This window comes from Carettochelys insculpta, chromosome 4 (assembly GCF_033958435.1).
Source record: "Carettochelys insculpta isolate YL-2023 chromosome 4, ASM3395843v1, whole genome shotgun sequence".
Classification (NCBI taxonomy): Eukaryota; Metazoa; Chordata; order Testudines; family Carettochelyidae; genus Carettochelys; species Carettochelys insculpta.
The window spans coordinates 77825888-77970066 of NC_134140.1; the positions used below are offsets into that span (position 1 = coordinate 77825888).

The window sequence follows — 144179 nt, forward strand, 5'->3', positions numbered from 1 at the left end:
CTAAAGGGCTGCTGAAGAAGGTCTGGGACCATGGGGTTGTAAACATAGTTGTGGGGTGCGGGGGAGAGGAGAGAACATTATTAAAATGTAGGGGGGCTTCTGGAATTTTAGGGAAAAGGTGATATTTATCAAAATAGGTGTGTGAAGATTTTAGCTGGGGTTGCTTATTTTATCCAAAGGTTGAATCAGTGTGGCAGAAATTTCATGATGTTATTTGCTTTCCTCCGGGTTTCTATATTTTCTTGTATATTTCAGTGCTTTGCCAGATACTTGGATGAATGAAAGGTGGTATTTGAGATTTGGATCACCTTATTAAGTCTAAATAAGTCAATCCATCCTCATCTGAGATATTGTTGATTTATAGATAAGTCGAGAGAAAAATGTACGTACAATATCTAAAACAGGATAATTCAGCTCTGACATTCCTCTTGTCTCTGAAAGGGGACGTGGCTCTGAATTTCTTTAATTTGAACAAATTTCCCTGTTTTCTTTCCTACAATTTCATATTTTTAACCACAGTAGGTACCACTTTACAATGAAAACAAATTATTTTTCAGTAACTCTAGCCAGCCCATTTTCTGTGAAATTAGCTTCTGTTTAATAGTGTCAGGTAAATCAGTTTATGGCTAGTAATCTTCAGAAAGTGTCACAGAATGCTATAAATGGTGCTAAAATGATGTTTTGAAATGCTATAAAAATATACAGATTGCGACGTTTGTGTTTCCCTTCAACACTAATGGGATATTTATTTTTATTAAGTACATCTAATGAGTTATCCGGTGTCAATAAGGCCAATATTTACTGTCAGCTTTAAACTCCTCCATGACATTTAATTTTCTTATTTCTGAATGAAGGTGATGTCCTATTGCTTCCACCCACTTTAATATTACTCATCATGTGTTCTCTGTATAGAAACTCTTTAGAAATAATGAAGGACATTCTGTTAAATTCTGAATCCTGGGTCATTCTAATTGCTGATAAAACATAGAATAAGAACAGAGGTGAGGACCACATCTTTACTTTTTGAGAGGGAATGAAAAATGAGATGAAAGGGGAGAGAGATGAGGAGCATGTGGGTGTGCACATAGTTGAAATAATAATAAAAAGAGAGCTTTGTGTAAACGTTTAAGTCTGGCATAAGGGTTTGTAGCTTGAAAAGGAAATATAAATATTTAAATTAGGGTAAAACTGCTCTTATAGTGAGGCCAATGAGATGATAGAATAACTTCTCGAGAGGTAGTTGATGCACTCTGTTTAAATAGCTAAAACTATTTGGCTTCTGATTGCTATCTTGTGGTAGGCAGGTATTGCGCATAGCGGTCTCACTGTCAACTTGACTTCAGTGAGGTATGCTCTACTTTGGGGTATGGAATATATCCATGTTACCTTTCTAGGGAAAGAGAAGTGGATTGTTGGACCCACATTGATCCAAAGCATACCTTGATCTTGATTGGCTCCCTCAATGTTGACATATATCGGGGATAAGTGGGAGGGAAACTATGCCAAAAGTAGCTGGAAGGATTACGGGGGGCACTTTGTAGTGGCAGTCATGAAGGTGGAGAGAGTGAGAAAGAAGTCACTAGAGGACACAGTAAAGCTTCCAAAACTGTCATAGAATAACAAGTGCTTCTATAAAATGCAATTATGTATTTTTGTGTAACCCACTGACCAGTGTGCATTCTGCATTCCTGTCTAAGCAAAGCTCACAGAGTGTGTCTGTTGCAGTCGCTGGCAAGAGTCTAGATTTGTAGCTCAGGCTGTAGATCAATGTTTCTTAAACTTTTTAAGACCACAAAACAGCAGCTTTTTTATGAGGAACAACTATGAAAATTTTCCTCAAAAAAAAAAATTGTCAGGCAAAACAACAGCAACATGTACCGCAACAACAAAATGAATTAATTTAATCAGGTATCAGCAATGAAGAAGTAACATTGTATCTGGTTTTAGTAACAGAAAATGTTATTATATCAATGTATTTTTCCAAACACTTGCAGCACACCTGCAAATTCATGGAATGTCATCGTTCCGTGGACCATATTTAAGAAAAACTGCCATAGACTCCCCTTATTTCAATGTTTCTCACCTTGTTTACTCCACTGTGTCCTAAACACTGCCAAAGTCCTCTCCCTCTCTGGATTCAGTCCTTTCACACCTCTCCCCTGGAATTCCATAATGTCAGCATAGCCTGCCATTAATATGTGATTTATTTAATTTTTTTTACTGTCACAATTACTCTTTTTCTCAATGGGACAAGAAAAATATCCATTGCCCTTCATTCCTGACTGCTTGGAGGGATGTGAAAAGAGCTGGAAAGCACCAGTCCACTGCTTGTCACTTCCCGCGCTGTCCTGCATGTCTCAGACCATGTAAGGAGAACTCCTGTGGAGCAAAGCACTGTTCTTAAAACCTTAACATTATGAAATGAGGGTGGTTTCTTTTGAGTTTTCAGAAAATCTTAGGATAGTTCTTATTTTAGTATCTTGAGAGGTTTTAATAAGACTTTTTGATGCTGAAGTGCAAATGCAACAATCTAATTCAGAGCACTGTGATTCAGTGCTCACACTGTTTGGAAATTACCCGAGATTAAAAGTTTAGACAATATCACAATTCCTTTTCTTAATTTAATCATGGACTTAGTCTGCCTCTCTATATAAAGAACTATATGTTCCACAATGAACTATACATATAGCTGAAGTTAAAAAAGGAAAAGGCAGTTCTAGTTTCTACTAAGATCTTAACATGGGGAAAACCGACCAGCAAAGCTACTGTAGAATAATTACGCTGCAGTAACTGTCCTGGACTGTTTCAGAATAAAAGTGAGTTTATTGAGAGAAGCCCTTTATTGTATTTTAGAGCTACATTATTATTAAATGACTCATATCTGATAACTGTTCTTTTGTCACACATAAGCCTTTAAATCTGGATTAGTAGGAGGAAAATGGCCACAGCAATCCTGTAGTAAAAGGGGTTTGATAAAGATTTATGGCTCTGGGTAAAACTCAAGATTACACATAATAGGAGTGTCTGAATTTTTTTTTTTGAACAAATGCTCACCCCCACAACAACAACAACAACAACAAAATCCCATTACTTTCCATTAGGGTGAGCTACAAAATACAGTGTGCTTTGTAACTATTTATTGAAAGGTCCCAAAAGACCAGATTATTAAATAACCTTAGTCATGTTCTGCTTATCTTAATAATGACCACTGTTATGCATCATCCAAAATCCATTGAATTTCTGTTTGTGATTTGGTATAGTAGTAATTCATTGCCATTAAAACTGCATCTCGTTTTAATCAGGAATCTGATTGCCCCGTAAGATTTTGCCATGTCACTAGATGAGTTTGTGTGTGTCAGTAATGTGAAATGGCCATGTCCTGGGAAGCAGGATGGCATTATTGAAAAGTTATTGCTCCGTGTTTTGTCAGATAATTTGAATTTTCCAGTTCCTATTTATCTTTTGTATACCCAGTGGAAAAGAGACAGCCAAACGGGGGGAAAGAGAATAAAGCCTGAATCAAGAGGTTGTGCAGGCAGAAAATATGCTCCAGTGTTGGAAAGCTGAGGTGCGGTATCGGTTGTACATATCTAGGAGAATGTAACTCTATGCATGGCTAGTTGCTTCCTTTTTGGCTCTTAATAGCCACCTGGTTTTGAAATCTAACAAATCCCCAAACATTTCTTGATTTAAAGTGAAAAATTGTACCTTTTGAGATGTCTCTACATTTGCACTAATCAAACCATTTTTGAAAGGACAAAAATCAGACCTGTTATAATGTCCCATCTCTGTATAATGAGACATGACAGCTCAATGAATAGAGTGGTTTGCATATGCTTACTGAAACCAGGTCCCACTATTACTGTAAGTGCCACTAAAGACATCTTATCTTTCCAAGGCAGCCATGTCTTAATTGAACTGGTGTAATTTTTTCCTTTACCATTTTCATACACACGTATAAGTGAAAACTTTTCAGACCAAATTCTGCTAGCTTATTCTATTTTTATTGTACACGTAAAATCTTTTTGTGGCACTTGAATGACAGGGTTGTCTTATCGCAACATAAATTAATTCCCAATCTGCTGCTTTCAAATATTGGATTAGGTTTGAATTTAGCAGTTGAATTTATGATTACACAGACTGTACTTGGCAATGGTAGGGAAATGAAAATACAGTTATTCATGCATTTGGAGTTAGACCGCAAAAGCTTTTCTTCAGAAGCTGAGGAGGAATGCTAAGGGCTGATTCAGCTAGTGTAAGCATCGAACAATGACGGAAAAAAATTTATGTTGGAGGAACAACACAGATTTGCAGAAGTCCCTTTTTTGGGTAAAAGATCTCTCTTATCATCCCTTCCATGTGTACAGAAGACCATCTGTGGTGCTTTGACCATTCTGTGTGGGATTCAGTCTCAGCCATGAACAATGTAACTTCTCTTATAAGCAAGTTTTGGGAAAACAGTTGCAGATTAGGGAACCCTGAATTCTCTCTCTCTCTCTGTATGTGTATTTTTCAGAAATTGTGCTGCTGAAGAGACAGGAGAGCCCAGGAAGCAGAATGCAAGGCCTCAAAATGCAACTCTTATGGGGCAATCAAAGATTCCTTGAGAGATGCAGTTTTAATGGCAGTGAATTACCAGTTAGTTAAAACAGCTTCCAGTCACCTCTAAAGAATTACCTCTGTCCTGTAGAGAAGGATGGGTCACTGGTTTAGGGCAGGGAAGAATTTGGTTTAAAAATATAGTTTAAAAAAACAAGTTCTTTCACATTACTCCATTTACCTGTCAAACAACTGATGCTGCGACAGTGAAGGTGGAATTAAAGTTGACATGTCGAACTGAAAGAAAGTTGTGCTTGAGCACAGCTTTCTGAAAGATCAGTCAGCAGGAGGAACCATTTGTTTGTAGCTGCAAATTGCATATTTAAATAAGGACTTTTGGCTACTTGCTACCATTTTGTGGCGCTGTAGGAGCCCACTGTCAGATTACCAATTTTCTTTCTTTCAAGAAAGTTCCAACAGTCAGGAAAAGTCTATTTTTAACACTGGCTATGTAAGTTCGTTGCAACCTACTCAGGGAAAAATAAAAACTCAGTGAAAATTCCCCACAATTGGTTGTGAGTGTGATGTCATCTTCCCACAATGCAGTGCCTTTAAAACAAGTCAGGAAGCTGTCAGTCACATCTATTCCTGTGTCTGGTCTCCAAGGCCATTTCTACACAGGCCACTTTCTTCAAAAGTGGCATGGTAATACATGGCCCGAAATATGCTAACGAGGCACGGGTGCAAATTCCCTGCGCCTCATTAGCATACGGGCATGTGATTTGGAGTCCGGACGACTGTTCTTCTGGACTCCAAAACACCATGTAGAAGCGTGGCCCCAGGAGAGCTTCCAGAAGGAAGTCCTTCTGGACAACCCCCCCCGCCCAGTGGCCATGCTTCTACATGGTGTTTTGGAGTCCCGAAGAACGGCCTTCCGGACTCCAAATCATGTGACCATATGCTAATGAGGTGCTGGGAATTTGCATCTGTGCCTCATTAGCATATTTCGGGCCATGTATTACCATGCCACTTTCGAAGAAAGTGGGCTGTGTAGAAACAGCCCAGGTGTCTGTGCCATGCTAACAGGAACCTCAGTCCATGCAGGGAAAGAACACCTATACATTTTCTGCATTCAGTATGGTTGTGCACTTCTGTTCCCCACCTCAAGGAATATTTTGCCTGTGAATAGCAAAGGTAGCTTTTAGCTGTTCTGACTATGCCATCCGAACAGGAACCTCACTGGTCCCCTATGGAAAGAAAACCAATGTGTTGATGTGGAATTCAGGTCAGCACCTAAGCAGAGTGGCAAAGGTGCTCACAATACACTAATCTGAGCCATTCCCAGTTTTGAATGTGCCATGCTAACACGTATCTCAGTTCTCCCTGGGGGGAAACACATTTCACAGGGAAGGGCAGCATGTCTGGGAGATGGTTTCCCTGTGAAAATGCAGCAAACAGGATACTGAGACTGTGTGGCTCCCCAGGCCACACCCTTTAGGAAGTTGTGGGGGGACAGCCTGCAAGATGGCAATTTGCAGGGTCGGTCTCCCCAAACCTCAGGAACCAGGGGCCCTTCAGAGGCTCCTGTTAGCATGGTGCAGACGCCAGCGTCTGGGATGGGGGCAGCCTACACTTCCATATTGGTCAAGCCTGGCTCCCCAAGTCTTCCAGGTCCATGCTGAGCAAGGAGGTGTGAGGGAAGCTTCCATTAGCATGGTGCAGGCACTACGGTCCAGGACCCCCCAAAATCTTTGCCATGGAGGGAAGCTTCCCCCTGGTGGCAGTCAGGTCCCAAACCGTTCCTGCCTTTGAAGCCTTCATTATGCACAAGCAAGGACATGCTTCTGGAAGCATGGCCTGCAATACACAGCTAGTACATTTTTATTGGGTGGGCTGCTAGTCATGTGGTGTGGCTGGCAGGGGATAGCCCACCCCAACTGCATGGCTCCTGTAAGAAAGGGGTTCTGCCTCTGTATAAATGTGGCCTGCAGCAAAGAATTTTCTCAGCCTTTCATACAAGCATGACTCCTCAGCCAAGCTGCCACATGCTGTGTTGGGGCAGAGGCTAGTCCGCAAGATGAAGTGAGTCCCTGGCTCCCCTGATGGCTCCATGCTGGCGCTGTGTAAAGTAGCTATGTATAATCAACACTGATGATAAATAAATGAATTCAAACTGCCGGGTTTCCTGTTTCCTACTTCCTATTCACCTGGAGTGATGATGTGAATGAGCAGTTTCTGGGTCCAATAAAATAATTTGTAACCATGGTTAATCTACACTGTTTTAGCTTGACATTGCAAATTTGATTTTTTTTGAGTAACTTCATTGGGAAATTAGCAGTACAGAAGTTGGTGTTACAGCTTTTTAGAGTTGATTAATTGACTATTAGATTGTAGACAGAGATTTTATAGAACTGACCATAGAGTCCTAAATTTGCCTTATCTCCTATCATAGAACAGGCCTCAGAGGCTGAATACATACGTGGAAGTCTGGGCATTGTTTTTGCTGGGTATGGGTGTGTAGAGGTATGTAGGAGGACAGGGAGAGGAAGGGCAGATGCATCCAGAAATATCACAGAAACAAAAAAACTCAGGGCAGTCAGAGGAACACTGGTAGTGTGGCCCCCGGAAACAGTTTGGATAAAGTACTGCTTGGAAAGAGAGGCTTGGCACGTTGAGTAAGGAAACGGCCTCCTGTTTGGTTCCTACAGTATTTAGGGAAGCAGGAGTTCATATGTTCTCTGTAGATGAACAGAGCCATAAGTAGGTATCTTTTGTACCCAGGCAAAACATTATGTTTAACCCCCTTCTCCAAACTAAAAAAGCCAATGTCTCCAGTGATTATTAGTTATAACCCACCTGATTCCTGTGAGTTCCACCAGCCCCCACTGCAGTGCCCTGTAGACCCATGGCCTGCTCCACCTCCTGCATCCCTGTTCCCCCAGCCTGCTCCCTTCCGCATCCTGCCTTGGCACTACAGGGGCTGGGGAGCTTCCAGTGACTTTGTCACCATTCCCTCTCTTCCCCTGCCCTCTGATTCTCCCCTCCTCAGCCATGCTGTGCTTGCTCCTGTATTCTCCCTCTGGCCTCGCAGCCCCTCCCCTCTCTTTGCTTCTTTTTATCCTCCTACTCAGTTTCCTCCATCCCAGCTCTGTTCCCCTGAACTCCAGAATTCTCCCCACTGATTCCTGTGAGTTCCATCAGCCTCCCTCCAGTGCCCCATGGCCTCCTCCTTTCCTTGCATTCCTGTTCCCCCCCCCACTGCTGCCTGGCTCTCCAAGCCCCCTGTCACCTTTCTGCCCCACGCTGCAGCAGATAGTGCCACTACCCAGCCCAGTCCTTCACCCAGAGCTCTCCTGCAGAGCCCAGGGCTGCACAGTGCAGGCTCCAGCCCGTCTGGACACAGCAGGGGGCTGGAGAAGGGCTCTCCCCAACCACACTGTCCACACACACTCTGCAGAGGGTGGCAGTGTTTCACCCTGGGCACCCAATGTGCATGAAATGGGGCAGTAGCATGGGACCAGGAAGCACAACCTCCACCCCCTTCTGGGGCTGGACACATAGACCCAGAGCATGGGAGAGGGGTCTTAGCTCACAGAAGCTGTCCATGCAGTCTGGGATGAAGGTACTGTGGTATGCCATCTCTGGCTTTGTGCCCAGCCCTCTGTGGGGTTGCTGAGGGATGCTGGTGCCACTGTTGGGCAGCCAGAAGATGACCGCCCTGGCCCCTGAAGGTCTGCTGAGGGACACCAGCTCTGGCCCTCTGTGGCTGCCCCATATGGGGCTGCCAGGACACCACCACTTGCTCTCATGCCTCAGCTCCCTGGTCCAGGAGCATCTCTGGTCCTGCTGCACCAGGGATATCGTGAGACTGGAGTGTGTGGTTTTTTTAGGAGGTACAACCTGTATCACTAAAAACAGGATGAGCTTGTGGATCTGAATTGCCTGTAATCATCTGTATTCTGATAGAGCTTAGCACAGTGTGGGTGCTAATAACCCCAGTGATAGGGCAGACTGGTCCCCAAAGCCCTTTCCTGGAGGCTTGTGGCCTTGCCACACTCCGTCCCAAAAATCATAAAGGAGTCCTCCAAGGGAAGCTAGAAAGTCAGCCAAAGGAAGTGGCCAGTCAGGGACCAAGGTGGCCCTATAAAAAAGGGCTGCAGCATCAGAGCCAGTGTGTAGAGGTTCTCCTGGGGATGATGACCTCTGGGACTGGCTGCTGGAGTTGAAGCCTGAAGAGTTTACTGTATAAAGGTGCTAAGAGACTTCAATGTGATGGTTAGGTTTGATGGACAGATGGTAGAGCCTTAACCTGACAGCAAGGACCTTGTCTCCAGGAGGGGAAGCCAGGGGGGCACCACTTCCTCCTCAGGTGGGAAACAGACTGTGGAGGGACTTTGAGGGCACAGTGATCGGTCCCTGTTAAAGGGATACCTTGGAAGGGGATTGTTCCTGGCTCCCTGCATGATTCAGCCAGACGTCTGAGTGGTTTAAGATATTGGGGAAGTGCATCAGTGCAGACCCATGCAGTTGACTGAACAGGAGCACTTGTGAGGGCTGATAACGTCCCCTGTTACTGGACCCTGTGACCCCCTCTTCCCTGACCCCTACAGAGACCCTGTCCAAAGAGGTTGTAATCTTTAGAGAGAAGTGCTTGGATACAGAATCTGGATGGTTAATTTCCTTCCCTCTCCATTTTAAAAATCCTGTGCCACATAAGGATTACAGTGAAGGAATATAGAAATTGCTGAAAATATGCATGGGTTAGTCATTTAACTTTTTACCGCAAAGAATAAAACATGCAGTTCCATGTGTAAGTGCTGCTGTTGCATTTGGAGTGATAGCCCCTGCTTCCTTGTATTTCGCAAATGGCCGTTCCATTTATGAATATGAATGTTCAGTTGTCCTAGTTTATGTGGCTACTTATAAATTCAAAAGTAGTTGCTGTTCTTGTGCTTTTCACTTGTCTTGTTTGACAGTTTTTTAAAAATTCTCCACATCCCACCTTAACCCTCTCATGCCCCCATGTATTTTTTCCTGGACTGAAAATGCAAAAACACTAAGGAATTGTCTTCTAGCCATAAGTGAACAAATAGTTGGGGTATTGGTTTGTAATCAGGCCCCCATGCTCTTACTAATTTCATTGGTGCAAGATTCAACCTTTAAATTTGACTAGAACAATGATGTATGAACAATGTTCTGTAAAAATTGTTGTAGAAGCTTATCATGCTAGTTCTCTGGACCCTCCAGGAAATGGACATTTTTTTTCCTTTTTCCCCCACACTTTCACTTGAAACTAACACATTGACCTATAACACCTCAAACCAGCCAACAAGCCTCCATCAAATTCTATACCTCTCGCTTCAACAGCTTCCATCACGAGCATAAAACCTGTGCAGCCGACAAGTGTTTATAAGAAGAGATTATTTTAATATGCACAGAAACGAAGCCTGATAACAATCGTCATATAAAACTGCCCCAGAAGCAGAACATTTTTGAACTTTGAATAGAAAAGTCTTATCTGAAAGGTAAGAGAGAAAATATTTTTTCACACATATTGTAATGGGGCTTGAAATTATGCCTTCCAAATATCACTGATTGCATAAGAAGTAAGTTTTCTCATGTAGCTTAAATCTTGCTTTCTACAATCACCAACTAAAATTCACCATCAGCATTCCAACACTTAACTCAAATAGAAAAATAAATACATTTTTACACGCTACACTTTTGGAGAGTGACAAGGAAATTATGCTGAACAGGCCAACTGGCTAATAGAGTTGCAAGCTGTGTGACAGCACCTACTGAATTTGTAAATGTATGGATTCAGGTAAAGTATTATCTTTATCTGAATAAAAATTAAGGCAAAATAATCATGGAATATGGAGCACAAGTGGTGTTCTTCTCCATTCTCCCTGTTGAAGGAAGGGGTCCAGGGTAGGAATTGCTGGATCATGGAAGTAAGTGCGTGGTTGCACAGGTGGTGTCAGAGAGGGAGCCGGTTTCTTTGACCATGGGATTCTGTTTCAGGAACAAGAATTGCTAGGGAGAGATGGGATCTGCCTAAAGAAGAGAGGAAAAAACATCTTTGTGGGCAGGCTTGCAAACCTAGTGAGGAGGGTTTTAAACTAGGTTCATTGGGAGATAAGCCCTGAGGTAAGTGGGGAAGGAGGAAGGAGCAACAAAGGAGGACCCCTGCTTTGAAAGGAAAAAGTAGGCAAATCAGCTAACTGTCTAAGGTGTTTGTACACAAATGCAAGAAGCCTGGGAAACAAATAGGAAAATTTCGAGGCCCAGCACAGTCAAAGAAGTATGAGGTGATTGGCATAACAGAGACTTGGTGGGATGACTTGCATAACTGGATCACTGTCGTGGAAGGGTATAAACTGTTCAGGAAGGACTGGCAGGGGGGAAAGGAGGAGAAGCTGTGTTTATGAGAGAGTTGTATGACTGTTCAGAGCTCCAGTATATGGAGGGAGAAATCCCAGTTGAAAGTCTGCGAGTTAAGCTTAGAGGTGAAAGCAGCAGAGGTGATGTTATGGTTGGTGTCTGCTATAGACCATGAGATCAGGTAGATGAGGATTTCTTCAGACAACTAAGAGAAGCTTCCAAATCACAGGACCTGGTTTTCATGGGAGACTTTATCACAGACATTTGTTGGGAGACCAATACAGCAGCACACAGACAATCCAGGAAGTTTTTGGAGAATGTTGGTAATAACTGTGTGGTATAAGGGCTGAAGAAACCAGCCAGGGCATTGCACAGATTGACCTCGGGCGAACAAACAGGGAAGAACTACTAGGAAAAATAGAAGTGGGTGGCAAGCTGTGCAGCAGCAATCATGGGATGGTGGATTTCAGGATTCTGACCAAAGGAAGAAAGGTGAGCAGTAAAATACAGACCCTTGATTTCAGAAGAAGGGACTTTGATTGCCTAGGAAACTAATGAGTGGGATCCCTTGGGAAGCTAATATGAAAGGGGAAAGGAGTTCATGAGAACTGGCAGTATTTTGAAGAAGTCTTACTGAAGGCACAGGAACAACCCATCGTGATGTGCTGTGAGAAAAGCAAATATAGTAGGCAAACGTGGTGAGCTTAAACTCAGAAGGGATGCATGTAAGAAGTGGAAACTTGGACAGATGACTAAAGGAGGAGTATAACTATATGGCTGGAGAATGCCGAGGAGTAATCAGGAAAGCAAAAACACAAATGGAACTGCAGCTGGCAAGGAATGTGAAGGGTAACAAGAAGGGTTTCTACAGGCATGTTAGCAATAAATGGGTTATCACAGAAGGTGTGGGGCCGTTACTGGATGAGAGAGGTAACCTAGTGACAGATGTAAGAGAAGCTGAAGTACCCAATGCTGTTTTTGCCTCAGTCTTCATGGAGGAGGTCAGTTCCCAGACTATGGCACTAAGCAATGAAGTGTGGGAAGGAGTTGGGCAGCCCTCAGTGGGGAAAGAACAAGCTAAGAGAGAGAGAAACACAAATCCATGAGTCCAGATTTAATGCATCAAAGGGTACTGAGGGAATGGGCAGACATCATTGCGGAGCCTTAGGATATTATCTTTGAAAACTCATGGGCTGTTTCTACCAAATATTCATAAACCTGAATTATCCACCAGGAGAAGTAAAAAAACAAATCGACAGGGCCAGACGAATACCCAGAGACCAGCTACTCCAAGATCGGGCCAAAAAAGCCCAGAACAGAACACCACTGGTCATCACCTACAGCCCCCAACTCAAACCACTGCAACGAATTATTAAAGACCTACAACCTATCCTTAATCAGGATGCCACACTCAAGAAGGCCCTAGGTGACAGGCCTGTTCTCTCCTACACACAACCTCCCAACCTTATGAGAATCCTCACAAACAGCCACAGTCTACACCCCAGGAATACCAGTCCTGGAACCTTTCCTTGCAACAAAGCCCGTGGCCAGCTTTGTCTACATATCTTCTCTGGAAATACCATCACTGGACCTAACCAGGTTACTCACAGAATCACGGGCACTTTCTCATGCTCCTCTACTCATATCATATATGCCATCATGTGCCAACAATGCCCCGATGCTTTGTATATTGGACAGACTTCTAACTCCCTTAGACAAAGGGTTAATGTGCACAAAACAGACATCAAAACACTCCAGATCCACAAACCAGTTAGTCAACATTTTAATGTAGTGGGGCATTCTGTTAATGACTTAAGAGTATGCGTGTTACTGAAAAATTTTTTTCGCACCGCTATTCAAAGAGAAGCAGCTGAGCTGTCTTTTATATTCAAATTCAGCACATTAACGTGGTTTGAACCGGGGTGGGAATTTTCTGTCACTATAGGGGCTCGTCTGCATACTTGGCTTAATCTAATTCTTGACCTTCCCTCCCCCCACTCCACTCTCTGATTTGCTCACCTTGATCATTTTTTTTCTGATTTGTCCTCCTTGCTTACTGTTTTTGGTTCTCTGTGCCTTAAATATTGAGTCTGTTCTGGTATGGTTATGATCTGAAGAAGTGGGTCTGTCCCATGAAAGCTCACCTAATAAACTATTTTGCTAGTCTTTAAAGTGCTACTTGACTGCTTTTTGCTTTGGAGAAAGTGGCATGTGTAGAAATGGCCATGGAAATCAGGAGAGGTCTATTGGATGACTGGAAAAAAGGCAAATGTAGTGCCCATCTTTTAAAAAAAGGAAAGAAAGACGGTCCAGGGGACATCTCAGCCTTACCTCCGTCCCTGGAAAAATCATGCCGGGGGTCCTCAAGGAATCCATTTTGAGGCACTTGGAAGAGGGGAAGTCATCAAGAGTAGTCAACATGAATTCACCAAGGGCAAGTCAAACCTGAACAACCTGATCAGTTTCTATGATGAGGTAACTGGCTCTGTGGACATGGAGAAGTCAATGGATGTGATATGCCTTGCCTTTAGCAAAGCTTTTGATGTAGTCTCCCAAAAAATTCTTGCCCATATGTTAAAGTATGGATTGGATAAATGGACTGTAAAATGGATAGAAAGTTGGCTAGATGGTCGGGCTCAATGTCCAGTTGGCAGTTGGTTTGAAGTGGAATTCCCCAAGGGTCAGTTCTAATGCTACTATTGTTCAAAGTCTTTATTAATGACCTGGATGAAGGGATGGATTGCACCCTCAGCAAATGTGTGGATGACACTAAGGTAGGAGAAGATGCAGATATGTTGGAGTATAGGGAAATGGTCCACAGTGACCTAGATAAATTGGAGGATTGGGCCAAAGAAATCTGATGAGGTTCCACAAAGACAAGTGCAGAGTACTGCACTTAGAATGGAAGAATCCTGACCATTGTTACAGGGTGGGGACCAAATGGTTAAGTAACAGTGCAACAGAAAAGGACCAGGGGATTATATTGGATGAGAGGCTGGATATGAGTCAACAGTGTGCCCTTGCAGGCCAGAAGGCTAACGGCATACTGAAGTGTATTAGGAGGAGCAATGCCAGTCTTTCTAGAGAAGTTGTTGTTCCCTTCTATTGGGCACTGGTGAGGCCACATCTGGAGTACTGCATTCACTTCTGGGCCCACCCCCCAGGATCTGGATGCATTGGACCACTCCTGCACATGGCAACAAAAAGGACTGGGGGGGCTGGAGCACATGACCTATGAGGAGAGGCTGAGGGACTTGAGCTTATTTAGTTTGCAGAAGAGAAGAGTGATGGGCGATTTAATAACAGCCTTCAACTTCCTGAAGGGGGGCTCTAAAGAGGATGGAGAGAGGCTGTTCTCCGTAGTGATGGGTGGTAGAACCAAGTAATGGTCTGAACTTACAGAGGGAGAGATGTAGATTGGATATTAGGAAAAACTATGGCATCAGGAGAGTGGTGAGGCACTGGAATGCGTTACCTAGAGAGGTGGTGGAATCTCCATCCCTAGAGGGTTTTTTTCGTCTTGGCTTGAGAAAGCCAAGATGATTTAGTTAAGGTTGATTCTGGTTTAGGCAGGGGGCTGGACTAAATAACCTCCTAAGGTCCCTTCCAGCCCTAGGATTCTATGATTCTGTGATGACTCCCATGAAGAAAAAATAAGTTGTGGGAGTCAAAAATGTGTGTAGGAAACTACAACATCAGGCAGATGGGAAGGGAAGCCCTTGGAGGGCATGTTCCTAAGGCTTTCCTGACCTGAAGAAGGGACAGGGACATACTATTGCACTAAGCAACATGCTCCAGATTCCCCTAGTGATCTAAGTTATATAGTTCACCAAGGCCTTCTACTAAACTGGAATAGCTCATCTAATTTTTAAAAATGTTTTTCTTGTAAAAAAGTCAATGGCTCTCTTTGGGTGCTGCTATGGGCACTGACCCAATGATGGTAGAGTAAGGAAAATTTTTGAGTTGGAGTTAGCCAGAAGAATTTCAAAAAGCACTCTGAACTAGGACAATCCTGTAGGTGGTGTAAGAGAATGTTGCCATACATTGCAGAGTAGCAGGGCGCTGACTCCACACCCTCTCACCTTGCAGAACACAACCCATGCACTGTTCAAGGCTACATGTGTCTCTGAGCCCTCTTCCACTCTCATTAAATACACCCTTTTGGGTGTCAGGCCTCTTGCTGTCACCTGTCTCAGTTGGAAACATGCAATTTCCTGACTGTTAGACTCTTACAAACCCTTTGTAACAGGTGTGATTGCTCAGGAAGACCAAGTGGGTTCAATGACAGCAAGCTTTCCTTTGGAGCTGTGACCAGATGTAAATACAATGACTCAAAACCAAATGCAGCTTAACCTCAACTGTAGGTTCAAAGTGTAGCAAGACACTGTTTTAAAAGCTCCATGCATATCAGTCTTACCTATAGCTTAGATAGCTTTCTAGGTTCTTCTGGGAACTCAGGTTCAGTCTCTTTCCCTGCAGCCTGTCTCTTCCCCCACCCATCTTCAGAGGCTCTATTTCAGTCTTAACATAATTTGAGTTTTTCTCTGAAAGACAAACTGACTTTTCTCCAGGGTCCCCTGTTATCCAGATGATCTCTGCAGAGTCAGAGGTGACCTTTGGGTAGAATATTGTCCCTTTAAGTATTGGTGAATGGAGCAATCTGAAGCTATTTTCTCCTTTCCTGACGATGAAATACAGTGATGTGAATCTATCACAAAGCTGGGAATCGGGATGTCTGCCCTCTTCTTCTCTGACTATAGACTTGTGTAAACTTCAAAAATATAATTTAGGTGACAAGCTAGTAAATATATTCCTATTTTACAGGGGGGGACATGAAGCCCAGCAAGGTTAGAGATTTTTGTAATGAAATCACATTTAACTACGCACAATCATAATATTTGTGATCATAGTACCTAAGGGTCTTTGACACTGTACAAACACAGAACAAAGATGCTATGTGCATTCTAAATAATAACTCTACAAAGATAAAAGTATACTTTCAAATACTGTTTTTAAATTCACATTTAGAATAAAACAATACACATTTTATGATGGACATGAAAAACACCTTTGTAGTTAAACATCAGTACACTTCTACAATCAATGACAACTCTTGTGTCAGATGCTAAACTTTGTATTAATTCTGTAATAAAGAAAGTGGAATCTATGTCACACAGCAACTACGTAGTGCACTTTCAAACTGAATTGTTTTTGAAAATGAGGTCTTAATTAAAACTGACATTTGAGTTAACTGATGGCTGAGGTGTTTTTACAGATGTAAATATTAAATGCCATGTCAGACTCTGAATTTTAATTCGGGATTAACAATAAAATTGTGAAGGAGATGTTTAGAAACAGGATTTAAACATACTGATGCATAAATGTCAGTTTTGCTGATTTTATTTTGTACCAGCATTATTAGTTTAACAAGTGTTTTAAAAGTGAGGGATTTTTTCCCAAATGGCAACATCCATATCTTGTTTAAAAAAGTAAGGGTAGACTGCAGCAGTGACCTAATGGTTAAAAGACAGAAGGACAATATCCAGATAATATCGGGAAAACCAAGAGACAAGCAGCAGAAAATTTACATGGTGCTAAGGATAATGCCAAAGAGGGTAATCCCCCCTTCCCCCATCCATAGTTAACACTTGCTTTTATTCTTTTCAAATATATGTGCCGTTCATTTTTAAACTTCATGTATTTCTAACGAGTGCTCTACCAAGATCAATTAGGACAGAAGACAGAAATAAAGTTGAATATATTCTGCAAGCTAGTGATAAGTGGACCCAAATTGATGGACAAAATTTTTGATAGCTGCAGTGATATGTTCCCTTCCTTCTCTGCTCCAAAAGCTCCAAAATATTTCTTTGTCATATGCTTCTTCATTATATCCAGTATTCAGGTAATGTAGAGCAGTGAGAAAGTCACAAATATATTTAATGAAAGATCGTCACCTGGTGTGAACAGGCATAGCTCAGTGGATAACTATGAACCCATACTGATTTGTGCCAGCTGAAGAACTCGCCCTTAGTCCAGTAGTGACAATTAAATAGTAAATAACATGATTGACTCCTGCTAGTCCAGTGTTTCAAAGGTGAAAGCATAGCAAATATTGTGTGCTTAAAATTTAGTTGTCTGGGGATGAACAAAAAATTTATTATTTGTGCATTAAATCATTGATCCTGGTGGTTCATTTTTCTGAAAAAAATGTTTTCCAATGAAGTAAACTTGGAAGAGGTATATCTAGCTATTGTGATTTAAAAATTGGCTATAATTTTCTGATAGATTTATCAGTATGGAACTGTTTAACACTAGCATTTCAAAGGATTCACAGTGAATATCCCACTGTGATAAGTATGGGAATTCATACATTTCATGGTTATTGTTTTAATCAGGCTAGCTGTAAACTGGACAGAATACCAGTCCATCACTTTGCACTTCCATGGAAACTTCCACTATTCTTTAAAATTAATTCTATGAGTTTTATGAGTTCTGCAAATCTTTTGCAGAGCTCATAAATGTAGGGAAGACCCTGTGCTTGGAATATTCAAATAATTCCCCTTTCACTATTCAAGCATGAAGAAAGTACTCAGACCTGTACGAAGCAAAAAAATAAGACAGTCCCTATAAAGTAATACAAATGATTTAAAACAAAAAAGTAAAAACTAAAGAACAGTTTCAGTTTGCTCTGAATAATAAAATTAATTGAATCATAGCGTGTACTGTTCTTGTAGAGGTAACTAAATCCACTCAAACTACTCTACGGCAAGCATAGCTTCACCCTTTCACTGTGTCTACACTTGCATTCCTCTTTTGAAAGAGGAACACAAAAGAAGGAAATTGGAAATGCATAATCTCTTTTGGAAGAGATTCTTTCGGAAGAAAACAAGCAGTATAGATGGGGCTCTTTTGGAAAATACACTCATCCCTTGTTAAACGAGTACTGTATTTATGAGTACTTGCTTAAACAAGGGACACATATACTTACCTTTGTTCACTGGACGAGTGAACTCCCCCCACTAATATGAGCCTTACCCCTCCCCACAGCTCCAACCTGCTGTACCCTGAACCCCCCTGCCGGCCCACAGATCCCAAACTGCCGCAGCCTTAAGCCCCGTCGGCCCTGCACACCTAAACTGCTGCAGCCTAACCCCCCCCGCCCCCGCAGACCTAAACCACTGAACCCTAAACCCCGCCCTGCTGGCCCCACAGACCTAAGCTGCTGCAGCCTAAATCTGATCCGCCCACCAGCCCTGCAGACCTAAACCATTGCAGCCTTAACCCCATCGCCAGTCCCATGGACCCAACATGCAGTAGCATGAACCCCCTTCCTCCCATCCACCCATCTTTCCCCCCCTCGCCCAAAGACCCAACCTGCCACCAGGTTTTAACCCTCCCTCCTACTCATGTCTGCAAACTGCCCCACCAGCCTTTAACCCTCCCCAACCCAAGGTTCTCTTACCTTTCAAAAGCAGCGCCACCTGCTGCCACTCCTTCCCCAAGTTAGGAGCACTAGGAACCAATCAGACTTTTACATGTATTTTAATGGTAATTTAGTGTCCCTCTTACGGGTTTTCGCCTATGAGCAGAAAGTTGGGAACCAATTGTGCTTGTATAGCAAGAGATGATTGTAAATCCCTTTTTCGAAAGAACCCCTTATTCTATTTTGGGCCTTGGTGCAACTACCCTCCTTACCCTCCTCTCCAGCTCCCCAGTTGGCAGGCCTGAGTGAGAGATTAGTTTAGTTTCCATCCCCATTCAGACCTTGGGCTGTCTGTTGAGACTGGAGTTTGACCACTTACTAGGAATCAGACTGAGATGCTACCCAATAATGTCACATAGGGAGCTGTAGAACACTCCCATGGTGAAGATTTGGGGTCACTATTAAGCTGTCAGATTACAGCTGTTACCTGGCAGTGGTGTATGATGGTTTGAGACTCCGGGAGGTCAACAGAGGTACTGATCTACAACTGAGTCAGTTTATTCTGCCAGCCTGGTTCCCCTTAAGCCCTGTATTTCTGAGCTAGGCACCACTGCCCTCTCTAACAAAACATATAGGCAGGGCCAGATCCAGCTGACACTGCGAACATCTCTGTGAAGCACAAGGGATTTACTACAGCACCCAGATATTCACCCCGCCGGGCTACAATCCCAAATTTATGTGAAGTTTGCCTCCTTCCTCACTGCGAAGGCAGATAAGCAGTTTCTCACACCCCAGACAGAAATTGCAGAGACAGGATTATATTATTAACTAGAAATAGGTTTATAAACTACAAAAAGTTGTATTTTCAGTGGTTAAAGAGGTAGCAAAGCAGATTACTAATAAGATAATACAAAGTGTACAATTAAGACAGATTCACTCAAGAGACTGATTACTAATAATTTCTCACCGTGAACATTATTTCAGAGTGGGGTCCTTCACAGGCCAGAGGTGTTCTTGGCTGGACCCAGGATGGAATTCTTCCTCCACTCTTTCAGCTGCAGTCCTTTTGTTTCCAAATGTTTTCAAATATCTCTTTTAGGGTAAGGAGGCAGAGGTAAAGCCATCTAAGGAAAATTTTTTCCTTCCCTGCCTTATAGATTTTCTATAAGGTTGGAAACCTTTGTTTGATTCTCCTACCCTTTGCGGAACAGTTCATCAGCTCAAGGATGTATTCAGCCTCAAGTGGCAAGGTCACCTGACACCATCATCCATGAGTCAATAGTGCTATGGAATGTCCACTGAAAGGCCAAGCCTTTTCTCAGACTAGTTGATTGGCCATCAGCCCTGTCTGACCGGTTTTTCCATTGTAGTCACTGAAGTGGCAGCAGTGGAGTGTCCCAAAGCAGCAAATACAAAATACAGACTCACTGGTCATCGTTCCTAACTTCATCTACAAAAATGATACATGTAAACAAATGGGAAATAATATTCAGAAAATCGTAACCTTTCTAGTGATAACATATACAAGCCTTATGCAAGACTGCTCATGTAAGGTGTGTCATATTCATATCATAAACATTTTCATAAGATATGTTACCTGGTGATAAAACAATAAATAGCCATTCTCTGAGGTATCCAGACTGGCAAACAGCTGTAATGCTGTTCTTTTATTTCATTAAACTCATCTCAGAAAAATATCACGACAACAATCCCTTTGTTCCAATAACTGACATCTGAAGTACTGCAAGGAATCCCAGACAAACTGAGAAAAACCAGCTCTGAATTGAAGGAGAAGTCTCGGAGACACAAAATGACAAATTAATCAGTTAAAAGTTCAAATAGTTAGGGTTAGATTATGCTCTTACTCCTTAATCATCCAAACCAGGTCTTAGGCATGGTGTGGAGGGCAAACCATACTCTCCACATACTGCACTATGGGGTGGACAGAGATTTGAGTCTATGCTGCCTCCACATTTGCTGGCCAAATGTGAAGCAAGAAGTGAACTGCATGCCTAAAGGTTATAATTACTTACGTTCCTTCCCTTTGGAGCGGGGGCAACAGGATGTCCAGTACAGAGCTACCTCTTATGCAGGATTCAGCATGAATCTAAGGCAGGAGTTGAGCAAACTTTTTATGTAGGGAGCTACTTTTTGGCCCTGCAATTAGCTCCCCCCCCTCAACCTGTGGAAGCACTGCAGGAAGAGGGGAGATGCTCAGGAAGGGGGTTGGATGTTGGGAAGAGTGCACTGGGGCCCAGTGGGAGGATGTGAAATGGCGTTGGTACTATGATGAAGTATGTCACAAGAGGCAGGGGATCTATAATGCAGAGATAGCCAGGAAGATTGCATTTCTAAGGAAAAGGAATTGACGAGACCCCTGGCTAGGCTATTAGAGCCAAAGAATTCCAATAGCCTGGAAAACCCTGATGCCTGCTTCAAACAAACATGCAGGTAACAAAAAACAAAACCCATATCACTGTCAGATCTGATCATCTCATTGTTAGTCTCAGCCAACAGGCCAATGACTGAATGGCCTAATGGAGACTGACGTCCCTTCTGTACTGGGGCAGCATCAAAGGACACCATGCCATCAGATCAGTTTCTGAGCAGTTGCTACGTTGTATCTTTCTATCTGTTAATAAAGTTTCCATTAAAAAAAAATTAGAGTGCTGGGGAGGCAGCAGAAGCCGGGGAAGGTGGTGGAGCCAGTTGCACTGCATCCCCCTTACAAAATGTCGTGCGCTTTGCACATCTCGCCCCCACCCCCTGCTCTAAGGTATCAAGAAGGTCTTTATTAGTATTTGTCTGTTTCCCCAAGCAGATGCAGGTTGAGAGTATGGTCTACGGAGGCAAATGAGTGTTCACAGGTAAAAGGTCTGTAAATTCTACACAACTCTGCATCAATGTCTGCTAAGATAACTAAGCTAAGTATGCCTCTGGCCCAGTTCTTAAATAAATCTGTTTATTGTTTCAAATGCCAGCAAGAAACGTGGGTAAGTTCTGTATCTGTCTTAAATCTGTGTAGAGGAGTGAGATTAATGAAGCTATGCTGGATTCTACCAGCTGAGTATCTTGTTATAAATCAAGACCAAAATGCTGTGTTCCTAGTGACATAACATGCGCCTTGTGGGTGAGGCTGCAATGAAAACTAGGCAGCAGCAATTAAAAACTAGAACCTCAGCAGCAGACTGGATCAGACTTTCACTAACTGTCTCCTCATTGGCTAGGTACTAACCCACCTACATGCTTGTGCATGAATGAGAGTGTATGGGCATCTTACATTAGCTATGTGGAAGTGGCCAAATTTTCAGAAGTGCTGAGGACATACATACAGCTTCCCTTGGTTTTACTGGGAAGTCTCAGCTTGTCTGAAAATCTTAGCTCATTCATTCAGGTATCTGTATTAGGATTTTAAGGCCTCACTTCAAGCAAAGTTTTGTCTGTACATGAAACTAACTATAGGTGGGTGGCTATAATCGTAGGCATGGAATGGACCCTAGGAGGTCATCTAGTCCAGCCCCTTGCCTAAACCAGGACCAACCCCACCTAAATCATCCCAGCCAGGACTTTGTCAAACCAGGGCTTAAAAATCTCTAGGGATGGAGATTCCAGCACCTCCCTAGGTAAAGCATTCCAGTGCTTCACCATCCCCCTGGTGAAACAGTTTTTCCCCAATATCCAACCTAAATCCCTCCCTCTGTAACTTAAGACCATTGCTCCTTGTTCTGACATCCGTCATGATTGAAAACAGCCTCTCTCCATCCTCTTTAGACCCCCCCTTCAGGAAGATGAAGGCTGCTATCAAATCGCCCCTCCCTCTTCTCTTCTGCAAACTAAATAAGCCCAAGTCACTCAGCCTCTCCTCATAGGTCATGTGCCCCAGCCCCCTAAACATTTTTGTTGCCCTCCGCTGAACCCTCTCTAATGCAGCCACATCCTTTCTATACTGGGGAGGGGGGCCACAACTGTACTCAAAACACCAGAGGAGGCCTCACCAGTGCCAAATAGAGGTAGGGTGACCATATCTCCCTTTCCCAAATATGGGATGGGGGGAGGGGTGGTTCATCCCAGCTGCACCAAGCCCTGGGGAGCTGGCGCTCCACCATCCCACTTCTCGGAGAAGCAACAGCCACGGCACTCCCTAGCTGGAGCCACAGGGAAGCGGCAGCCTTGGGCACTCCTGGTCCTGGAACCACAGGGAAGCGGCAGCTGCAGGTGCTTCTGGCCCCAGAGTCCTGAAGAAGCAGCAGCAGCGGGCGCTCTCGGCCCCAGAACTCCAGGGAATTGGCAGCTGCAGATGCTCCCACCTCAGCCCCCTGAGGGCCTAAATACAGGACAATTTTGTCCCCTTGAAAAAATGTTGAGATGCCTGTTTTGTGTCCCAAATATGGGACCGTTCTGCCCAATACAGGAAGGATGGTCACCCTAAATAGAGGGGAATAATAACTTTTCTAGATCTGCTGGAAATCCTTCTCCTAATGCACCCCAATACACTATTAGCCTTCTTGGCTACAAGGGCACACTCTTGACTCATATCCAGCCTCTCATCCACTGTATTCCCCAGGTCCTTTTCTGCAGCAACACTACTTAATCAGTCAGTCTGCAGCCTGTAACAATGCTTGGGATTCTTTTGTTCCCAAGTGCAGGACTTTGCATTTGTCCTTGTTGAACCTCATCAGACTTCTTTTGGCCCAGTCCTCCAATTTATGTAGGTCACTCTGGACCCTTTACATACTCTCCAATGTGTCCCTAGCTTAGGGTCATCCACAAATTTGCTGAGGGTGCAATTCATCTATATGAACAGACAGCAATGGAGAAACAGCAAAGACCTTGCACAGTAGGTTCAGCATATACTGATGAACAGAAAAGCATAAGGCTTTCATCTTGACATGGCCTGCATTTCTGTGCCCTTTGAAACAGACATACATGTCAATTTTGTTTCAAATCATAAATTGTTCATTTCATAAAGTAAATTCAGACAGAGTGAGTCAGGACACTAGAAGAAATCCTATAGCACCTTACAGACTAACAGATATTTTGGGGCGTAAAAGTGGAGAATTGCTTTTGCAAGTGGCCAACCACTCCCAGTTTCTCTACTCTTGATGTTCACAACTCCACATTAACTGCTGATAATGGGCTGCATCCTCCATGACTGAACAGACCTTTTCAACCCTGCCCCTTCCTTTGACAGAGACTCCCTTCTTTTGATAAGCCCATATATTTAAACTCTCCTCTGGAACCCCCCCAACTCATGCATCTGATGAAGCGGGTCTTGGTCCACAAAAGCTTATGCTCCAAAATATCGGTTAGTCTGTAAGATGCCACAGGACTGCTTGCTGTTTTTGAAGATACACACTAATTTGGCTACCTCTCTGATACTCATCAGGAAACTAGGCATGCATAAATCTTTATTTTTTTCCCACTACTAGAAAGCAAATTAATCCCCCAAATATTTTCTTTATTCCTTTTTCAAATACATTTTCCACATTTTCTTCCCAGCTTTCATTTGCTGACCAGCTGTAGTCTTTAGGGGTTCAAGAAGTTGCTTGAAGGTAAGGTTAGAACAATATCATACTACAGGTTGAACCTTTTTAGTGCTTCAGAGGCCATCATCAGAGGGGCTGGCACTGACCTTCCCTAGTCTGGCAAACTCCCTCATTGGGGACTGGTTAGGCCCCTGGGGTGCTGGACCAGGCCAGTCCAATCTGTACACATCCCTCCCACCAGCTGTAGAGAACATTTCTGCTACATCATTGGTAGGTATGAAGGAATATGCTTCCACACACTTCATGATGACTTTTAGCCTTAAACCTCATGTTCTTGGAAGCTACACATGCTCTTTGCTTGCGCCTGGAGTAGTTACTGTTAGCCAGTAGATTAGGGCTGTGGATTTCATCCCACAGTTCCTGGAAATTTCTTCATGAAGCAAAACTTTCTCAGACAGCATTTTCTCCTTTCACTTGTTTGGTCACTAGAAGGAGTTTCACTCTAGTTTGAAACTGTACATGCAAATCAAATCATGACACATCACATGCAATTTACTCTTCAGCAAAATCTGTTTGACAACAGAGATATTATTGCAAATTTTTAATATAACTACTTACAGAATGTTCTCATGACAGACACAACTTTGACATGGAATGTGCTATGTGAAAACATCCAACTATTCAGAAAAGGCACAGGAGCTGGTGCCTGTCAACAAACCATTAACTATACATTACTTTGGCAACAAACTTACATTTCTTACACTGAAGGCATTGCTCTAGTTCCAGAATTAATTATTGTTTGCAAGTTGAAATAGAACTGTGAGGAACTGAGTACATTTCAGAAAATAATGTTTCAAGAATGATGCCCAAGGTATTAGTAGCAGCATAATTTAAATGAACTGTAAACTACTTCTTTCCTCAACAAACATTACTATTTTAACAACACAAACATTTTTATATTCAAAAATACGCAGTGAATGGAAGACACCATTTTTATGTAAACTGACACTTTAAAATGCAGAATGACCCATGACCTAGTAGCAAACCTTACTTCAGTGATAATTACCTTGTGGACAAGTTGTTTTGCATATCAGCCCAAATAAACCAGAACACAAAAGAGATTAGACCAGGTGTTCTACCTTGCAAAGAAATAAAATATTAAGAATCCCATATTAACATTCCCTTAATCTGCCAACCCATAAAGGGGAATTAAAACTTATCCTGATTCAGTGATAACTTATAGATGAATAAACAAGAGCGTAAAATTACAAAGTTCTTTAAAACCCTTGAATCCACTTTTTGCTTCTCTGATCATCCAGAAAGATATTGCTGGCATCTTCAAATATATTTTCTGACAATAGTCCATATTACCCTTTACTTGTTTTCAGACCTCAAACTATGCTGATCTTTCTCTGTTGTCATAGAATTACTTGAATTAGAAATATTTGCCTTCTTCTTGGTTAGAAAATGTCAGAGATGCAGCCTTCTTCGAGTGTTTAATTAACCATTGGCACCATCTGCTGGTCCAGGCAATCCCTTCAAATTTTAGAAAAAGCTGTGGAAAGTGACCCAGCCAAAATGACGCAAAATGCTATGGAGAGTAACAGATAGTTTTTCATTCCCTATATAGTGAAAGGAAAAAAAGAAAAACATGTAATAATATTGGCATACAAAGCAGTGTTTATAAAAGGGGGGGAAGGGCAGCAGAGACTCAAATGAAGGCTAAGTTGGTTGTTTACAGTACATTGCATGAATAAATGAGTATCCTGAAATCGTGTTTATCAGCAACAAAGTTTAAGTGAATGGAAAGTGAATCCAGAATTCCTATAATACAAGTGCTTGCAATAGAAGAGTTACTTTCTTCCAGCTGGGGAAAAGAACATGGTAGATGTGTCCATTTAAACCAGCCAAACACTGCTTAAATAAGGACCATGACATTGAAGGGAGTTTTTCTGTTAGATGTCAAAGGGAACTGGCCTAGATTTATAAAGACTGTGTAGATTACCCATGGTAAAATGTTTTGTGAATTATAATTCATTTTATACAGGAATTAATCAGAAGAAATATTCAGAAAATAACTTGGAATATTTTTAAGAAATGTCATTCTATTCAAGGACAAATCTCAAACAGCAAATGAGGTTTGCCTCACAGTTGAATAGATTCTTATAAGTTAACTGAGCAACTTGAGTTCTAAAAAGAAAGAAAAGCTCCCCACAGTCACACCAACTTTTTCTTTGACAAATTACTCTTGCATTACATGACAATGGTCATAGCTCCATCTTATATCTGCCCGCTTATGACAGGTAGAAAAGAAATCTCACAAGGAGAGCATTGTACCATGTATTCTCAAGTCTCAGAGTCCACATGCAATTTTTGAAGTCAGATATACAGGTAAAAACACCATTGGGCTTACCTTTATTTCTTTAAATACCAGGACTCCCCACATAGCAGCTACAAATCCAGGGCCCTAGAGAAAAAAAGTTAGCTATTACAGCTTTTCTTTAAAATCTTCTCAATACTCAATTCAAACCTTTCCTTTCTATTTAATTAAACTATAAATGTTCATGAGCAAAACAAACATTGGAAGGGTCAAATAAATCCTGCAGGAGGAAAAAACAGGAGAGGAAATTTGAGGAGAATGTATGATAAACTGCAGAGACAGAATCTTGAACCTGCTACCATATTCATTCTTGATATTCTCCAACTAGTAAGTCTCAGATTCTCATCTGCAGTCAAGGTTGGAGTAGGCTACTCAGGTTCCAGGACATGATCTTAGCATTTACTACTTCTACTTAAAGGCTGCTTATGTGTTTAGCTCTGGAGACCACTTGTTAACCGTGATGCTATCCAAGATGGTGGTTGTCACAGTTACATGTTCCTAAAAGCCAAAGGCAGCGTGGAAGACAGAAGTATGGCTCTTAAGAAAAAGCTTTTCCCAAAAGGGAAAAGAACACCCTCCTTTTAAATAATAATGACACAATAAATAACGTTTCTTAAAAAACTACTTACAGCCGTGATTATTGGAAAGCTGACCACTGCACTGAGGTAACGATTAGCTAGGAACCAGCAACAATTGGCTATTGCCCACAGTACACCAGCAACAAACCCTAGAAACAGCAAACCCCAATCAGAAAACTATGGACAAAATATAGGCCACCTATGGCAGACAGTGAAAGACATTACAATTGTTGCACAAATGTAAAACAGAATCTGAATAGTGTGCTTACTACTGATTATCTAAATCTAAACTTAAGGGGTAAAATAATCCTCTCCAAGAGATATTGCCACAGGGTGTTTCAGGATGACTGGTGTGGTGGTGTTGCAGGTTGGGGAAACCCATCTGTATTTCCCCTCAGTGGTTCAGCCAGGGCACTTAATTGTCAGGCTTCCAGCTTCCTGTCCAATGCTCTTGGATGGACCCCATTTCTCACTGTAGGAATTCCAGGTTGTAGAGTTTATCACCTACAGAGTATTCCCTGAACAGACAGGTTGTCAAAGGACACCTTCATTTTTTCTCTTCAGAGATGGCATAACTGTTACACTTACAAGGTACCCTGAAGAACCTTCTGTGGAAGCTTACTTTGTTCTTCAGATTAAAAAGCATTACGTAGAAAACATACGACAGCATCATATCCAGCAGCCCCGGGATGACAGAATGCTGGATATGAAAGAGTTTACTATAAAACACTAAAAACCTACACAATTGCTAATTAGCAAACCAGAGCCCATCTAGATGCAAACATGGATTCTGGAGAGAGCAATTCTTCAGTCTGCTCCCCAAGGAGATTCCCTGTGGTTGTAAGATCAGCTAAGAGAAAACACTCAGTCTAATGATGTTTCAGTGTGCCCGGCCCTTCCAGCCTCCTTTAAGGATTGCCACTCTGCAGATGAGGAGTCCTGTCCATTTGTTGGATCAAAAATATGGCTTTGAGTCAGTTTAAAACCAGGCTATCATTCAAAAAACATTCTCTTTACCTGTTGGTCTTTGGAGAATCCAGTTTACCCCTTTTTGGGGGTGGGGGTGGGGAAGAAAGGGCTTCAAAGGGTTGATAATGAAGGAAGCATCCCTTCCCTACCAGAGCAGGTGCATACAATAATAAATACACAATTACATTTTTTAAAAAATGTATCCCAAATGTATTAGTTAATTCAGTAAGGTTTAACTATATTTAAAATTTCTTCATTCCGTACTGTTTGTTCAGGATATTACTGGATATTTTCAGTCTGTTTTGGCTAGCCCAGTCTGGGGTAGGGATATGATTTGATCTCACTATGCATTTACTTTAAGGTCCACAGTAGTTTTTGACTGAAAGAGCCAGGATTGATATGAAACCTATTCTAAATACATTTAAAACCCAGTATTTACAATTAATGAAATTTGACATCCTAAATACTTCTGTTAACATAAAGACAAATTTGAAGTACATTATGTACCTTAATGTTACCAGAAAAAAATAGATATTGAGATAGTGGGCTGGCAAAAGCAGAACTTAAGCTGAAATGAAAAGAATCATTCTTTCAGAGTCTAGTCTTTGTATAACTTTTGTTCTCTTATCACTTACATTCAATCACAGAATCTTTTCCTACTCTCTATAGGCCACGTCTACACTAGCAAGTCCTTCCAGAAAATCAGGCCCTCTTCTGAAAGAACAAGCGGAGCATCCACACACCAAAGGCGCATCCACACGTGTCAGATCTTCTGAAAGAATGACAGCTTCCTCTGGAAGATCTGTGGAGCTCTTCCAGAAGGAACATGGAAGAACTCACCACTTCTTCCGGATTCCTAACACAGGCTCAGTAACAGGAATAGCACCTTCTTCTATAAGATTCTTCTGGAAGAAGGTGTGCCTGGAGGCTCACGGATCGCTTTTTCCAGAAGTGGTCTGCCGTGGTGACTCCCTGCTGGCGCCCAGAGGCAGTCTAGCAAGCCCCTAGGGGCTCTGTGGTGCCTGGCTTCCGCAGCAGTTAAAACTGCAAGGACTCAGAAACCCTGCAGCAGGAAGCAGGGTCTGTGGAGGCAGGTAGTTCATGCAGGGCTCTTGCACCCAGACTCCTGCCACCCCTGCAGCAATGCCTGGCAGCCAGATGGCCAGCGGCCAGTGCCCCCTGTGCACCACCCCTCGGTGGACACAGTGGCAACAGAGACCCCTGCTGCACTGGAAGGGGAGGATGGGGGCTCTTCCATGAAAGCTGGGGAAGAGGGCGAGCCCAGCAGCCTGGCCCAGGGACCCTCAGAGGACTCTGCTCCTGAGAAGTCCCCAGGCATCACCATGCCCTCACCCTCGAGCAGCTGGGCCATGTCCAGCCAGGCATCACCCGACCTATATGAGGTCACCCCAGGTAAGCGCATAGCATGGTGCATCCCCTGGTGGGGGCACATGTGGGACCCCATACCAGGCCCCCCCAATGCCCCACCCCGGACGGCACCCTAGGGCCGCAGGCCCACTGCCAGTCACCCTGCACCACCCCCCTCGGGAGCCCCTGCACCCACAAGTCTGCGCTGGGGGGCGGAATCCAGGGTGCACAGCTGCATCCAGCCTACCTGCTCCCCAGGAAGGGTCCCCTCTGTGCCTGACCTGCACCCCCGCTTGCCCACTAACCCATTCCCAGGGGGGCCCTCCACAGGTGGCAGCACCCCCAAGGCGAGGGGCTGCCCAGGTCACCGTGCCAGGGCCATAGGCCTGAGCTACGAGGGAACCTCCCCATGCTCCCCGCCCCATTGGGGCCCTGAGGGTACCATGCACCTGGGGTGGGAAAGGCAGCCATGGGAGCCAGGGCTCATGCCTCTCCACCCCATCCCTTGAGTAGGGACCCCACCCCTCCCATCCGCTTTCCCACCCAGGTTGCTATACCCCCTCTGCCCAAACACCCCCCTTGTACATAACTGACACCCATTCAATTCAAGGCAAACTTCAATTTTATTACTATTGTGCTTAACATTCTACCTCCTTGATAATGTTTACAGTTTAATAGAGTTGGTTTGGCAATCCCTGTGTCCCCATTAATTGGGGGGCACTGAGGGGTGGAGGGGGACATGTGTTGCAGGCCCAGATCAGAGGTCCTCACAGGTGAAAGCCTCCTGGAAGGCCTCCTGGATGCAGATCGTGTCCTGGTGGAGCTTCCAGTTGTGGGCCACAGGAGGCCTGTGGTGGCATGGCCCTGCAGCCCTCGTACTGTGTGCCCTCATGTACCTTGATGAGATTGTGGAGAGCGCAGCAGGTTGCCATGAGCTGCAGCATTCTCCACCCCGACATCAAGGTGCATAAGGAGGCATCTGAATCTTTCCTTCAGACACCCAAAGGCACAGTCCACGGGGTTCAGAGCACATCCGAGCCAGGCATTGCAGAGCTCCTGAGATGGGGTCAGGTGTCCCATGCATGGGAGCAGCAACCATGGCTCCAGAGGGTACACCAGGTTGGCGACGAGGCACAGTGGGATGGTGACATCGCTGATGATGTTCCTGCTGAGCGACGTACGTGCCCATATGCATCCAGTAGCACAAAAATGAGTTTCTAAAGATGCAGACATCATATGCCTCGCTGGGCCAGCCCACATACATGTCAGTGTAGCGGCCCCGAGCATCCACCACCCTCTGGAACATGATGGCGTGGTTGACCTTGCAATTCACATATTGCCCCAGTGGTGTGGTCTGGGGCTGGGAATATGGGTGCTGTCCATTGCCCCAAAGCAATGGGGGAACCCAGCCTCGGTGAAGCCTGCCACAACCGCGTTGAAGTCCCCGAGGCACATGAGCTGCCACATGAGCATGTTGTTAATGGCCCTCACAACCTGCAGGGGAAAGAAAGCACACATGCTCATGGGTGTGCCCAGGGCTACCCCGAGCCCATCCCTGGCTTGCCCTCCCTCCCTCTGGCCCCCCAGCCCAGTGTCCCTCCAGCAGCAGGTCTGTGCATGAGTGGGATGCCTGAGTCCCCTGTGGCAGGCCTCCCTGCCTCCCAAGGTCTGGGTAACTCCCAAGTCTCCAGGGTTCAATGCCCCCTGCCCCACTCTCTAAACTGGGCTGGGCTCAGCACGTGGCTTACCTTGAGTACAACAGTCCCGACAGTGGACTTGCCCACCCAGAATTACTGCTCAATGGAGCGGTAGCTATGTAGGGTGGCCAGCTTCCAGATGGCAATGGCCAGGCCCTTCTCTACCGCATTGGTGTGTCCTGGTGGCGAAGCAGCGGAGAGAGCCAGGTGCAGATCTCAAGATATGTGCTCTTCAGCATGTGCAGGTTCTGCTGCTGTTGGTCATCGTCCCACTAGGCCATCACCACCCTGTCCCACCAGTCGCTGCTGGCAGCGGGGGTCCACACATGGGGGATGGCCTGTTGGGGATCTGGCAGTGGCAGAGGTACGGGGGTGGGGGGAGGGCCCCTCAGAGAACATGCTGTATTCCCACAGGAGGCCAAAAAGGGTGGCTAGGAGGCTCCACAGCACCCTTGTCAGAGCGACCCTGCACTGCTGAAGCTTCTCAGGGTCCCTGACTGGCATTTGGACTCGTGCAGGACAAGAGGGTGAGCTGTACTATGAGCAGCATGACAAGCCTCAGTGGGGGAGGGGCCCTTTTACAGGCTGTGTGGCCAGTGCCCCAGAAGGGCTCTCTGGCCATGCAACCCTGTCCGAGGTGTTTCCTGCCCTGTTCTTCTGGAAGAGCGTCCACGCGTGTTTGGGCAGCTCTTTCAGATGCCACTTTGTGCATAGATGGTCTCTTCCAGATGATGATCTTCCTGAAGAGAGCTTCTGGAAGATCCTCCTCTGGAAGATCTGGCATGTGTAGACACAGCCAAAGTGTGCTTTTTCAATCTCCTTTTGAAAGAATGCAGCCCTTCTTCTAGAGGCCCTTTTCCTCTCTCAAATGAGGATGGGCACCTTTTTCTGAAAGAGTCTTTTAGAAAAAAGCATGTGTACATGCTCCAGGGGCCCTTTTTTTGAAAGAGTGGTCCATTTGGCACCAGATTTTTTGATCCCTGGCCCATTTTTTTGAAAGAGCACGGGCTATGTGGATACTCTCCTTCGAAACAGCAGGCTGCTCTTTTGATCCACTTTTGTGTGTGTGGACACACTCTTTCGAAAGAAGATCTTCCAGAAGATCATTTTTCAAAAGATCACTGTAATGTAGACACTAATGTAGCTGTGTGAATAAAATATTTTTATAAATGGCAATGACCCAGTAAAATAATACATTATTACCATACATAGAGCAATTAATTGCTTTATTAATGTACTGCTGTTCAAGAAATGGGTTTTGCATTCATATGTGAGTCTAGCCTGGATTTTTATTTGTTGGTTTTGCTTTGTTCAATGGGGCTATGTTTACACAGCAGCATTTCTTTGAAATGAGCTGTTCTAGAAGAGATTTTATGGAATAGCTTATTTTGAAATAACGCTACTACACATAATACTTTTCAAAATATAATTTGGTTACTTCAAAATAGAGCATTTACACACAATAAAACCTATTGCAAAACAGAGCCAATGGACGCACTATGGTTTATTTCAAAATAGGCTATATTTCCTGTCTACACAGCTATTTCAAAACCTCACAGCATGAGGTTTATCTATTTGAAATAAACTAACTGCTAGGCTGGGTCTACACGTGCCCCTTCCTTTTGAAAGGGGCATGTCAATGAGTTGGTTCGAAAGATGCTAATAAGGTGCTGCAATGAATATGCAGCGCCTCATTAGCATAATGGCAGCCGCGGTGATTCGAAAGTGCAGCTTTTCGAATCACGTGCCGCTTGTGGAGACGGGACCTTCCGAAAACCCCCCCCAGTTTTCGAAAGCCCTTCCTCCTATCTGGTGATTGGAAGAAGGGCTTTCGAAAACTGGGGGCAGTCCTTTCGGAAGGTCCCGTCTCCATGGGTGGTGCACGATTTGACAAGCTGCACTTTCGAATCGTCACGCCTGCCCTTATGCTAATGAGGCGCTGCACATTCATTGCAGTGCCTCATTAGCATCTCTTGAACCCGCTCATTAACATGCCCCTTTCGAAAGGAAGGGGCACGTGTAGGCACAGGGCTATTGTTAAACTATTTTAAAATAGTGATTGCTGTTGTACAGGCACTAGCAAAGTTATTTCAAAATAATGTCTGTTATTTTGAAATAACTTTGCTGTGTAGACATAACCTGGGTGTAATTCACTGTCTTAATTTAGAATAAAGATCACCTAATCACTGATCATTTAATAACAGCATACCTTTTATTTTAAGAATATATAAACTATATGGACATCACAAAAATCCTGCTAGACACTGAATTCTGGAAAAATACAGGTAATCCAAGTGAGCCCACTATTTCTGATTTTACAGTAACTACTGTTGATTCAGTTTATGTTTATTATCTGGCTTTTCACAGAGAGGACATTTTTCCTCATTCCCACATCAAAGAATTTCTAAAATATTCAAAGCTCAGTACAATATGGATATTTCAGTTACAATCTTCTGGGCAAAGTGTCAATTTCAGAACATCTTTAACATGCATCACCACATTTCAAGTTGGACCACAGTTTTTCGTGGTTTCCCAATCTGTTTACCCATTCTCTTTCAAAAGATATCAAAAGTCAAGCAAATGTATTTCCAAGATTAACTATAATCCCCAGTGCATGGTTTGAAATAATGACAGAAGTACAGTTGAAATGATTAGAGGAAGTAATTTATATTAACAACTATTTCACTGAATAAGTCATACCTGGTACTATGGCTTCTGGGTAAACGTTAGGTTTATTTTTCATGACTGCACAGTAGATCAAGAAGTATATGGTGCTTGTAAGAAAGATTCCACTAAAGTGTGCAAAGACATAGTCTAAATCTGAAACAGAAATGGCACAAAATATATAAATCAGTTACTGATTTATAAACATTTTTACTGAATTTATTGTGTGTTTCATATATAGTCTGCATAAATCCAAAAATACATGTGACTACAAATATAAAGTCTGGCCACTGTTCATTCCTTTTAAATCAAATAAAAATAAGAATCAAAGGAAGCTTGTGGCATTATCCGCAAGTCATACAAATACGACTGCAAATAATACTATAGATGGAGCTGGTCAATCATTCACGTTAAATTATGGAAGGGGGTTAACTATGCCACAAAATCGTTGAAATGCAGGGATAGACGAGACCTCAAGAAGTCATCTAGTCCAGTCCCCCACGCTGAGGCAGAACCAAAGATACCTACATCGTCGGCTTGTCTAACAACTGTTTTTAAAAACTCCAGTGATAGAGATTCTACATCCCTCTTCAGAAACCTATATCCAGGGCATAATTATGCTTACAGTTAGAATTTTTTTTCCACACTTCTAACCTAAATCTCTCTCAATTTGCCAATTAATTAGATTATTTCTTGTCATACCTTTACTGGATGTGGAGAATAATTGATCATAGTCTTATTTATGACACACTGTAGCATATTTAAATAGTTATCAGATCTGCCCACCCCCCGTTCAGAGTAAACATACCCTGTTTTTTAACTTTTAAGATTGGGTTTTCTACATCTATTATCATTTTGCTTTTCTCCTCTGGATTCTCTCCAATTTTCCTTATTTCTTAAAACATGGCACTCAGGAATGCACACAGTGCTCTGCACTGATGAGGCTTCAGCTGTAGTAGAGGGGTTCAATTTTACCTCCAATTATTTGTTTAAAACACATGGTAATACACCCAACAGACACCTATTAATACATAAGCTTTATCTGTATTTGGATCACTTTTACACAATAACTTTCACCTGTGATCCTCTGATAACCAGATCCTTAACTGCAGTCCTACTGCCGTGGCAGGTATTTCCTATTCTACATTTGCGTATAAGCTTAGTGTTTTGCGCTCATCTTTATTAAATTTCATCTTGTTGATTTAAGACCAGTTCTTGAATGTCAAGGTCAGTTTTAATTTAAATTCTGTCCTCCAAAGTGCTTGTAGCCCCTTTCAGCTGGGGTTCAACCACAAATTCTATAAGCTTATTTTCCAATCCATTACTCAAGACATTAACGAAAATATTGATTATTATAGGACCCAAGACTGACCCCTGTGAGATCCTGCTATATTTGTCCTTCCACTGTCACACCTTTGACAGTGATACATTAATAATGTCTCTAATTACATTTTTTTCAGTTATCTGTGGTCCACTAGCTGTATACAGAAACTTCATCTAGACCAGTGTTTCTTAAACTATGCTCTCCAGAACAACTTGAGCGCTTGGAAAATACCTTTGTATCCTGAAACAGCGCCCACCATGTAGACATAGCCTCTGTGAGCACACCTGCTAGAGCAGGCTTGGTATACAAGTTAGTTGACTGGAAGCCAATACTCCTCTAGTCTGTGGATTGCTTTAGAGCACCGCAGGGGCTAGGTGCTCAGAAGCAGAAACTTAGGAACCAAGAGAACTTTTTTGTTAAAAAATTACGTGCTTGCTGAGTTAAGCACATACAGGGTTCAGTGGGAATTTTGTGGATCACAGTAGAGCCTAAAGTAGGATTTGGGTGCCTAAACCTCACACTTAAGCTCCAATGTTTTTGACTCAAGAAGAAAAATAATCTCCTGTTCTGGTTCTAATGCTGCACCGCTGAGCTTTTTGTGAGGGTAGACAGACTCTTTCTTTACATGTGCTATCTTCTAGGCTCCCTGCTCGGTGTACAGTTGTCATGAGACTGAAGAATCCCAGGGCCAAGAGGCTCACTGTCCCTCTGCCTAATTAGTGACTTTGGTTTATTACTGCTGTAGCACTGTGAGGACAACACTTGTTGAATGCACCACACCCATAAGAAATTGCAAGAGAACGACAGTGATGCAATGCGCTTGCATGAGCTGTTGGAAGATACACAAGCAGTACACAGGGCTGCAAAGAAGGGGAGAGGACAACCCAGGGAAGGATGCTTGAAATGCTCTTTACCAGATCCATCTGTAGGCACTAAATTAGTGTCCCTCCCGGCTTGTCTGGGCTTATGCCCTCAACCTACACAGTTCTGACACTGTGCTGGCCAGTCTGGAGGAGCACGGAATAATAAGGTCTCCTGTTTTGTCACACTCATGCCATATGGTATTAATGCTTCTGGAGGCCTGCAACCTCCAGAGAAAAATCAAACTTGCCTTGCCATGCTGCAGCTGAATACATTTCCACTCTTAAAGCCGATGGTCTCTATATTTTTCTGTAATCAATTGTTACTCCCATTGAGTGTGCAGACAGTTAATATAAACATCAAATAGATATACTTTCTGCACAGTAAATGATGAATATGAGCTAAAATAGATGAAGAAACCAAACATTTATATTAATTTGGCTTCTAACATATTTGGAATACTGCCTGCGACTGCAGCCATGAAATCTATATGGCTTCATAAGAAGAAAAGCAGAAAGTATAACTACATTTCAAAATACTTAAAGACCATGTTGTGAATTAAACTGCATCTAAACATTAGTGAAGTCTGGCATTCACTGGGCTTCATCTGCCATTACCTCACATCTTGTGTAGTCATTTAATTCTGCACCAATAGGGTGTAGAACACTACCAGATCATAATGGGAGTGATTGCATCTAGTTTGCACAGCTGTAAATGACTACAAATGGGGCCAGGTGTTGTAGAATCAGATGCACTATCTCCTTTGTCACCACATAACATCAGAACGCAAAGCAAGAGTAACTGAATCCATTTACAAAATTAACAGGATTTACAATAATTACAAGGGGAAATAAAAATTCGCCTTTACCAAATTGACTTGCCCCAGTGAATAGTGTTCCATTTCTTCTCCCATGGTCCTTGATGTAGAGCACTGGCACAAAACTGGAACCATAGAATATTCCAGCTACTACTGCTAGGGTACAGCCTCTTAAAAAAAGAGAGAGAGAGATAAAGAGGGAAGGGGCAGGGGGAGAAGAAGCCATTATTAACCAGTAGACTGGATAATATACTTAAAACATATATAGGATTAGAATGATACAATGTAAATCATGCTGCATATGCAGGTTGCTAGTAATGATATGGAAATTATACTTTCTGTCACATTATTTTTGTATTACATTTGTTTAGGGCCCCACTGAGCTAGGTGCTGTACAAGCATGTAACAAAGAGACAGTCCCTGCCCTAACGAGCGCACAGTCAAGGTTAATGAAAAGACACAACAAGTAATTTGCAGCAGGGGTAATTTAGGTTGGAGGTTAGCAAAAAATCCTTTCTAACTATCAGGGTGGTGAAGCACTGGAATAACTTGGAGAGTTTTAAGAACAGTTTAGACACACACCTGTGTGTGTCTAAACAGGGTAAACAGTCAGAGGCCCATGGGCCAGAGGGGGTTTGCCAGGGTTGGCCATTGGTGCTTTATTTACTTGCACCTCTGCACATACAGCTGCTTGAAGCTCCCTTTGGCCATGGACCCCGTTCTTCGGACAATGGGAGCTGTGGGAAGTGGTGTTCCAGTCTGTGCCACTTCTCACAGCTCCTATTGGCTGGTAATGACAATCCATAGGCAATAGGACCTGCAAGCAGCGATCCCTGTGAAGGAACAAGTAAATAAAGCACCAATGGTCCACCAGGGGCTAATCCCGGCAAACCACCTCTGGCTTATTGCCCACCTCTGGTCAAGATGATGCTTGATCCTGCTATGAATGCAGGGGACTGGACTAGGTGATCTCTCGAGGTCCCTTCCAGTCCTATGAGTCTATGAATTTTACTGAGATGTGTTGGTAGCTGTGAACATTTAGAACCATGGTAACCACTAAAGAGCAAAAAACAAGCAGATACAAGTCTCAGACACATAAACCAATAGCATACTGAAGAATGAGAAGGATAAACTTATTAAATGGATAAAGAGCTCTTAAGTTGTTTTGCTTTTATATCTCTTCACTATAGTACTAATATTTATAAAATGTGTCATTGGTGTATTACATTGCGACAGTGTCTTCATACACAGAATGCACATGGCACAGAAGTTATTTTACTATTTTGTAGCAACTTCAAGAAACCCTGGCCAACTAGCCAGAACGAAGAAAAGAAATAGTAACTACTTACATTACTCTTTTTTGTAATGGAGAAAGATGGTCTATCCATGAAGCATCTGAATAGGTGTTTTCAAAATTGTTGACTGACTGTTGACATTAGTTACAATTTAGTGTCAAATGTTTTGGAAAACATCAAAAAAGAGCACATTTTATATAAAATAGGACACTCATATATCAGGAGGAAAATCTTCTGAATGAAAGTCACAAGAAATATGATTAACGATAGGCCCCAGCCAAAAAGATATCAAATGCTTCAGTGGAGTCAGATTCTGGGACTTGGCTCTATGCATTGTCAGAGAGAGAATCCACTTACAAATTTGGTCCTGAATCAAGTTTTCCCTTAAATTTATTGGATGCTGCAAGCCAGAATTTTGTTTGTTCCCTGTGTTGCTGACCATGTGGGTCCTTTGCCCTCCCTAGTACCATTTCATGTGTATACCACTTCTTTTTGTTTCCATCTTCCCATGCACATGCTGAATCCCTCTCTAACACAAGCTGATTCCATGTTATTCTCTGCTTCCTTTGCTTCATCCACAAATCCCTGATGAAGATTTCTTTTAGCTGTAGGAGCCCTGTATGCATAATTTGCTCCTGAGTTTCCCACCTTCTTGTCCCCACTTCAGTTAACATAGGGAGGAGAAGACAGTGATTGACAGGAGTGTGCTGTGCTCAAATTATCCTTGCCTGGTTCATGCCTCCTATAAGACAATAGCCGTCAGGTACTAGCCTCAAGTCTCTAATCTACACCAAGGCAAGTGTCAAGAAACAGGGAATCACACATACCTCCCATTAGCCACCCTACTCGGCAGTGGAGCAAGGAATCTGGCTGTCCAGCTTCACTGTTTGCTTGCTTTTATCTAATACTCCTGTAATTAAAGTGATTCCCCTTGTCTTTGACATGGAGCAATATTCTGGTCATTTATAAAACCCGTGTCATAATGCAAAAGGACTTGTGGACCTATACAACATGCCAAGCGAGTAAGGCTGTTGTAAAAAGGTGTTTCTGCTGCTATATGTTGTTAATCTTAGAAGACCCATAAATTGTAGTGTGCATTAATGGGCATCTCTGTTTGGCAATGAATGTTGACAGACTTAGGAACATCAAGTAATTGCTTTTATTTTGTGGGGCACATGGCATATTTGCAGTGATGTAAAACCACAGAGTACTCACACTGTCATTCAGTAATGGGCGGGCTTCTAATGGAACTGAAGAACTTTGAACTTCACTTTTGACAAAAAGAAATATGATAGTGCTGTGAAGAGAAATATATATGAAAAAGTACCAAACACCCATTCATTAGGTCACAACATTGAATATTCCATGATAAAAACAATTAGTTGAAGACATAAGCCTCATTTTCATTTTGTTCCTATTTTCCATCCTTTGTTTGATAATGTCACACTTCAGTATATCTTGAAATGAACTCTTATTTAGCATAATTAATCTTATTAATTAAACACAAATATATAACCTAATCAAATCTTCTTTTAAGTATTTAGTACAGTCCTTATAGTTATCTCTTGTCATAATAATAAGATGGAAATGTCATTGTTCTGATATATCATTGCATTATTTTTCTGAAGATAGTTATCATAGCCTAGAATTCCATTATAGCAGATGTACACTGGGATAGCCTAAGGAAATGCTATACACAGCATTATTGGCATGAAGGGTTGGGGGAGGAGAAAATGAATGAGACCCTCTTTCTGAAAAAGCAAAAGCATACTACATTTACTAGAATCAGAATGTCTAGAAAATAACTAAATTGTTCAAAATAAGAATATTTTTAAGATACTTTTTATTCATAGTCCCTGTGTGACCAGCTCAACAACATACTCCTTTTAGTTTGGCCTGGGATATAGAGTGGAAACAGAATTGTAAGTCCCATTTTTTTCAAGCAGTACTCTATTTATTTTAAGTTCTCCATGTTTTTCAGTTAGTCATCTGAACAGGTTAGGTCCTTCTTCAGAAATTTAGCTCTGCGATTGATAAGTGTGTAGGACACTAAGGTTTAAACTGTAGTAATTATCAACATATTTAGCTTCCAGATTTGAACAGATAAACATATGCAATCAAGACTGGCAGGGTTTTTTTTAATGACATGGAATCAAGGGCTTCCATCATACATGTACCACTTTTGCAAAATGTATTTGATCTGAATACATCCTCTCCTATTAAATCAACACATCAGTTAAGAAATCTATGATCTTTTAAATCAAAGAAGTTGTTCATTCATTGTTAGGAAGAACATTTACCTTAACACTGAAAGTCCAGCTCCGATATAATTTAAGACGGGTTTTGATACCTCTTCTGGGTCAATTCCAAACCAGCCGAACCTGGAATATTTATCCACAGTTTCATCTGATTTCATTTACAATGTATTTATAAATTTTAAATTAGAGCCCAGTCTTGGAAATCCTTACTAATGCAAGTAGTTACACGGAAGTCAGGATTACCAGAAGTGGATTTGTGTCTAGTTTTCCCAAAAGGCATGTAAGTGCCTGGGCGAAAGAAATTAATTTAACCATACACAATTATGATAAAGAAAATATTGAAAATATAAACAGCAAGTAACATGCTATATAATTTTGTTTAACCAGATAAGAGAGCATCTAGGCTCTTTTGTAAAGAAGATCCAGTAAGCATATTCTTCTTATTGGGAATATTACAAATAATGAAGCAGAATGCATTACAATTAACCTAATATTGGAAGAAAAATTTTCTATTTGATACATCTTCTGTATTCGTCACAAGTGTTTTCATTAGCCATTAATTAAGGAATAACAGCATTGAGGAAGTACAGTTTAAAGTTTAAATGCAGTTACCTTGAGCTTGCCCAGCCAGTGAGCAAATTAAAAGAAGCCCAGATTAAGAGTCCAAGACCTAAACCAATGGTTTTAACAATTGGGACAACTGTAATGTTACCTGCAATATGAAAAAACATAAAAGCAAAATTATTCTAATACCAAAATATTTTGGTTTTAAAATAGAGAGCTCATATTTGCACTTTGAATTTTGAAGTGTTTTATACAATCAGATCTTTTGAACTGCACTACTTTCAATATGTAGTACACATTGATGATGTTACATATTTACCAAGAACTTTCTTCCATTCATCATGCACAATTTTGAAAGCTCTTCTAGGTGTGAATTTGGTCCTTACAAATGAAGAGGCTGAAGGCATTGCGAGTAAGGTCTTTAATGCACCTCAAACCCACAAGAATCCCTGGTACTCTGGTCCTAAATCTCTCTGAAACAGAGAATGTCTTTTGTGTCTAGCTGTGCTATAGTCCTGTTTCTGAACTAGGAAGAGACCATTATTCTTGAATTTTTATACTTTCCCATACACTTATTAATCTGAAAATGTCTGTATTTGGCAAACTGTTTCCCTATCATTAAAATCAGTTAAATTGGTTTTTTTCTGCATTTTCACTGATTCAAGTTTGAACTCTAAGGGGGGCACTATATGAAATTATACCAGGTTAATTCATATAACCTGAGGTGTTTTTGTTCCACCAATGGCATGAGGACACACCAAGGCAATTGAGAGACATTTCTGTCCCTGAGGAGAAAAATCTGTCTGTGAAGTGAAACTTCCTATTAAAAAATTCTCCCTGGGTTACAGCTTAGAGTGTCTATTACTTTAATGTCTTTCTTTTCTTAAGGTTTAATTCATATCACTCGAATCTGAGGACACACTTAGGACATCCACAATGCTTATTATTCAACAATTCCTGCTGGCATCAGCACTCTTGAAAATCAGGTCATTTATTTATAAGCTTAACTTTTGCATTTTGAAAAACACGGACAATAGATTTCTTTTAGCCGTTTGGAATGTAAGCATTCAGCCTACGTTACCATATGGCTTAAGTAACTTTAGCATCTTCTATTTCCTCAGCTCTTGCAAAACATGGATATTAATTAGTACCTGTATCATTTCAGTGGTCAAACAAGACTGCAGAAGTTCACTGTCAACCATAAAACTGTACAATACCATCGTCAAATTAAAACATACAATAATAGCAGAGGTGTAGCAGAGCTAATCATAAAGATTCACCTAAGATCCCCCAAGCATGTCAAACATTTCAATGTAAATATCTCTGTTTCCTCTAAGGAATTAGCAGTATTGTATCTCTGAAAAAAGAGGGTCTCTTCCTCATTACCTGTAGCCCATAAACAACCACCAACCATAGCAAGAGGCCAAAACCTAGGGCAATTCTGAATAAGGTTCACCACCAATGATACTATCCATATTGCAGCACAGAGAATCCACTGAAAGAACATTCCTAGGGGGGAAACAGACAAAGTAATGGTTACAATCTTTTGAAAAGGTTATATTTTGGGGCAAGATGTTAGCAACAAACTAGTCATTTATTTCTGGGTTCTTGCAGATTCTATACACCTGCTAACTGGAGAGATTCCTTCTTTTGTGTGGATGGATGGTAGAGACACTGAGATGGTTTAAGCCTGGTTTGGCAGATTCAGTAAATCCAGGCCTCAAGGAAATCTGGCCATACAGATGCGTAAGTAGAAAGGAAATGTTTAGTTAGAAGTGGTCAGGTTATATTTTTATTTTGAGTTTGGTGCAGAACTTCTCAGGCTGGCTGATATTACTCCCCCAATACATGGTAACTTTTAAACTGAATCCCAGGTAGTAATTCTCTGTTCTTTAATCTACCCTTTTTTTTAGTTGCCTTGTAACACCTAGCAATCAAGTATGCTTTATCACGTATTTCTTTTGCATTGTTAATAAATCATCTTTTGTATTGTTAATAAATAACTTTTTTGGTGATGATTTGATTCCTTTCTCATAGTGAAGGGTCTGTGCATATGCATGGCTAACACTGAAATATCAGTTATTAGAGATTAGAGTTTAATTGTTTCCTCTTTGATTTCAAGCTCTCTCCTAAGGGAGAGTTAAGAGTTTAGGGTTACCCCACTGGGAGACATTCCTAGTGTGTCTTCTTGGATTCTAAAGAGGGGTTTTCTCACTTGGGTGGCAGCAGCCACCTCGCAGGATCAGGGAATCTGTGTCTTTAGGAAGCTTTTAAGCGGAAGCCTATAGAGGCAAAGTATTTTTAAGGCCTCTTGGCCTGCCTGCCCCCTTCTGAACTTGGAGTGTCCTCAGGTGCACATGAGCTCTGTTTGGCTCTTGAAGAGAACAGAGTTAAATTACTTCCCCTCCATTCCACACTCAACATTAACATGTTAGAATAGTTTCTAAGTAATTTGCACTGCGTGACATAGTCCTGGAGCTGTTTCAGCAACACAGGACAGCCAGAGTGCTGTACACTCTGGCCAAACTTCCCTTCTCTCTCAGCAGATCCTGTACTAGGAGGATGACGTATTTGTTGTTTACACCCCTACCCAGAAATTCCTTTAGGCAAGGGTAATTCTTAGTTGAATATTTAAACCACCTTTTTGTCCCCTTAGCAGTGCTAAATTGGCATGTAAAGAGGAGAAGTCAGAGGCTAGGAGCCATCCTGTAATGCAGATATAGAAAGTAACGTGATAAATCTTTTGAGATCATGAACAATAATATGCTTTCACATGTACATTGGTACATGACCTCAATGTGAAACAAGTGTAATGCACTGGCAATATGATAAATTGTAAGTAGGAAAGTAAAGGGATTGCCAAGACAGATGCTTGCAAGCTCCATTTTTGATTGTTTGTATGCTATCTACAATAATGTTATTCAAAGGGCGGCAACATTTAATACATCACCAACCATTAAGGGTAACTAGTACATACTTCAGCATGTATTTGAGACTCTGCAAACTGAGGGATTGAAAGGCACTTCTCTTTTTGCTTTTCCATTTTGCAGCCCCCTCCAACCCCCGGCACACTCTCTCACTTCTATGTGGATGGCAAGATACAGGCCCACCCAATGAGGGCCAAAGGGAAAAGTTGCCCTGGGCCCCTTTGAAATGCTGAGGCACCACTGCTCTGCTTCTCCATGCAGCTGTGTGTGAGGGGGGCCAGTGCTGTAGTTAAAGCATTGGTGCAAAGGCCTGATTACTCTAGGTCCTATCCCTTCCACCCTTGGCTCCCTTCTGCAGGCATAGGGTTGGGCTCTCCTCCCACCTTGCCCCAGGGCCTGAGGTGGCTGTCGGCCCTGCTGGCAAGATACAACAAAGCTTTCTCAAAATTTTCCTGCTTCCTGAAGCATTTATGATTGATTTTACTAATGTGTTGTGTTGTTCTGAAGAACAACTACTGTTCTTCCTGCACCTCTCTCTACAGTTTTAGGCTGTGCTTAGGCTAATTCTGATCCAGCTGAGAAGTTTCAGGAACCACCAGATTCCATATTCTTACTGCTCTTGTGTAAAGCTTATACATTGTTCTTGAAAGTAATAAAACTACTAAAAATCAGAAATTGTTTACCATCCCCAGTATTGAATTTCTTAACAGGTACAAAGTTTGTTCCAAATAAAAAGACAGCTACTGCAGAAGAGGTAAAGCCAATAGTGAGATCCGTTCCACTGCTGTTGGTAGAGCTGTTATTTGCCCCCCAGTTGTTCATTTCTGTTCTGACGGTGCTTCTTGTTGTGGTGCTGTTTTAATGAGGATCCTTTCAGGCAGCTCTGGAAACAGAGATCAGAATTAAACCAATATGTCTCTGGATCATAATAGTCCTGATGGAGTGTGATTTTTAGTAATGTAGAGGTTTTAACAGGCCTGCTTTTCCTCCCCCAAAAGCTGAAAAAAATGTAAGGAACAATGTCATCTCTTGAGCTATCATGATAAAATTTAAATTGTGAAAAACTAAAGGAACACACATGAAATATCTCCTCTCAAAAGTAATTTCAAGCAGAAGAACACTGGATCTGTAAAACATGAACAGTTAGAGAGTGGACACGGCCTTAACATGGAATTATGAATAATCACATGGATCCAGCTTCAGGGAAGACTTTAGGTTCTTTGGGGAAAAATGCTAATACTGGAATGTTGGAATGATCCTAGCTCCAGAATGTTGCCATGGGAGACTGCTTGGAACCAAGCAGGCTGACATCTTTTGGGTTTGCATGACTGCAAGTATTAGGCAATTCAGTGAAATTATCAGCATCTGATGGAGGAAGCCTTGGTGGCAATTCGCCAGTCCCACCACATTGCCTAGAAACCAGAATGGAAGGGAAAGAGGACTGTGCAGTGGTTCCACACAGACAGTATGGCAGCCCACGACTGCTGCAGTTCCATGGAGTGTAAGGGGCAGAACCCTGAGGTTTTTCTCTGTGTAGCACAGGTGGGAAACTCATTTAGTCATTTGCTTAAGTCTCCGTGGAAACTTTTGGGAAAAAACAGTGAAGGAAATCTTGCTGAGATTCTCATTACTTGATGATGCCACTCCTGTGGGATTTCCCCCAAAGGAAGGGCTGCTGTGGCCCTATTTAAGTAAAATTCTTGAACAATGTAATTTAGTCTTAGCGAGGGGGAAAATGGCATTTAATGGGGGTTTTTTTTTTTTGAGCCGGGGATGAGATTTAAGATCCAGTTTAATGTAAAGTAGTAACAGAGAAATAGCCATGCTAGTCTATATACTATCAAAACAAAAAAGCAGTCCAGTAGCACTTTAAAGACTAACAAAATAATGTATTAGGTGATGAGCTTTCATGGGACAGACCGACTTCTTCAGATGTCCCATGAAAGCGCATCACCTAATAAATTATTTTGTTAGTCTTTAAAGTGCTACTGGACTGCTTTTTAGTTTTAATGTAAAGCTATTTCTTGGGGCTTTCTTTAACTGGTTAAAGAAACTAGATTTTGTCTGCTGTCACAGATACTACTGAAATGCTGTTTAATGTACACAGAAGCATTTAACATGTTTGTTTACTCACTAGGCCATTGTATTAATCTGCATAAGTGTATAAGTCAAGTAGGGGACTCTATTTAGCTTTTGCACAAGAAAACCTTCATGCTGTTAGGAACACTGACATACTGTTTATTTTCCCGCTTTCATTATACTTCTACAAGTACAATAGCCAGATCTGTAGCCTTTACTTTCATGAAACATGACAGTGTTTCCAACTGCGCTTCAAAGGGAAAAAAATCATCTGTGCTCTTTTGCACTTCACTACTGTGTATAAAGAAGCCGTGAAATATTTTTTTTTTTATGTCCTGGAGAAAAACTTTTGTGGTAGGAAACGAAACAGAATTCTCTTTGGTTTTGATATTTAAAATTATCATATTGTGTGTCCTAGAAGATTATATATGATGAGAAATATTTTCACTACTTCACAAATACAAAAGGAAGTGAAAAATCTCTGATTAACTGCAAGCAGAAGTTTTTATTCAGACTCTTTAAAACTCCATTTTTCTGAAAATCCACTTGTCTAATGCACGTATGAGAAAAGTTCATTTTAATATTCAGCATTTTCACCTCATTTAAGGGTTGAAAAAGCTTTCAACAATCATGAACAGCGTCTTTCTGACCCCTCCCCACCCCCAGCCAATCCCATGGCTGGGGCTACTGAAGTGCCAATATTCAATACTGGCAAGTACTGGCACAAAAAACCAAAAAACTGGTCATCCAAAGAGTCTTCCAACAACAATTAGAGAAAAAGAGAAAACTTACCATTTCTTTTTATTAAAAGGGGGGAAAACACAAAGCAGAAATGAATTATGTACACTCATCCCTCATTAAATGAGTACTTTACTTACAAGTAGTTGTTTAAAAGGGTGAACTTCCCCCCACTAATACAAGTGTAACCCCCTCCCTGTGTCCCTGCAGCTCCAACCCCCGTAGTCTGACCCCTGCCAGCCCTGCAGCCCCAACCTGCTGCAGCCAGACCCTGCCCCCGCCGGCCCCGCAGCCTGACCCCCCTGCCAGCCCTGTGACCCCTACCAGAGAAGCCTGAAAGCTCCGTGGCCCCGCAGCCTGATCCATCCCCCCCACACCGGCCCTGAGCCCCCAAGCTGCGTCAGCCAGATCCCCTTGCTGGACCTGTAGCCAGACCCTCCTGCTGCCCATACCCCCCTGCAGCCCTGCAGCCTGACCCCCTCCAATGGCTCCAAACCATGGCAGCCAGACCCCCTTCCCAGCCCTGCAGCCAGATCCCCCTGCCACCTGTACCCCACAACAACCCCCCAGCCTGACTCCCCCACAGGCCTCACAGTCCCAATCTGCAGAAGCCTGAACTTCATCCCCCACAGACTTTAACCGTCCTTCCTGCTCACAGCCCCAAACTACCCCCAGCCTTTAACCCTCCTCAACCCAAGGTTCACTTACCTTTCAAAAGCAGCGCCACCTGCTGCCACTCCTTTCCCAAGTTAGGAGCACTAGGAACCAATCGGAGACTTTTACATGTATTTTAATAGGAATTTAGTGTCCCTCTTATGAATTTTTGCCCATGAGCAGAAAGTTGGGAGCCAATTGTGCTCGTATAGCGAGGGATGAGTGCACATGAAGGGAAAGAAACTTTCAGCCTCTTTGCTCACATCAGAAAAATGTGAAAAAGGTTCCAAGCTATATTCTTCCATTTGTAGATAACCTCTAAAATCTGAAGGTTTGAGGCCATCTACTGTTGAAGGCAGGACATTACTGAAGATACTCAAAGTAAGAAGACTCCAATTTTGATATATACACCCAAACCTGCCTACAAATTCCACATACTTTTATGTATTTTCTCTTTCTCACAAAAATATTTATTAAAATACTTTTTATTTTCTTAATAAATCACAAGCTCTCAACCTATCTCACAGGAACACTTGTACAATTTCACATAATCATAGAATAATAGAGCTGGAGGAGACCTTAAAAAGCCATTGAGCCAGCCCCCTGCTCTAAGCAGGGCCAAACCCATCAGATCAGCCCCACTAGGGCTTTGTCAAGCTGAGACTTAAACACCTCCAGGGATGGAGACTCTACTACTTCCCTGAGTAGACCATTCCAATGCTTCACCACCCTCCCAGTGAAAAAGTTTTTCCTAATGCTCAACCTGGACCTTTCCAACAGCAACTTGAGACCATTGTTCCGTGTTCTGCCATCCGTGACCACTGTGAACAGCCTATCTCCAGCCTCTTTGCAGACTCCCTTCAGTAAGTTGAAGGCTGTTATTAAGTCTTTCCTCAGTCTTCTCTTCTGCAGACTAAACAGTCCCAATTCCCTCAACCTTTCTTCATAAGTTATATGCTCCAGCCCCCTAATTATTTTGGCCGCCCTCCGCTGGACCCTCTCCAGTATATCCACATCCTTCCTATAACTGGGGGCTCAGAACTGGACACAGTACTCCAGATGCAGCCTCACCAAAGCTGAATAAAGAGGAATAATCACTTCTCTGGATCTACTGGCAACGGTCCTCTTGATGCAACCTAATATGCCATTAGCTTTCTTGGCTACAACGGCACACTGTTGACTCATGTCCAGCTTCTCATCCACTACAACTCTCAGGTCCTTTTCTGCAAAACTACTACCGAGCCAGTCGGACCCCAGCCTGTAACAATGCTTGGGATTCTTCTGGCCAAAATGCAGGACTCTGCACTTGTCCTTATTGAACATCATCAGATTTCTTGCAGCCCAATCTTCCAATTTGTCTAAGTCAGTCTGGAGCCTGTCCCTACCCTCCAGCGTATCTACCTCTCCCCCTAGCTTAGTGTCATCCACAAACTTGCTGAGGGTGCAATCCGATCTCTCATCCAGGTCATTGATAAATATGTTGAACAGAACAGGACCCAGAACCGAACGCTGGGGCACTCCACTAGAAACCGACCGCCATCCCGACATTGAGCCATTGATCACTACCCTCTGGGCCTGACCTTCTAGCCAGCTTTCTATCTATCTTACCCTCCATTTATCCAATCCACATTCCTTTAACTTGCCGACAAGAATTATGTGGGAGACTGTATCAAAAGCTTTGCTAAAGTCAAGATAAATCACATCCATTGATTTTTCCCCTATCCACAGAGCCAGTTATCTCATCATAGAAACTAATCAGATTGGTGAGGCATGACTTGCCCTTCATGAATCCATGCTGACTATTCCTGATCACTCTCCCCTCTTCCAAGTGCCTCACAATGACTTCCCTGAGGAGCCCCTCCATGATTTTTCCAGGGACTGATGTAAGACTGACCGGCCTACAGTTCCCTGGATCATCCTTCTTCCCTTTTTTGAAGATGGGCATTACATTTGCCTTTTTCCAATCATCCGGGATCTCTCCCGATCTCCACGACTTTTCAAAGATAATGGCCAAGGGCTCGTCAACAACGTATGCCAACTCCCTCAGAACCCTAGGATGAATTAGGTCCGGGCCCATTGATTTATATACATTTAGCTTTTTTAGATAGCTCCGAACCTGTTCTTTCCCCACCCAAGGCTGTCCACCTTCATCCCACAATGCATCACTTATCGCATTAGTCTGGGAGCTGTCTTTGTCCGTGAAGATAGAGGCAAAGAAAGCATTAAGTACTTCAGCTTTCCCTACATCATCTGTCACTGGGTTACCTCCCTCATCCAGTAGGGCCCCCACACCCTCTCTGATCACCTTCTTCTTGGTAACATGCCTGTAGAAACTTTTCTTGTTATCCTTCACATTCCTTGTGAGTTGCAATTCCAGTTACGCTTTCACCTTCCTGATAACTGCCCTACATTCTCAAGCTATACGTTTATACCCCTCCTGAGACATGTGTCCCAGTTTCCACTTTTGGTAAGCTCCCTTTTTGTGCCTAAGTTTTCCAAGGATTTTCCCATTAAGCCAGTCTGGTCTCATACCATATTTGCTTCTCTTGCTGCGCATTGGGACAGTTTCTTTCTGCGCCTTCAGTAGGGCTTCCTTAAAATACTGCCAGTTTTCCTGGACTCCTTTTCCCTTCACAGTACCAGGGGATTCTGCCCATCAGGTTCCTGAAGGAGTCAAAGTCTGCTTTTCTGAAGTCCAAGGTGTATAATTTGCTGCTCTCTTTCCTTCCTTTGGTCAGGATCCTGAAGTCTACCATCTCATGATCACTGCTTTCCAGGTTGTCCCCCACCTCTACCTTCCCTATTAGTTCCTCCCTGTTTGTAAGCAGCAGGTCGAGCCGCACACGACCTCTGGTCGGGTCCCTCAGCACTTGTACCAAGAAGTGATCACCAACATTGTCCAAAAATTTCCTGGACTGATTGTGTACTGCCGTATTGGTCTCCCAACAGATGTCAGGGTAATTGAAGTTGCCCACGATAACAAAAGCCCACGATCTGGAAACTTCTCTCAGTTGTCTAAAAAAAAAAAGCCTCATCTACCTCATCATCCTGATTTGGCGGCCTGTAGCAGACACCAACCACCACATCTCCAGTGCTGCCTACACCACTAAGCTTGACCCATAGATTCTCAACAGGCTTTTCTCCCTCTATGTACTGCAGTTCCAAGCAATCATAGTGCTCTCTTACGTAGGCCGCGTCTACATGTGCACGCTACTTCGAAGTAGCGGCGCCAACTTCGAAATAGTGCCCGTCATGGCTACACGTGTCGGGCGCTATTTTGAAGTTGAAATCGACGTTAGGTGGCGAGACACCGAAGTCGCTAACCCCATGAGGGGATGGGAATAGCGCCCTACTTTGAAGTTGAACGTCGAAGTAGGGCACGTGTAGACGATCCGCGTCCCGCAACATCGAAATAGCGGGGTCCGCCATGGTGGCCATCAGCTGAGGGGTTGAGAGACGCTCTCTCTCCAGCCCCTGCGGGGCTCTATGGTCACCGTGTGCAGCAGCCCTTAGCCCAGGGCTTCTGGCTGCTGTTGTGGCAGCTGGGAATCCATGCTGCATGCACAAGGTCTGCAACCAGTTGTCGGCTCTGTGGATCTTGTGTTGTTTAGTGCAACTGTGTCTGGGAGGGGCCCTTTAAGGGAGCGGCTTGCTGTTGAGTCCGCCCTGTGACCCTGTCTGCAGCTGTTCCTGGCACCCTTATTTTGATGTGTGCTACTTTGGTGTGTAGACGTTCCCTCGCAGCACCTATTTCGATGTGGTGCTGCCCAACGTCGAAGTTGAACGTCGACGTTGCCAGCCCTGGAGGACGTGTAGACATTATTCATCGAAATAGCCTATTTCGATGTCACTACTATTTTGATGTAGCGTGCACGTGTAGACGTAGCCATAAAGTCATCCATCTATGAACCAAATTCACCTGGCAAAAGGCTCCGATTACAAAATCAGGATCTCACTATGTCTCCATCACATTAAAGCTGTGGAATGAATGCCTGGATGCATTTGGGGCTTGAATGGGAACTAGCTACCTATGGCTCAATCCAGACAAGGGCAACATAATATTGCTAGGTTAGGGATGAGAGGGCAGCAGCCAGAAGAGTTGTTAAAACTCATACTGGCATCCCTCACAGCAGGAATGTGACTTCCATTTATAAAACAGCAACATAACTTGGAGTTGATATTGATCCTTGGGTAGTTTGTTGCTCATACCCTTTAGTCTGCTACAGCCCAGATTTGTTAACCTCCCAGATATCTTCTTCCTCTGGAGTGAGGCGAATGTGAGCTGAGGGGGCATACATTTACAGGTAGCCCTTTGTTTATGAATATGATGATTTTTAATTTATGAGATGGGCACCTAGAGCTTTTACTGAACAGCTGCAGCAGTAATTAAAAACAGAGGAAGAAATAGGTAAAAAATACTAGTTCCACAGAAATATGGATATGAACTATAAATAGAGTTTTCAAACACCCCAATATTCAAGAGTGCTTAAATCTGGATTTCACTTCAGATCAAATTTCTCATTCTATTTTAAAATAAATAACATCCCAGAGCATTAAGGTTAGCCATATTTGTTATATAGTGGCTCCTGGATCTGGCCTCTGCTTAGAACATCTCAGCTGAAGGACTGCAAATAAGAACATAATCCACCTTTGTTCTTCTAGATGTTGGGTCAACAATTGAATTGCAATATAGACAGTTGCAATACAGACAGTTACAGTCTCTGTAGCAATCATTTTTTCCCCTTCAGAAGAAGGGGAAAATCTGAGATATCCAGTTAAACCTGCTTTGAGTTTGCTTTGTATTGCCAGAAGTAAGGCTGATGATGATCTGACAGCATTGGCAACACCCTCAGCTTGTACAAACTACCACAGGTTCATGGATATCAATGGAGTTTTGCTACTTCACACCAGCTGAACACTGTGCCCTAAATTTTCGTTGTATTTCTTCAGAAAATACCCCATAGTTAATTGGTAGGCCAAGCAGAAAATGAGGACAGATGATTATTATGTATATACCACTTACAATTTACTGTACTTTTTGTAGACAAGTCTGAAGACAAGGATCCCACCCCAAAGAACTGTCATCTTAAGATGGATGAAGGATACTGTTAAGACTTCAGAGAAATTGTAGCTTGCTTGGTGGCATGGGGCTTTGCTGATAAAATGAGAACTTTAAAGAGACTGCATGTATTACTGACAGTTCATTCCTCCCTTGCCATCACATCAATGAAGAGTGTTTTTCACAGTGATTGTCAGACAATTCTTTCACATCAAAGAGTATTACAATGAACCTTAAATGTGAGTCTGAGATGTGATTACTTGCAAAGGAAAGATCTGTTATGCATTTATTTCTAAACTGAATGTTTCTTAGAGATGATTCTTTTGACTTACTAAAAGTTGCACTTAAATTACACAGAACAAACAGTTGTCTGCACTGCTGTTTTAGCTGTCTTGGTCCCATTTTGATATTGGAGAGACAAGATTGGTTGGGCCACTGAAAGATAATGCCTCACCTACCTTTTTTCTTTCATAAGAAATATGCAATTCAATTCAAGGGACCTACATCTACCCTAGTGAAATTTTGGAAAAGCCGGGGTTCTTTCAAAGGGTCCTGTGGCACGTCTACACATAAAATTAATTCTTTCAAAAGTAAATCAAAAGAAAGCGGCACTTCTTTTGGAGGCTCTCTTCCAGTTCTGGCTCAGGAAGAAAGCTTTCTTTCAAAAGAATCTTTTTGGGGCGGGGGGGGGGGGGGGGGCGGGGGAGAACCTAAAAACGTTTGTACATACTCCAAGGGCCCTTTTCTGGAAAAAGGAGTCCTCTGCGGTGCCAGCCAGCTGGCACGTGAAGCTACCCTGGATAGTGGTAGCAGAGCTCTACGCTCCCTGCATCCAGCTGCTTTTAAAGCCACAGGGACCCATAAACCTCCCGGCAGGAAGCTGAGAACATGGCAGCAACAAGGACAATAGCTGCTCATCGCATGCCATTGCACCCACACCTCACAGCCACAATCCACCCATAGCTGACAGCCAGCAACCCCGCCACCCCCAGAGGCCCTCCAGGGAGCCGGCCGAAGGATCTCAGAAGTGCACCTGAGCTACTGAAAAGAAGGCCCCAACCTGGACCAAGCAGGAGCTCTGGGATCTCCTCAGACTCTGTCAGGACAAAGAGGTACTCTGGGAGATGACAGGCAAGAAGCAGAATGCCCCTGCCTTTGCCTGGCTGGCTACCAGCTTGTCCACCTGGAGCACCCAGCCCAGAGCCAGGAGCAGGTCCACTCCAAAGTGAGGGAGCCCAGGCAGGTGTACATCTGTGGCAGGGACATGGCTGGCTGTTCAGAGGCAGGACCCTCCACCTGCCCCTTCTACTGGGAGCTCAATAGCCTCCTCAGGGCCAAGAACACCAACCCCACCATTGTGCTGGACACTGCCGCAGAGGAGCTGGACACTGAGGCAGAGGAGCAGCCAGGATCCTCCACCCAAATCATCATCTTGTCCTCACAGTTGTTGAGCCAGGTGAGATCCAGAAGGGCATTCCTGGACCTTGGCGAGGGACCCTCTGGTAAGTACCCGACACGTCACACACCTGGGGAGTGGGAAAGTGGTGCCCGCGTCTGCCACAGCTGGAAGCAGGCCAGCCAAACGGGCACCAGACCCAGTCTGGACACACCTCAGAAGGACGCACCATGCCCGCTTGTGGAAACAGCTGCATGTGACACTCAGCACCCACTCTTGCAGACAGCACCATGTGGGGAGCGGGTGAGGGGGAGCTTGGAAAGTGCCCAGCATGTGCTCTACCTATACAGGGAACCCTTACTGCCTGGGATCCCCCAGAGCTGCTGGGTCAGTGCATAGGGGCCGGGGGGCTGCTACTGACAGGGGGCTGGGGGGCACAGCCCTCAGGCAGTGGTGAGGGACTGACATGCTATCTTTCTTTTCCCTTCCATCCCTACAGCTGCGCTGTTTGAGGGGAAGGTGAGCCCTGTCCACTCTGCACAGCCAGGGAGCCCACCAGAGACAGAAGAGAGGGCCAGGGCACCCCCACCTCTTGTACCCCAGCAGGCCCTCACCCAGAGGCCCTGGAGGCATGCCAACACTGATTATCTACACAGCCATCATCTGCCACCAGACCAAAGTGGAACAGCGGAGCCTGCAGCTGGAGGAAACAGCCTGGTATGGTGGTGAGAGACCTCAGCTAAACTCATCGGCAACCTGAGGGACATCATGGGCATATTCAGGGAGCATTTGGCCCAGGCTCCTGCCCCTGCTGCCCTCCCTGCCACCCCTTGCTGAGCCCAAGCCTGCTGAACCCCTCCCATGCCTGTACCTCCCTGTGATCCTGGCCCTATTCCAGCCCCATTAGGGACCCTGAATCCAGGATGGGAGGGGAACAAGAGGCTGACATAGCTTGCTGCCCTCCACCCCCTCCCAGGAATAATGCACCCCGGTTGCCAGCCCCTACTCCAGGTTGAGATGCCCCTGACCACATCCAAAGCCCCCCAATGTATATAGTTACTCCTGTTCACCATTGAATATAGTTACTTGCACAGTTTGTATTTTTATATATATATATTTAATTAAACTATTTATTTGTTCACCCCTCCATGCCCCTTGTTATTGGTGCAGGAGTGGTAAGGGTTGGATGGGTGAGAGGGGCCTGTACCGGATACCTGGGTCAATGGACCACCCCATGGGTGAAGCTCTCCCAGAGGGCCTCCCTGATCTGCACTCCATCATGGTGGGCCTGGCAACCTGGGGCAGTGGCCAGCTGTTCATAGCCAGGGCCAGCCTCAGCCACCCACCCCAGATGAAGGCCTCACACTTTCTCTCCACGATGTTGTGGAGGACACAGCACGCCCCCACCACCTATGGGACATTATGCACCCCAACCTCCAGGTGCGAAAGGAGGCACCTGAAAGAGCCCTGCAGGTGCCCAAAGGCACACTCTATTGGGTAACATGCCTCATTGAGCCAGCTGTTAAACCTGTGGGGTCAGGTGGCCAGTGTAAGGCTGCATGAGCCAGGGCTGCAGGGGGTAGATGGTGTCTGCCACCATTCACAAGGGCACGGTGATGTCCCTGACCAGGAGCTCCCATGCGGGGGTGCGGGGGAAGTAGGTCCCGGTCTCCATCCTCTAGCAGAGACCAGGGTTGCTGAAGACTCATGAGTCTTGGTCCCGGCCTGACCAGCCCATGCAGATGTCTATAAATGGCCCTTATGGTCCACCAGGTCCTGCAGCAGCACTGAGTGGTGGCTCTTCTAATTTATGAAGTGGCTCACATGGTGGTCCAAGGCATGGATGGCAATGTGGGTCCCATCCAGAGCACTGAAGTGGTGGGAGAATCTGAGCATGGTGAATCCAGCGACAGCCATGTACAAGTCCCAGTGAGGACGACCCTAGGGAGCAGTATTGTGTTGATCGTCTTGATGACCTGCACAGGATGGAGAGTGTGCGCACTCGTGAGTGCGTGATGGGGTGCGGCCAGGCCCTAATTGGCTCCTCTGCCCCCTCCCAGCCCACTCCTCCCCTGCCTTCTCCCACCCCCCGAACCCTCCACCCCCTGTGATGTCTGTGTGGGGGTGGGGTGGCACGGTCCTCCAGGGATGGGCCTCCTTTCCCTGCCACCCTGCCCACTTGAGCCGTGTCTACACGTGCATGCTACTTCGAAGTAGTGGCACTAACTTCGAAATAGCACCTGTCATGGCTACACGTGTTGGGCGCTATTTCGACGTTAACATCGACGTTAGGCAGCGAGACGTTGAAGCCGCTAACCCCGTGAGGGGATGGGAATAGCGCCCTACTTCGAAGTTGAACGTCGAAGTAGGGCACGTGTAGACGATCCGCGTCCCGCAACATCGAAATGGCGGGGTCTGCCATGGTGCCCATCAGCTGAGGGGTTGAGAGATGCTCTCTCTCCAGCCCCTGCGGGGCTCTATGGTCACCGTGTGCAGCAGCCCTTAGCCCAGGGCTTCTGGCTGCTGCTGCTGCAGCTGGGGATCCATTCTGCATGCACAGGGTCTGCAACCAGTTGTCAGCTCTGTGGATCTTGTGTTGTTTAGTGCAACTGTGTCTAGGAGGGGCCCTTTAAGGGAGCGGCTTGCTGTTGAGTCCGCCCTGTGACCCTGTCTGCAGCTGTTCCTGGCACCCTTATTTCGATGTGTGCTACTTTGGCGTGTAGACGTTCCCTCGCAGCGCCTATTTCAATGTGGTGCTTAGCGCAACGTCGATGTTGAACGTCGACGTTGCCAGCCCTGGAGGACGTGTAGACGTTATTCATCGAAATAAGCTACTTCGATGTAGGCTTCACGTATAGACGTAGCCTTGCACTCCTGAACCCAGTCCCAGAGGGTTCCCCTTGCCTGGGAGCCCTCTGCCTGCCCTGTGGTAGGTGTATGACCTGAGCATGCCTTATCTCCATAAGGACAGTCCCGACGGTTGCCTTGCCAACCCTGAATTGTGTCCCACAGATCAGTAGCTGTCCAGGTTGGCCGGATTCCACACTGTGATGGTGACCTACTTCTCCAGGAGGACAGCAGGCCATATGTGTGTGTCCTGATCTCAGTAAGTGGGGGTGAGCCGGCTGAAGAGTTCCAAGAATGTCTGCTGGGTCATCCTAAAGTTCTGGAGCCAATGGCCGTGTCTACACAAACCCCAAACTTCGAAATGGCCACGCAAATGGCCATTTCGAAGTTTACTAATGAAGCGCTGAAATGCATATTCAGCATTTCATTAGCATGTGGGCGGCCGCGGTGCTTTGAAATTGATGTGGCTTGCCGCCGCGCATCTCGTCCAGACGGGGCTCCTTTTCGAAAGGACTCCGGCTACTTCAAAGTCCCCTTATTCCTATGACCTCATGGGAATAAGGGGACTTTGAAGTAGGCGGGGCCCTTTCAAAAAGGAGCCCCGTCTGGACGAGACGCACAGTGGCAAGCCGCGTCAATTTCAAAGCGCTGCGGCCGCCCGCATGCTAATGAAGTGCTGAATATGCATTTCAGCGCTTCATTAGTAAACTTCGAAATGGCCATTTGCGTGGCCATTTCGAAGTTTGGGGCATGTGTAGACGTAGCCAACGAGTGTCATCCCACTCGCCCATCATGAGTCAGTCCCACCACTCAGAGCTGCTGGGGCGGCTCTAGTTGCACTGGAGCACCCCAGGGTGGGTCATGAACAGGGCCCTGGGGGGAAGGACTCCACAGACCTGGAGGTGGGGCTCGTCCACTGAAGGAGATGGAGAGTGGCTGTGAGCGCTGAAGCCAGCAGGTCAGCCATGACGTTGATGATTTCCAGGTCCAGGAGCTGCTGGGAATCCATTTGCCTGTAGAATGGACTTCTGGTCCCTGCAACAGGTCTGCTGTGCTGTGTGAAGCAAGGCAGGCTTCAGCATGTGCAGTGAGGGGGTGTTTGGGAGGAGCCCTTTAAGGCAGAGGCTGGCCAAGTCTCCCAGAAGGGCTACCTGGCCTTGCAACCCCATCCGTGGTGTTTCCTGACCCATTCTTTGGAAAGAGCAGGTGGGCTGCATGGGCACTCTCTCTCAAAAGGGAGGATCACTCTTTTGATCCACTTTTTGTTGATGGATGCAATCTTTCAAAAGAAGATTTTCTGGAAGGGATCTTCTGGAGATCTCCTTTCTAAAGACTGCTGTAGTGTAGCCATAGCCCAAGAGCCAGATTTTATCTTTCGTACTCATGCTGAGTATTACTTTTTCCCCAGGATGAACTACAATTGAAGACTATGATTACACTGTAGGAATCTGTCGACACAGTCCCTGTTGGAAGAGATTTCCCAACAAAACTTCTGTTGACAGAGGGCAGCCTCACACAAAAGCCAGTTGAAAGAGCGCTCCACTTTGTCGACAGAGTGACCAGACTCCCTGGTGGCTCTCTCAACAAAGCGGGCACCTGGAAGCACAGCAGACAGGGCTGCCCATTGTTCTGCACTCCCTGTCTGTCCAGAAAAGGCCTCCCAGAGTGTCCGCACAGCTTCTAGAAAGTGCTCCTCTCCTCTGGGAGAGGCAGAAGGTTGCTGGTGAACATGCTAGGTTTTGTCGAGATACTGTCAACAAATCCCATTTTGTGCATGGACGTTCCACTAGCTTTGTCGACAAGACTGGGGTTTTGCTGGCAAAATTCACTCATGTAATCTCAGCCATAGTAAAGGACTTCCCAACTAGATTATAAGGAGGCAGAACATGGCCAGGAGTAAGCACGGGCCATCACAAATACAATCACATAATGAAACTACCGCACACCTAATTTATTTTTTCACATATTCATCGGCAAATACTGTACAGCTCCTCAAAAATGTAACTGAATGGTAACTGAGATATTCAAACACTTATCCTATTCCCTGTTTGAAAGGAAAGCAGCATGGAAGACAGCCCGTGTAATAATCACAAGTTTGAAAGGACTTATTTCCACAGTCAGTGTTCTTGTAGGGCAGAACTACCCATTGGTGGAATTGGGCTCAGCTTTAGAAACTTCAGTGAAGCCTCGCTCATTGACATCAGCAGCTAGTTCACCCCTTTTTTATCTGTCACTCCGGAAGCATTAACGAGGTGAATTACCTTATTCAGAGAATCATTAACATACCCACAGAAGCAATCTAGACAAAGTACATCCTCTCTTTGGGACTTTCATTCATTGCCTTTACGTGATTATACCATTAACTTACTGAAACCATTAGAAACTTCTGAAATTAAACGGGCAGCAGCTTTCTTTGATTCCAGTGAAGTGGTAACACGCGTTTAAACATTTACTCGGTCAGCACAACTGCTGGATTCAGTTTCAGTTCTCTCTGCCCATTTTATTCTTGAAACTGACATCCCCTTTACTTTGCCCTTTACAAATGCTTCCCCTTCATATTCTATCTTGGCTAGTGTTACTTTCCTTGCAGCCACTTTGCACGTGTAACAATGCCCTAGGCACACATTCATGTATTTTCCTTTACAGTGACTTTACTTACAGTTGTTTCTTTGCAGTTCCGACTTCCTGCTCAGCAGAAACTGCCGATGTTCAGCTCCTCCTCCTCTTTACGTGATTAAGGTTCCCGCCCCTCCTTCTCTTTCATTCAAGTATTTATTATCTATGTGACTATGCTGACAGTGGCGGGGCAGGGATAATTCCCAACCTGCAAATGGAGCACAATAGCCTGACGCTGCACTCCATCTTCTTCCCTTTCGTGGTTCCCACCGACAAGCAGCTGCTTTGTCATGTGCTTGGGTCTGATCACGAGTCCAGCGCGCTGACAGGACTCGGGGCAGGAGGAGGAGCTAAAGCAGTTTCGGGGCAGGGTTTGAAAGGTGCCGGCTTCATTTAACTCCCTGTTGTTTGTATTTGAATTTCCTAAAACCAAACCAAAAACCTCGACTGTTTTGAAGGGAAATGAGCATCACACCACAGCAACTTTAAATACATCTTAGTTTAGTTTTCTGGTACAGATGTCTATCCATAGCTAGATACCTATCACACTCAAAAAAAAAAAAAAAAAAAAAAGAAGTTAACAGTATTGAAGTTGGATAGGCAAATGCTTACAATTTTGGATATGCTAAAATACAGATTACCTGTGCAACATTTATTAAGCCCTTCTTTGTGCATTAAAACGCTGTGATTACACTATTTCAAACTCTTTTTTCCTGGATTATTCAGTGCTCAAGTTATATGGTAGTCAATAAATGTCTAGTCAATATTCAGTTTTCTCCTCATTCAATGGGTGGCCCCTCAGCTAATTCCAACCCTGCTCTGGAAACAAAGTTAACTACCGCACAAGTTTTTCTGTGGCACTTATCACTCTAGTATCTGAATGCTTCACAAATATTCATATTTTATTTTCACATCACCCCATAAGATCAGGGTGAATCCCCCAGTTTACAAATGGGGAACTGAGGACCAGAGAGTTTAATATCAAAAGTTTCTGACAGTTGTTGGGCTCCATTTCAGATGCTGAAGACCTGATTTTTCAGAGGATTTAGAATTTTTATATATACATTTTTATTTTTCATATTTTTATTTTTATATATAGCATATATAGAACTTTTATATATTTTTATTTTTAGAATTTTTATAACCACTTCTTAAGTTCAAAGCACCATTTGAATCTATTCCATTTGCAGTAATGAGAGCTTGGGAACATAAGATTAGCGGTCATGTGAAAATTGTGGTTTAAACGTCTTGCCCAGCATCACAATGTGGTAGAAGCACGGACAGAATTCATTCTCCTGGATGGAATTTCCTGGCTGGGTTCTTGTGGGAAAGCTTGTGAGTAATCAGATAATTACAGACTGATTGTATGATAATGCACAGGGAGGCTGAATTAAGGTTCTTCCTCAGTTCTGGACTTTTCAACTTCTCCTTTCTGTTTCCTCCACTCCCACCTCAAACTCCTGATGCACTCACATTCTGCTCCTATTTCTGGTTCCTTTTTCCATTTTGCTACTTAACCACTTTTATTTCCTGTCTTCAATTTTAAAGTATGTCTTGTTTGTTTCTTCACTCCTTTGTGTTCAAACTAAGGTTCAAGAATATCAGAGTGTGAGGTGCTTTTTGAGTACTCTTACATTTTAGGCATAAAACCTCAAAGTTAGTTAGGTGGCACCTTGAATACCTAGAATTTTATTATGGCATAAGCTTTCATGAGCTGCAACTCACTTTGTCAGATGCATGACACAGCAGTAAAAGAAACAGGGATACATAAATGAGAATGTTATATCAATTAGGATGCATGTGGATAAGAAGGTGACAATACCTAATGTGGAAAATTACTTATGGTAATGAGCAAGCCATTCTACATTCCTATTACAACCCATTCTCATTGTGGCAAATTTGCATATGATTTCCAGCTTAGCAATTTTACATTGCAGCCTGAAGCGTTTTTGCTTAAGGATGGCAGCTTTCCCTTCTGAAACTGTACGTCCAGGGACATTAGAATGTTCTCCCACTGATTTGTGTGTGTTACCATTTCTGATGCTCAATTTGTGTCCATTTATTCTGTTGTGTAGAGAGAGCATTTTCTCCACTGTACATGACACAGGGGCATTGTTGGCCCATTGTGGCCTTTGATGGTATGGCTGATGTGATTAGATCCTGTGATGGTGTGACTAGGATAGATGTGCAAACAGAGTTGGCAACAGGATTTGTTGCAGGGATTAGTTCCTTGGTTAGTGTTTCTGTTGTGGGGTGCACAGTTGGTGACAAGTATATGTTTCTGGTTGGGGGGGTTGCATGTGAGTGAGCAGTGGCCTGGTCCCCCCAAAGGTCTGTGAGAGCAAGGAATCATCATCTAGGACATGTTGTAGATCCTTGATGGTGTGTTGGAGAGGTTTTGGTTGGCAGCTGTAGGTAATGGCCAGTGGTGTTCTGTTGCTTTATTTGTTTAGTCTGTCCTGTAGTAGGTGATTTCTGAGTACTTGCCTGGTTCTGAAGTCACCTATTAAGGGACAGATCCAATAAAGGCAAAAACAGAATGCCATTGTACAATAATAGCCTGTAAATAATTTCATTAATGACTTGGTAAATGGAGAGGAGAGTGTGGGGTAGAGAGAATACTTGTAAAACTTGTAAACCACCAAACTGGGAGGTGTTGCTAGAACTTTTGAAGAAAAGGTTATATTTCAAAATGAACGTGACAAGTTGAAGAACTAGTCTGAAATAATCAAGATGAAATTCCATAATGACAAATGCAGAGGAAGGAAAAACCAAGTGCACAGCTACATGATGGGGAATAGGGGGTAGGTAATGGCATTGTAGTAAAGGATCTGGGAGCTATAGTTGATCATGGATTGAATGAATCAGCAATGTGATGCAGCTGTGAAAAAGGCAAATATTCTGAGTGTTCTATGTAAGACGTGGAATGTAATTATCCTGCATTATTCAGCCCTGGTGCGGCCTTAGCTGGAATACTAGGTCCAGTTCTGGGCACAGACATAGAGAAAGATGTGTACAAACTGTAGAGAATCCAGAGCAACAAAAATGATAAAAGGTTTAGAAAATCTGACCTCTGAGGAAAGGTGATAAAAAACTGGGCATATTTAGTCTTGAGAAAAGCGGATTCCGGAAAACCTGATCAGTCTTCATATATGTTAAAGGCTGTTTATAAACAGTACAGTGAGTATCTGTTCTCCATGTTCATGAAGGTAGGACATGAAGTAATGCGCTTAATCTGCAGCAAAAGAAAGTTAAGTTAGATATTAGGAAAACCTTCAGAGGGATTGCTTGCAGGACTGCAGTAGGTGCAGCTGTACTTCTGTGATTTTTAGTGAAGATACTACATGAACATTTTTCTTCCATCAGTGTAGATATTTGATCTCCCCAAGAAGGGGTAGCTATGTTGATAGAAGTCCTCCTGTTAACACAGTGCTGTCTACATAAGTGGTTATGGTATAAGTGGTATAAGTACCACAAAGAGGTTACATCTACCCTTACTGGGAACGTCGACAGCTGGTACACAATTTTAGGAATGCCAATTGTGTACCTAAAACCAGTTTCGTAGCTGTCAACATTGGTCCCTGTCCTCACTGCAGGATGTCAGCGGGAGCACTCCTCCTGCTGACATTCCTTAATCCTCGCAGCTTTCAAGGAGTTCTGGATTTGATATTGATCCTGGAATGTATCATTTTCTTTGTGCACGAAATGACAACCGGGAAGATCAGACCAAAGCCTTTGGACCTCCACGGCTAGTGTAGCCTCAGAGATGTAGATTTTCAACATTCCTGCATGACATACTTATACTGACATGCTTGTAGTGTAGACCAGGACTAACACTAAAGATAACTAAGCTCTGAAACAAGCTTCCAACAAAAGTTGTAGAAGCACCATTATTGGACCTTTTTAAGAACAGGTTAGATACTTGTCAGGGATGGTCTATGCCTCAGTATTGGGGGCTGGACTAGCTGACTTCTCAAGGTCCCTTCTAGAGCTACAGTTTCTGGAAGTGCCTATAGATAAAAGATGTGCTTGATGAGCAGCCATTAACATGTATGGCATAATAGTATAGAAACAACAACAACAACAAAAGGAATATTGGTGAACCCAGTCCCTTTCTGAAGCGAGGTGAGACAATATATGAAAACTGTCATAATCAGTAACTATTACAGCATTATCATTTGTTTTCATTACTCTACCAATTAAGTTTGGGAGCCCCCCTCTTGTTAGTAAAACTCAAAGAGACAATTGTAGTAGTGTAAGCACATTCTAAAATTATATATATTTAAGAGTTTTCTAAAATGCAACCAGCCACCTCTAATGAGGTCTACAAAACCTGGAATCGGCAGAGAGTTGTTTAAGGAGATGGTATGGGCTCAAAATCTTACCTCCACCACAAATGGAAGCCATGTCAGGCCTCCAAGAAGGGCCTTAAGAAGGAGCAGTCCTGTTCAGTTGGCAGCAGCCTTGGTTTCAGCTTGTGGAATACAGTATAGCTGTGAATAGGGACTATATGCATGTCCTGCTTTAGAGAGAGAGAGAGAGAATGTAGTGGTGGTGGTGGTGGAGGAGTCAGGCAATAATATTCCTGAACTCTTACCAGTAACTTGCCTTTGGGTACTAAAATGTGCTGCAGCCTGAGGAGGGCCACCTGAGGGAAGAGTTCCACAGTGGGCTTGCGGAAGTTATTTTTGTCTGACCTTTAATACCCTCAAAAAGGTAGAGTCCTGTGGGACCCAGCTGGAAGCCAGAGGGGCTTGTTTCACCATACAGGGGCTCTCTGGGATTCCAAGTCCATTACCATCCCACTCTCAGGCCATGTCCACACTAGCACAAATCTTCGAAATGGCCATGCAAACGGCCATTTCGAAGATTACTAATCAGGCACTGAAATGCATATCTGCTGATAGGAATAAGGGGATTTCGAAGTTGGTAGGGGTCCTTTCGAAAAGGAGCTCCATCTGGACGAGCTGCGCAGCAGCGAAAAGCAGCAATTTCGAAGAGCCACAGCCAGAGGCATGCTAATGAGGCACTGAATATGCATTTCAGCGCCTCATTAGTAATCTTCGAAATCGAAATTTTCATGGCCATTTCGAAGTTTTGTGCTAGTGTAGACATAGCCTCAGTCAATACTGAAATTGGTGGTCACTGTAATGTACTAAGGGCCCAGTCCTCAGTTACCATCTCTTATCTACTTCACATTCCACTCAGCACTGCAGGTGAGACGTACTGAGGTCACTTTACTCACCCAGTCTGTCAGATTATTGTAATAGTACCTTGAATGTCCTGTGGGTGAGGCAGTGAGGTACTGACACACAGAAACAGCATTAGAACATAAGAACGGTTGTACTGGGTCAGACCAAAGATCCATGTAGCTCACTATCCTGCCATCTGACTGTGGCCAATGCTAGGTACCCTCCAGGACCTGGAGCACTGCCATGCTATTGTTCAGTGGCTATATTTAGAAACTATTGGTGGCTGGGATGTCAGCTGAGTCTGAGCCTCAGAAACAGAAGGCTGATTTGTGAAGAATGAGTGAGTACTGGCTTGAAAATTCCCCAGCTTGTTTGAGTGCCAAAACCAGTTGTTCTGTAGGGAATTTCAGCACCCTTAAAGAGGCCTTTTAGAAACCCCTTTGTAAGGATATTACCCAGATCAATTAAAGCCCAGACTGTTCATCAACATTTTTGGTCATGAAACAAACCATTTTCCTTTATCTTTGTAGAGGATAGCTTCCAGATGGCAGTTCCAATCGATCTCTTCAGAAATAAAATGTTTCATACTTCAAAGCACTAATCTACATTATCCTTAGTGGTGACGCACAGCCTTTCCAGCTAATAGGTCCTCAGAGCCATACATAACTGTAAGGCATATAGATGGAAGGTCTTAAATCAGTCAATTTCACTGTTATGTAGGTGTGTGACACTTACAGAGATGAAGTGGACATGGAAACAATTTAGCTGCAGAGTGTCCAAGAGGCACAATAGGCCCCATCCTAATGTTCAACTACTGTGCTGGGTGAAGGAGTCTGTCCATCTATCATTGCAGCGGCAACGTGTTCCTCTTTCAGGATTATTAAAGTCACACTGAGTGCAAAATAGTAAATATCTTCAACATTGAACTACTACTGCCAATCCTCACATAACAAGAGCCCCTACACAAAACCAATAGGCTGCACCCCGGCCCACGTCCTCTCCATATGTCCAAAGTAAAAGATAGACTTTCAAGTGTCTTCCCACCTTCTACCACTACTGGAACTGGTCAAAAAATGGGGAATTTTATTTTGCAATTTTTTCAAGACTAGTTTTTGTCCAAAAAATTCTGTCTCAAATTACAGCTGCTTCCTTGTTTAGACTGATCCTCAGCCAGCTCCTTGTCTCACCACCTCATTGGGCTATTTGTTCCCTTCAGCTACCATGACAGACATCATGAAGTTGTAGAGCTGCAGTCATCTGTGTACTGAATGTGTTAAAGCTCATCTCTTCTCTCTAACTCTCCCAGTGGCTTTCTATAAACATCCAACAAATGGGGTGACTGACTAGGCCCCTCTGGACTCTGCATTGTCTTGTATAGGACGGAGTTAGCACGCTGCAAACAGTAATGCAGACACTCCACAAACATCCATTGTTGGTCACAGTACACCCTAAGGCCCATCTTACCCTTAAACGAGGGTCCTAGAGGGAGAGAAGGGTTTACCATAGGGCAGCATGATTTCCACTAGTGCAACATGTGTAAGCTAGCGGTTTTCATTAGTGCAGCCACTCTGCTATAGCAACAGTGTGTTGCAATCTGAATAAAACCTGGATGAGGGAGAACAGGTTACAAGAGGTAGGAGCTAAAAGGAGACATCAGGAAATAAGCCTGTGTGCACACGGTTTGAATGTTAACTGCAGTCATAGCTAGGGTGAATAAGAGTCCAATTTTCAACCAGAAAGTCCAGTTGAAAAGGGGAACTGATGTAGTCCAGTCAGGTCTACTGACCGGACACCCAAAGTTGAGTTACTGGGGGTGTGGAAGCACCAGGACATCATCCACACCAGCCCCTCCTCAGCCAGGGCTGCTTCCTACTTGAGTTGGGCAGCTCCCAGCGCTGGCGCTGCAGGTGACTCCCTCGTGACCCATGCAGGAAAGGGTGCAGGGCAGGGGAGAAGCTGGCAAGAAGGGAAGATTCTGTCATGCCTGCTGGAGTGACCAGTTTTTAATTACCAAGTTGGCAAATCTGTAACATCTCAGTAAACTGCTTTCTTAATGGAGAGCAAGTTTAGATTTAGAAATATGGAATACATGAAACACCGTGTACAGAACAGGCTAGCCTGCTTACTTGCTGCCTTGACCCTCAGGGAGTCTAATGAGTGCAGCCAAACTGTCTAATTGGCTAACAACCCAATTGCCCTGACAGGAGGAGCAGGCATACTCTTTAGATCACCAGCAGCGAGAGAGGTATTTACCCACAGCCGTGCTGCCATCTGTGCTTGCTTGTTCCCATCTTTGCCTCAGGTAAACTGGCTTTAATTTCTGTTCTGGCCTTTGACTTGTATCTCTGTCTCTGTGTAAAGTTCTGTGGGGTGGCCAATGCTGCTATTTGGATATGGCCATATGCATTGTCACATAAACCTTGTGGAGATAGGGCCAGAGTGACAGCATCCTTTGTAGCTCCCGACTGGACCAACCACCCAGGTCCCCTTTTTAGGATCAGGAGGAAGCTGAGGTAGTATGCTTTCAACACAGTGGATTCCCAGCTTGCAGGTTGCTCTTGGGTTCCTTATTCCAACTGTGACCTTCAATGTTTCTCCTGATTTCTGACTATCCTTGTCATAACACTTTGATTTCTGGCTACAGTTCCTACTCCAGCCATTAGAAATGCCCACCCACATTCTGATCATTGACAAACAGACACAAGGGTGCAAAAATCCCTGCAGTCGATGGGGCAATGGGCGTCAGGCTTACGCATGAGAGAAAAGAAGGCCTGAATTTCCCAGAGCTGTAAAGGAAAATTGTAAATTATATCTGAGTTTTCTGTCTCATCCATGTCCATCAAGCAGGTTAAAGTGCCTGGAAAGGAGGAGAAGGGGTAGCTAAAAATATGATGCCAAAAGAACAAAACAAATGTTTAAACTTTACCTTATATCACTATTTTCTGGGAATAATCATAACTGAATGTTTTGGGCTCCCTCTGCTGGTTCTGCCGCAACATTTCAGTAAAACAGCATTCCTAGGAATGCGCTGACGTCACTGAAACAGCTGTTGCACGAAAGTGTTAAATATGAAAAGGCATTAGTATATATTGCTGGGGGCATTAACGAAATCATTGCTTCTCCCCAGCATCCCATGTTTCCTGTGTATGGAGAAGGGAACCGATAGATATAGTATTTACCAAAATGGAAAATGACAAAACTGGGAGGGAGTTTCCAAATTTTGAATATTAGAAGCAGCTCAGTTTATAGAGACTTTTATTGTAAAGTGTTTCGCAAACTACTTGAGGATTATTTTATTCAGAGACCTCTGGCATGTGCGTACACTCCTGGGATGAAATATGACAACTGTTAAGGAGGCTGTCCTGATAATAGTAACACCATCATTGTGTATATGTGGATTCCCTTGTGCTGTTCATGTGCATTTTGGTCTAAAAACAGCATTGGAAATATGCTCTAGCCTAAAGCTATCAGGACAGACATGACGAAGTTATAGAGCTTTGGCTTCTAAGGTAGACTAGACAAAGAGAAAACAGGAAGGAAAAGTCCGGGAGGAGAGATTTAGGGGAGAAGAAAGAAAAAGAATTCCTAGATTTTAAGAGGGGCATGGAGTATGGAGTGCAGCTTGTCAGGATGTGGAGGTTTAATGTATGCTCTGACAAATTAGTTATCACAACTTTCCTGTCAGAAAGGTAACTGTTTAATACCCCAATTTTAAAGATGTGGAACGTTGAGTCAGAGAGGATAAGTAACTTGCCTAAGACAGCAAAAGGGATTTTTGTCAGAGCCTTGATCTGAATACAGGTGTTTTAACACAAGTCCCATGGCTAATCCACTAGCCTGCTACGGAAGTCCTCTGCTCATGCTATTTGAACAGCCCACATTTTGACTAATGGCCACACTGACAGCTTAGAAGATGTAGGCCTCTGACTGGTCCAGAACTTGATACTGTCTTAGCACCAGGAGTGGCAGCTTGGGTGGCACTGTTTCCAAGACCCATAAATCGGACCGGGTTTCTTCCAAATAGTGAGGAACAGATGGTGGTGGATTTCACAAGTTGACATTCCTATCTATCCATGTGCATTTTCAAGGCTTTCTATAAATGAAAAGAGTGAAATAATACTTTAGAACAAAATGCTGATACTAGCCTTGATATTTCTGCACCTCTGAAACTAGCAATGGCCATGAGCTTCACAGCTCCCAAGGCTGCTTGGTGTCAGACGGTACAAATTGTGAGTGGGCATGAAAAGTGTCAGAGAGGTAGCTGTGTCAGTCTGTATTCTATCAAAACAAAAAAGCAGTCATGTAACACTTTAACAAAATAATTGATGAGGTGATGAGCTTCCGTGGGACAGACCCACTTCTTCAGATCATAGCCAGACAGAACAGACTCCGTATATCAAGCACAGAGGTCAAAACATTGTGATCAGGTGGACAAATAAGAAAAATTGTTATCAGTTATTCAGGGAGAGGATTAAAAGGAAGAAAGAAGTGTAATAAATAAGAGGAGAGGAGATCAGGGATGGGGGCAAAATTATGTATAGATAGGAACTTGAATTTGCTGCAGTAAGTGACAGAAAGCCCAGGAAGAATGTGTGCAGGCCTGCCGACAGCAGGGGGCAAAGAGGACAGTCGGCCTCAGGCCCAGCTTATCAAAGGGGCTCGGTGCTCTGGCTGCCATTGCTGCTATGGCTGCACATGGCTGTCGGGCAGTAGTTGGGGAACGGCAGAGTGAGAGATGCCAGTGACGCAGTTCTGGCTGTACTGGCGGCTGACTGCCCTTGGCCCCATCTGTTTAGGAGCACAGAGCCAGGCACCCCACTCCCACCTTTTTCTGGGGCCTGCGGCAGTTGTCAGCACCTCTGGATGTGTGGAGGTAATAATTTGATTAGGGACTCAAGATGAAGATGACTTTCCATGACCTACAGCAGTTCCACAAAGTAGTTTAGGACAGAAAGTGAAGATGAACACAGAATTGAAATTGCAGGCGAAATTTAGGATGGTAAAGTGCAGTTGTCTGAGCTGGAATCTGACCAGAAAACTAGAGATAATCAATATACTCTTTCAAATTATACTTAGGAAATATCTGTGACTGCAAGTGCTTGGGACCTTGGCTTTTGCATCCCAGCTGAAAGAAGACACCTTCAGCTGAACAGTGCTTCTTAGAACTATGCAGAACCTTTGGTTCAGAATTGATCCAGAGATGAGTGCCACCCCCAAAAACCCAAATAACATTTTCTACAGAAGTTTTCTGAGTGTTCCCTGACAGTTTTCCAAACAAGTACATATCCAGGCCAATACTGATTAGCTTTCATAGAATCATAGAACCCTAGGGCTGGAAGGAACCTCAGGAGGTCATCTAGTCCAGCCCCATGCCTAAAGCAGGATCAACCCCAAATAAATTGTCCCAGACAGCACTTTGTCAAGCCTGGACTTAAAAACCTCTTAGGGATTGAGATTCCACCATCTCTGTAGGTAACACATTCCAGTGCTTCACCACTTTCCTGGTGAACTAGATTTTCCTAATATCCAGCCTACACCTCTCCCCCCCGTAACTTCAGACCATTGCTTCTTGTTCTGCCATCTGTCACTACAGAGAACAGCCTCTCTCCATCCTCTTTGGAGCCTCCCTTCAGAAAGTTCAAGACTGCTACCAAAACGCCCCTCACTCTTCTCTTCTGCAAAGTAAATAAGCCCAAATCCCTCAGCCTCTCCTTGTATGTCATGTGCTCCAGCCCTATAATTGTTTTTGTAGCCCTCCACTGGACCTGCTCCAATGCATCCACATCCCTTTTATACTGAGAGGCCCAGAACTGGATGCAATAGTCCAGAGGTGGCCTCACCGGTGCTGAATAGAGGGGAATAATAACTTCTCTAGATCTGCTGGCAATGCTCCTCGTAATGCACCTCAATATGCCATTAGCCTTCTTGGCTACAAGAGCACACTGTTGACGCATATCCAGCCTCTCATCCACTGTAATCCCTGAGTCCTTTTCTGCTGCACCACTACTTAACCAGTTGGCACCCAGCCTGTAACAATCATTGGGATTCTTCCACCCAAGTGCAGGACACTGCACTTATCCTTCTTGAACTTCATCAGATTGCTTTTGGCCCAATCCTCAAGTTTACCTAGGTCACTCTGGAACCTCTCCCTACCCTCCAACATATCTATCTCCCCCACTACCTTATTGTCATCCACAAATTTGCTGAGGATGCTAAAGTCAAGGTATATCACATCCACTGACTTCCTCATGTCCACAGAGCTAGTTACGTCATCAGAGAAGCTAATCAGATTAGTCAGGCATGACTTGCACTTGGCGAATCGATGTTGACTGCTCTTGATCACTTTCCCCTCTTCCAAGTGTTCCAAAATGGATTCCGTGTTTTTCTTCTGGGACTCAGGTTAGGCTGACTGGTCTACAGTGCCCTGGATAGTCTTTCTTTCCTCTTTTGTACATGGGCACCATATTTGCCTTTTTGCAGTCATCCAGGATATCTCCCGATCTCTGTGAGTTTTCAAAGATAATGGCCAAAGGCTCTGCAATAACATTTCCTATTCTCTCAGTACCCTTGGATGCATTAAATCCAAACCCATGGATTTCTGTCTAGTTTTACTAAACAGCCCTTCAACTGTTCTCTCCCCACTGAGAGATGCCCAGCTCCTTCCCATACTGCATTCCCTAAAGACAGATCCAAAAATAGCCTTGAGTACTTCAGCTTACCCACATCATCTGTCACTAGGTTACCCTCCCTCATCCAGCATGGTCCCCACAGCATCCTTGATAACCCTTTTATTGTTAACATGCCTATAAAAAATCTCTTCTTGTTGTCCTTCACATCTCTTGCTAGCTGCAGTTCCAATTGTGCTTTTGCCTTCCTGATTACTCATCTGCATTCTCCAACAATATATTTATACTCCTCCTCCTCACTCATCTGTCCAAGTTTCCACTTCTTAGTGCACCCTTTCTGAATTTAAGCTCACCAAGGATTTCCCTGGTAAGCCAAGCTGGTTATGTACCATATCTGCTTTTGTTACTGCACATTGGGATGGTTTGTTCCTGTGCCTTCGGTAAGCCTTCCTTCTTTCCCCAGGAGATCTACCCATCAATTTTCTCAGTCTGCTCTTCTGAAATCAAGAGTTAGTATTGTACTGCTCACCTTTCTTCCTTTTGTCAGAATCCTGAAATCTACCATCTCATGATCACTGCAGCCCAGGTTGCCATCCACTTCTATTTCTCCTGCTAGTTCTTCCCTGTTTGTGAGCATCAGGTCAAGCCGTGCACAGCTCCTGATCTGTTCCATCAGCACTTGTACCAAGATGCGATCCCCAACATTCTTCAAAAACTTCCTGGATTGTCTGTGTGCTGCTGTCTTGGTCTCCCAGCAAATATCTGGGTGGTTAAAGTCTCCCATGAGAACCAGGACCTGTGATTTGGTAGCTTCTCTTAGTTGTCGAAAGAAATCCTCATCTATCTCATCTACCCTGATCTGGTGGTCTATAGAAGACACCAACCACAACATCACCTCTGTTGCTTCCATCTGTAAGCTGAACACACTCTCAACTGGCTTTTCTCCCTCCTTATACTGAAGCTCAGAGCACTCATACAACTCACTTACATACAGCACCACCCCTCCTCCTTTTCTCCCCGCCTGTCCTTCCTGAACAGTTTTATACCCTTCCATGACAGTGCTCCAGTTATGCGAATCATCCCACCAAGTTTCCACTATTCCATTTACCTCTTACTCCTTTGACTGTGCCAGGGTTCTAATTCTTCCTGTTTATTTCCCAGGCTTCTTGCATTTGAGTGCAAACATCTTAGAGAAGTAGATAAGCAAAAACCAATGCCTGCTGCTGTGTGCATCCTGCTAGGTCACTTTTCCTGTGGTTGCAGAATGAGGTGCAGGAGGTGCAAGGAGTAGGATTGGAAGGGCGCAGTTCTGGGATGAAAGTGTAGTGAGTCAGTATGGCCTCCTGCAGACCCGGAGGCCGGGGAGACTATGCAGAGGCCCTGGTGGGCGGGGCCGGAGCCAGGAGACCAGAGGCCCGCCCCTCAGAGGGCGGGGCCAAGGGCTAGAAGAGCCAAAGGCGGGACTCAGGACCCATTCGGGCCTGGGCCTCCGGGCAGGGAGGACGTGCCTGCACGAGCTCCTCGGCACCAAAGGGAGAGGGCCTGCGGCCGCCCCGCCAGGCCGGAGGAGCAGGCCCCCAGAGGCTCCAAGCAATCCCGGGTCCATATGCCCCAAGGAGACTACCCGGACTTCCCAGACCTACCAGGACCTTCACGCCGGCGGAGACCCCCCGCCCTGGAAGAAGCCCCCGGAGCGGGCTGCCCCAGAGTCCCGGCGAATCCTTACAGCACTCAGACCCAGGATTGCCTCGGGTCTCCTGTATTACCGCCGCCCGACTACCCTAATGACATTGTTATGGACGATTGGCTGGAGCCCCCGAAGGTGGATGACCCGGAGGAGACCGACCTAGGGGGACCCCTCGACCAGATGGACTAGGACCTTCCGCCAGCAGAGGGTGAGGTAAGAAGTGGCCCGGGGAACGACGCTCACGAACCAATGGCAGTGTGTTGCGGTCTGGATCCCCACTGCCGGGGTGGCGTGTGAGCAACCCCCAGGGCCCCGGGCCGGGTCGCAGTGGAGAGGGAGGGCCTGCGACCCCCTACCCCCCTCCCTGACAGGGGAGCCTTGGGAGATTATGGAGAACCAGGGGCAATGCAGGCTACCACAACCACAGGGGCCGGGGAAACAAAATGAAAATTGCCAAGGGTGCATTTTTCCCATGGCCATCCCAAGGCACACAGGTGGGGCTCAGGGCAACCCCTCTAGTTTTCCAGGCATGGGGCCCTGGCACACCGTTTACCACACCACATGCCACACCCCTTTCCTGCTCTACCCTCACCCTGACTCTGGTCCCCTCCCCAGCCAGCTTGATCAGGGGTTACTCGGGGTAGAGGGGAGGCTGCAGACTGCAGCAGCAACCACAGGGGTTTGTCTCCCTCTGACCACCCTACTCCCCCTCCACTCAACACACAGAGCTCTGCCACAGCCTTCCAGCCTGCTGAGACCCACTCCTCCAGGGGCGGATGGGAGCAGAGGCCCCACCTCACACTATGGAGGGGTGGCTCTGCATTTTCCGTAAGGCCAGCCCTGTGCAAGACATTCACCCAAGAAGTCTCCTTAGGCAGCTGGTCAGGTGCAAGGTCTATCTTCTCCTCCTGCTGTCCTCACACTGGGGGTGGGTCAGGAGGAGGCTGGGGGGGTGCTGCCAATCATGCAATATCCTTCTCCCTCCTGCTGTACAGCTAGGGAAGCCTAGGATCTCCTGCAGTGAGCCTGGTGCCTCAGGCACTGATGATTTGCAGGTCCTTTGAAGTTCTGCATGAAATATCTTTCAAACTCTGAGGCCTGGGTCTCTGAACATTGCAAGAGCTGAGCACCAGTCCAGGAATACTCATGGGTCTGGGGCACCAGAAGCCCATATAACTATGCCAGGGATCTATGGCTATGCCTTCCCGCTTTTTACCCTTTCAAAGGTGAGTCGCAGCAGAAGGGGATGTGACCTGGAGCTGCGGAGGAGACCTAGATAAGGCCTAGGGGGAAGAGATGGAATGGGAAGCAGGGCCATGTCTAAAGCACTGATGGCCCCTAATTTTTAGGGACCTTTCAGCACTTCTGGCTCCAAGCCCTCTTCCATAGAGAACAAAACAAAACAAACAAACAAACAAAAAACAACCCACCTTTCTGAGCAGGGTGGAATAGCCAGAAGCGCTAACACGATTAGTGCAAAGTTCTTCATTCACCTCACAGCTTGTTTGAATTAATTCTGCTGGTTTGAGAAATCTCCATTCAAGTTTTCAATAACAACTTGAAACAGAGTCAGAGGGGGAGCCAAAAGTCTTTTGTCTGCAGATCACTCGTTCCCTTCCAAGGTACACATTGAAATCAGGTTTAGAGGAAACAGTTCACCAAAAGCATTGTCCTCACAGAAAATTTATGGGGGAGTTCCTAGCTTAATGTGCAAGTCTTATACAATACCTTCATATAAAAAACAAAAAAGACCAAGTTAGTTTAAATTAAAATTACTTTTAACCATACACTATTTTAAGTAATCTTCACAGTTGAGTGTTTTTCCAATTATTAATAATAATGGGGACAAGATTCTTTCTATTATTATGAGACATAAGGAAAATGGGAACTTGTGTGCAATGAATAAGTTTTTGCTATTTTTACAGATAGCATTAATTCTGTAGGAATGTCTGTGGTCTAGTTGGAGAGAGCATGAGTGGAGGCATCAGAAATCCTGGGCTCTGTGCTTAGCTCCACCACAATCTTGTTGTTTGATCTTGGGCAAGTCACTTAAATCTTCTGTGCACAGGTTTCCAATCTGTAAAATGAGGACAATGCTATGTTCCCTTTTAGAATGAGATGAATGGCACTATGTAACTGTTAAATATTATGATTCATATTTTTAAAGCCAGTTAACTTTTTTGATATAAGGATGTATGATTTCTGATATGTTAAAAGATCCGGGTTTCCCCTTTACTGTGGAAGACTGGGATTTCTTAAGCATCTTTGCATGCAGTGCACTAGGGGGCCCTCAGGAGTTAGAAACTGCTGGAACATACTTTTAGAAGGCATGTACAGTTCACAGGACTTGTCACTGCAGAATTTAAAATAGAAGGGTTTTTTTATAAAAAGGTTCATGCAAGTTTATAGCAGTTCATATGAAAGCACACTCCCTGTACAGCTAGTGCATTTACAAAGAACATTAAAAATAGTCAATCAAATATCTAAAATCCAGAGCACATTTAAATCTGGGATGTGTGCTACAGTACATTAAGGAGAAAGAGCTGCTTTAAAAAAGTTCTTGGTGTTAGCATAAGGGATTTACCAGAGCCAAGGATGGGGCAAACTTAATAGGTAAGATTATTTTTATATTGGCATAGTGCAGTTAACTGTGCATTTATGTTTTTTCCTTCCTTGAGAGGATATGACAGTGCTTTTTATTTTATTGGAAAATTATAGCCAGTCATTGAGGAAATGCTATTTTATAGATTCAAAATAATGTGTGGAATTAACTGTTTTATCTTTAATGTAGGATTTTGAAGCATGTGAACTGTTACTGGGCCAGAGCATAATCATTGTTTGATACTATTTGGATTGGTATAATTACTGGGTTGGTTACTGCACTCTATTTTAAAACTAACAACAAAAGTCGTGGTTTTACTTTGTGGACCTGACTGTCATAAACATAATTTGAGGGACTCTGGCTTTGCCACACTTCTATCCTAGTACTGGACTTCTGTTATTCGAAACTTTAAATTGTATGTTGTGTTCCATAATGTCAAGGGTTTATTTTAATTCTCATTTTAATCTGAAATCTGTAATATGGCATATCACCAGATTGCTGCCTTATTCCTAGATCTACTGGTAGAGAAAGAGAGATGCCACATGCTGTATCTGTATGGATAACAAAATATTATTTGCAATTCTTTCCATTTGCAGCTCACAGGGAGGACTTACCAGACGTTTTGGATCCTGTCTTGTTTATCTTTGTTTGCACAGTTGACCCCATTCATTCTCTGAAACAAGTCACTTCCCCTGGGCTGGCTGATAAGAGTTTAGCAGCCTGTTGTGGTGGAGTGTCAGAATCGTTAGTATTAAACATCCACATTCCCAGCCACACCACTGGCTCTTGTGCACATTCACACTGGAAGCTATTTGGGAAAAAGAAGAAATAAAGATCTGTGAAGGGAAATCATGGATCATCCTTCTGGCTGGAAACCACTGAAGAATATAAGCTGCTTTCATCATGAGGATTCACTGGAGAAATGACCTTCCTAGATCAGTCAGGCCAAATCATAAACTGGTTTGCTCGCTCACTGTGCACCCCACGGGTGCTGAGGCTCTGGAGTGGCAGACGCCCCAGGACCAGGAGGAATCTGCTGCTGGGTGTAGCCTGTGTGATATACCTTGGGTTTCTGGTCAGTCAAGTGGGTCACATTTTACCCCAGCACAGAGGGGTCAGTTCTTGGAGTCTTCAAAATGGTCACCAGACATATTTTCTGGGGATCCCACTGGATGGTACCTTGTCCCCACCTGATCTCCAAGGACCCCAGGTAGATGTCAATGGGACCTCAGAGCCACCCAATGTGGTATACATCACACTGCGGTCCAAACGCAGTAAACCCACCAACATCAGAGGCAGCGTGAAACCCAAGCTCAGGAAGAAGCAAGCATTCCCTTTGCCCTATGGGCAGCGCTTTCCAGCAGCTGTCACTGGGCAGGAGGAGGCCTGGGCCCCACAGCTGGGGAGGGCTAGCCACTCTGCAGGAATACTGAAGGCAGCAGTAGCTCCAGAGACATCAAAGCACCAACTGGAGAAGCACTGGAATGGAGCGAGGGAGCTGGTAGGTACGGGACGTTGGAGACAAGCTGGCATTTCAGGAGGTATATATGTGCAGCCCAAAGTTCTGGAGAGTAACATAAGGATATACAGTGAGAGGTCTCCCTCTTGGCTGAGCAAAGATGACATCTTAAGCATGCGTTTGCTGGCAGATTCCCGGATAAGCGGTATCAGAGAAGTACCTTCTCAGCATGGAGTTCTACTGGTGTTTGAGAGGAGACCCAGTGCCACAGGACCAGCTTGCCGTCAAGGGTACTGTGGCCTCATGAAGACACCCCTTGATATGAGCGAGGTGTTTGCCTTCCATTTAGACAGGATCCTGGGGCTGAACAAGACTTTGCCTTCTGTTGGCAGGAAATCAGAGTTCATCCAAGGTAACAAATGCACTTGATTTTTAGCTTCCAGCTGGGGGATTCCAGTATTTCATATATGGGCAACAGCAGGCTTAATTTCAGATGGTTGGGAACTTAACTGTACAAGGCAAAAATTACAGGGAATTTAATCTGGAATACGCATTTATGTAATTTCAGTGGTATTCTGCAGTGTAGTAGTTCTGTCTGGAAGGATGTTCTACACCCAGAGTTTACTAATGATCCTGGTTGCCTCAGAGATTTACAGAGTTATTGAAAGTAGATGGACAGTCTCCTTCCATCAAACATTAGTCTGAGTGAGGGGAAGAAAAGGGTGATACTTTTTATAGGTCATTTTTAGCGAATATGAAATTGTACCAACTGGTCAAAATGAAAGTGAAGAGGGCACAGTTTAGAAATTTTTCAGGTTGGAAGTCTGGGCTTCAGAGTTAGTTTTTACCCTTTCACAACTGCTAGGTTAAGTGTTTACAAGCTATTGTGACTAACCAGATCTGGAAGTAGTGGATATAGCAGTCATTTCTGATAGTCCAAGTACCTATTGGGAGATGTCTGAGAGATCCTTCTTAAACTATATTGGCATAATCCCAAAAGTACAAATGCCTGCCAACATTCAAACTGAAATTGTACAGTCACTGAAGTTTTGTGAATTCTTCTGTTGGACAATTTAAAGCGCATGACACACCTGCTATAGATGCTTAATTGTGGTTGTAGTATGCACAGTGCAAATTGCTTTTACTAGAATGCCATATATTTCTTGATTCTAAAATGAAATTATAACATTTAATTTATTCAGTGTAAGTTGGTAAGTCTGTCTTTAGCATTACTGACTGTTAAATGTATCTTCAGCCTAAATGCTATTTTTATATGTGCACAGATCATAAGCTGAAAGGGCTGTATTGCATTTCACTGAATTCTTGCTGTTTGCTCCTAGCACTGAAGATTATTTTATATTAAATATTAAGGCATATCAGCCTGGAATTTATTTAAAAAAAAAAGGTAAAGCAAAAATGTCCTTGCAGAACTTGGTAGCAGGGAAAAGAACATTCTGGTCTGTGATTTATCAACCCTGTGTAAGATTTTCCTCTGGTACACTTTATGACAATATGAATGAATCTCTAGGAATAATAGTTTGGTGGTTTCTGGATATGATTCATAGTAGCAGAGCATGGAAGATGCATTAGGCATACTCTATTTTTAGGATCACGATTTACTGCTAAAGAGCTGTCATAAAGAATTAAGGTAGTTCAGTTTCAGGAATTTTGCCTACTATGGCTGCACAGATGACAGACTGCAGGCCCCTTGGAAACTGCCACTGGGATAACTGTAGACCAGTTGCTTACTTTCCTCAGACTGCAACATCTTTTGGACTGTGTGGGAGGACGATTCTGTTTTCTTTAGCCAACTTTTCCCTGTTGTTAGTTATGTTCGAATAGCATGAAAAGTGTTGCTAGATAATGAGGAGAAAAAAGCCATTTTTTTCATTTTGGGTCTTGCTTCATATTTTCCAGCTGAAGGGTGAGCTCAGCTTCTGGAACAGCCCCAGGCCCTAACTTCTCTCCATTTTGTTAATCTTGAAACATGCTGGATTTCAAATGCCTGCTTTAGTTGCCATGGTTACTTGCTTGAGAGTATTTGGCTTGGCTTGTTAATTAACTACACAAATTTCAGTGGGGAGCACCTCAACTGTTGTTCTCTTCCAGTTTTGGAAAATGAATAAATACATTTTAGGAACCAGCATGAACAATTAAACTCTGTCTAGATTACAGTGGTTTGTTGACAGAAGTCTTCCGACAAAACATTGGTTGACATCAGCATCATCAGTGACCGTGGGCTCAGCACCGGTTGGTGTCTGTTGCCTCTCTCACTATTCCTTTCCATCTTTCCCTGTCCAGTGCAGAGTGGCTTAGTTTCTGTAGACAGCTCTGCATCAATCTACTATATCGGTTGACAGATTGTGGTCAAATTGCCAAGAGGATCACAAGAATGATCTGCTCTGTTGATAGAGAGTGGCTGGACTGCCTGGCCACTCACTTGACAAGACAGCCAACTGGAAGCACTGCAGACTGGGCTGCCTGGTGTCCCAGAACCCTTATCTGTTGACAGACAGCCCCATAGAATGTTCCAACAGGCTTTCTGTCAACAGAACTCTGTCGAGAGAGGTGTTATGCCTCGTGGGGAGCAGAATAAGACTAGCAACAAAATTGCTGAATTCTGTCAATTTACTGCTGACAGAATGCCTTTTGGAATCTGGACAAGTCCCAGGTTTTGTGGACAAAACCGTCTAGTATAGACATGGCCTTAATGAACCTTCTCCTGTAGCCTTTACTCATCTGAGTAATCTGGCTGTGGGCAGCCCAAGTGATTGCAGTGGGCCTACTTGTGTGAGTCATAGCTACTCGTGAGAAAGAAAGCCATGCAGGACTGGACTACTCCACTTTCTAAGCTGACACATCCTTTGTAGGATTTAAAAAAAGCTTCTCAAAACAGCCATTCATTTTGTCAAAAATGTTTTCAAAGAGGTGCTTTGGTTTATTGTTTCTTTCCACAGCTCCTCCCTGATAGGTGACAGAAAGGCTAGCAAAATACTTTACCAGAGCTCTCTGCTTGCCATTGCCCTAGTCAAAAGTGAACCAATTGCCAGGGGTTTAAATTATTCTGGGACACTTCAGCCTTTTGAGAATGGACAGTTGGATCCAGATAACTCAATATCCTTTGCTAGTGACTTATCAAAAGAAAAAAAAAGATATGAAGACTAAAGGTAGACAAAGTCTTCCACAACTTTTATTTGAAGACTAAGCAAAAATATTTCTAAGCATATACCAGTTGTTTGCAGTGTTGAAGTAGTAGATGTTAGTTGGAAGAATGCCTTCGGGTCTGAGATATAAATGAGCAAAGCCAGACCTTAAAGGAAGTAGGGAAATGGTATAAATTCATGGTAAGGCCTTTGGAGCAAATTGTGGGTGAGCCTCTTACATGCGAGTCTTTCGAAGTCCACATGAAAGTCCTCAGGCTAGAAAGCCATCCAAAACCCATAGCAATTTCATTTGCTGCCCTCAGGTTTTTAGGCCATTCCTTGTCCATATCCTGTACCCCTGTACCTAAAAAACAGGCAGGAATAGCTGGGGAGGGGGCATTGCTTGATGCGAGGACATAGCCAACATTACTCTGCACTTTGGCTAAGCAAAATGACTGCATAGGATGCCCATAGTGAGTTTCTTCACCTGTAGACTGGGGACATGTCAGTTTCACTGGCATACTTAGGACCCAGTCTGTAGTGAGGTACCTGTATTAGGTAGATTATGGGCTAAATTCTCTCCTGCCCTGGAGGGAGGGGGCAGCAATAGAGAGGTAGTTTTGGTTTCCTCCGATCCCTTCTCCATCCCAGGTTTCCTGATGTGCCAAAATAGGTCGCATATCTGTTTGGCTTGTTCCTCATATGGCTTGACCTGGCATAGCTCTGCTGAAATCAGAAGGCTTATGGTAGTTTATGCAAGCTTAAGATGTAGTCCACTGAATTTTACAGACTTGTTTTTGCAACACAAACCTATTTGGAGTGCAGAAGTATTTTATTTTGAGTAGCATTTTTTTCTGCTCACTTCATCATTGGCTATGTGCATATGGATGGTGGGAATGTGACACAGAGGTGAGAGAAAGTTCCATTCATTAAAGTTGTGTTTCTGTACAGACCCCTCCACCCTGAGAAATATAGCCACAGCTTTCCTTTTACACCTGATAAATTTAGCACACTCTTTCAGTCACAGAAAAATATATGAAAATTCAGACACACTTGTCATTAATGTCAGGGCAATCAGAACTCACTCTTAATTATTCTGTATGTTCAAAAACAATAAGAATAACAAGTTCTGTGGCACATTATAGTCTAACAGATATTTTAGAGCATAAGCTTTCGTGGGCAAAGACCTGCTTCATCAGATCTGACAAGCGGGTCTTTGCCCACGAAAGCCTATGCTCCAAAATATCCATTAGTCTATAAGGTGTGCCAGGACTTCTTGTTTTTTTTTTTATGCATCTCTGACTCTGCTATTTCTCTGAGTCTCCCTCTCCCCTTGCCGACCCCCAAACACTCTGATTAAAAAGATACTTCAGTCTTCTCTCTCCTCCCCTTCTCTCCCCCACCCCTCCATCCTTTGACCTATCACCTAGGAATGCTTCAGTGTAAAAGCAGCAGAGCAAAAGAATGACCACCTGCTTGGGATCTTTCTGTGCTGTTAAGAAACAAATGACATGTTAATTTTATGGTACTGTCACAACACATATATTGCTTAAAATACACTGAAAATGTTCTTACATTTTCCACTCTCCAGTTTTCTGGGGGATTGGCAGTACCTCAGGGTAGGGCACAGTTCTGTAACTAGCTAATTTTGCGCCTGAGGCAAGAATATAAAATTGTGCCCCCTCCTGTTTCAGGATGTGTGTGTCACATTATTGCAGCTTTTACCTCTACCCTGACTGCAGAGCTGGGCATCCAGAGAGTGGTGGCTGTTAGCTGGGCACTCAGCTCTGATGGTGGGGCTCTTTCAGCAGCAGTACAGAAGTAAGGGTGACAATACAATATCATACCATGCCTTTCATTAGTCTGTGTTGCTGCTAGTGTTTGTTCTGTCTTCAGAGCTGAGCTCCAGGCCAGCATCTGCTGCTCTCCAGCTGCTCAGCTCTGAAGGCAACATTGCCACCAGCAGCAATGTAGAACGGTCATTGTACTACAATCTAAGTTTCCTGTGAGCTGTGGAGTTTCCCATTAGGCATTGCGCTGGGATTTAGGGCTGCAGTGCGGAGAGCTCTCTCTGCCTAAGCCCTGAAGTTGCTAAGGGTGACGGAGGCAGGTACCCTTCCCCATTGGCCACAGCCGGCAACAGGGGAACCCCCTCCCGGCCAGCCTCTGCAGAAATCCACCCAGGCAAACCTGAGCCCCAACCCTTACTGCGCCTAGCCTTGAACACCTTCCTGTACCTCAAATCCCTAATCCTCAGCCCTACCCTAAAACCCACACCCCTAGCCCAGAGCTCTTCCCCAAAGCCCCTCTCTTGCACCCCAAACTCCTCATTCCCAGACCCACCTCAGAGCCTACACACTCCCAGCCAGAGCTCTTGCACCCTAACCCTCTGCCACAACCCTGAGCTGTCTCTCATCCTCAGAAGCCATTGGCCTCACTCCCACCACATTAATTTTTTTATGTGCACCAATATGAAGGTGATGTGTCACCCATCAGCTCCACAATGGAGGTGCACATAAAGAGAATTCATTCTGCTTGGGGTTGGAAAAGTTGTGGGGGAGAAGATGGGGGGAACACTGGCTGTAACCATACCCTACAAGAGTCATGTGACACCTCTCTCCCAAAATCCTTCTTGGTCACAACCCCTACAATTTCAATGTTGTGAAATTTGAGATTTAAGACAGCTGATATTATGGAATTTACAGTTTTTGAAATCCTATGACCATGATATTGATCAAAATGAACCATGAATTTGGTAGTGCCCTAGCAACAGTAGAAGTGCTAGAGCAGACAGCCATCCAGAGTCTGATTTAGATAATTTTAACATTAGATAATTTGGGTGACATGAAAGATAATGTAAATAAGTTCAGAGGGAGCCACTATAGTTATAGTACTATATTATGAGACCTCATGGTTTCCTTCTCCTGGGCCAGCACCAGCAGGCAGAGTACCTGGAATGTTACAGGCACAAGCTCACGTATGTGTTCTGCTGTTACACTTACTGTAAGAAGAAAGAGAGAGCTCCCTCTTGGTGCTGCTGATTCCTGAAACTTTTGTCCTATCATACAGGCAAGAAGCACCCACTCTCCTGCCCTTCTTTTCAGAGTTACTGCCTTGCACCAGTAACCCTCCCTTTTGGGAGAAGCTACACGTTTTAGGAGCTGTTTGTGGATGAGCCACACATACAGAGACCGAACAAGCACAGTAATTTGGTTACATTAAGACATCACTGCATCCCACAAAGTAGGGCTAATAGTCTGATGTAAACTATCTAAGATTTAAAGTTTAAAAACTCAACTGCATGTTCTTTATCTCGTTTTACAATAAGGATTGCATTTATCATACAGTCAGACATAACTCAGAAGGAGCAGGGCTGAATCCAGTGTCAGTCTTCATAAATGGGGACCTGGGAAGAAAAGCATTCTGAAGATACTCCTGTGTATTTCACTGGTCAACCTCTCTATAGCAGTTGACTCCAAAGTGATCAAGTGAAACCCAAAATCAGTAGCCAAGGGGTCAGTTGTACTATATGAACTCACTTATCTAACTCACTTTGGCTCACTCGTCAGCAGAGTGCCAACTGAAAGAACCATAGAGTCAAGAAAACCACAAGTTTGTACTGAATTGAGAATGGGAGATTGAAGCAAACTTCAGTTTTAATACATGCTGCATCTTTCCCCTCCCCAATACATTTTGTGTGCATATATTTAAAAGATTTTTGCCATTGTCCTCTGCAAATTCTAAATAACAAGTCTCATGATGTTAATGTTAGACTTATCTGTACTCATTTTTCCTTCAGAGATGGTGCTGGAGGGAGGTTCTGAACACAGGTATCTTAAGAAGAAGCAACCCCTTACAAATTAAGTGTGTTACACAGTGTACATCACTGGCAATGATTTTTTCTCCATTTGTAATGTACTGCTCTCTAAGAATCATGTTAAATGATCTGGCTGCAGAAGCAACTGGCAGTGGGGGAGAGACCAATTAAAAATGCCATTAATGCCTGAGCTGCTGCTTCTTGTGTAAGCAGTACTTTTCATTGCATGGCCTAATAAGTAACTCAAACAAAATTCCATTACATGCAAGTAGTCAGTGTGGGATGGAAGAGATTAAAGCAACACTTTTACCCATAACATGGCAACCATGTAGTTTTTCTTTTTTACTAACACAGAAATTCCTGTTTTGAACATTCTGGAAAATATTGAAGCATTTCTCCATTAGCATAAACTGACAATGAGTCCTTTTTAAGAGTTTGAACTAATAACTATCTGCCTTTCAATAGTAGTCCCAATATGCAAATTGAAGTCTCTTGTCTTGTTGCCTTCACTTTCTTACAAAAATGGTAGATTTCACTGCCAAAAAATAAATGTAGAAAGAATGGCATATACCAAATATAGCTTAGCATTTAACAGCAGAAATATCCTAGTATGGAAGAGACCACCTCCAAGTGTCAAGTGGCCAATAATGCTAAAAAACCACAAACCATTCCCCCTCCGGCCCCTGGCTTAAACCGTGTCCACCCCCCGATCCTCCACCCAAACCGCAATAGGCACATGACTGTGGGGGTGGGCGGGGATTTCCGATGGAGCGTGTGGGGTGGCGTGGGGGAGCTGCAGGATTTATGAGTCTATGTGGAGTGGGACAGACACAGCTAGACAGAGCTGAAACGGGCCAGGCCCAAAGACTGGCTGGGCTGGGGTGGGGTCAGATGCACAATAAACCTGTTTGAAGCTGGCTGGGAGTCACTGCAGGCTGGAGAAAGGGAGGGGGATTTGCTCCCTCTGGACATGGGGCTCTGGGGGCAGAGTGAGGGGGTTCCCTGAGGGGCCCATGGCAGAGACAGGTGCACTGGGGCTCCAAGAGGTGGGGTCCCAGGAGGTGCAGGGGCTACCCTGACAGAGAAGGGACTGTGCGGAGAAGAGAGGCTGGAGCTTGGGAGTCCAAAACACCTGCCAGGCCCCAGCCTCTGCTATCCCAGCCATGGCCCCAGCCAACCCAACTCTTGGCCCTGGCCCCTGCCAGTCCAGCCCAAAGCCCCAGCCATAGCCCCTGCCAATCCCTGGCCCCCAGCCCCTGCTCGCCTCCGGCCCCAGCCAGACTGCTTCCTCTGCCCCACCCTACTTCACCTGCAGCCCCAGCCAAAATGATCCCCCCCGTCCCTTTGGCTCACCCTACCTCACACACAGGTGAGCTCTGGTAGTGCTGCCCCCACATGGCTCCCCCCTGTCCCCACCTTGCCACTTTAAGTAATGGAACTCAATTTAATTGGTTTAACGGCTGGCCAATTAAATTGAATTTCATTAGTTAGTGCGGCAAGGCAAGGGAGGCAGGGAGGGAGTGGAGGAGGAGTCAGCTGGGACGTGGCCACATCCTGAGCTGCAAATGACTCTGTAAAGAGCATCTGCAGCTCAGATGGAGCTGCCCAGCTGGCTTTTAAAAATGGCACCGCTGGGCATCTTAACTATGCCCCTTCAGCTGTGGCACCTGAGGTGAGTGCCTCACTCACTGTACCCTTGTTACAGCCCTGTTGGGGCATGTATTCTCCCATTTAGTTCTGCTTCACGCTTGTCTGAGAGACTCCTTTACAATAGGCTGTATCAGATTACCAGGTAAGGCCCAGACTGTTACAAATAAATGTTGGTTCATCAGAATGGTACAGTAAACTCTTTCATATCTGGCAGCCCTGGGACCAGGAGGTTGCTGGATACTCAAATATTTTGGGTAACTGAGAGGTATAGCTAGCAATGCATAACACTAAAGAAAAAACAAGATGAGTTATTGAGAAACAAACAAAAATGTATGCAGAGTACTTGATTGACCAACAGCAGTAGCATTGTACACTGTGAACTTACACCGTATTTGCTGTGTTTATTTGTATTTACTTTCACTATACTGTACTTATGGAAAACATAATTAAAAATTACTCATGGTTAAAATGCTGGTTGTTTGAGAGTTCTGGATGATAGAATGCCAGATGTGAAAGAGTTTTACTGTTGTAAATGCACTTTCGAATTCTAAGGACTTTTCCCCCAGAATACCTTTGTTACTGTTTACTGTGCAGGAACAACAAATCCTTGCTCTAAACAGCCAGCTATTTTACAGCAGTGTATCTCCTATACTTTCTTTCTCTTCCAGCTGGTAAGTAATCTTAGCTCCTGTTTCCTTTTTAACATTTGAGGTTAGCAAAGTCTCTCAAATTTGAGTACCTTCCATGAATGTCATGGAGGTGATATTTGTACTCTCAGATCATTAGAGAAACACTAGAATTGGAACCTCCTTCCAATCCTTTGTATTTATTCATAGCCAGGGATGAAAATAACACATTTCTTATAGGTAGAGTACTGTCACAAGCAATCCCCATCCCTCATGTGCGTTGGGAGAGAGCACTGCGTCGATAAAACAGTGTGTGTAAGAAATTCAAGTGTTGGGTGGAGTTTCGGGGGTTCAGAGCAGAGGGACAGGCTGTGTGGGGGGTGTTCAGGAGGCAGGGAATTGGGTTGTGGATCACTGTGCACGCTAAGATTTTTCATCCATGAGTGGAGTGATTTTGCTTTGTGCACCAATAGTGAGGTCAGTGTGTTCGTTCAGATGTGTGCCACCATGGAACCACAGCCATCAATTATTAATGGTGGTGTTTTTGAAGCAGGTGTGAGCACACACAGACAGAGGGAAGAGGGAAACCCAGCCACACACACACACACACCCCCAAGAGGGAAGGGGGGAGATCAGCCCCCACCCCACAAACATAGCCCAGCCACACACATGAACACACTGCCACTCCACCAGCTGGAGAGGAGGCTTGAGGGCTGGCTGCCCTCAGCCTTGCCTTTTCCGCCCTCCACCCCTTTGCGGGGCATAGAGCCTGGCCCAGCATGGCTGTCAGCCTCACTGCCCCTCTAACAAAACCTGGAATGATTCCCTGGTAATCAGCTGGATTCTAAGCGCTGAACAGTTTGCAGGCCCAAGACTACAACTACATTTCTGATGTTGTTCAAAATGGGCCAGAGCCTTCCTTGGTTTAAGCTGACAGACTATAATGGAGCTATGCGAATTCACAGCATTCGAGGGTGATGCCTCTTATCTGGTTTTACACATTCCCTCCACATTTTCCTTGCAGTAGCCAGCAATCTGTGTTACTGCTCTGTACTCCATCTACAGAGACATGCTCCAGTAATTCCATTTGTGTTATAAAGTTCAACTGTTGTGATCTGGTTTATCTATGTTTTCTGTGAATCACAAGCATTTCCTGTGTTTAACCTTTTGGAGATTCTGACTGGAAATTGGCATGATATTGTCATAACATTAAAATAACAAATAACAGTGAAGTCATGGTCATTGTGCGTACCCATTTGGGTGTGCAGGGAGGCGTTTGCTTTGTTTGGAGAGCATTAATACACCTACTTTGGGGAAAATCCATAAATAATTACATGAACTTTTGATTATTGATATAAGGAAAAGTAGATCAAATTTAGGACTCATCAAATTATAATATATTTAACTTTGTTATAGAGGTTTTTTTTGGTAGGTTTCAGAGTGCTTTGATGGGTTTCAGAGTGGAAGGTAAGTATAGGTTGAGCCTCTCTAATCCAGTATGCATGGGACCTTACCAGTGCCGGACAGGAGAATTTTCTGAACCTTATGAGGTCAGCATTGTTTGGCAGCACTACCAATGCTTCCACTGCTCAATGGGTTTTTGGAAGACTTTTAGGGTTAAATTACCACTAAATAACAGCACAGAACACTGAGAGCCAGGACTGGTGGCTATAAACAAACTTTATGGGACCACAGGAAACTTGGCCACACCCAATGATAAGTGGTCAGTCCGCTAACTAAAATCATGCCAGATTATGGATGTGGCTGGATGAGACAGTGCTCAACTAGAGAGATTCAGCCTGTATCTGTATCCCTGTTGCATAGATAAAGAAAATTCAGCACTGGGAGGTCTATTGGTTAAGGTCAAGAGGTAAATTAGTGGAAGACACAGAAGTGGAACCCAGAATGAGAGAGGCTGGGATACTGGGCTGCATACGGAAGATTTGATCCAGGCTCTTTAAAGGTAAATGCCCCAAAGTTATTCTCCTAAATCTTCATTTAGGTAACTAAATAAGTGCCCTGGCCTTTAAAAGTACTGAGCACCAATTGACTTCAGGGGCAGAAAAACAGGAAGAAGTTGAATATGACAGGGGAGGATGGTATAGCTATCAATGATGGTAGTAAAAGGAAATTGATGGGAGGGCATAAGAAGAAAAAATGTGCTGGGGAGGGAGATGGCTAGTTTAAGAAAACAGGCAAACAGGAGGACAGTTCCAGAGGTGGTTGGAGCTGTACACTGAATTCATATAGAAACAAAAAGCAGTCAAGTAACACTTTAAAGACTAGCAAAATAGTTTATTAGGTGAGCTTTCGTGGGACAGACCCACTTCTTCAGACCATAGCCAGACCAGACCAGACTCAATATTTAAGGCACAGAGAACCAAAAACAGTAAGCAAGGAGGACAAATCAGAAAAAGATAATCAAGGTGAGCAAATCAGAGAGTGGAGGGGTGGAGGGGGGAGGTGAAGATTAGATTAACCAGTTAGTCAACATTTTAATGGAATGGGGCATTCTATCAATGACCTAAAGCCCTTAGACAAAGGGTCAATGGGCACAAAACAGACATCAAAACACTCCAGATCCACAAACCAGTTAGTCAACATTTTAATGGAATGGGGCATTCTATTAATGACCTAAAGGTATGTGTGTTACTGAAAAAGAATTTTCGCACTGTTCTTCAAAGGGAAGCAGCCAAGCTGGCTTTTATATTCAAATTCGGCACATTAACACATGGTTTAAACCGGGACTGGAACTTTCTGAGTCACTATAGGGACTCGTCTGCATACTTGGCTTAATCTAATTCTTGACCTCCCCCCCGCACCCCTCCATTCTCTGATTTGCTCACCTTAATTATCTTTTTCTGATTTGTCCTCCTTGCTTACTGTTTTTGGTTCTCTGCGCCTTAAATATTGAGTCTGTTCTGGTCTGGCTGTGGTCTGAAGAAGTGAGTCTGTCCCACAAAAGCTCACCTAATAAACTATTTTGTTAGTCTTTAATGTTCTACTTGACTGCTTTTTGTTTTGATAGTGTATAGACTAGCACGGCTTCCTCTTTGTTACTGAATTCATATGAGTGTGATCACCTTGTGTGTGTGAGTGCCAGGACCAATTGGAGTTAGAAATGTGACTTACTTGACTTTAACCCTTGTACTCCACATGGATCATAGGTCATCTACAAGTCTCTTCCACTTCACTCTGTCTCGAGGCAAAACTGCTAGCTGACTCCAGGAGTACCCCAGTTGGTGTCCTTCAATCTCAGTAGATCTTCTCCACGTTGTCTGAGATCCTCCTCTTTCGTGTTTTCCTTGCGGGTTCTATTGGAGAGCTTGACGGACTGTGCTGGATGATGGTTTTCTGAGAGTGTGGCCTAGCCATGCCAACTTTGCTGTTTCATTTCCACTACTATCTGTGCTGTCTTCCCTGTTTGATACATGGTCCAGACGTTCCATGTACCAAACTGGGTGGTTGTCCTGGATGAGAGAAGGATCATCTGTGGGATAGCTTCCTTTCAGCTTTCCCTACCGTGTTTCATACTAAATCTGTGCAGATTGCCAGCTCCTCCCAAAACTTGTGTAGTTGTAGGTATTTTTGTAGGTGTTTCTGTAACTTTTGGGTTGGTTAACCCTAAACCAACACATTTACCTTGGGGAGAGGTGATCCAAATTTGTCTGGTCTCTGCCCTTTGACCTGTGCAATTTGGGTGACCCTTCCAGGAGCTGTAGCTCCTGCTGGCATAGTTCTCTGGGTCATTGAGACACACAAAGCACCTCACCAGGACAAGGAATGGACCAAAAATACCAAAAATAGTAATCAAAGCTGACAAATCAGAAAAAAAAATTATCAAGGTGATCAAATCAGAGAGCAGAGGGGCGGGGGGGGGGGCAGGAAATCAAGAATTAGATTAAGTCAAGTATGCCATGGCTTAATGACTCCCCCCCCCGCCCCTCTGCTCACCTTGATAATTTTTTTCTAATTTGTCAACCTTGATTACTGTTTTTCGTTCTCTGTGCCTTAAATATTGAGTCTGTTCTGGTCTGGCTATGGTCTGAAGAAGTGGGTCTGTCCCACGAAAGCTCACCTAATAAATTATTTTGTTAGTCTTTAAAGTGCTACTTGACTGCTTTTTTGTTTTGATAGTATATAGACTAGCACGGCTTCCTCTCTGCTACTATGAAAGAAATAGTGACATGATTTGCAGTTGTCAGGAGAGTAGCAATGCAAGGTGGTAGCAAAGTGATTATTTGGATGTAGCATAAAAATTGACCTCTTTGCCTGCACTCTTTTTGCTCTCTGAGCAGGATTAACACCAAAAATTACAAACTTTTAATCATATTCCAGTAACTGCAATCTAGTAACTTGTTATATGTTTCCTTCTTTGCATACAAACATGTAATTTCTCTGCCCTCCTCCTGGCCCCCACCTCAGAAAAATTGCTGTGAAGTGCAACATCAGTATTGAGTCCTGGTTTAGTGGCAAGTTTAAGCCACTGGGCAGGACATCAGAGTTAGCAACAAGAACTTCTGTACCATTGTAAGCAAAATTCCATTCTTCCATTAGAGCATGCACCCCCTGCTTATAGCCTGGTGCTATATGTTCTGAGATATCAGACTCAAATATGGTGACCTTATTATACAGCAAACAGCAATTTTGGGTAATTTTTAGAGGGTTCTAAAATGTGCTGTGTATTGTATTGAGGACTGCAATGGAATAGCAAGCTATCACTTTAAGAGGCAAGGGTTTCTTGGTCCTGCTTGCATTGTATTTGCTCAGTCTGGAAAAAGCAGCTAAAAAACAAAATAGGGACAATTGTGCACTAGGGAAGAGCCTCTCCCTCTTTCTCATTCGTTAACAATCTGAATTCTAAAAATTAAAGTATTGTTACACAAAATTATTTATTTTTTTCATCTGCTTATTTGTGCATATGCAATGAACATAATATTGTGTTTATAACTTCTTTTTCTCTTTGAACTCTATACAGTTCATTCTTAAAGCGCCCATTTTTACATCAGGGCTGCATCTACACTTGCATTCGTCTTTCGAAAGAGATATGCAAAAGAGGTAAATTAAAAATGCAAATGAGACATAACTTTGCATATTTGACACCTCATTTACATATTCTAATTTCAAAAGAAGAAAGTTGATGTAGACTCTGCTCTTTTGAAAGTAAACCCCATCTTCGAAAGAATCCTTCTTCCCGTTAAATAAAGGGAAGAAGGATTCTTTCGAAGATGGGGTTTACTTTTGAAAAAGCAACATCTACACTGGCTTTCTTCTTTTGAAAGAAGCGCTTTCGAAATTAGAATATGCAAATAATGCGCCAATTATGCAAATTTCTACCCCATTTGCATTTTCAAATTACCTCATTTGCGTCCCTCTTTCGAAAGAGGAATGCAAGTGTAGCTGCGCCCCAGGTGGGAGGAGACAAATATTAATCACTTACATTTTAAAAACTAACAAAAACATTTCCTAAAATGGATTTTCTGTGAGATATGTATCATATATGAAGAACACATGATGTGGTGGGATGGAATAAACGTCTTTTCAGCACTCCTCTAGGAAGACTGGTATAGCTCACTGGCATGGACATATTTCCTCATGAATGATAAAGCCGAAGTCACGCCACACCCTTATGAAGTCTAACTATATTTTTTCTATTTACAGATGTGAAACCTTATATCTGTAGGAGTAAAATTCTTAAAGATGAAAAAATACCTCCACTTTTTGGTTGCACTCCAGGATTTTCTCTCTTTTAATATGCATCTTCAAAAGGGGAAAAATAAAAACATGACTAGATCCTCAGCTGATGAAAATCATTCTGGCCTCGTTATCTCAGCTGTGGGTCTGATGCCAAATTTTTAAACTGATTTAATAAATAGCCTCCCAAAGTAGAGTGACTTTTAAGCAGACAGCTCATGTTGAAAACTGAGAGCAGTTCTCAGACATGGAAGATAACTTGTAGTGTCTAGCGTTTTTCCCTTTCTGTGGTGACTCTTTTCAGATGTGGAATATGATGGCATAAACCACAGGATGTGAAATTATTGGGTCTTAGTAGCTTTTTTTTCCTGCCACATCAGAAATGTCTTCCGTAAAAACAAATGCTGTAATTAGTTATGCCCAGTTAGTGATGCTGTAATTAGTGATGCAGTCTGTAAAGTTCTTTTAGTTCTCAGTGTAAAAGAATTATTCAATTATGGTAATGATTCTATTTTGCCTCTTCTCAGATGGTCTGCCCTGCCCTGTTATTCTCTGGGATTCCTCATTGTCTCCAACAAATAATAGCACCCATTCTTCAGTGAGGCTAAATTGGGGGGCCTATCAGCAACTTTTGAAACAGAAGTGCTGGCAGAATGGCAAAGTGCCCAGACCTGAATGGGGCTGTACTGAGATCCATCACTACGAGTGGTCTAAGATGGTACTCTTTGACTTTCTTCTGCAGGTAAGGTAACAATGTAAATTATTTACTGTATACTCAGAAAATCAACTTTTGCAAGAAATATTTGAACACCATTCTGGTAAAGAATAAACAATTTCCCCTGGTATGTCCAGTGATAAAATTCACTTTGGGTTGCAGTTTTGCAGAAGAGGAATGTTTAGAAAGATGGTTTTAATTTTTGTCTTTAATGAGAGAGGTTTGTGCTTGTGCTCCTTTGGCTGTTTCAGCTACACTGTGCAACCCCAATAGGCAAAAGACAATATGTCTTATTCTGCATTGCTTTGCACCTTGTGTATCCATTTATGCTTGTGCAAAGTGAATGTGAAGTGCTGCCATTCTGGTTTGCTAGCATTTTACACCTACTTAGTGGAGGTATAAATAAGTATATGAAGCACTAAAGAGTCAGGACCTTTGTTTGTAAGTTGTAGAGACAGATCTTAGCTGATGTGACTTATTTTCATTTCATTTAATAGCATTTACCTGTTGAGAATCTCACCCGTCATTTTTCAGTGCCAGCCTCATGATCTTGAAAAAGGCAGTGGCACCAGTTTCTTCATTTTCCTTCTCCCGCAAAATGCTGCTGTCATGCAGTCATAGGTGAGAGTGTCTCATTGGTCTTATATTTCTCTTCTTTTAATGATTTTAAACAAACATACTGTAATCCTGCCAAGAGGACATTGAATGGAGATAATATGGGCCCCCAGTCTGAAGATGGTGGCCAAAATGGTACATGCAATCTCTGGATGTATAAACAGGGGCATAGTATTTTGCCTTTATATCTGGCACTGGTGCAACCACCACTGGAATACTGTGCATTTCAGGGAACAAGAAGTCAAGAAAGCCGCTGAAAAATTGGAGAAGGTTCAGAGGAGAGCAATAAGAATGACTTAAAAATTGAAAGCATATAGGCTGTGTCTACACTACAAAAGTAACTTCGAAGTTGCTTACAGAATTCAAAGTTGAGCATCTACACATACCCTACTTTGAAGTTGCACTTCAAAGTAGGGCACTTCGAAGTTAACTTCGAAGTAAGGGAAAATGTGTGTAGACTCTCTGCAGGCTACTTTGAAGTAGCCCCTAACTTTGAAGTTAACTTCAAAGTCAGTTCCTAGTGTAGAGACACCCATAGTGATAGACTCAAAGAGTTCAATCTATTTAGTTTTCCAAAGAGAAGCAGCAGGGGTGATTTGGTCCCAACATATAAATACCCCTTATACGCAAAATTTAAATTGATAACAGAGGGCTCTTTATTACAGTAGACAAAGGCATTACAAGATACTGTCACTGGAAGTGGAATCAAGACAAATTTAGATGAGTAATCAGACATTTTTAATAGTGAGGGTGAATAACCACTGGAACAATTTAACAAGGATTGTGGTTGATTCTTCATTAAAAAAATTAAACCAAGATCAGATGATTTTTTTCCCAAGTTCAAACAGGAATTAATTTAGGGAAGTTCTGTGGCCATTGCTATACAGAAGGTCAGACTAGAAGTTCATAGAATCATAGGATTCATAGAATCATAGAATTCTAGGGCTGGAAGGGACCTCAGGAGGTCATCTAGTCCAGCTCCCTGCCTAAGGCAAGATCAACCCCAACTAGATCATCCCAGTCATGACTATATCAAGCTGGGACTAAAAAAACCTCTAGGGATAGAGATTCCACCACTTCTCTCAGTAAAGCATTGCAGTGCATTAGGAGAAGCATTTCCAGCAGAGGGCAGTGAAAATGGTTAGGGAGCTGGAGCACATGACCTATGAAGCGAGGCTGAGGGATTTGGGCTTACTTAGTTTGCGGAAGAGAAGAGTGAGGAGCAATTTGGTAGCAGCCTTCAACTTGCTGAAAGGGAGCTGTAAAATGGAGAGAGACTGTTCTCAGTGGTGAGAGATGGCAGAACAAGGAGCAATGGTCTGAAGCTACAGAGGGAGCAGTGTAGGTTGGGTATTAGGAAAAACTACTTCAGAACGGTCCTTTCTTGCTTTATCATCTGTAAGCTTTGTATGCACTTTGCACACATCCCTAGGACTTTGCAATCAAGTGTGCAAATATAAAATGAGAGCTGGCTATTTAGGAGTACTACAGGAGGGGATCTGGAAGTTATAGTGGACCACAAGCTAACTGTGAATCAGCACTGGTAACATTGTTCAGAAAGAGAAAGCTTTATTCTGGAATGTGAGACACAGAGAGAACTTCATGATACATCCTCTTACGAGGGTCTTCCATTTTCCCCTACATGACATGGAGATGTGGGTACACTGTTTCCCAAAGAGCTCTTGTTCGTTTAGTGCAGGGCTCAGCTACTGCAGCTCTGGAGCCGCACTCAGCTCTTTGAGGAGTCACTTGCAGTGCCAAGTGCTGACTCCTCTGCGGCTCTGGATGCTGGAATTAGGGTTACCGTACTTCCGGTTAACTCTCTGTCCTGCCAGGTTTTTACAAAATCTGAAAATGAACAGGATTTTTCTCAGCACCTGCAAACTCTTTCTGCAGCCCCAGATCTCCTTCTTCCCCATCCCCCACGCTGTTTGCCTCAGCTCAAGTTACAGGCGCTTCAGCTAGTGTGCAGGGAACAAAGTTGGAAACCGAGTTCACAGGCGCGGAGCTGTGCTAGGAGGTAGGAGGAGGAGAGTAAGATCTGTGGGGGCAGGTTCAGGCTGGGTGCTTAGCCCCTCCAGTCAGCATGTGTTTACAGCCAGCCCGCCCAGGCATTGCCATTCACTGGCAAGGTAAGCATTCTCCTTGTGGTGGCTGGTTCAGTCTGGGAGCCCAGCCCAGCAGGTAGAGTGCTTGCAGCCCAGCTGTGAATGGAGCAAGCCTAGGGTTGGGGAGAAGCAGCTCCCAGGCAGGCTGCATTGCTACAGCTACCACATGGAGCTGCCTTGGCCTGATTTGCTGTACAGTTACTGTCAGGGGTTTGGACATTGCGCTCAAATTAATACTGAAATTTTCCCAAGCTCTGGACTCAGGGGAGCAGGAGGGAAGAAAATAACTGTTCAGCCTGGATGGCAAAAGGGTGACCCCATTCACTGGGAGCTATTGGATTCTCTTCCACCTACTTCCCTAGGTCTGTGATGATATAAGGCTCATGGTCTGCCCACCACTGATGGACTTTCAGCTTCCCTACATGCCTGGGGCTGTAGGCCCCAGCAGCTAGGATGCTTCAAGAACAAGTTTGCCATAGACTGCTAGTGGGGATCAACCAGATAAGCTGTGGTACATTCTCCCAATAGCTCTGTGAGATGGGAATTATATTAAACCTATTTCACAGATGGGGCAACTAAGGCTGAGAGAGAGAGACAGGCCTCACGAGCACTGCAAACCTGTATCTGAAAAATGGGCCCCTGATAACTCTTTTGCTACCAGTGTGCTTTGAAAGCCACTCTTACTCTTGGTGTGCCATTTATGGACTTCTGCTTTAGATGAACCAATGAAATGTCGGAAAAAGAATTCATCTCCCAATGCCTCAGCTTCTGCTCTAAGCACTAGGCAGGGGCCATGAAACTTCATAACAGTGGCACAGTGTAATCAGCCTCCCTCCTGGGGCCTCTGCTGTCTCCCCTCCTCACCTTCACCATTGCCAAGGGAGCATGGCAAAAAACTTATGGGAGACCAACCGCTTCAGGGGCATTGAACAAACTGGGGGAGGGACAAACAAGGACAAAAAGTAGGGCTCGAAATAAAAAAAGTCTGCTGACCCGTGCTATACTGTGTGCTCCCAAACTGACCCCCTTTGAATTGCCAGTTAATTTCTGGTACTCACTGCCACTAGATAGGACTGATCTTGGAGCTTACTAGAACTCAGACAAGGGTTAACTATTAACAGGGATCACCTTACAAATCATTGTGTGTGCACTCTTCTTACAATAGAAGCTACAAAAAGTATGGTTTGACTTTATGTGACTGGCTCGTATTCCCATGCATTGCTGCTCTTGAAGTATTGATTTTGTAACCGAATTTGAAAAAATGGCTCTTCTTGCTATTTTGGTTGCAGACCCCTGGTTTAGTGCATCTCTGTATTGCCCCCATTAGGCACCTTCCTCTAGAAACCACAACAACCCTTGTGTAATTCTGCATTTCGCTTCTCATACAATTCAACATTCTAGAAAGTCATTGTTTTTAAAGTGTAGAAATCATTGCATTTGCTTAGACACTGTCTATCTCTGTCCTTCACAAGTTTTTGTTTTCTATCAGGATGAACGGATGTTTCACTTTTTGAGTTATACTTGTGCAGCACTGCTTGTGGTAATTATAAAATGTGAATTTTCTGCCTAAAATAAATTGTCATTTGTGTAATGATCCCATCCTCAGTCTTATTATCAGTGAGTAATGTTTGTAATCTGATATAAAGACATATGTGGATTATATTGATCCTAAGCATAACAATAGCTCTCTAGTAATAGCATACTGTATGTCCAAGTATTTAAATGGCTTTTGATTTATTAATTTAAAAATGCTAATGTGTTCTCTTTTAATGGCGTAAAAGATAGCTTGGTTCCTGTATTGATATATATAATCAAAACAAAAAAGCAGTCCAGTAGCCCTTTAAAGACTAACAAAATAATTTATTAGGTGATGAGCTTTTATTTGGTGATTAGTGCTTTTTTGTTTTGATAGGTTATAGACTAGCACGGCTTTCTCTCTGTTTATATATATGTGTCTAATAATTTTTAATTTTACTATCTACTAGAATAAAGCCTGCAATTTAGCTATGAAGATTATGTTATCTCTTCTGTTATCCAGAAATAAAAGTCACCTACTTGATGAGATGTAGCAGGCTTGAACCATTCATGAAATAAAAAGGAAGTAAATTGCTTTTACAAGGCAGGCTACAAGTCTGGGGTGTTCTACACTTACTTCCAGTAATTGTCAGGAGTGTATGCCAAGCAACTGAATAGGTGTTTGAGAGAGCTGCTCATTCTGCATGATCCATACTTTCCCATGATGAAGTTCAACAAATAACTTTAGAGACATTGCAACAGGAAAACAGAGATACTGAAAAATCCATGAAAAGAGATAGAGTAACAAGGGAATCAGAGGTGATATAACCAACATATTGGCTACGTCTACACTTGCCCCCCACTTTGAAGGGAGCATGGTAATCAGGCTGCTGGGAGATTCCTAGTGAAGTGTTATGATGCATATGCAGCGCTTTGTTAAGGTAAGTTGCCCTCGCGGCAACTTCAAAGTGTCCAACTTCGAAGTGATATCATGCTGTATAGCTGCGGGCACTTTGAAGTAGTAGTGCCTTTAAACTTCCGGGAATTAAAGGCACTTCGAAGTAGCACAAGCACATCGTAGTGCCCACAGCTACACGACATGTTGGCACTTCAAAGTTTAACACTTCAAAGTTGTTGCAGGGGAGAATTAGCCTAATATGCTGCATATTCATCACAGCAGTTCATCAGCCTGATTACCATGCCCCCTGCAAAGAAGGGGGCAAGTATAGACATAGCCATTGAGTTTTATTCACCACTAGTAAAAGTGATCAATGTTCTATGACTATTGTATATAAATGGACTGAGAAGCTTTCAGTTGGCTAGTAATTCTCTCTATGCTTGGCAATTATTGCATTTGAGTATTAACTTCTGAGCTATTTCAGTAATAGTAAGAAAATTGGTTTGATGTCTGAATAACTTCAGCTGGCTACCCTTCATGCACTTTGAAGTTTTCCTGATCCTAGCCTTTGCCTGCTAGCTTAGAATCACAGAATCCTAGGCCTGGAATGAAACTTAGGAGGTCGTCTAGTCCAGCCCCCTGTCTAAAGCAGGATCAACCGTAACTAAATAATTCCAGCAAGGACTTTGTCAAGCCCGGACTTAAAAACTCTAGGGATGGAGATCCTACCACCTCTCTCAGTAATGCATGCCAGTGCTTCACCACCCTCCTAGTGGAATAGTTTTCCTAATACCTAACCTACACCTCTCCCTTTCTAACTTCAGACCACTGCTCCTTGTTCTGCCATCAGTCACTACTGAGAACAGCCTCTCTCCATCCTCTTTAGAGCCCCCCTTCACAAAGTTGAAGGCTGCCATCAAATCACACCTTACTCTTCTGCAAAGTAAAGAAGTCCAGATCCCTCAGCCTCTCCTCATAGGTCACGGGCTCTGGCCCCTAATAATTTTGGTTGCCCTCTGCTTAACCCGCTCCAGTACATCCACATCCTTTCTATACTGGGAGCCCTAGACCTGGATGCAATACTCCAGATGTGGCCTCACCAGTGCCAAACACGGGAATAATAACTCCTCTAGATCTGCTGAAAACCCTTCTCTTAATGCATCACAATATGCCATTATCCTTCTTGGCTGCAAGAGCACACTGTTAAGTCATATTCCAGGCTCTTCTCCACTGTACTCCCCAGGTCCTTCTCTGATGCGCTGCTACTTAGCCGGTTGGAACCCAGCTTGTAAAAATGGTTGGGATTCTTCCATCCCAAGTGCAGGACTCAGCACTTGTCCTTGTTGAACTTCATCTGATTTCTTTTAGCCCAATCCTCCAATTTATCTGGATCACTCTGAAACCTATCCTTACCCAACAGCATATCTACCTTTCCCCCTAGCTTCGTGTCATCTTCTAACTTGCTGTGGGTGCAGTCCATCCCCTCATCATGGTCAGTAATAAGGATGTTGAACAATAGCAACCGTAGAACCAATCCGTAGGGCATTCCACTTGAAACAGGCCACCAACCGGACATTGAGCCAATGATCACTGCCTATTGGGCCCAACCATCTAGCCAGCTTTGTGTCCATCTTACAGCCAATGTATCTACTCCATACTTCCTTAGCTTATAAGAAAGAATATTGTGGGAGGCTGTATCAAAAGCTTTGGAAAAGTCAAGGTATAGCACATGCATTGACTTCCCCATGTCCACAAAGCCAGTTACCTCCTCATAGAAGCTAATCACATTGGTCAGGCATGACTTACCTTTGGTGAATCTATGTTGACTACTCTTGATCACTTTCCACTCTTCCAAGTGCTTCCAAATGGATTCCTTGAGGATCCCCTCCATGATTTTTCTGGGCACTGATGTAAGACTGACCCATCTTCTTTACTTGGGAGTGGTGGTAAGATAACTCCCATCCCTAGGACTATGCATCCCATACCTTCCAGTCAGTGTGGTCTTCTTCCAATCCCTTCCCTGGGAGGTACCTGCTACAGCATTCTCCATCTTAGCACCCATTCGGAGAGCCTGAAAGTGGATGCTTACCTCCACCGGAATTGAAGATACCTCAATTGGCTTTCTTCTCCTGGAGGTTACATGCTTCCAGTTTTCTTTCTTATTTTGTAGTGCCCTCACTGGTTGCTCAGCCTGCTGTGCCTGCAGGATTAAATGATTCTTTCTGTCAAGGAAGTCTTCACCTTCTCTGATGGACCAGAGGGTTGATATTTGCACTTCAAGTCCTCTAACCTTTTCTTTCAAGATGGTAACCAGCTTGCACTTGTATATGAAATCCCTTCTGTCCTCCAGGAGAAAGACTCAGATAGCACATGCTGCGCAGACCATAACAGCTGAGTAGTCAGTAGACTTGTCACTAACCATTTTTCCCTTTCTTCAGAGAATTCCCTCTGTCCTTGATAAATCACACAAGCAGCCACATTCACAGTAGACAGTGTGGCATATGTGTGTAAGGACCTCCTGGACTGAGTTGTAGGCAAGTAACTAACACTAACAATCAGAGGAGTAAATTTCCTGTTTTTGGGAAGATTTTGAGTTTGAACTAAGATGAAAGATGCAGAGAAAATGGAGGGAATTCCAAGCACAAAGGACAGTAATTGAAGGGATTAATGAAGAAAGATTTAAAATAATAAATAAATAAATAAATAAATAAGGGTAGACTATTTGATGATGACTGGAGATGTATGAGGTATGATAACAGGCTGCAAGTAGCTGAAATGTATAAATATGTAAATGTCAAGAAAGCAGGGTGCTGACACAGGGTGTTTCTGTTAAATATAGGAAGGATTAATGGTATGGATGACATTGATCAAAGAGAAAAATAGTCTTCTTACCCAGAAAAGTGTACTAAGAGTTCAATCTACTATGCCATGGAATGGTGGGTAATTTTTTTCCCCCACAAGTAAATCTCCACCAGGTGAATTACTTAAACATAAGGAAATATATTAGATACAAGATACCAAAATACATTAGTAAAAACATTACTAAAACACTGAAGTTGCAAAGTTAAGCATTCAAAAGTTAGGACATGCTAAATTTAAGGGTTGCCTGTGGAATCTTAATTCAAACTTTTTGTGCTTATGCATTTTGATTCAGTAATTACACAAACACAAAATAAATTTACATTTTTAACCTGTACCTCATTTCCCCCTCTGTAACATGGAGATAATAGTATCTCACCTCAGTGGCATGTTTTGAAGATAAATTAATGTTTTGTACAGCATCATGTCCATGAGGAAATGCATAATTCTGTATTCACAGCAGGGTTTGACTACTGTGCAGTAAATCAGGAGTAAGGCCAGGCATTGAAGAATGAAGATAAAACTAAATATTGAAGAGCTACTCATTTAGCTGATTGTCATCTGTCTGTGCATTGAATGAGACAGAGGAATAAACAGTATGTAGAAGGCTGTATTATAATGCATTCACATAACAAGGCTGAATATTTCACTTTGCAACTGTAATGCTCTTTTAATATAGCTGTATATATAATATTACTATAATATGCTATAGGATAAAGGATAAGAAGTGGGTCATTACCTCATAAATACATTTTTTGTCTTTCAGGTGCTACTGGACTGCTTACTTTACATGATACAATCCTTTCTTAGGGTATCTAAGTCTGTATCAGTTCTATATATATTCCAGCTGATAGAATTAAATAAGAGGCTTCTTCCAGAAAAGTCTGAGATTTGATTTTACTCTGTGTTACTCAGCTTTGAAACTGGTATCACTCCACTGATTCTTTTTCACAGAGTAACACAAGTGCATGACTGGAATAAGGATATATCTACACTATACATAGAAGTCAATCACAGATACAATATTTTAGCTCCACCAATTGTGTAGATAAAATCAACATATCTGTGATCAACTTCCATGTCTGTCTATGCAGGGAAAGGTCATTCTCCCTTCGACCTTCCTTATTTCTCACCTCTTGCAAGGAGCTCAGGGTTTGACTTTGACCCCTGAGAGCGTCATTTCATGCGTACATGAAATCAGGTAGTCTAGGGGTAGTCTAAGAGAAAAGTGAGTCAGGACCTATAAGTATAATGCAGAGGCTAGGAAATGGGTTTTAATAATAGCTGAATTGTTGGGATCAATATTGAGCTCCCTCGCCACACACACTGACTTTTGTTAAGATTGCTCTGTATTCATGAACCTGTGAAGTTATCTGATAATTTTCTCACAAACTCTGTCAATTGTAAGTAATATCAGGCCTGGATGCTCGACAGGACTTACACAGTGATGCTGGGCATTAAGGTACCTAATTTTGAATTTTTAGATGCCTAAATTTGATTCTCAGAGCCTGAGTTTATTACCTAAGCTCCTATACAATGAATGGGGAGAGATAAGTGCCTTTATATGGTTCATAAAAGCCATCACGTTAAGGGGGCAGCCCCATAAACTAGCCAGTGGGATAGGCTGACAGGAGAAGTGTGTGGTAAAGTACCCCTTCTCCTGAGTTAAGCACCCTAAATCCAGGTTGCAGGGAGGCTTCTATTGCTACTAGAATTCTATATCTGGGGACCCTCATTGGAATTATATGCCTAGCAGTGGGGGAGAAGGAGGACACCTGCTACCTTCTCTCATATCCCTTAGCTCAGTGCTTAGGGTACTCACCTAGGATGTACAAGACTTCTGATTCAAGTCCTTCTAGCCCTGCCCCTGAAGATACACCTCCTCACAGCAGAGACCATTGGTTGTGGGATATTCTGATGTGGGGCCCTCTTGATCTCTCCTGCGGTTGCTCATGTGTTCTGGATTAAATAATTGAAGAGAATTTGGGCCAGAGATAGAGGGGAGAAATGGGAGTGACTTGATAACTTGGTAGCACACTCACACAAGATGTAGGTGATCCAGTACCCCTGCTCCAATGACTATGTAACCATAAGTTGGTTGGTCTGAAGAAGTGGGTCTGTCCCACGAAAGCGCACCTAATAAACTATTTTGCTAGTAGTTAAAATGCTACTTGACTGCTTTTTGTTTTGATAGTGTATAGACTAGCACAGCTTCCTCTCTTTTACTATGTAACCATAGTGGAAGAGCTTCAACACGGAGAATGACTGAGGGTGAACAACCTCAGCATGGCCCACTATTAGACCACTCATCTAACAAGTGGCAGATCTCTGTTGAAATCCATTTTCCCTTTCACGAGGCTGGCAGATTCTGTCTGATTGTCTCCCACATCCCAGATGAGTTTCCTGACCGAGACTAAAATTTATGAGGAAGTTCTTGTTTTTCCCTCCTCCAACTTCCCCAACCTGTATTGTGCAAACTTGCCTCAGGGTTCAGATCTGGTAGGTGTTCTCAGAGTGATTGAACTTTGATTGAACACCCACCTTCCAGAGGGGCTAAGGTGGGAGATAGGCATCTGGATGCTTAAAGGAGGGCAGCAGGGTGCATGCTCAGAAGCAGAAATATCGGCTTCCAAGGGCATAGGCTGAAAAAGTTAGGTGCTACGTTTAGGTGCCTACATGCTTCAGTGAGCATTTTGGCTGCCATAGTGGAGTCTAAAACCTTGGACTTGGACAGTAAGTCCTTTTGTGCATCTGGACCAGTAGGGCCGTGTCTACACGTGCCCCAAACTTCGAAATGGCCATGCAAATGGCCATTTCGAAGTTTACTAATGAAGCGCTGAAATGTATATTCAGTGCTTCATTAGCATGCAGGCGGCAGCGGCACTTCGAAATTGATGCTCCTTGCAGCCGCGCGGTGCGTCCAGACGGGTCTCCTTTTCAAAAGGACGCCGCCTACTTCAAAGTCCCCTTATTCCTATGAGCTGATGGGAATAAGGGGACTTTGAAGTAGGCGGCGTCCTTTCAAAAAGAAGCCCCATCTGGATGCGCCGTGCGGCTGCAAGGAGCATCAATTTTGAACCGCCGCTGCCACCCGCATGCTAATGAAGCGCTGAATATGCATTTCAGCGCTTCATTAGTAAACTTCGAAATGGCCATTTGCGTGGCCATTTCGAAGTTTGGGGCACGTGTAGACGTAGCCTAGGTCTAACAGTCAGATTTTGCACCCTATTGTGTTTCAGTTTGGTGATATGTTATAATCATTTCTAGGTTTACAATCGACTGGACAGAAATTGCTGTGGGTTCAAACCTCGCAAGGAGGATTCCTGTGTTCAGAAAGGACTGAAGCTAAAATGTGAGGATCAAGACTCTATTGACCTGACTCATATTATTCAGAGAAGGCACGATCGTAGGCACTTGGTCTTCATAGATAATAAAGGCTTCTTTGACAGAAGCGAAGACAATCTGGACTTCAAAATATTGCAAGGAATCAAAGAGTAAGTTTTAGGATATCTCACCAAATTTGCATGTTTTTTCCTACCTCTTCCTTTAATCTTTCAAAGTCAAGTCAAAGTCTTTCCTCTCTCCTGAACACACAAACACACAGCCTGAGTGAAAGGGTTTTTCACTAAGGATGTGGTAATGGGATGAAGATTTCTTGTTCCCTAGCCACCAAGAAGACGTTGCACTTGCCCCAGTATCTCTCCTATGTCTCCTTGATAGAGAAATTTGACTAAGCTAGAATCATAGAATCATAGAACACTAGAACTGGAAGAGACCTCAAGAGGTCGTTGAGTCCAGTTGCCTGCCCTCTTGGCAGGACCAAACACCATCTAGATCATCCCCAATAAGTGTCTATCAAACCTGCTTTTAAATATCTTAAAAGATTCCGCAACCTCTGTAGGTAACTTGTTCCAGTGTTTATCCACACTGACTGTTGGGAAGTTTTTCCTAATGTCTAATCTAAACCTCCCTTGCTGCAGTTTAAGCTCCTTGTCCTATCCTCATAGGCCAAGGAGAACAATTTTTCTCCCTCTTCCTTGTACCCCTCCTTTAGGTACTTGAAAACCACTATCATGTCCCCTCTAAGTCTACTCTTTTCTAAAGTAAACAAGCCAGTTCTTTCAGTCTTCCTTCATAGCTCATGTTCTCTAGACATTTAATGATTCTTGTTGCTTCTTCTCTGGACCTTTTCCAATTTCTCCACATCTTTCTTGAAATGTGGTGCCCAGAACTGGACACAATACTTCAATTGAGGCTTAACGAACACTGAGTAGAGGGGAAGAATGACTTCTTGTGTCTTGCTCTCAATGCTCCTGTTAATGCATCTCAGAATCATGTTTGCTTTTTTTGCAACAGCATCACACTGTTGACTCATATTTAACTTGTTGTCCACTCCTAAGTCCCTTTCTGCAGTACTCCTTCCTAGACATATGCATGAGTAGGGGGTGGGGCATAGCAAGTGGGGTTCCTCGGGGATCTGTTTTGGGACCAGTTCTATTCAATATCTTCATCAACGATTTAGATATTGGCATAGAGTATGCTTATTATGTTTGCAGATGATACCAAGCTATGAGAGGGGTTGCAACTGCTTTGAAGGATAGGCTCATAATTCAGAATGATCTGGACAAACTGGAGAAATGATCTGAAGTAAACAGGATGAAATTTAATAAGGACAAATGCAAAGTACTCCACTTAGGAAGAAACAATCAGCTTCTTACATATAAGCCATGTCTACACGTGCACGCTACTTCGAAGTAGCGGCACTAACTTCGAAATAGCGCCCGTCACGGATACACGTGTTGGGCGCTATTTCAATGTTAACATCGACGTTAGGCGGCGAGACGTCGAAGCCGCTAACCCCATGAGGGCAAGGGAATAGCGCCCTACTTCGACGTTCAATGTCAAAGTAGAGACCGTGTAGTCGTTGCACATCCCACAACTTCGAAATAGTGGGGTCCGCCATGGCGGCCATCAGCTGAGGGGTTGAGAGACGCTCTCTCTCCAGCCCCTGTGGGGCTCTATGGTCACCGTGTGCAGCAGCCCTTAGCCCAGGGCTTCTGGCTGCTGCTGCGGCAGCTGGGGATCCATGCTGCATGCACAGGGTCTGCAACCAGTTGTCGGCTCTGTGGATCTTGTGTTGTTTAGTGCAACCGTGTGTGGGAGGGGCCCTTTAAGGGAGCGGCTTGCTGTTGAGTCCGCCCTGTGACCCTGTCTGCAGCTGTGCCTGGCACCCTTATTTCGACGTGTGCTACTTTGGCATGTAGACGTTCCCTCGCAGCGCCTATTTCGATGTGGTGCTGCGCAATGTCGATGTTGAACATCGACGTTGCCAGCCCTGGAGGACATGTAGACGTTATTCATCGAAATAGCCTATTTCGATGTCGCCACATCAAAATAGGCTACTTCGATGTAGGCTTCACGTGTAGACATAGCCATAGAATGGGAAGAGACTGTCTAGGAAGGGTATCAGAGAAATAGACATGTTAGTCTGTATCTTTGAGAACAACAAGAAGTCCTGTGGCACCTTATAGACTAACAGATGTCTTGGAGCATAAGCTTTCGTGGGCAAAGACCCGCTTCGTCAGATACATGAGTGGCGGGGGGTGGGGGGTTCAGAGGAGTATTTAAAGAAGGGGGTCCCAGTAAAAGGTGACCTTGTCAGCTCTGGCCCTCCCTTTTACTTAGATTCCCCTCTTTAAATACTCCTCTGAATCCCACTTGTTATACCCTTCCAGCATGACTGCAAACCATTAATAACTACTCTCTGAGAATGGTTATCCAGCCAGTTATGCGCCCACCTTATAGTGGCCCCATCTAAGTTGTATTTGCTTAGTTTATTGATAAAAAGATCACGTAAGACTGTGCCAAATGCCTTACTAAAGTCTAAGTATACCACATCTACTGCCTCTCCCATATCCACAAGACTTCTTATCCTGTAAAAAAAAGCTATCAGATTGGTGTGGCATGATTTGTTCTTTACAAACTCGTGCTGGCTGTTACCTATCACCTTGTTTTCATCCAGATGCTTGCAGATGATTTCCTTAGTTATTTGCTCCATTATCTTTCACAGCACAGAAGTTAAACTGACTGTTCTGTAGTTTCCTGGGTTGTTCTTTTTTTCCCTTTTTATAGATAGGCACTGTGTTTGCCCTTTTCCAGTCTTCTGGAATCTCTCCCAACTTCTAGGACTTTTCAAAGATGATAGCTAAAGGCACAGAAACCTCCTCTATCAGCTCCTTAAGTATTCTAAAATGCATTTCATCAGGCCCTGGTAACTTAAAGACATCTGATTTTTCTAAGTAATTTTAACTTGTTCTTTATGTATTTTATCCTCTAGACCTACCCCCTTCCCACAAAGCTGTGAGTACACATATTTTTGGGTCTAGGCAGATACTATTATTCCTTGGTGTATCACACATGTGCTAGGTGCTTTATAGGAGAAGATAGGGCAAGATCCTTGCCACGAAAGGCATGACTAACAAAAGCAAGGAGAAGGGAGCAGGGGGGTGCAAGATCAATAAGCCTGTATCAGCTATGAAAATCTGCCCCAGTCTAACTTCACTGGTGGCATTGCATGGTAAAAACCTCTAATGTGGAGATTCTGCAGATGGGTAGGTTATCACAGTACGCAGAAAAATGAGTTTTCCCCTATTTCCCTCCCCTGTGCCTCTGACCTGCTGGTGGCAACACTGAACAACTCTTTCCCTGCTCTAACAGCACCTGTGGAGTGCCACAAACAGCTGATTCACAGTGGTCAAGAAGCTTATGGAGGATGGGGGAGAAATGAGGGTGGGGCACACTGGTAGGGAGGAGATGGGGAGGTAGGAATGGAGCCAGAGCAGGGGCAGGGCTTGGGGAAGAGGGTGAAATGGGTTGGAGTAGCAGTGGGAATAGGCCACACAAGGGTGGAGTCCTTGGTGAATGGGTGGAATGGGTCCAGGGCTTCAGGCTGAGGAGTAGTTTAGCATCCCGGCTAGAGGGCATGTTGCTGCTTATGAGAGCCACTGACAGTAATTAAGACATCAACTCATCAAAGTGCTGCAATGTCTATCTTTTAACTGTGTGAGTAAAAATAAATGGGACCATGTACATACAGATAGCCAGGCTCCGAAATATCTTGGTGACTACATGGAATTAGTTATTAACCACAATGTAAATATTGTAGTTGAGAGTGAGCCAAGGCTGATAAACTCCTTTACACTTTTTCAGGTTCCCTGAATCTGCAATTTCAGTGCTGAAAAGCCAACGCTTGCGAGAGAAGCTTCTTCAGTCTCTGTTCCTTGACAAAGTATATTGGGAGAGCCAAGGAGGTCGCCGAGGAATTGAAAAACTTATTGATGTAGTAGAAAGACGGGCCAAAATTCTTCTTACCTATATAAATGCACATGGAGCCAAAGTATTACCTATGAATGAATGAAAGTATTTTTAAATCCAACTCTTAAAGCTATATGTATATAAGGCAATAATTGATAGCAAAATTAGTGTTTCCTTTCAAATTCTTTTAATTTCCAAAACTCAACAGTAAACTGGGAAGCCTGGGTTTTTAAAGATATTTGAAAAAAATTATATGCAATAAAAGTGCCAGTTCTCTAACGTTCTTTAAAATCGTTCTAACATGCATTTATTTCTTCCTTCTTCTTCAAAGCCATATACTAAACAGTTTAATATAAATATTGGATTCTCAATCTGCTAAAATTTCATTTATTCTCTCAGCTAAGGACAAATCTGTCTCCACTGGATTCTTTTACCATGTCTTTAATAATTAAGAGTGGGATTTTCAAAAGCGCTCAGCATTGGTGAACTGCTCCTACCAAAGAAAGTTTTAATTTTGATTTAAAAGGGATCAGAGTTAAGCCAACACTGAGCACTTTTGATTGAAATTCCCAATCTGAAAGTATAACCAAGCCTCCAATAGAGACCTTTAATTCATTGAGATGCATTCTTCCTTTTTGTTTCTCTGTAACACAAAAACTTCCCATAGCTCCTATAGCTGGTAGTTTTTTTTAAATTTTAAATTGCATATGTGACATTGTGATATCTAAGGACCAAATTGAGCTCTTTTATAAACAAATATCACTTCCATTGAAGATAATAGAAGTTTGGCCTTGTTGACACATAAAACAGGTCAAAGAAAGAATCTAAATTTTGCCTGGGAACAAGAGTGTCATAATGCTTTGCAGTTAAGCTCACTTTTGAAATTACTGCAACAGAAGCTGTATTAACGTTAGTCACAGAAGTATGCAAGAGGTATAACAACTTATCAATTACTGGTCATCAAATAATAATTTATCAATAACAAACTTTCAATACTTGTTAATGTCACCACTGCAAGGACAAGTACTTCCTCATTAATAATTTATTTGGACCAACACACTCTCTCTCTCTCTCTCTTTTTCTCGGTCTACAGATTGTCCAGGTGTGGTCAGCAGGTTATGTGCCATTTTTTGAGTTTAACAAATACTTGCTGTTTGAATTGTTTGATACAGTGATCCACTTGTATGCACAGTTTCAGTTTGCATGTAACTTGCATTAACCTGAATTAAGTGCTAATTGAAAGCACTCCAGCCCTCGGCTCCCCTAGCTCGGGGAAGCAGGGGAGAAGCCTTGTGGCAGCAGCTGTCTGCCCTCGGGGCTCCCCCAGCTGGGGGAGTTGGGTGGGCAGACAGCCATGTTGGCACAGCTTCTCCCCGGCTTCCCTCAGCTGGGGGAGCCAGGGAGAAGCTGCGTCTGGATCCCGCAAGTCCAGGGATGCTGGGAGGCAGGCTGCCGCCTGGTTCCAGACTCTCCCCCCGACTTATGTGAAATGTGAGTTATGTGAGGGTGCTCAGGAATGCAACCCTTGTCTAACTCAGGGGACTACTGTACTTATGGAACACATGATAGATTTTTGTTCCCTGTTGGACTGAATCCAACCCCAAGAATCTGGTTCCCACATAGCTGGTGGTTATTAGAAATTCTTTATTAGCTTTCTGTATATATTCTGCTATATTAGAGTACACATTTTTGTTTCTGCAAATATTCCTGGTAATAAACTCATTTTCTAGAATTCTGACAGGAATCAAACATAGAAGGGAAATGAATCTTGTTAAAATTAGAACAGAAAATATTGTTTTTAGTGTTCTCTTAGCTCTGAATGTAGCCTCTGGTGTTCCATTAAGAACACCCACTGTTCTCCAAGGCTACATCTACACTGACTGTGGAAGATCAACTGCTTAGGTTTGATCTTCCAGGTTGCTCTTTTGCGCACGCATGAAATGATGCATCCTGGGGCCAACGTCAATCCCAGAACTTCTCATGAGCTTCAAGGATTAAGGAAGGTCAATGGGAGGAGCACTCCTGTCAACCTTCTGTCATGAAGACAGGCACAGAAGTCAATGGCTGCAAAGTAGATTGTTGGTACGCAATTGGCACACCAAAAATTGTGTGGCAGCCATCGATCTTCCGGGCAAGTGTAAACGTAGCCCAAGAAGATATTTTGTCATTAGATGGGACAAATCAGAAAACATCAATGTAGCATATCCTCAAGCAGCTTCAGTTGTAGTGGCATTCACTTCAAAAACCTATGACAACTCACTCCAGCTGAAGACCTGGCAGAAGTATTTCTGTATAGAGGGGTATTTCTGAATAGAGGGGTATTGGGAAAGTGAGACATTATCCACCAGTCATAGGCTAAGGTTATGCTACAGTGCTCTGTCAACAGAAGTTACTGTCAGAAGAGATTTCCCAACAAAGCTTCTGTTGACAGAGTACAGCCACATACAGAAGCCAATTGGATGAGTGGTCTGCTCCTTCGACAGAGAAGACAGACTGTCCGGTGGCTCTCTCAAAAAAGCAGGCACCTGGAAGCACAGCAGACAGGGCTGCCCATTGTTCTGGGTGCCTTGTGTGTTGTGAGAAGACCCCTGAGATCATCCACTTAGCTTTTCTGTTGACAGAATTTGTCAATGGCAGCGTTATGCCTCATGGCTGAGAGGCAGAACACTGCCAGAGAAAGCGCTGAGTTTTGCTAACAAAACGCATTTTGTGTGTGGATGTTCCACGAATTTTGTTGACAAAACCAGGGTTTTGTTGGCAAAACTTGCTAGTGTAACCCTAGCCATTGTGAATAAGACTTTTCCTAGGTCCTAACTTGCTTCCTGACATAACAAAACACAAATCAGTATTGAAAACAATAGCAATATAGCTGCCTCTTCGTATTCAGCAGACATTCAAGTTTCTTCTCCTTTTGGAAATGTAAGTATTTAGCAGAGCACGTTACATGTGTCTATACATTCCCATCTCTGACAATGTACGTAAATAGTGTTTTTCCATAATGAGAAATTTAAATACTGTTGTACGTGACTTTTTTATTTAAAAAGTTTTAAATGAGTTGGATTCCATCACTGACAGCAGATGCATCTCTCAAAATAGTGTAAATTCGAAGTAGCGTCAGTGGAGTTCTGCTGGTGTGAGTGGAAACTCAGGCCCTCAGTTTTGCATTAACTTATGGGTTCAGTGAGCCAATGCCTAGGGAAAGGTAGTTATCAAATAGGAGAAAGAAATGGAATTCAGGGAGCGTTCTGACATTCTTTCATTTTCAGTGGACTCAGTGCTAGAGGTAGGTGTGCCAGGAATGCTGCCATACCCAGGGAACTGAACACTGTGTATGGGAGTGGGGGCAGTGCTGAAAGTTATTTAACCATTTTGTAAGCCTTTCAAGCCACTGGGCATAGTAGCACCCCTAGCACCACTTGTTCCAGCGCTGTCTGGGATGTAGGCATTCTAGTACTGGGTCAGCTTCAGAGAAAATTCTTTCCAGTGTTTGTGTAGGATGCTACAATTTGCACATTGTTCCCCTACATCATAGTGCCTTAATGTTTCTATATATAGCCCTTCAGTTTAAGGGCCTCATCTTGCACCCCATAATTAAATGCAAAGTCCACTAACTTATGCAAAGGCTCTCATTGATTTTAAGGAGTACTGATACAAAAGTGGGACATAAGATAAGGCCTTGATTTATTACCAATAATAGTTACAATAAATACAATTCTGGGAAGCAATTGTCACCTTTGGTATTATTTGTCCCAATATTGTTTAACATGGTGCTGCATACAATATTGTTAATGATCCGAAGAATGATGACTAATACAAGGCATAAACTATGGGATAGTTGAAGTAAAGATAACTATGTGTTTTTAATTGACAAATGGTGAAGGATTTCACCATAAAAAAAAGAATTCTGCACATTTCAAGTGCACTTATATAACTTCTTATGAAGTGATTTTAGCCAAACATTCTACATAGTTTTTTTTATTATTATTGTTTCCTGCCAGTATGTTCAAACAGAAGAGATCGGTTCTGACCTCAGCAGCTGGAATAAAGCTTGTAGTTAGATTAATTTTACTTCATATTAAAAACAACCACCTGACAATGAAATGACACTCCTCTCTGAAAACCAGACTAAAACAAATCCATTAAAAATAAGCCTTGTTATGTCAGTGTTGGGCATCCACTGACAGCAAAGAAATTGCGGAGGCTTGCTTTAGTCATTCACTCACACATCATCTGTGCTGGGCTACATTCCATTTATGGACATATGGGACCAGTCAGTGCTTCATGTTCCACATTAGCTAGAGGGGTGTAGCCAATGGCAGGAATGCCAAGTCTGTGGGTGGGTGAAAGAAACTGTGTCATTCTTGAGTTTGTCTGAAAACCAGAACTACATAAAATGGAATTATAAAAAAAAAAGTAAGAACATCAAAGATTGAATAACACTGAAAGACAGAGTACAAAGCAAATAACATGATCACAGATACCTTGAATTTCCTCTACAGTGAGCCAGCATGTTTAATAGTCTTGAAAATTTAAATTTTCAGAAATACAGAAGATAAGAATTTTTGTTCAAAACATTGCTACCAATATTCCTTCTTCATCATATCATAAAATTATATATAAGATATTGCTCAAAAACTGTCCATAAATGACATGATTATAAAACAATATATATGCGTGTATATAGAATGACTACATTAAGCACGAATTTCCTGTTGGCCTGTAACTCTGCACCTATAAGTTCTGGGAATGTCTCTTTATAGATATATATGTAAAGTAGTTAGCTGTGCACACAAATGTTTTTTGTATGTACAGTTTACGTATACAGTTACCTAATTTGTAAGTATAAATGCCTAATCGCATACCCATGTGTGGGTTGGTAAATTAAAGATTTTCTTCCAAAAAGTACAGTATCTTACTCTGATAATATTTCTGTATAAAATTTGCTATTAAATGGAGAAAAATAATAAAATGTTTATCTGAGTATAAATTAACTAACAGTAGAATATTAGTTCTGAGATGTTTTCTTAAGACAGTAAAACTTTATGTTTAGCTTTACATTCAATAATGAATCTCTTCTGTCTTTTGACTTTGAATATTTTAAAAATGTCATTGTAGTGTGTTTTAAAATTAACACTAAAATTGTCATAAGTAATTAATCATTTAGGCAATTATTTCTGGAGTGTGTGTACATGTGCGTGTCTTTGTATTTTGGACTATAAAGAATAAAATGAGTATATTCACTGGGTTTTTAGTTGAGATCCCTGTCTTTTCCTATAGTAGCAAGATCTGAAGGAATTAAAACTCTTACAGTACAGTTCTGATGGTCCATATTTTTAAAAGAATTATAGGCTTGAAGCTGCTTCTTTCAATAAACAATCCAGATTAGATTATGAAGCTTTTCCCATGGAAACATTTTGTAGTCATTTACTCATTTGACTTTTAATGCTTACGTACTAAATGTGGTTGACTAGCAACGAAGCCTGTGAGAACTGTGGTATTACTTACTGTAGCCTACTTTTACTCAAGCATTTTTGTTTAAATAAAAATACTTTTTTTTTTTAAATGTGAAAAGAAAACCCACATCCATTTGTGGTGATGTCCTGATGTCAGAAAGACATGATTTATAGTGGTAAATTTTGTAAAAGAATTAACAGGCTTTGGAACAAAAAGCTGAAATCCCTGTCTTGTAACAGCTAAGCAGATACAATAGCCCAAGAAATTTTAGTTTTTAAAGTTTCTGGAGTATATGTTTCATCAGAAACCAAAAATACGCTTATAGGCAACACTAAGATTTGTATGCCTTCTTACCTGTCCATGAAACAAGTAATTATGTAGAGTTTATAATTCCTATTTCTGTATTTGCCGTCCCATACTCTGGGTGTCCTCAAGCCTCTGACTGGCAGATGCTGGGTGGATCACAGAATAATTCTTGTGTTCTGTTCATTCCCCTGACACATCTAGTATTGGCCATTGTTGGAAAACAGAATACTGGACTATATGGATTTTGGTTGGTTTCAGTATCAGCATTCTTAAGTTCTTATAATTAATTATAAATCTTTAAGTGATTGCCTTAACATTTTTTTATATTTTAGGTCAAATTCTCTTCTCACTTGTACTAGTATAAATCCACAGTAGCATTGCTGAATTAGTTACACTGTGAGTAAAAACAGGATTTAACTGAATGGGGTTACTTCAGATTCCCAGTTGTATACTCAAGAGCAGAGGGACTGTTGGTGACCCTAAGTCTGTGCTTAGAAGGTAAAACCTACTTATGGTATCAAATCTCTTATGCAGGTGGGTCCTGTAAATTGCCTCTGCAACACCATCCCTTCCCAAGACACGTTGATGGCTTATGCTGTGTGGAAAAGGGGACGGATGTTAATCTGCCTGAGTGCGGGTAGGGATGGGGAACGCAAATCAGTGCAGAGTTTAGGTTGAAAAGTTAATAACCCTGGGACTCTGGGGATCCTTCCATGACCAGGTATCTGTTTTAAAGGACTGAAAGCGTGACTCCAAAAAAGTATTCAGGAGCATTGCATGGGATACTAAGGTGGAGCAGAGTATTCTGCCTCCAGTCAGGAGACACTCAATTCCTGCTGATGTTTTGGGCTTGAAACTGGTCTCCTGGGAGCTGCTCCTGGGAGCAGTTTGGCCCTAAATCCCAGACAAAGAATTTTGGTGATCAGAATTTAGACATTTGAGCTCAGTAATTAAAATGACACCTGGTTCTCTTGCCAGATATTACGGTATCAACTGAGTGTGACATGAGCACTTCATAGCTATGTCAACACTGGAACGCTATGTCGAAGTAGCATATTACAAAGTAGCGACATTGAAATAAGCTACTTCGACGCGTAGCATCCACACATCCTCCGGGGCTGATGCAATTGACCCTACATTGAAAGCAGCCCCACAGGGGAGCATCTACACATAAAAGCCACCCCAATCAAAATAAGGGGGCTAGGAAGGCCTATGGATGGGGTCATAGGGCGGACTAGCCCTTCCGGGGCAACACCAAACCTCTCCCTTAAACAGCACCCCCCAGACACACTTGGCCTGCACAGCATGAGATCTGCAGAGCTGACAACAGGTTGCAGACCCCGTGCACACAGCATGGACCCCCAGCTGCAACAGCAGCAGCAGCCAGAAGCCCTCAGAGCCATCTCCAACGCAGGGGTCACCCTGCTTGGCACCGCGCAGGAGGCTGCCCAGCACCTACTGGAAGATGAGCCCTCCTCGGGGGGATGAAGGGGCCGCCCCAGACCACAATGAGGCCCTCCCAGCCTCGCCCCGCTGGGCATACCACTGGCTATGGAGGTACCCCACCAGCACAGAGTGGTGGGAGTAGCTGGTCCTTGAGCAGTGGGATGATGACCACTGGCTCCAGAATTTCCAGAAGAGCTGGCAGACATTCCTCAAGCTCTGTCATTGGCTCACACCTGCCCCAAAGCACCAGGACACCCCTACGCAGCGTGCCCTCACTGTCGAGAAACGGGTCGGCATTGCTGTCTGGAAGCTGGCCACTCCAGACAGCTACCAATCCATAGGACAGCAGTTCAGAGTGAGCAAGACCACCGTTGGGGCTGTCATCATGGAGGTAAGGAGGCCTGGGAGGGGAGCCTGGGGGGTGGGGAGAGCCTGGGAGGTGGTGGCGGGGAAGAGCCAGGCACACCCCTCACAGGTGCTCATGTCCTCCCCCCACAGGTGGTCTGTGCACTGAACGTTCTGCTGCTCCACAGGCTTGTGCAGCTCGGGGACCTGGATACAGCCATTGCGGGGTTTGCTGGCACAGGGTTCCCCAACTACCTCAGGGCAGTGGACGGAACCCACATCCCTATCCATGCCCCGGAGCACAGCGGAGGACGCTTCCTGAACAGGAAGGGCTACCACTTGGTGGTCCTACCGGCCATAGTGGACAGCCGGGGCTGCTTCCAGGACATATATGTTGACTGGCCTGGCAGCACCCACGACGCCCACATTTTTAGGAACTCGGGGCTGTGCCACTGGCTGGAGGTGGGGACCTACATCCCCCAGAGGGGGAACACCACCATGGACCTCTGCCTTGTGGCAGATGTGGCCTACCTGCTCTAGCCCTGGCTTATGCTGTGCCAGCCAGGAGGGGTTCAACACCTGGCTGAACCATGAGCACCAGGTGGTCGAGTGGACTTTTGGCCACCTCAAAGGCTGCTGGCAGTACTTCCTCACCCACCTGGATGTGGGACTCCCCAACATCCCCCAGACTGTGGGCATGTGCTGTGCACTCCACAACCTGGTGGAGAGCAAGGGGGAGGCCTTTGTGCAGGGCTGGGCTGTGGAGGCTGGCACGGCCTACCCCCAGCCAGCTGCCTCCCTGAGCCACCAAGCCAACCACGAGGGGATCCGGGTCTGGGAGGCCCTGAGGGCCCATTTCGACCAGGCTCTGGAGTGAGTGCTGGCATGGCCATCCCTGGTGGGCCATTCACTGCCCCCTGCCACAAAACACTACTGCCCCCACACCCACACTACTGTGCCCTAAGAGCACAGGACAACACTATTTTTTTAAAAAAATAAACCTGAAAATTATTTAAACCAACAAAAACGATGCAATATTTTTAAACAGGAACAGAGGAACTATGTACATTGGGGGGACAGCTACTAAAGCGGGGGGGTGGGACACAACTATTTACAATGAGGTGGGGGGAACTATGTATAAAGCAGGGGGGCCTGAGTGGCCCAGTCCTTGGCCCCTCTACTGTCCATCACCAGTGTGGGGGAGGTGTGACCCATGCCTGAGCCAGAGGCCCTGTTGAGGCCGGGTGGGGGCCAGGAGGACCAGCAAATATGGCCATGCTGGGTCCTGAGCCCCACGGTCCTCCCCCTTGGTGAGCTCCAGGGCAGGAGGAGGGCGGCTGGGAGGGACGGCGGCTTGAGTAGAGGGGGCGGCATCTGCTCCAGGGTCTCAGCAATGTGATTGAATGTCTGCCTGAAGGACCCCCAGGCCTCCTGGCGCCAGGCCAGCACTCTCTCCTGCAAGTGGAAGAGGTGCTCCTCCATTTGCAGGTGGTGCTCCGACATCTCCAGCTGGCGCCGGAGGGTGGCTGGGACCTGGGGGTCAGTGGTAACCCGCAGCTGGATCCGGCAGTGGCAGGCTCATTCCAGGGGTGGTCCCTGCTCCGTCGCCTGGCTGCCACGGCATGACTTCCCCAGCGGGCTGTCCAGCACGATGGACACAGTGCCAGCGCTGTCATGGCCCTCAGATGGTGCAGCTGCAGAAAAGAGTGGGGAAGAGAGAGGACAGCCGTTAGTCTGGGCCCTGACCCATGGCCCATATCCCCCTGCCCCCCTGCTGCTGGGTTCCCATCCCCTGTGCCCCAGCATGGGTATGGTGTCCCTATGGGTGACCCTCTTTGTGGGTTCTGCTTCCCCCTACCCCCAGGGATGCAGCATGGTGCTGTCCTTGTGGGGTGGATGCGCTCTGAGGCCATGCTGCTGCTGTCTCCAGACCGCGGTCTGGCTGGGCTGTGGTGGGCTGGGGTCAGCTGGGTGTTGTGGGGGGCCCTGGTCATGTCCCTTGCCTCGCCCCTTAACCTGGGGGTGTGCGCCTGTGGGGTACATACCTGATGGTCCACTCCCATGGTCGGGGGACACCCATTGGGTGAATGCCCTGCTGGAGCTGTGGGAGGGGAGGTCTATGTGGAGCTCCCCATAGCTGGAGCCCTTCTCCTCCATTGTCCCAGGGTTGGGCTCCTCTGGGGGCCCCTCGGGTGCAGGGCTGGCCTCTGGGCTGGACTCCAGCTCCAAGGCCTGCTGGGGCTCCTCGGCTGAGGTGTCAAGGGTGGCCAGGGTGGAGGTGGTGTACTGGGGCCCAGAATCTCCCTGAGCTCCCTGTAAAAGGGGCAAGCAGCAGGGTTGGCCCCAGACCGTCTGGCTGTGCCCCAGGCCCGGGTGTAACCCTGCTGCAGCTCCTTGACTTTACTCCCAACATGGTCAGGAGTGCGGACAGGGTGACCACAGGCGGCCAGGCCCTCGGCCAGCCAAGTGAATGCATCTGCTTTCTGCCAGGTACTCCCCATTACCTGTACCACCTCCTCCTCGCCCCAAAGCCTCAGCAGGTCCCGGATTTCAGAGTCTGTCCAGGAGGGGCCCCGCTGCCTCTCCTCCCCGGCTGGACATCTGGGAGCCCTGGATCCCCCTGGTGGGTGTGCCCTGGGGGCACTCAGGAGGCTGGCTGGCTACCATGAGGGTCTGTGGGGCCTATGGATGGTGTGCAGGGCAGCCCTGTGTCTGTGCTGCTGACTGCACACTCTCAGCTTCCTGCCACAGGATAGCCGGGTGTGTGGTGCTTTAAGGGCTGCTGCATGCAGCAACCATAAAGCCCCACAGGGGCTGGACAGTGCATCTCAACCCCTCAGCTGATTGCCACCATGGAGGACCCTGCTATTTCGAAGTAGCGGGACGCGGATCATCTACACATGCCCTACTTCAACGTTGAATGTCGAAGTAGGGTGCTATTCCCATTTTCTGATGGGGATAGCGATTTCGACATCTTGCTGCCTAAAGTAGATTTCAACTATGAAACAGCGCACGGCACATGTAGACGTGATGTGCGCTATTTTGAAGTTGGGGTGGCTATGACGAAATAACCGGCTCTTGTAGACGCAGCTCATGAGAAGAAGGAAGCTGTAAGTTTTCAAGATATGCCAACATTTTCTTTAGCTACAGGACTATGAGAAGTCGCTTCAGTGTTTCCAGAGATGGATAAGATTCAATTTTGTAAAGTAGGTTGGACTCTATGCCAATTTGAAAGTACTCCAGAAGACCAATTTGTGTATTATCTTTTCTGGATTATAGGGACCTTCATAACAAACTTGCAAAGTACTTCCTACGAATTTTGTTCTTTTTCAGCAATATGTGATCGATCACATATTGTACAAATCGTATTCTCACTGAAAATGTCAATGACTTTTTGTTAAATAAAAATGTGGGTGCCCACTTCCTCCCTAATGTATGTGTATAGCATAGATCAACTGTGTGGGTGTCGCCCAGGGAATGAAAAAAACAATGTTGTTTGTCCTGCTAGTGATGTTTCTTTGAAGCTTACCTCATTCCTCTGTCCCTTGGTGATTGCTCTGTGTAATACTAATGGGTATAGACACTTAAGGGGAAAACTATAGTTTAATGCACTTGTCAAATTGCTGGTAGCAATTTGATTGGAAGATCTTTCAGGAGATCACATCCTGTTCACTGCATATAGGTTCTTATAATGTGCAATTCTGTTAATTGGCTTGATGTGCTGCTACATTGATTTATAGCAGCTGAAGGCCTGGCACAAAATACAGATAAGATATCGATCATATAAATAAAAGATGGGAGATGGTGGGATGCTGTGGGACAGATAAGAGATGGCAAAAAAATGCCTCCTAATGTACTGCAGTCTGCAAAGAATGACGTGACAAGAGCCCCTCTCACCCAGGCCACAGTTCAGTTCAGTCCCCCCAGTCTCTCGCCTCTTTTCCCTCAGGGCTGGGGCTTGCAATAGGGCTCCAGCGCAGGCAGCCCAGCCATTGCTCCAGGGCTCCCTCCTCTGCTGTCTTGGCCTGAAGCTGGTCTGCCTTGTTCTCAAGTGTGGTGCTCTTGCTCTTGTCTCTCCTACACCTCTCCTCCAGTCCTCCCACTCTCTCCTCCTTCCTACACTGCCACTGCGGGGGAAGGGTTAATTAAGCCAGCAGTGGAGTCAGCTGGCCCCAGTGTCCCCAAGCCAGCTCCCTCCCAGCTGTTACTGATTGCCCTGCTGCCTTCTGTGTCTATTACCAGGCCTTTTATCCCCCTTTTGGCTGCTTCCCCCTCCCCACACACACACAAAGGAGCCCTCTGGCCTGACCCTGTCACATAACACACACCTGTGCCCCGCCTGTTCAACACCATGGGATTGTGCTACCTGTGTCAGGAAACAGTGCACCCTAGATAAGCCATCCATGTTTCCATGCTGGACTCCTGATCTGTGCTGCACCCGGAAATGGAGCGGCTGTAGAGATGGAAACCGCCTGGTTGCCCTTGCATTCTTGTCCTGGTTGTGGAGCATCCATTGTAGGGGTGCACAGTCACTGACAAGGGTAAACTTTCACCTGAGGAGGTAATAGCGGAGACTTTCCATGGCCCATTTCACTTCGAGGCATTCTTTCTCTATTACCACATATCTTTGTTCCTGTGGAGGTGCTTCCTACTCAGGTACAGAGCTGTGTGTTCTTCCTCCCCAGCCATTTGCAACAGCACTGCCCCAACACTACTTCTGACGCATCAGCCTGCAGGATAAACTCCTTTTTGAAATCAGTGGCTATAGGGACTGGGTCATTGCAAAGGGCAGTTTTCAGATCCGCAAAAGCTTCTTCTGCTGCCATCGTCCCCTTTACGACATCAGGGTCATGGGCTCTGGTCAGGTCAGTAAAGAGGTATGCCCTGAAAGCAAAGTGGGGAATGAATCTGCAGTAATGCGCAACCAGTCCTAGGAATGCCCTGACCTGCTTCTTCCTGTTTGGGTGGGGCCAATTTTGTATTGCCTCTACTTTGTTGAGTTGGGGGCTTCACTACGCCACTTCCTACAATGTACCAAAGGTATTAGCTTCCGTTAGCCCAATCGCACACAGTGGGATTTGCGGTGAGGCCAGCTCTCCTTACGGTCTCCAGTAGAGCCTCCACTTTCTCGAGGTGTGTCCCCCAAGCCAGACAGTGGACAACAACATTGTCTAAATAAGCAGCCACATATTTGGCATGTGCATGTAATAGCTTGTCCATGAGCCTTTGGAATGTTGTGAGGGCCCTATGTATGCTGCAAGAGCCCATCTGGACTTGAGAAGGCTGTCTTTTCTTTGGCTCCTGGGGCCAGAGGGACCTGCCAGTTACCCTTGGTTAAATCAAGTGTAGACAGAAATCGAGCCTTTCCCCAATTGGTCAATTAGCTCATCTACCCAATGCATGGGGTAGCAGTCAAACTTGGATATCTCATTCAGTCTGTGGAAGTCATTGCAAAACCATAGGCTTCCATACTTTTCCTGGGAGGGTCCACCAGCCCCAACCCCAAATGAGCTGGGACCTGCTTCTGGCTCACCTACTTCCAGGGTTCTTCTCCTTGTAGTTGGGCAGGTTTACCCCCACTGCAAGTGCCTGCTTCAGCTTTTGGGCCAATATTTTTGTCCCCAACTTCTTAGTTGCCCTCCTCTCCCACCTCATCTTCCAGGACTTCTCTGGCACAGAGAACAGGTCTTAAGAAAATTCATGGAAAACTGGAAAAGGGCTATCTCCTTCTGCCCAGTCTCGTGGTAGCAGGCCATTAAACCCAGGGAAGTCCCATCCTATGACCACCAGATACAGAAGCTGGGGGACCATCCCGCAGTTACATTTATGACACTCCTCTGAAGTGCTATCATCACAGTGATGGTGGGGTAATAATTAACATCCCCATGCATGCAAGAAATCCCAGTGCATTTAGCTCGGGTCAGCTGGTCCTGTCCCCATTAGCTTCCCCAAGACCAGTGTAACTGCACTCCCTGAGTCTATTAATGCAGTGGTTTCTATTCCATTCATTTTCTTGGATCAGGTAGACTGGTGTGGGGCATCAGCAATCCTAGCAAGGTTGATCAGAACACAGGGAATCTTGCAGATTCCTCAAGTCGCACTGTATGTGCCCTTCTCCCTATTAGGGCACTGCATTGCTATGTGCCCTATTTCTCCACAGACATAACATCCTGTATGGAGCATCCATTTCTTTGGGTGTTGGGTCTTGCTCCTTAGCTCTCCCTACCCAAGTCCCTAAGTCCCTTGACAACCTCCATCATTCTTCTGCCTCACTTTCCTAGGTCCATGCTCGATCTGGGGCTTCAGATACATGGGTCTTTTGGGTGAGGGCGGGCCTTTGACACACTAACTTCCTGGGGAGTCAGGAAAGTTCCTTGGAGGTCAGTTGCCTCTCCACAAAGGCCACGAGCTCATCTAACATCATTCTGCCCAATCCACACCTGCAGGTCTGGTGGTAATCCCTTTGTGTACTTGTCAAGGATGATGGTCTCAATGATCTTCTCTGGGCTGTGGGTCTCAGGTTGCAACCATTTCTAAGCCAGATGGATCAGATTGAATTATTGAGTGTGAGTGGTTCTGTTTTTCTGATATTTCCATTCATGGAATCTGTGAGCTTGCACCACCACCATGACCCCTGCCCACGCCAGAATCTCTACCTTTAGCTGGAAGTAGTTGGAATCGGCTTCCTCCGCCATGTTGAAATATGCCTTCTGGGCCTCCCCACTCAAGATAGGGGCTAAAATACTGGCCCACTGTGCCTGGGCCCAGGCCTCCCACAAGGCTGTCCTTTCAAAGGCCGTGAGATAGGCCTTCACATCCAGACTCATCTTCTGTAAGTAAACACTGGCGTGTAATAGTCGAGTCCTGTCTTCACTTGGCATCTGCAGAGCCAGTGCCTTCACCTGCTCCACCACCTCCTGCAGGATGGCTCGGTCCTGTGTGGCTTGGCTCATCAGCAACAGGTTCGTCTCCTGCTGGATCCAGGTAGCCTCTTGCTGGGCTGCTGTGGCCTGCAGCAGCACCTTTACCACATCCTCCATAGGCATTTTTTCCTTAAGAGGGATCCAGTTAATGTGTCTTAGGGTCGTTGTGAGTCCTAATGGCACAGTCCCACTCTTGGCACCATGTATGACAAGGGCCCTTCTCACCCAGGCCACAGTTCAGTTCAGTCTCTCCAGTCTCTCACCTTGTTTCCCTCAGGGCTCCAAGGCACAGAGCCCAGCCACTGCTCCAGGGACTCTCTCCTCTGCTGTCCTGGCCTGAAACTTGTTTGGCTTGTTCTCAATTTTAGTTCTCTGGGTCTGTCTCTCCTACACCTCTTCCCCAGTCCTCCCACTCTCTCCTCTTCCCTACATTGGAACTGCGTGCGTGCGTGTGTGTGGTGGGGTGTGTGTGGAATTAAAGGCCTTCATTAAACCAGTAGTGGAGTCAGCTGGTCCCAATCTGCTCCAGCCAGCTCCCTCACACTGATTGCCCTGCTGCCTTTTGCTTCCATTTAGCGGGCCTTTTCTCCCTGTTTGGGCTGCTTTTCTCCCGCGCATGAAGGAGCCCTCTGGCCTGACTCTGCCACAATGAGAAATAGACAGTAATTAAATGGATGCATAACATGAACCGTTCTTTCACTATGAATTCCTATTCTTGGCAGGGATTAGATTGCACTGAATTTGGCACTTGTCATATAAATATGGCCTATTGCTCTAAAACTGATCTTGAAATAGGTGAATTCTAACGTTCTCTAAAAACTATTTTGCCTCAGATTATCAGCAGCTTTTCCTTGTTAGCCCCTTGCACTGTCCTTGCTGTTTGATTACGTAGGCTTGGCATGGCATCCTCTGCTAAGGAATGTTATCTGTGCTTCCTTCCACAAAAATGTTAGTTTGGTCATCCCTGGAGGGCTGCTAAGCAGCATAAGCATGTTTTAGTAGTGACAGTCTTCAGCTAGTCATGTGAAACATGTCAAGATTTGGATGGAATTTATTTAGCAAACTGTTACAGAAACAGGTATCAGTGTGAGAGGTAGGTTTATGAAGTGTGAGAACAATGTCTGACAGATGGTAAAAGCTGGCACTGTTTGGGAATTTTTTTAAGAAAACGACAGGTCATATTTCTTAATTCCCTGTGATACACAACATGTCAGCGATAAAAATGGACAGCACTTCCTGCTGTCAGTTTCTCCAGAAAATGAAATACACATTGTAAAAATGCACATTGCTAAAATTGTTGGTGAGCTAAAGGACATTAGCAAGGTATTTGTGGGGCAATTGTAAACATAGATATGGGAAACTGCTGATATCGAAACCGCAGATAATGTTTTATTATAAAACTCTCATGCTCAAGGAAGGGATTAATTACTTGAAGCACAAGATCTAGCTCCAAAAACCTTGGAGTCTCTTTACTGTCTAGCCATCAGCTGAAGTGTGTTGTCAGTAGTAACAAAGTTCTTCCTGCTTAACTCTACCCTTCTACTTCTGTTCTGTCACTGCAGCCATCCTCTTTGTCACTCAGGACTTTAACCTAGGCAATGTCTTTAACACAGGTATTTTTTCTAAGTTTCCACCTTCAGGCTTTATCTACCTCTTGTCCATTCTTTCTCACAACACGTCTAAGACATGACCGGTCTACATCTGACCTATCTACCTCTCTAGCAACTCAGCTAAAACACAGCCAGATGACTATCTTATTGCACAATTTATTGCAACATTCTTTTCTCTGGCCTACACAAATGCAGTCTCTTCGTATGTGTTCAGAATGCTGCTGTAACAATGCTTTTCCTAGCCTGTCATTGATTCATGTCACCCCTTGTTAGCAGTCATCCACTGGTGCCTCCATTGTGTCAAAGGTAAGCTATTTGGTTTAATTTAAAAGCCCTTCATGCAATGGTCCTTGAATTTTTAATATCCATGTGCAGAATAAATTTTGTTCTGTGCACTGAGGCAAGTGTGGATGTGCACTACCAGTGGAAACACGTGATTCTGTCTTTCAAAACAAAAAAGCAGTCAAGTAGCACTTTAAAGACTAACAAAATAATTTATTAGGTGAGACTGGCCTGAAGAAGTGGGTCTGTCCCATGAAAGCTCAAAACAAAACAAAACAAAAGCTTTTTTGTTTTGATAGTATTTAGACGAGCACGGCTCCCTCTCTGTTATGATTCTGTCTATGGGTGCTGTGGTTGCTCTGCTTATTAATTGGGTGGCACCTGACTCTCTCCTGGGTGGCTCTGCAAGTGCTTGGCTTACAGGGAACACTTCCTTCATGGCCTATTCCCACCCTCTCTGTCATCTCTCATTCATGGCCATCCGCTGCATTTTTATCAGATCACAAACCAGCTCAAAATTACCATTAGCTAGAGCCTGATTGCCCAGTTGAGAAGAAAGACCAAGAAGTGACTAGCCAGAGACATTGAGCTCCCCTTTTATTTCTAGTGGGCGTACATTGAGTATATTAGTACATTAGTGCATTAGTACTAGTACATTAAGGGACCATTCCTGGGGCATTATATGTAAGCTTGCATGCTGCTGCCTGTGCTGTGGCTTGAAAACTCCAGTTCTTGAGCTTCCAGACCAACAGCTTCAACAACTGAATTTGTTGTAAAAGGGAAAGAAGAGCATGTTGAAGATGTCTCATTATAGTCACAGTTTTAAAAAAATGTATTAAATGTATTTCAATAAAACATATTTTTTCTCTGAATCTCTCAACCCACGTGTGCCCTCCATGAAGCAGAGATAAGGGAAATGTAGGCCCTTCCGCAGGTTCAAGGCAGTAGTAGCTGCTGAATTGTCACCTACTTGCTAGGAATGGTCCTACCCCCCCCATGCCTCGGTTCCTCTTTTGCAGTAATTGCGAGCACTAGCCTGGAGCTGACTATTTTTGGGCCTTACTGCTTAATGCTTTGAGATACCTCCAGTTGGAGATGGTATGATAAGCCATGAAAATCTGTGCTTCTAGCTGTATCTGGCTGCATAAATGACTATATCAGCATCAACTAAAATGAGACATTAACTCATGTGACAGAATTGTTGATGTATTCTGAGAGTCACAAGAGGTCAAAGAACAAAAGAGGTAAATGCCCCATTAAAATCACAGTCTTCCTCTCCATGGGGCTTTGTGTGCTCTACATCTAAACTTGAACTTGACATGCTTGTTTGCAAGGAGATATAACACCCCAATCCAGCTTTTGTCATCTTGTTAGAGTTTGGCTACGTCTACAAGTGAAGCCAACATCGAAATAGCTTATTTCGATGTAGCAACACGTCTACACGTCCTCCAGGGCTGGCAACGTCGATGTTCAACTTCGACGTTGCACGGCACCACATCGAAATAGGCGCTGCGAGGGTACGTCTACACGCCAAAGTAGCACACATCGAAATAAGGGTGCCAGGCACAGCTGCAGACAGGGTCACAGGGCGGACTCAACAGCAAGCCGCTCCCTTAAAGGGCCCCTCCCAGACACAGTTGCACTAAACAACACAAGATCCACAGAGCTGACAACTGGTTGAAGACCCTGTGCCTGCAGCATGGATCCCCAGCTGCCGCAGCAGCAGCCAGAAGCCCTGGGCTAAGGGCTGCTGCACATGGTGACCATAGAGCCCCGCAGGGGCTGGAGAGAGAGCATCTCTCAACCCCCCAGCTGATGGCCGCCATGGAGGACCCGGCAATTTCGACGTTGCGGGACGCGGATCGTCTACACGGTCCCTACTTCGATGTTGAACGTCGAAGTAGGGCGCTATTCCGATTCCCTCATGAGGTTAGCGACTTCGACATCTCGCTGCTTAACGTCGAAGTTAACTTTGAAATAGCGCCCGACGCGTGTAGCCGCGATGGGCGCTATTTCGAAGTTAGTGCCGCTACTTCGAAGTAGCGTGCACGTGTAGACACAGCTTTTGTGTTCTGAAGCAAGAGAGCCGAAAGGCAAAGAACAACAGATTAAAAGCTCATGCAGTGTCAATATCACAGTGGGAAACAGTTCTTACCTTCCTATCAGGATGAGAGTGATTATCTGTATGGCCATGGAGAGCTGACATGTTTTTAATGGTATGTGGTTGCCTTAGTGCTAAGGGTTCTTTGGTTTTCTGCTGTCAGCTTTACAGCCCATTGGTGATATCCTTCAGCGTTCACAATGGCTGCCTTGCCTACTAAGGAAACAAAATAGTGCTATGTAGCACCCCATGTTCCACTAATAATTTGTCCATATATTCAGTACAAATGCCCCAGGTCTCTGTTTTTTAAGTAAAATTATAGTCAGAAAAACTAAATCCATTTACTTCCTTTGGGTGGGTAAAATGCTGCCAAATTTGGACTGAAAGAGTCTTGTGTGGTGCAACAGTGAAGTGTTTTGAGTGGGAGGAACAAGAGAATCCCACCCTAGAGACAGGGAGTGGAGAACATACTAACTTGGTTGTGGCTAGTAGTTCAACCCAGAAGTTGGGCAGATGATGTAGGTCATGATATGAAAATTGAAGAATATTATGGCAAGAGAGGCTAGCTGTACCCTTCCAAGCTTTTTAATATGGGATTTCTTCTTAAGAGGTGGAATTTTTGCAAATTAAGTGTAAAATTCTGGGGGTTTTAACTGAGCTCCATTGAATCCTTTTTTTCAGCCAGTTAATTCTTTTAACTAAATTTCTCATTCAGAAGTTACCAAAGAGAAATGTGCTTTCCACTTTCATGTGTGGACATGAAGCTATGATAGTCACTCACAAGCATAGAAATGAGATCAATACCATAGTTGTATATTTATTTAAGAACAGGATGAGTGGTTACAAAAAAAGAGTCCTTCTGAATAAACTCTGTTGGAATCTGCTGAATTGAAACATCACAGGTTTAAGTATGACACATTCATCCTCACAATGTGATTATAGCCAGAAGAAGTCCTGCATTTTGGGATAATTTCATTGGAGTGCATAGGTGAAGAGAATCCTTCTTTTCCCATACAGCCAGCTCTAGTTTCCAGCTGCCTGCACTCCATCCCTGGAATGTGGATGTTATTGGCACCAGAGCCAGAGTGTGTTTGTCATGAAGTTGCATCACAGTTCAGATTTTATCTGCCAAATTGACCATGGCTACGTCTACACGTGAAGCCAACATCAAAATAGCTTATTTCGATGTAACAACATCGAAATAGGCTATTTCGATGAATAACGTCTACACGTCCTCCAGGGCTGGCAACGTCGATGTTCAACTTCGACTCTGCGCGGCACCACATCGAAATAGGCGCTGCGAGGGTACGTCTACACGCCAAAGTAGCACACATCGAAATAAGGGTGCCAGGCACAGCTGCAGACAGGGTCACAGGGCGGACTCAACAGCCAGCCGCTCCCTTACAGGGCCCCTCCCAGACACAGTTGCACTAAACAACACAAGATCCACAGAGCCGACAACTGGTTGCAGACCCTGTGCATGCAGCATGGATCCCCAGCTGCCGCAGCAGCAGCCAGAAGCCCTGGGCTAAGGGCTGCTGCCCACGGTGACCATAGATCCCCGCAGGGGCTGGAGAGAGAGCATCTCTCAACCCCCCAGCTGATGGCCGCCATGGAGGACCCGGCAATTTCGACGTTGCGGGACGCGGATCGTCTACACGGTCCCTACTTCGACGTTCAACGTCGAAGTAGGGCGCTATTCCGATTCCCTCATGAGGTTAGCGACTTCGATGTCTCACCGCCTAACGTCGAAGTTAACTTCGAAATAACGCCCGACGCATGTAGCCGCGATGGGCGCTATTTCGAAGTTAGTGCCGCTACTTTGAAGTAGAGTGCACGTGTAGACACAGCACATAAGTGTCAAAATTCCTATTGACATACATGGGAGCTTTTCTGTGTCCTTGTAACTTTATTGATGTTCATCCACCCCTTTTGTCTATTTAAAAATAGAGTTCTAAACCATGTTTCTGGTTTGAAGACACATTCTCAAGCGTTGTTCTCCATTTTCATGTTTACACAGAAGTATATCTATGTTCCAATCGAACACACTTACAAGTAAATTTCATTTTGAAGTGCAATTAAAATGTTCAGATTTTACATGTTAAAATGTCAAAGGAAAATTCTCAAAAGAAAAAGTAGCATTCAGAATGTTGTGGGGAAAAGTTCTGAGACTAACCCTTTTGTCTATACATCACAGCAGCTGTGTCTACACGTGCACGCTACTTCGAAGTAGCGGCACTAACTTCGAAATAGCGCCCGTCGCGGCTACACGCGTCGGGCGCTATTTCGAAGTTAACTTCGACGTTAGGCGGCGAGACATCGAAGTAGCTAACCCCATGAGGAGATAGGAATAGCACCCTACTTCGACGTTGAATGTCGAAGTAGGGACAGTGTAGACGATCCGCGTCCCGCAACGTCGAAATTGCCGGGTCCTCCATGGCGGCCATCAGCTGGGGGGTTGAGAGACGCTCTCTCCAGCCCCTCAGCTCACTGGTGGCCGCGTGGAGCGGCCCCTTAAAGGTCCCCTCCCCCGCCCTGACTCTGCAGGAAGCTGAGGCAACGTGCAGGCTGCAGCCTGCACACGCGGGTAGCCTGCACAGCCATCAGCCACCCAGCCAGCGGTGATGGCGAGCCAGCAGCCCCCCCAGCACCCCCGGGGGACCCCCCCCAAGGGGAGCCAGGGCAGCCAGCCCAGCCAGAGGGCCACCCAGTCTGGGAAGCGGCAGTGGGGCCCCTCCTGGACGGAGGCCGAGCTGCGGGACCTGCTGGGGCTCTGGAGCGAGGAGGAGCTGCTCCAGGTAATGGGGAGCAAGAGGTGGAACGCGGATGCGTTCGCTCGGCTGGCCGATGGCCTGGCTGCCCGGGGTCACCCTGCCCGCACTCCGGATCATGTGAGGAGTAAGGTGAAGGAGCTGCGGCAGGGTTATGCCCGGGCCTGGGATGCGGCCAGCCGATCTGGGGCCGCCCCCGTCACTTGCCCCTTTTACAGGGAGCTCAGGGACATCCTGGGCTCCCGGCACACCTCCTCCCCTCCGGCCACCCTTGACACCTCGGCTGACGAGCCCCAGCAGGCCCTCCAGCCGGAGTCCGCCCTGGAGGCAAGCCCCGCACCCCGGGGGCCCCCCCCGGAGGCCATCCCCGGGACATCGCGGCAGGAGGAGGAGGAGGAGGAGGGGGGGCTCCTCCTCTGCAGAATCCAGCCTGCAGATCCTCCTCCTGCCATCCCGGAGCAGCAGCAGGGCCTCCGACCCCCGGGGATCTCCGGACTGTGGGAGCGGACCCACAGGTAGGTACCCCTCTCTGGTGGACACCCTGGGGCTGAAGGGGCGGGGGTAACAGAGATGTGTCCAGGGCCCCCCACATGCTCACATGGCCATGGCCCCAAGGACACCAGGGCCATGGCCCTCACAGCACTGCAGCCATCAGCCCCTGCCCCCCCCCACCCTGCATGACAGTGCCATGCCCCATCCCCGGGCCAGGGGGGAGCGGAACCTCGAGGGGCCCCCGGGCTGAGGAGGTGGGACACCCCGCAGCAGCGGCAGCATGTGATGGAGTGGGGGGAGTGCCAAAGGGAGACTCAGGCTACATATGAGCCACAAGAGCCGAAGAGCTCCCAGGGGCAAAGGAGGATCCTGGCGCTACAGCTGGCAGGTGACACCTCTGCCCTGAACCAACAGGAGGGAGGAGCCGAGCTGGCTTGGAATTGGGGGCCGAGGGCGGGGGCCACAGGTAGAGGCTACGGGAAGGGAAAGCTGGTAGGCAGCCAGCCTGAGGAGGGGGAAAGCTGCATCCCAGAGGGGCCCCCCTTGGGGTCTTCTCCCCACGACGGGTTGGAAGGACTGTCTCTTCCGACAGCTGGTGCTGTCACTCCTGCCAGAAACTGGCCATCTGTGGCCTAAGAAACCTCTCCTGCTCTCAGACCCTGCGGGGTGAAGTGAGAGTCGCTCCCACCAGGGGACGGGGTGCAGGGCAGGGGGACCCCTGAACCCCATCCATCACAGCAGCATCTCCGGGGGACGGGGATGGGGAACCTGCAGCACAGGGCGGGGGGGACAGAGGCCACGGCTCGGGGCCCACACTAACGCCTGTCTCCATTCTTCTTTCCCCCCTCCTCTCCTGTGTCCTGCACCTGCACCTGCACCATCAGAAGGACCGGAAGAGAGCGCCAGCGAGGCCTCAGTTGTCCCGGAGAGCCCTCCGGGACCATCGCTCCAGGGCAGCCCCTCGGCCGAGGAACGACTGGCCCCACAGAGGGCTAGACGGCGGACCCCGCGCCTACTACCGGCAACGGCGACGGACCCCCAGCTGCTGGCCATCCTCCGCCGGCAGCTGGAGGTATCGGAGCAGCACCTCCAGCTGCAGGAGCGGGCGCTGGCCTGGCGCCAGGAGGCATGGGGGGCCTATATGCAGACCTTTAACCGGCTGGTGGACTACCTGGCCCCCCATTCCGCGCCGGCCGAGCCATCGCCCGCCCTGCCCGCTCCTGCAGCCCCACCACCAGCTGCTCCGGCTGTCGCCGGCCCGTCCGCCATCGCCCCACCACCCACCCGCGAGGGCCAGAGCGCCGAGGGACCCCTGGAGCCACCTGAGACTCGCCGGCACCCATACCTTCCGGTCCAGCCCGCTTCCACCCAGCCGCGGACCAGACTGCAGGCGCGGCGGGGCTCCCGGCCGGGCATGCCCAGTGTGGGGCTATAGGGGCGAGGGGCCTGGGACGTGACCCCCGCCTTGTTGTATATAGTTGGACCCTCTTTTTTTGGTGCCCCCGTTTGCCCCGTCCCCCCCATGTAAATAGTTCTCCCCTTTCTCCTCCCTGGTTTTCTTTTTATTATGTATGCCACACAGTTGTTTCTTTGGTTTGTTTTATTTGTGTACATATTTCTTTGGTTGAATGTTTGTACTTAGTTTTCTGTTTGTGCTTCACATATTTATTTACACCCCAAAAAAAAGGTTCGGCCAGAAAAAAAAAATTTACGTTCACCCACAAGTTCGTGCTGTCATTTGTCCAGGACAAGTGGGGGGGGGCGTGGTGGGGTGCTCCATGGTGTGGGCGTTGGGGCAGGAGTGTGGGGGAGGAAGGGGTGGGCAGTAGGGGGCCTGGGCATAGTTCACCCCGCGGCCTGTTGGTCGAAGTAGGCCCGCAGGGCCTCCCGGACCCGGGTCCCCTCGGGGTCCACCTGCCGACTGGGGGCAGCAGGTGGCTGCACGTGTGCCCTGCCGGCCTCCGCGGCCCAGCCCTGCAGAAAGGTCTCCCCCTTGCTCTCCACAAGGTTGTGCAGGGCGCAGCAAGCACCCACAATCTGGGGGATGTTGTTGAGGCCCGCATCCAGGTGGGTCAGGAGACATCGCCAGCGTCCCTTGAGGTGGCCAAATGAGCGCTCCACCACCTGGCGCGCACGGTTCAGGCGCTCGTTGAAGCGCTCCTGGCTAGCGGAGAGGTGGCCCGTGTAGGGGTGCATGAGCCACGGCCGGAGGGGGTATGCCGCATCTGCGATGACGCAGAAGGTCATGGTGGTGTCCCCCAGCGGGATCTCCCGCTGGGGGATGTAGGTCCCCGCCTCCAGCCGGCGGCACAGGCCCGAGTTCCGAAAAACCCGGGCGTCGTGGGTGCTGCCAGGCCAGCCCACGTAAATGTCCTGGAAACGTCCCCGGCTGTCCACCAAGGCCTGGAGGACGACAGAATGGTAGCCCTTCTGATTGAGGTATCGTCCTCCACGGTGATGCAGGGCGTGGATGGGGATGTGAGTCCCATCCAGAGCCCCGAAGCAGTTGGGGAAGCCCAGGGTGGCAGAGGCAGCGACAGTGGCATGTGGGTCCCCCAGCCTCACGAGCCTGTGCAGGAGCATGGCGTTGATTGCACACACGACCTGCAGAGAAAGCACATGGGACAGCCCCAATGAGGGGTGAGCAGGGTGTGCGTGGCCCTGCCCTGCCCTACCCTGCTCTGGCCCCCCTGCCCTGCCCTGCCCTGCCCTGCCCTGCCCTGCTCTGGCCCCCCTGCTCTGCCCTGGCCCCCCTGCCCTGCCCTGCCCTGCCCTGCTCTGCCCTGCCCTGCCCTGGCCCCCCTGCTCTGCTCTGGCCCCCCTGCCCTGCTCTGGCCCACCTTCCCTGCCCTGGCCTCCCCCTGTGGGTTCTCTTACCTCCATGAAGACAGCCCCGACGGTGGCCTTTCCGACACCAAACTGCTGCCCCACGGATCGGTAGCTGTCCGGAGTGGCCAGCTTCCAGACAGCGATGCCGACCCGTTTCTCCACAGGGAGGGCACGCCGCATGGCAGTGTCCCGGTGCCTGAGTGCGGGGGTGAGCCACTGGCACAGTTCCAGGAATGTCTGCCGGGTCATCCTGAAGTTCCTGAGCCAGTGGTCGTCGTCCCACTCCCCAAGCACCAGCCGCTCCCACCAGTCGGTGCTGGTGGGGTAGCTCCACAGCCGCCGGCGTGTGAAGCGGGGGGTGGAGCGGGGTGCTGCAGGGGTAGGGGTTGAGCCCTGCTGCCCTGGGGGCATCTCCTCCCCTGGGGCAAGGAGGTACTCAGCTGCCTCCCACATGGCAAGGGCCAGGGCAAGCCCTGCTCCTGCCGGGAGAGCTGGGTGGACCTCTAGCTGCTGCTGCTGCTGCTGCTGCTGCTGCTGCTGGGGGTCCATGACTGCGGCGCCCGGGGTCTGTGTGCCTCTGGCTCCTCAGACCGCGTGCTGTGCAGGCTGAGTGTATGTGGGAGGGGCCTTTTAAGGGAGCGGCTAGCTGTTGCCCCAGAAGCGCTAGTCCGCCCGTTGACCCTGTCTGCAGCTGTGCCTGGCATCCCTATTTCGATGTGTGCTACTTGGGCGTGTAGACGTTCCCTCACTGCGCCTATTTCGATGTTGGCCTGAGCAACGTCGAAGTTGAACATCGACGTTGCCGGCCCTGGAGGACGTGTAGACGCTATTCATCGAAATAGCCTATTTCGATGTCGCAACATCGAAATAAGCTACTTCGATGTAGGCTTCACGTGTAGACGTAGCCAGCAATGGCTAAAATTCAGTGGGAGTAAGTGCTGTTTTTCGTAGTTGTGTTAGAGAAATAACACTTTCAGACAATTAAGTTATTATTTAATAACAATTAATGTCTATAATATCTATAATTTGTAGTGTAAGGGTTAAGATATAGGCTGTGTCTACACTAGCCCCAAACTTCGAAATGGCCATTTGAGTGGCCATTTCCAAGTTTGGGGCTAGTGTAGACGTAGCCATAGTGTGAAATATAGCAACAGCAACATTCTGTCCCTTGTTCAGGGCTCCTTCACCTTCACCAGCTGTTGCCTGGCTCTCCATCCCCCTTAGGAAAGGCCAGATTGCAGGATTCTATATTAGCAAAATGAATAACTTACTGTTGAATGGGTGCACACTTCTGCACCTATTGAACCTGATTTTTGCTGAATTTCTGTCCTAACCAGAAAAAGTCTGAAAACTTACAAGAGAGTCTGCTCTCAATGATAGATTACTAAATTGATTTTGAGGACTCAGGATAGATACACAAGATTTAGAGAAGCTTCCCTATATTTTAGGGGGAGAATAAGTCGGGTGCCTTTCCTGTTTGTTGATATAGTGCCTAATTGTAATAGGAACTGCTTTCTGACTGGTGTTTGTAGCTGCCACTGTAATGCAGATAATAAAGGAATATATAGGAATAACGACCAGTAAAGAAAAAGTGTTTGTTAGTAGATAACAGAGAATATAGGAGTAAACTAAGAAGGAAAGGGGCAATAAGGAAAATCAAAAGAGAACTCAATTCATAGGCATGTCTAAGCTTTGCCATCCTGTAACGTGAAGATAAAATTCAGATAACTGATGCTCATTAAAGAAATTACTATGGCATCTGCTCCTCCCTAAAGCTAAGAATACAAAATTCTCCTCCTCCAAAGGGATATAGGGGAACTATCTTGGCCCCAGGGTGTGGTGTGATTAAAAGACAGCTTGAGCCTTTTATGCTCAGCACTTACATATTCCTGCCTAAAACTACTGGGTCTGGTTATCCTGATCTTTAAAGGTTTCTTTACACTTCTCTGGCGGAGCAGAGTAAAGGGGAGTAAATAAATGTTGGTATAAATGTAAATGGTATCAATGGAACATAAATGACCCTAAGGCCTGAAAATCTTCAGAGCACATTTCATGAGCACAATATATTCCATGTATACGCTAAAGTAAGCAATGTCTCTTTTGAAACATACGTGAGAATAGGGAACTGCCAGATCAGATATGTTACACATCTCTCAGCTAATTCCAGGTGCAAAATCCATCCCTCACACCTCATGTCTGCACTGAGGGACGTGGAAAGCATAAGCAAAGGAGTGGCATACAGTCATCATCCATTCATGTAGACTTCCACCTGCGGCTGATGTTACTTTGGTAATGATCTTTATTTAAAAAGTTATCCAAGTGTTATTAAAAAGAGGTTACTAATATAAGTCAAATTATTTTTCAATGTATTTAACTGCTTCAAAACACCCTGGCTACATCTGCACAAGAAGCATCTGTCGACAGAAGTGACTCTCAGAAGGGATTCCCCGACCAAATGTCTTTCGACAGATTGCATCAACACATAAAAGCGGATCAGCCGTTCAATCTGCTCCTTCGACAGAAAGCAGCTGCACACTCTGGCCACTTTATCAACAGAGGTGGCCTTGAGACCCTGGAAGACAGGATTGCATGGATGGCAAGCCCTTAAAGCCGCCCCGCCCCCCCCCCCGCCACTGACCTACGATCCCTACCCATGCTGAGGCTTGCCTATCTTCTTAAGGGAAAGCACAGCTGTTGCAGGGCTCCCTAGCCATCTGAGACCCAGTGCTTTCCTGACCACTACCACGCTAGAGCAGCTCCTGTGCTTGCCCTGGACTGACAACCAACTGCTGACAGCCTTGCCAATGATCCTGATGGGTGTCTTCCAGCACATGTGGGGAGATGAGCCTGACAGCTGGCCAGTGGAGCATGCCCATAATGCCTCAGTGCCCTGCCCACCCTTGCCCCTTCGGGTGCTCAGGCAGGTCTGGCAGTACCCCACCAGCTCCGACCGATGGGAATAGCTGGTCATGCTGTAATGGGATGACCAGCAGTGGATCCAGAACTTCTGCATGGCGAAGGACACCTTTCTACACTGTGCACCTGGCTTGCCTCTGCCCTTTGATGAAAGGACACCACCAGGCAGCCCACCACCCTCCTCGAGAAGTGGGTTGCCATTGCCCTCTGGAAGTTGGCCACCCTGACAGCTACCACTCCATTGCAAACCAATTCAACTTTGGGAGGTCCACCACAGAAGCCATACTTATGCAAGTAAGGCACTTTCAGGCCACAGGCCCTACATGGTGGGGGGGAGGCCGACCCAAGGGGGAGAGTCGGGGGCAGGGTGGTGAAATAGGAGAGTTAGGGGGAAGCCCCATCCCTGGGATACTGGGCTGCCCCACCCTTACCCAGCCCTGCTGCTGGGGACAGCAGGATGGCATCCCAGGGCAGCCTCCTGGAGAGCTGGTGTGGGGGACAGGAGGGGCAGGAGATCCCACCAGGGTCCATGGGTGCTATCTCCCTGGTCTCTCATGTATGTGCCTGGTCTCCTCCCTTCTCAGGTAATGTGGGCCATTAACATGCTCCTGCTCCAGAGGCTTGTCCACATCACCATCTTGCCATCGTGGCCAGCTTCAATGCCATCAGCTTCCCCAGGTGTTTTGAGGAGCTGGATGGGACCCACATACCCATCCGGGCCCCAGACCATAGCACTGCCTGACTCATTAATCGTAAGAGCTATCATTCCATCATGATGCAGGCCCTGGTGGACCACAATGGATAGTTCCTGGACATCTATGTTAGGTTGTTGTGCCAGACCCATGATGCCAGGATGTTCTGTCATTCCAGCCTGTGCTGGAGGATTGAGGTGGGTGCCTACTTCCCCTGCTGGGAGCTAGTGATGCCAGCTATGGACATGCCTTTGTGCATAGTGGGTGATGTGGTTTACCTACTCATACCCTGGCTCCTGAGACCCTACTCCAGCCATGTGGATCCCACCCAGCAACTCTTCAATGCCCACCTCACCCGGGCATGCAGCCAAGTTGCGTGTACCTTTGGGTGCCTGTAGACAAGATTCTGTTGCCTCATGACACAGCTGGATGTGAAGGTGCAGAATGTCCCTCATGTCATGGACACCTGCTGCACCCTCCACAACCTGGTGAAGTAGAATGGGGAGAACTTCCTCCTGGGGTGGGGGCCAGATGGTGGAGGTGCCTATGAGCAACTGAGCATGGCCCCCTTCCACCAAGTGCACAGTGACAGGGTGCGCATCCAGGAGGCCCTATGGGAGAGTTTTGCCCACAGCCCCCAATTACCCTGCCCAGGGACCCCCCCCCATGGGTGCTCCAGGCCCTACTCACTCACCCCACCAGGACCCCTCCCTTCAACCACTCGCCCCCGACTCCCACCTAATAAGGAAGGACTTGGGGGTGGTGCTTCAAAAAACCTTTTACTGAACAAAATATAAATGTGTATAAAATGAAAGTTGTGAAAAATAACATTTACAATGTGCAATGACTATATACAGCGGGGGGGGGAGGGGGGGCTTGGAACATGGCTTGGGGGCCACAAGCCATGTTGGCCACAGGATCCCCTCCATCCCTGGGTTCAGGGTCCCTGTCAGGGCTGGGATGGGGCCAGGAGTATGGCAAGGTTTGGGGGTGGAAGGGATTCAGTGGGCTCAAGCTCAGCAGGGGGAGCAGCGGGAACAAGGGCACTGGCCGTGGCCTTGCCCACTGCAGTGTCTGCTGCACCATTTGGGGCAGGGTGTCAGGAGCAGGGGTTGGCGGGGGAGTGGGGTGGTGGGAGGAAGGGTAGCAGTGGGAACCATGGGCATGGCAGCCTGGGCTACCCAGTCCTCCAGCATATCTAGGGGTGGGCCAGCCACCTTTCTAAGGCCCACACCTGCTCCTGTTGCCACTCCTGTTCTACCCGCAGCCACTGCTTGGAGAATTCAGTGTGCCACCAGACAGTGACTGTATCCGCCCATAGGGCATCATCATTCAGTTGGTGATGGCCTCTCTGGTTGTGGCCCTGCTGGTGGTGGTGGGCTGTGATCTCTCTGGGGTGCCACTCCCAGTTTGTCTGGCTCTGGCTCCTTCCTGGGGCTGTCTGGCTGCACAGTGGGGCTGGCCCAGCCCTTGGATGGTGTGGCTGTAAGGGGAGAGGGGGAGATGGTGAATACTTCCTGCAACACAGCAACCCACTGTGAGCAGTAGCCCCCACCTCCGGGCTGTGGGATGGGACTGTCTCAGGTGCTCATGCCTGTGCCCCCTGCACAGCGGACCCTGCCCTACAAAGACCCCATGGTGTCACAGGTACCAGGCTGACCAGTGTGCCACCCCACTGCCTGATGGACTAATGGCCCACAGGGGTGTCAGCCACAGAGGGGTCCCTGCATGGCTGGCAGGCAAGCTAGGTTCACAGGGGTGGGTGCTGACTGTCACCCGTGAGCATGCCCACCAGTGGGTGGGGGGGTGCACTCCTCGGTGGTGTGTCTGGGATCGGGTCATCGAATGTGCAGCTGGCACATTCCGAGCCCTGGCAGGGGCAAGGTGGCTGGCGGCAGGCCAGTGCCTGTGCCCAGGGGCTGCCTGCTGGATCCACGTGGGACACTCTGTCATGCACATAGGTGCACAAGCTGGGCGTGAGGTCCTGCCCAAGGCATCCTGGCGAGGCCCATGGCATGGCCCTGTCTGTGCTGCTGCACCCCCTGCCCTCTGCCCTCCACCCTCGGCTGTGTGATCCATGGGGTATTCACTGGATGGTCCTGCAAAGAGGTCTGGAGACACCCATGCTGACACCGTGGCACTGGAGGGGCCCGAGTCCAGGGCTATTGTCGGGGTCCCCAGGCTGGACTTGGGGTCATGCAGCAGCTACAGTGCAGTTCCCAGGGCCTGGGACACCATCTGCATTGAGGGGGTCTCTTTCCCAGTGTCTAGGGTCTCGCAGCTGGGGAGGTTGTTCTCACCTCCCAGGAGCTGCTCCAACTCATTGCAATAGGGGCAGGTGTTTATCCCTGCCTCAACCTCCACTCCAGGCACACACATAGCCCTGGCAGAGCTCTTTTGCCTTAGCCTGCACCTGCTCCAAGGTGTGTCTGAGGTGTTCCATTTTGGGTGTAGATGCTCTACAGGTTTTTTTGACAAAAGCCCAGTAGACATAGCCCCTGTGTAGAAGGATGTGACAGAATGGAAATTGCTCACACAATCCTCAATAAATTTATATCTATGTCAGTATCCCAGAGGGAATTTGGCTCTGTATATTTTCATTCCCACTCAAACATATGTCACCTAAACTGTTTGGATGCTGCCATTTCAATGAAAGGATATATGACTCATTCAAGACCAGTTCCAAAGCCCACTGAAGTCAACAGAATGACTAAGGATGGCGTCCCTGGTCTTTGGATTGGGTTCCTGGTATTGATCACAATTACTTAGTCAATAATCACAATCAGGTAAAATGATAAAAATGGGACTATAGGACTCTCATTGTAGGTAAGTAGCCAGAATAAGGTGCATGGGGAGAATTAAAAGAATATATGCAGCACAAAAACCCCAGATATAAATAATGTATATGAATGAGCGAACCAGATTTCAAAAAAGTAAGCAAAGATATCGTTCCCACAGTTGAGCTTCTCATACAATGTACTAAGATTTAACCACCTTTATCCGTTCTTTGTTTTCACACAGAGAGCAGAGATGTGTCCCACATACTTACTGAAGTAGACAAGGGCCATTAGCAGGGCAGCACATGTGTAGTGCTAAATTACTGCTAATAATTTCTTTGGCCTGACACAATAAAGAAAGTGAATATTAATCAATGGGCAGAAATGATCACTGACCCTGACGTTGTTTCTGTGTACAGTCACTTTTGGGGGACTATGGTATAAATTCTATGGGTGCATCTACACTTGCATTCCTCTTTCAAAAGAGGTATGCAAATGAGGGAAATTGCAAATGCAAATGAGGCACAAATTTGCATATCTGTAACCTCATTTGCATATTCTAATTTTGAAAGATCTTCTTTTGAAAGAAGAAAACCAGTGTAGACACTGCGCTTTCAAAAGTAAACCCCATCTTCGTTTAATGGGAAGAAGGATTCTTTCGAAGATGGGGTTTACTTTTGAAAGAGCAGTGTCTACACTGGTTTTCTTCTTTCGGAAGAAGCACTTTCAAAATTAGAACATGCAAATGAGGTGCCCAATATGCAAATCTGCATCTCATTTGCATTTTCAATTTCACTCATTTGCATACCTCTTTCGAAAGAGGAATGCAAGTGTAGACACAGCCTGCATGTTTTGTTTTATGGAGACTTGATGGTCCTATATACAACATCAAAGAACAACAACGAGAAAGGTCAGGTCATTAATATAAGCATTAGGAATATTGCCATTTTAGATTTATTTTATTTTAACTGGCTGAACTACTGAAAAGAATGTGCTAAAAGCCCCCTTTCAGCTCTAATATTGTAACATTTATTCTGTTACATGGCTGAGAAAAATACACTCCAGCAGTACAGCTGGAGAACTGCTAAAATTTTATTTATAACTTATAACACTGGCTCCCTTTACTCAGGGTCTCAACCAAAGCCCTTGAAATCAATAGAAAACCTCCCACTGACTACAACAGGCTTTGAGTCATGCATATAATAACCTTCAAAAGATCTGGAGAGATGTAGTGCCGCCACATTTAAGCTAGACAGCTGTAATTTATGTATGAAAGGGCTTGCAGTTCATATTTCAAGTAAAGTGGAACACTAATAAATATTCACCACATAAGTGAATCTTCCACTGATCATTTTTGATAAATACTGAGCTAAATTCTGGCTCAGTTACACCTGTGCAAACTCATTGTCTTCAGTTGGTTGGACTCTCTAAGACGGGGTCAGTAATGGAAAGAGCAAGAAGAGCCGTTTTTTTCAAATTCGGTAAAAAACTCAACAACTGAAGAGTCGCAATGCACATGAATAAGAGACGGTCCTTAATAAATAACATCAAATCATACTATTTTACAGTGCTCGGGTTTTTTTAGAAAAAAAAGGTGGTGGAACTTAAGCCCCAAAAGGCCCTTCCCACCTTGAGGCCCAACCCCACTCTGGCAGCTTAACCCCTCTGTGCAGGCCCTGAGCCATCCCCCCTGCATGGGGCCCAAGCTGCCGCCTGGTGGCTTAGCCATCCACTGGCAGCTTAACGCTGCCCCAGCAGGGCTTAAGCAGCCCCCCGGGCATCTTACCTGACCCCCAATGGGGCTCAAGCTGCCCCCTGGCTGCTCAACAACCGTTTGGTGGCTTAACTGCCCCTCCAGCGGGGACCTCCCTGTTCCCCAGAGCTGGGTACCTCCAGCGCCCCCTTCCCCCACTGATTACCCTTCCCATTCCCCAAAGCCAGATACCTCCAGCCCCTCCAAAAACCCTCCCCATTCCTCAGAGCTGGGTACCACCCCCAACCAAGTGAATGCTGGTGACTTACCTCCCTGCTGCCTCAGGGGCTGCGCCAGGCCAGGCAAGTGCTGCACTATGCTGGGCCACCAGGGCTGCTCCAGGAACATGCTGGGCCACAGGTGCTGGGGCATCAGGAACTGCACAGCTCCCAGCATGGAGGCACGCATGCACAGAGGGCAGGGGGCACATTCAAAAATGGCGTCCCCAGGGAAAAAGGTGCCAGAACGCTGTTCCGCGGCATTTTGGCAGAAAAAATGCCATGCTATTTTAAGAATACTGAATATACATAACCCACAATGCACTGCAAATATTAAACGGGGAGTTTCAAGATCACATATTGCTGGCTATTGAGATATGAATTGTTCATTGTTCAGCTTTTAGACATTCACCAAAATATAAAAAATAATCTTGAGAGGTTTTTTTTTTTTTTCACTTTGCAATTAAAATGTGAGGACCCGCAAAGAAGTCCTTAAAGAACTGCATGCAGCTCTGGAATTGCAGGTTGCAGAACTCTGGAAGAGAACATCTAACTTGGCCCAACATGTTTAAGAGGAAAACATGCAAGACAAATACCGGCTCTTTTCTCTTTCATGTCCTGTTTATCTGATGGGTTTGCCAAGTCATACACAGGATATAGTCTTTCTTCTGCGGCAGTTTCTTGAGGTTTTTAACACACTCAGAAACCACAAAGTTGTAAGCAATTTCTGAAGCTCCACTGGTGGCTTCACATAATAAAGGGGCATCAATGAAATTGGAGGGTTTGGAGAAGTGTGGACTTGAGACAGGTATGAAACAAAACTTCTGATCTGATCATTCCAAAAATCTTAATGTTGTGATCTGAATTTTGTAGATAGTCCCCATCTTCAAAATTGACCAAACTCATATCTCTGATCTGAAGTCCCCCTGCCCACAAAAAAAAAAAAAAAAAGGAAGCTTTCAGATTCATATTTGGAGTTTTAGAATTAACTATGGAGTGGCTACTGCTGATCCATAAAAATAACAGTGGGAATTTATGTTATGTAGACATTCTCATTTAGCCTAATTTGTTGTTTGTCTCCAAAGGACACATGAGACCTTCCTCTTCTGCACAAAACATAAAACTGGTAAATCCTGAGCTTCATTTTTAGTGTTACTAAATGTCTCCACTATGGTTTTATGATAAGAGATACGATCTTGTGTGATCATCCTTCTCCTTCCCTACAAAGCTCTTGTTTAGTTGAAAACTGAAGATATTGTTTGCTCTGCAGAGTAATTGTTAAGAGAACTATGCATTTCCTGTATTTGCACATAATCGTTCAGTGACATTGACAGTTTTCTTACTGGGTTTGCAAGATCTCACAATCATAGTTGATTGTGGTCATCTGCCTATAATGTTTGTTGATTAGAATCTTGGCCTATCAGTTCTGATAAAGCAAGAACAAAAACTGCGAGGAGGTTCTTAATTGAATTCATTTGCAATTGCTGATTTGACTCACCACACACTATTTTATTATGAGAGCTTTGTGTCCTAAGCCCGCTTGAGAAATGGAAAATGAAGTTTTGTAGCCCTCAGACAAATAAGTTTATTCCTACAGGACATGCATTGGCACAGCTCCAAACAGCTGGGTTTGCACAAAGAAGTCTCTTTTTCTGTAACAGATTCTGCTGCAATTTTGTCTCACTCCATAAAAATTGCTTCTCTTTTAACAAAAAGAAAAGTTCGTTGGCTGAGCTTTTCATGAGCTGACCAGAAAAAAGAGAAAGTATTTTTGTGTTAGGAAAATTAATTTAATTTACTTCTAAAAATAGACTAAGATTCATTTAATTTTTTTAAGGAAGGCATAGACGACAAATATGCACCATAAACCTGTTCTCTTACTCACCCTAGATCTTGCATTTATTAAACATTTAGAATTTCTGTGGGGTCTATGAGGGTTTTCAGCATGCAAAATTTGCAAAATAGTGCCTCCCATAGGTTTTCCTAGCAATATTCTGAGTTACACCAGTAGAAATATCAAGAGAAAGACTTTAGACAAACATTTTTGGGATGCAGGCCTTGGATCATTGCACCACAAAAAGTATTTTAATTATCTTTGAGACAGAAGCTGCATTACCCCATGTTTAGCAGAATGACTTAGTTACACTTTTTTTTTTTTGCTAGCAGTAAAGATCTCACTGATGTTTCTCTTAACAAAATAAGAAATCAAACAATTCTGATATGTTATTCGGTATGAGTTAATTCATGTAGGTCCTGATCTTTGTTTCAGTGAAGTAACTAACAACGTTTTCCATGACTTTAGTGGGAGCAAAACCCAAACCTCTGTATATATATGGGGACAAATTCATCCCTGCTGCAGTTCAACTGAAGTGGAACTCATTGATTATGGGAGACCTACATTAAAGTCCTTCTTGTGTTTTTTCTCTGTTGATGATTTTGACCAGAAAGTCCATCCTGGGCTTGAGAAACCTCCGCAAAGAAAGCTTCACTGATACCAGAATGTTTCCAGTAAACACTTCGGTTTTGACAAAATAAAATTTTCTGATGAAAAGTGTATTTTGTCCAAAAATTCCCAACCAGATCTATCCACTTCTAATAAGGTATCGTTAAAAAGATTAACAAGGAAGTAAGAAAATATATCTAGATTTGTTTTGGCAAGTTATGCAATGGTATGCACAATGTTTTGAATAAGTAAGGGACAAAGGCAAAAAGTGGAATCCCCTCAGTTCCTAATTTTCTTTAATTTTCATGATTGTGTTATGTTTGCTATGATAACCTGAAGGTGCCCAGGTGTTTTGTTTGGGTACTTCTGGTGTGGGTATGTGTGTGTGTATCTCTCTTTTCCCCCTTCCCTTCCCTCTTTGCACACCTGACAATTACCGGTCAGTGGCTAATAAAGTTGGGGTGGGCAGATCTACAGCGGGGTCAGTGGTGATGCAGGTGGCCCATGCAGTCTGTCAGCATCTCGTCAGAAAGTCTGTGACTCTGGGAAACGTACAAGCTATAGTGGATGGCTTTGCTGCCCAGGGGTTTCCTAACTGCAGTGGGGCAATAGTTGGCACACACATCCCCATCCTGGCCCTGGACCACCTGGCTTCTGAGAAGATAACCAGAATGGGGTACTGCTGCATGTTATTGCAGGCATTGGTAAATCACAAAGGTCATTTCACCAGCATCAGCATGGGATGGTTAGGGAGGGTTCACGATGTGCACATCTTCAGAAATTCTGGCCTGTACAGAAAGCTCATGGATGGGACTTGTTTCCCAGACTGGAACATCCTGATTGGCGACATGGAGATGCCTATTGTAATGTTGGGTGACCCCGCTTACCCTCTGCTCCCTTGCCTTATGAAACCATACAGAGGACCCCAGCAAGGAAAACTTCAGCCAGAGACTCAGCAGGTGCAGAATGGTGGTAGAATGCACCTTTAGCCATTTAAAAGAGAGGTTCAGATGCTTATTGACCTGTTTGGACCTTTCTGAAACTAATGTTCCCACCATGATTACAATATGCATGATTTTGCACAACATTTGTGAATCCAGGTGGGAGAATTCCCCATCCATCTAAAATTCCGAGGTTGAGGCCATCACAAGGGCTTACTTGCACTGCCTACATGGCCATTTACCAATAACCATGTGGAGGGATCAACAATGAGGGATGCTTTAAAACATAGCTTCATGAATGATCTGTCATGCACATGAGGGTGATGTATTTTTCTCTTGTACTACCGCAAACTGATTTGTGCTCCCCACCAACTGTGGACCAATAAATCAGACCTTGTCTTACTGAATGAATGTTTGACTTGGTGGGAGGGGACTAA

At 45.0% G+C, this 144179-nt stretch overlaps 2 protein-coding genes across 6 annotated transcripts; one reads left to right on the top strand and one right to left on the bottom strand.

Annotated features, from left to right (window-relative positions):
* Positions 1–23269: 23269 nt before the first annotated feature.
* On the bottom strand, positions 23270–59194 carry TMEM144 (transmembrane protein 144). 3 transcript variants are annotated; one of them, XM_074993127.1, is made up of 12 exons: positions 58967–59194; positions 44218–44417; positions 41994–42116; positions 40656–40755; positions 40086–40166; positions 39001–39082; positions 37840–37916; positions 36542–36660; positions 33525–33644; positions 26842–26939; positions 26246–26299; positions 23273–25454 (listed from the first exon to the last, which is right to left on the bottom strand). In XM_074993127.1, exons 2-12 carry the CDS (start codon positions 44354–44356, stop codon positions 25371–25373), a joined length of 1077 nt encoding a protein of 358 aa, XP_074849228.1. In that variant the 5' UTR covers positions 44357–44417; positions 58967–59194; the 3' UTR covers positions 23273–25370. The 3 variants fall into 3 exon arrangements, with proteins under 3 accessions (XP_074849230.1, XP_074849228.1, XP_074849229.1); XM_074993129.1 differs by lacking the exon at positions 58967–59194 and having other exon boundaries at positions 23270–25454; positions 44218–44403; XM_074993128.1 differs by lacking the exons at positions 23273–25454; positions 26246–26299; positions 26842–26939 and adding an exon at positions 29701–30621.
* Positions 59195–74855: 15661 nt separating this feature from the next.
* Positions 74856–111946, top strand: GASK1B (golgi associated kinase 1B). 3 transcript variants are annotated; one of them, XM_074993130.1, is made up of 5 exons: positions 74859–75041; positions 75627–76901; positions 91947–92161; positions 103397–103623; positions 107339–111946. In XM_074993130.1, exons 2-5 carry the CDS (start codon positions 75953–75955, stop codon positions 107544–107546), a joined length of 1599 nt encoding a protein of 532 aa, XP_074849231.1. In that variant the 5' UTR covers positions 74859–75041; positions 75627–75952; the 3' UTR covers positions 107547–111946. The 3 variants fall into 3 exon arrangements, with proteins under 3 accessions (XP_074849232.1, XP_074849231.1, XP_074849233.1); XM_074993132.1 differs by lacking the exon at positions 74859–75041 and having other exon boundaries at positions 76475–76531; positions 76680–76901; XM_074993131.1 differs by lacking the exons at positions 103397–103623; positions 107339–111946 and adding an exon at positions 100896–102950 and having other exon boundaries at positions 74856–75041.
* The last annotated feature ends 32233 nt before the right edge of the window (positions 111947–144179 follow it).

Coding starts and splice junctions, on each gene's coding strand:
- GASK1B (XM_074993130.1), top strand. CDS start 75,953: ATGACCTTCCTAGATCAGTCAGGCCAAATCATAAACTGGTTTGCTCGC. Junction 92,162..103,396: donor TCTTTGACTTTCTTCTGCAG/GTAAGGTAACAA, acceptor AATCATTTCTAG/GTTTACAATCGACTGGACAG. Junction 103,624..107,338: donor ATATTGCAAGGAATCAAAGA/GTAAGTTTTAGG, acceptor ACACTTTTTCAG/GTTCCCTGAATCTGCAATTT.
- TMEM144 (XM_074993129.1), bottom strand. CDS start 44,356: ATGAACAACTGGGGGGCAAATAACAGCTCTACCAACAGCAGTGGAACG. Junction 40,167..40,655: donor ACTGGCTGGGCAAGCTCAAG/GTAACTGCATTT, acceptor TAAATATTCCAG/GTTCGGCTGGTTTGGAATTG. Junction 33,645..36,541: donor CACTGGGGCAAGTCAATTTG/GTAAAGGCGAAT, acceptor TTTCTGTTTCAG/ATTTAGACTATGTCTTTGCA.